This window comes from Elaeis guineensis, chromosome 3, assembly GCF_000442705.2.
Source record: "Elaeis guineensis isolate ETL-2024a chromosome 3, EG11, whole genome shotgun sequence".
NCBI classification, from domain to species: Eukaryota; Viridiplantae; Streptophyta; class Magnoliopsida; order Arecales; family Arecaceae; genus Elaeis; species Elaeis guineensis.
The window spans coordinates 100,871,274-101,015,452 of record NC_025995.2 but is presented as its reverse complement, the minus strand read 5'-3'; the positions used below and the strand labels follow the sequence as shown (position 1 = coordinate 101,015,452).

The 144,179-nt window shown below is 39.9% G+C and overlaps 5 protein-coding genes and 1 pseudogene across 15 annotated transcripts; 4 read left to right on the top strand and 2 right to left on the bottom strand.

Moving 5' to 3' along the window:
- Nucleotides 1-8,940: 8,940 nt before the first annotated feature.
- On the top strand, nucleotides 8,941-12,548 carry LOC105041410 (transcription factor SAC51). The gene is made up of 4 exons (XM_010918380.3): nucleotides 8,941-9,118; nucleotides 9,543-10,049; nucleotides 10,225-10,365; nucleotides 10,483-12,548. The coding sequence occupies exon 4, from the start codon at nucleotides 10,508-10,510 to the stop codon at nucleotides 11,456-11,458; it is 951 nt and encodes a 316-aa protein (XP_010916682.1). The 5' UTR covers nucleotides 8,941-9,118; nucleotides 9,543-10,049; nucleotides 10,225-10,365; nucleotides 10,483-10,507; the 3' UTR covers nucleotides 11,459-12,548.
- A 19,150-nt stretch (nucleotides 12,549-31,698) lies between these two features.
- LOC105041411 (uncharacterized) lies at nucleotides 31,699-49,425 on the top strand. The gene is made up of 13 exons (XM_010918381.4): nucleotides 31,699-32,196; nucleotides 33,503-33,729; nucleotides 35,669-35,742; nucleotides 36,619-36,684; nucleotides 36,896-37,260; nucleotides 41,221-41,289; nucleotides 41,399-41,487; nucleotides 44,183-46,531; nucleotides 47,404-47,481; nucleotides 47,580-47,691; nucleotides 48,346-48,396; nucleotides 48,590-48,672; nucleotides 48,758-49,425. The coding sequence occupies exons 1-12, from the start codon at nucleotides 31,855-31,857 to the stop codon at nucleotides 48,638-48,640; spliced, it is 3,873 nt and encodes a 1,290-aa protein (XP_010916683.1). The 5' UTR covers nucleotides 31,699-31,854; the 3' UTR covers nucleotides 48,641-48,672; nucleotides 48,758-49,425.
- A 1,872-nt stretch (nucleotides 49,426-51,297) lies between these two features.
- LOC105041413 (root phototropism protein 3) lies at nucleotides 51,298-55,189 on the bottom strand. Of its 4 annotated transcripts, none has more exons than XM_010918383.4 (5): nucleotides 55,074-55,189; nucleotides 54,358-54,500; nucleotides 54,170-54,239; nucleotides 52,815-54,062; nucleotides 51,298-52,124 (listed from the first exon to the last, which is right to left on the bottom strand). In XM_010918383.4, exons 2-5 carry the CDS (start codon nucleotides 54,474-54,476, stop codon nucleotides 51,570-51,572), a joined length of 1,992 nt encoding a protein of 663 aa, XP_010916685.1. In that variant the 5' UTR covers nucleotides 54,477-54,500; nucleotides 55,074-55,189; the 3' UTR covers nucleotides 51,298-51,569. The 4 variants fall into 4 exon arrangements, with proteins under 4 accessions (XP_010916685.1, XP_019704631.1, XP_010916684.1 ...); XM_019849072.3 differs by having other exon boundaries at nucleotides 54,774-55,176; XM_010918382.4 differs by having other exon boundaries at nucleotides 55,057-55,158.
- A 4,558-nt stretch (nucleotides 55,190-59,747) lies between these two features.
- LOC105041414 (protein ALTERED SEED GERMINATION 2) lies at nucleotides 59,748-116,256 on the top strand. Of its 7 annotated transcripts, none has more exons than XM_010918384.3 (19): nucleotides 59,755-60,077; nucleotides 76,693-76,761; nucleotides 82,334-82,411; nucleotides 90,181-90,315; nucleotides 90,391-90,498; nucleotides 90,775-90,903; nucleotides 93,872-93,987; nucleotides 94,106-94,223; nucleotides 94,489-94,594; nucleotides 101,182-101,324; nucleotides 101,417-101,587; nucleotides 101,664-101,774; nucleotides 101,917-102,028; nucleotides 105,338-105,684; nucleotides 106,093-106,183; nucleotides 111,828-111,923; nucleotides 112,156-112,226; nucleotides 112,302-112,429; nucleotides 115,939-116,256. In XM_010918384.3, the coding sequence occupies exons 1-19, from the start codon at nucleotides 60,006-60,008 to the stop codon at nucleotides 116,018-116,020; spliced, it is 2,283 nt and encodes a 760-aa protein (XP_010916686.1). In that variant the 5' UTR covers nucleotides 59,755-60,005; the 3' UTR covers nucleotides 116,021-116,256. The 7 variants fall into 7 exon arrangements, 3 of the variants coding, with proteins under 3 accessions (XP_010916689.1, XP_010916686.1, XP_073110253.1); XM_073254152.1 differs by lacking the exon at nucleotides 59,755-60,077 and adding an exon at nucleotides 61,418-61,453; XR_012139810.1 differs by lacking the exons at nucleotides 112,156-112,226; nucleotides 112,302-112,429; nucleotides 115,939-116,256 and adding an exon at nucleotides 105,914-105,987 and having other exon boundaries at nucleotides 59,748-60,077; nucleotides 111,828-111,929.
- On the bottom strand, nucleotides 84,390-85,941 carry LOC114913985 (uncharacterized; annotated as a pseudogene).
- A 20,941-nt stretch (nucleotides 116,257-137,197) lies between the features above and the next one.
- LOC105041415 (uncharacterized) lies at nucleotides 137,198-140,978 on the top strand. Of its 2 annotated transcripts, XM_010918388.4 has the most exons (3): nucleotides 137,198-137,465; nucleotides 138,492-138,872; nucleotides 140,632-140,978. In XM_010918388.4, the coding sequence occupies exons 1-2, from the start codon at nucleotides 137,347-137,349 to the stop codon at nucleotides 138,853-138,855; spliced, it is 483 nt and encodes a 160-aa protein (XP_010916690.1). In that variant the 5' UTR covers nucleotides 137,198-137,346; the 3' UTR covers nucleotides 138,856-138,872; nucleotides 140,632-140,978. The 2 variants fall into 2 exon arrangements, with proteins under 2 accessions (XP_010916690.1, XP_073110252.1); XM_073254151.1 differs by lacking the exon at nucleotides 140,632-140,978 and having other exon boundaries at nucleotides 138,492-138,972.
- The last annotated feature ends 3,201 nt before the right edge of the window (nucleotides 140,979-144,179 follow it).

The following is a 144,179-nucleotide window of genomic DNA, read 5'->3' as shown; positions in this document are numbered from 1 at the left end:
TTTAGGCCGCATACTCTCTCCCTCTCCTTTTCCGCAGAGAATCCGGTGACGTTATGATTCCCGACAACAAAATCTAGTGCCAGCCTCTTAATCTTCCTCTCCATTATTCATGCAATATTATTAAAATAATAACACGCTCTCCAAATTAAAAAAATCTCTTAACAAAATAAATAAGTACTCCGTAAAAGAGTAAAAGGCACTGCACGCCTCCCAATCTCTCAATCGTGGAAATCCACTGGAAATCTATAAAAACAAATTAGAATAAAATAAAACCAGCCTTTAACACCAATCCACAGATAAATGTTTATTATCTTAATAATTTTTGTCCCTAAATCGGAGCTGGTATTTAAAGTTATTTTTCTGGCAAAAGATGGTGTCATCAGGGCCGTACTGATATGCTCGGGACGATCAAAAACTTGGCGGATTCACACGTGACGCCTGGACTTCGATATTCGCACGCGTGCAGGGGAGGGTAAAGAGGTAAAAGAAAAAGAGTCACGGTCGCAGGTGGCCGCGATGGGAACACTTGCTGGCGTACGGGGGGACGCGTGGAGCGCGATGGTCGCGCACGCGAGGCACGAGCACCAATGGAGAATTGGGGAAGGGTTGGAGGTCAAAGGTGGGTTATAAATGGCGAGGGCGACCTCTCATCAATCATCAACCTCCCACGCCCTGTCAGATCGTACGGGCCAGATTTTTGCACAGCGTGCCGCTGCCGCTGCCGCGGTGGATGCAGTTGTGCGCGCGCCACCTGAATCAGACCAAGCCGGCAGCGTAACTCTGCTGTTTGCTGCTTCACATGCTACTGTAACATATTGGCAGTTAAAATAATTTCTGACCAAGGCTTTAAATGCCTGATTGGAGCACTTAATTCTAGCATTTATGTAGGGCGGTTGTTTGAGCCTTTATTTATATTCTTCCAAACTAATTTTGGATCAACCTGATTAAATTTTGTTGCACATGTTCTGCTGGGACCCAACCCATGAACATCCCTATCCTTCTTCTTCTTCTTTATTTTAAGAAGAACATCCCCACCTTCATCAAAGTTTGTGTTAAGTAATGTCCCTAATAGATTTAGGATAATGGAAATTGCAATGTGTTAAAGCAAACTAGGATTGGATTAAGAAAAGATAGCAATATGAAAAATCTTGACCAGTATCCTTATACATATAATTTTGGATCATTTATATGATCTAGAAATAATTTATTTTGTAATAATCAATCTCTAGTAGACAACGATTAACAAAATTAGTATTCAGAAAAAGATTAATAAAACTCAAAAAAAATTATCCAAAATAATGATTCGATCTGATCTAAATTTTTTGATCCAGATAAAACACTATCCTTATGATCTGGATTGGATCAAAACTGCAATCCATACTCAGTGTATGAAAATTTAATTAAAAAAATTTGAATCATACTTGATTATAACCAAAAAAAAAAAATCTTTGATCAAAATATGCCCCAAATAAGATTGGGTTAGACATGTCTTCTTCCTGTTGTGTTGATTCTTGCCACCCCTGAAGATCGATGCCTGACTAATCTCTTTTTTATAGGGTGAAGGGCAAAGGGCAGTATGCTCGGATGATAAGCCCCCACGTCATGCTAACCTTGATTTTCCAAAGCTAGTTTTGTGTGGTCAATGGTAGTGTCGTACTTTACATTAGCAGAATTTTTGCAGGGTGGCGTTAGACAGACTTGGTAGTAACACCATTTTCCAAGGGGAAGTGTGCAATTAATCTTGAGGAATTACTCTCCCAGGCGAGGGCCGGAGGTTTGGCGATGCAAGACAAACATGTCAAGTCATGACCGACAGCAAAAATGCCACATTATGGGCTCATATGACCTCATTGTTCAAACCAGGGTTCCATCCATGTGGATTTGGGTCCCACATATCATGGTGAGGAGGAGATGGATACGTGTAGGCATGTCGAGACCATTTGGCGTACCTTGTCATCTTGCAATCAACCGTCCCATGGTCCGCATCGCCCGTTCCAGGCCAACAAAAATGGCCCTCACCATCCAATTATAACATGGATCAACATATGATGGTCTTGTTGCTTGGCATCCAAGAGTCACACCGCAAAGCAATTCACGCTTGCCTAAATTCCATCCTATCCTTCTAATTTTGTGGAGCCTAAACACTATCATTGCCACTATAAGTCCTTGAAAAAAAAAAAAAAATGAGCACCATGAGCCTTTGACATGAACACACCTCCATACACACGTGTGAACCAATAAGCATGGCCACTCGAACAAATATTGCACGTGTGCGATGATGGAGGTTTCCAAGTTGGACCATCCTCTATGATCTCGAGCCCCTTACCTCATCTTCTACCATATTATATATAAAACAACAGCAGAACATAACAAGGCAGAGAGGGAAAAAGGATAGGAGGATCGACACTTTAGTGTATTGATGTTAAATAATTGTGGTGGTGATGGGGGGCTGAGGTTAAAGGGCTGGGGCGAGTGGGTGGGGTTGCATTCCATACATCACGCATGAGAGCATGGATTCTTCCACCCTTTTTACCTTTCCTTTGCTTCTTTTGGAGTTTATTATAAAGGGATGGCATGCAATATTTCCTCTCTTTTGAGGGTGGGGTAATGGTGGTGTGGCTTTCCGAGCGTGGTGTCCCTGTTGGAGAATCCACAAACCGAACGGCTCCATGGTTGCCTAAAGCATCTGATGACCCCACAAACATCCCCATGAGTCAAGGTGTGCTTGCGTGTTTGAGCTAATGGCGGGCCCTCTCCAACTATATTGTGGTTTTACCCTTCCATGGCTTACGAAAGGGTGCAGAGAAGGTTGTCATATCAGGATTTAGCTGATAGCGTGACTGGTTTCGGTTTTCTCGCTGGGTTAATCCACCTCAGGGCTCGGAAATTTAAAATGAACGACTGATATTTCTGAAGTTTAAAGAGATATAATTGTATTTACAATATAATTAACAAGCAATCTCCTTGTAATTACCATTATCGTCTCTTTGAAATACTGTTCTTGTGATTGGAAAAAAATACTCATTTTGTGCTGCTTTCATTTTGATATAGGGCTACATCTCAAGAGCCCCAAACCTATGCCATTATAATTTATAACACAAATCGCTCTTGGTCTTCAAGGTGCTACTTCAGATACCCTCTCGATTAAAATGCACCACAGTTACTTCTGCCGTAGAGAGGATATATTTCTAATCTACTTGCAAAAAGCAAACAGTAATGCAGCTATTAGACAACCAGATGAGTATATATATATATAACAACAACAACAACAACAGCTATTCATCAATGTGCAGAGCAAATTGTATTTTAAACATTAAGCAACAAGTTGAATCAAAATTTTCAAAAAATATTAAATAGTCGGGAAATAAATTATATAGGCAAAGCAAATGCTAGTCAAACTAAAGGCCATGAACATAAAGTGCAGTCATCACCTGCAGATTTATTTCCAAGCTTTGAGACTTTATTGGTTGATCTAACTTGAGTTCCAATGGTTTCGAGCGGACACCTAACAGCTTCGGTATTATGAAACATGCATCAATCTCTATCATATAACGATCAAAGTGATCATCCACATCGATTGTTTTGGGTTGTCAACCCATGCGCGATATGACCAACCATTCGCTGGACACGTGTATACCATTATGCATAGGATCGAGACAACTATTCGAATAGAGTACACGCTAACCATGATTAACAAAGTTGTTATGAGATAAACAATATGTCTAAATTAAAAATCCAAGCATTTGCACCGTTACAATCTCTCCTTCTTATTTAAGCTTAAAAGGTAGGTTTGGTGCTACCCAAAGCGTAGACCTCAAGGGAGGGGCTTTCTTGACTCGCCGTTCCCTTTGTTCCCTTCCCTCTAAACAAGAGGGCGTGAAACTAAAAGATCATGCTAAAGTTATAGTAGTATTATAGGGTTGCTTAAACTATTTGTTAGCAAATCTTCTTCTCTGAGCCCCCAAGATTCGGCCGGGTTTGGTATCATGGCGTGCGTACTTATTCCATATTCTATCTGTTATTTTATATTGTTACTCCTAACTTTGTATATTCCATAGGGTGCGATGTCTCCATTTGCCTTTGGGGAATCAAATCCCCAAAAATCTTTCTCACAACCTCAAAGAATCACAAGCTAGTGTGAGAATGGGTTGGCCAGGGGTCCCAAGTCACAGGAGTATGAACCAATGCGAGTCTCATGCACTGAAAATTGATGTGATGTTTCTGATGTTGGGATCCTGCTATTGGAGTCAAGTGTGATTGGAACGAGTAAAATGTAGTGCGTTGACTTGATCCAACAAGGTTTGCCAATTGCCATGCGTTTATTTTTTTTCCTTCTGTTTTTGAGAGTTTAAACAGCCTCCTCATGCCAAGCTATTCTTTATCCTTTTTTGCCACCAGGTACAATCCTAAAGATGCTTTGACTTAACAAGTTTGTTGGTGTCTCTGGTGCAATGTATGATGGATTTTGAAATTCATATATATTTTTTAAATATGAAATGTCTAGTGATTAATGCCTTAGTTGAAAATTATTATTTCAAGAAAATGGTAGCGGACTAGATTTATCCTAAGTATGCCAAATATTGTCCCGAGACTTACAGAGTAAAATATCGTCTAGCCATGCCTTTGACGTTTTATTGATGACGCACGAATAAAAAGACCAGCATGAATGCAAGTTTGCCGTGTATCCTTTCTGAGATCAATTTTAGCTAGGTAAAAAATAAATCAGATCGGATCAGATCTCAATCTGAGCCCAGCTCGAAATTTTTTATCAGACTTCGAGCCGGATTTAGATCTAAAAATTTTTAAAAGTCCCAAACCCAAGCCCGGCCCGAACAGATTGGGCCGGCCCGAACAGATTGGGCTAGCCCACCACCATCACTCTTGATTTCCTCTTAAAAAATATAAAAAAATTAGCCCTAACCCATTCCGATGGCTAGCCACGATGACGATGATGCCTGCTAGACCTCCTCCTCCGACGACGATTTCCTGGCTCTTGGAGCTCGAACTTGGCCTGGGCGGCGCCATCGATTTCGGTAAAAATGATGCCAGTCTGAATGGCGTGGGCATGGGCGGTGAGGAGCCAAGCGGCAGTGGAGCGGTCGAGATTGGTGTGGGTGGCGAGACCGGTTGCAGGCCTTGTTAACACCATCGAAGAGCTTGTCAGACTCTCTAAAAGAGGTCGAGGTGCTCGAGGGAGACTGGGTAGTGGAGCTTGGGAGTGGCGGTCGAGGGAAGACAGGGGCTTGGGAGCGACGGTCTAAGCCCGAGAGAGCAGCGGTCGGAGGGAGACGGGGCCTTGGAAGCAGCGATCGGAGGGAGACAAGGGTTTGGGAGCGATGATCTAAGCTCGAGAGAGTGGCGATTGGAGGGAGCCGGGGGCTTGGGAGCGACAGTCGAGGTCCAAGGGAGCAGCGGTCCGGGGGAGAACGGGATGGAGCCATGGAGGCGGACCTGTGGAAAGAAGAGTACCTGCAGGAGATTGGAGGGGGGAGCCCGACACTGCTAAAGATCGGGAGGAGATCGATGGTGGAGACCGATGGCTGGCGGGAGAGTAGGGAGGATCGGGAGTGAGGACAATAATGGTCGACAGACGGGGCTAGGGCCCTTCGAGACGAGACCTCGATGGAAAAAATCGAGACTCTGAAGAAAAATTGAAGGATGGAATGCTGGATAGAAGCTTTAAAATTTGGGTTTATGATCGGACTAAAATTCAGATTCGGATCCAGACCGGATTCGGACCGGGCCTAAGGTAGGCCTAAGTTCGGTCCGAAAGTAAAATGGGTCCTATTTTTTAGCTTAAGTCCGGTCTGAATGATTTCGGACTGAGTCCGAAATTCGATCTGAAACTGATCCGAGCCCACTTTCAGTCTTAATTTTTGCTCTTCAAAAATGAAAATTTAGCACGGAGAGTAAGCTGATATCTTTCTATCACCATCTTTCGTTAAAGCACATTTTATCATCTAATGAAACGTAATTGAATTCAACCAAAAAAAAAAAATTGAAAAACTAGTAATAAGTGGGCAGTTGTAACCTCGAATGAGACAAATGGTGTCTTCTAATTCATTATCGGGAAAAAAAAAAAAAAAGATCACAAGTTCTGTCATTTTAGTTGGAGGATCGTCCATCCACCCTCGGTTTTAATCTCCTTCGACGTGGAAATAATCTGGAGCCATGGTTGTACAAGAAGAGAGATGGGTGGTGACTGCTGAGAGAGGTGGTACAAGCTCCAATATGATTTCTTCTTAATTTTTCTACCCATTCATTATTTAAAGAAAAAAAACTTACAAGCACGAAGCAGGCTCCGGTTCACGCGTTCCACTGTGCGGAGGAAAGTGGGACACTAGAAGGCCAACAAAGGAGTTCACATGAAAGCCTCCGCAGGTTAAAAAAAGCATCCACCTACAGGCACAAAAGGACACAAGGAAGAAGGATATGCCGAGTGAGAGATGGAGCTCACGCTTCGTGAAGTCAGATAGCACTATGAGAAAGTGATGTGCAATATAGAGATCAAGCAATTATAGGTGCACACAGCATTATACTCTCTATAATTCATTGGTTTATGCCATTCAATCAGCATCAACTCTCTTTATATATTTGTAAGACTACGTCACCGTTAATATGAAAAATCTAGTCAAGACTTTGCGAAAGTAAGGCAACTTTGACCCTAATATTAGTAAATCTTGAACGTGGCTTCTATTGTTATAAATTAAGTATTTTCCATTGGTCCATTCAATTATATGTTTGGTCATACTGATCAAGTTTTGTAACCGAGTTATGAATAGGCAGAAGGTATAGCATAGCATAGGGATTTCATCACATTTATCCAGAGGGAAAAGGTTGGGCTTCTAAGAACCTTATCCAAGAAAGTCGATGTTGAAATAATTGCTGCACTTCGAAGAGGAACAGCTGCAAAGGAATTTATGTTTGTTTATTGATTATTGTATTGTGTCATTTGCCACCTACAATCCTCATGATACTTTTATGTATACTAAGTGGCTAGGAATTAATAATACGTAAATTTATAAAATTTCTTGCATGCTTGTTGTTGTGGCCCAACACCCAAGCCGATGAAGCCAGACTTTGCCTCTCTGAAAAAAGATGCGATGAAGGGATCTTTATTAGAAGATAAAGTGAAGTCATCCTCGGCTGAAGATGAGATGGAAGTATCTTCGATTGGAGATGAGATGGAAGTATTCTTCTGAATGTCAGAGCTGGACCTGCAAAACTAGTCTCTGATCGAAAAAATTTTTGGCGGAGACCCTCCGACTAGATCTGATCATGGGCCAGGTTTGAGCTTAGAGAATATCAAATTTTACATAAGCCTGATCCGAAGCACGATAAAAAATGAATAGAGTTTAAGACCCGAGACCTGTCTCATGAACTCTATCTTCGACACTCAAATTAACTCGAAATTAGAGAACAACTGTAAGAGAAAGCGTTTCGAGGTTTTTTCAGAGTTTATCTTGAAGGTCCTCACGTTCCTCTATTTATAGAAGGAGAATTGAAGTCGTATATGCTGGAGGGACTCAATGCTCTCGAAAAATATATGTGGAGCATGCTAACAGGAGTCATATTTTCGTATTTACAATGTGGAGCTAGCTGGTAGTTGCCTTCTAGGGTGAAATCAGATCCCGATGGTTAGATCTTCTTTATTTAGTCTTTGTTGGCAGCGTGAAGGATTATCTTTCTCCCGAATTGGTTGTCTTGTTGAACTGAGAAGACCTGCCAAATTTGAGACCATGCTTTCTAACTCCTTTAGGTCGGCTGTAGCCAATCCTTACCTATCTCGATCATAATTGAGGATATGGTCGGTCGAGGCTGAGGTGATGGTTTACAATACTTGTTATATATTTCATGCATTTTATAAGAAATGCTAATATACAATAGCGTAGTCAGGATTTTCATACAGAAGATTCAATATATAAATTAAAATAAATAAATAAATAAATAAATAATAATTTTAATAATATTATATTAATTAAAAGTAAGAGAGAAAAAAAATGAGAGAAACAATTTAAATCCGGGAGTGGAGGTTCAAACCACCAAGTTAATTAAAATTTTTTATTTTAAAAAAATTCAAATAAATATATATATCTATAAAATTTTTTGAATAATATTTATATATCTCTAAAAATATTGTACCAAAATTTAAAAATTTAGTTGAACCTCCGAATCAAAATATGGCTCCACCCTTACTAATATATTTTTTATACATTTGATCTGTGACTAAAAATAAAATTAGAATAAAATTTAAATATTAAATAAATATCCGGATTGAATTTAGAGGATGAAAATATTTTTATATTTTTTTTGGAGTCGAAATAAAAATGAAACTCTTCCAACTACGTAACTATAATAGAAGTATCCAGCTTTCTTCGACTAAATGTATCCTCAGCCTATAAAGCAGCCTACAAAGGTTAGCATGGAGTTGGCACCTTGTATCTGGAGGCTTGCATCTCAGGAGATCCAGGGTGCTTAAAAAATATATATTTTCACAGTAAAATTATTTACATATTGATGAAAATTTCGTATCCACGCCCGCATACATATGTATTTTTGATAAACCCAAACTCATTAAACTCTCCAATGTGGTGGACACACACGTGAACGAATCTTGCCAGTTATTGGGCGTGGCACCTAGGTGATTCGTTTGACACTTCCTGGGCAATATGGGAATAAAAAGATCGACATGATTACATTCCCGCGAGGGAGATTCGTTTCCCTCTCCACCAACCCCCATAAACTAACCCACGGGTTCGAACCTCCGGTCAACACCTCATTTGACCACACCCCATTAATTTAACCCTCTTTAACCTCCGAGGGCAGGTTATTACACTTAAAGACCACCGAACTATTCGTAAGATCTTTAAACTTGCAAGGGTGTTTTCGTCCAAGGAAGCCAATAAAATCCACGCTCCTCTCCTCCCCCTTTCTCGTGATCTCCTACTCCGAGAAGCCTGGTTTGGGTTTTCCCCCTTCCGTGATCTTGCGCCCGTCCTCCTCGATCTCGTTTCCCGATCCGCGCGTGGAATTGGGTCTTGGATTGTCTCGATCCGTATAGGGCGAAGCGATCTGAGGATTTCCATTAGGAATTGTTCTTTGGCGAAATTCTTTGGGTGTAAGTTGATAGATGTTGGAAGCCTTTCGATCTCTGCTCAAGGAATCGGTTTTCTCTTGTGATTTATGCTCGAATCTGTTGTTTTCTGGGTTTTTTTTGGGGATTCTCAGATAAAAATCCATGTAATCGTTCATTTTTACGAGATTTTTGGCTTAGATTGTGTTTTCTTTTTCCGCTGCAAGTTGATGGATCTGTTATGCTTTTCGTGCCGAGGTCAGCAAACTGGTTTGTTCCACGAGATTTGTCGCTTGGGTGTTTGAATTTTCCGCTCAAAATTGGTACTTTTTGAGGAATTTGATGTCACGAAGCTGTTTTCTTCCAAATTTTTAAGGGATTGTAGGTGTTGAGCTGGGATTTTTTATTTTTTGAGTAAGTTAAAGACTTTTTTTAAAAGTGTTTTCTAAGTCAGATTTCGGTGCTGCAGGGATCTTAAGGGTGGCGGAAGACGTGGAACAGCATGTTGTGGCTGAGCCTCTCCGTAGATGTTCTCCGGAAAGTTATTTCCTTGAACTTGTATTGTAGGGTCATTCTGTAACTCTACTTCCCTTTCCCCTGCTCGCCTCTTTCTACTGCTGTTGTTCCGTCCTCTTGGTTCATGGCATCGAAGCCATATTCCTTTACAACTCATTGAGACCTCGAAGAGAACAAGAAGCAAGGGGGATCTGTTCTTCTTCTTCTTCTGGTCTCCTAGACTCTGTCTGAGCTGTCTTCTGCGGAGAGTTATTGGGTTCTTTACTCTTCCCATTTCTTTGGGTTTCTTCTTAATTCCTGTTGGACTGGTTCGTATTCGAGGGCAAGAAGAGTAGTAATGGTGTGCCAAGCAGCGACACAGACGAGATTCCGAGCCTTGAAACATGAGAATGGGATCGCCGGTAGCTCCACCATAATCGTTAGGATCATAGCTTGCTTCCAGCCATTACAGGATTGCCAGGTAAAAGATCAGAAGGAGAGAAGGGAGCGGGAAAACTCTCTCTCTCTCTCTCTCTCTCTCTGTTTTGTGGGGGATGTCGGGGTTGGTTTTAGGGTTCTAAAGATCAAAGCTCGAGTTTTTTAAGCTTTCTCTAATAGCATAAGATGCTAAGAATCCAATCTCTGTCTTGGTCCAGGCCGAATATTTCCGCCATCTCCTCAAGCCCGTTACGTAGATCAGCTCTCTCCTTTGCTTCATCAAATAAAGCTGGAATCTTTGCAGTTACTTGAAGAGATTCTTGTGGATAGGACATTCGATCTTAGCTGATTTCCGCCTGGTAATCCATGCTTTTGTCAGTCCATTACGTCTTTTTTTTTATTTTTTTGGCTATTATACAGTTTTATTTGTCCTTCTGATTGTTTGGCGATGTTATTTATTTAAACTGGTGTTTTAGGTGATTGCTCTGGTGATTTTTGTTGATGGGGAAGGACGTCGATCCGTGGATCTACTGTCCGCACTCACCATGGCGATTTAGTAGCTTCAACTGCGCGAGTAGTCTCCGGCAACCTGCTGCCGGGCGGCAGAACACCAATTCCATGATGTTTCCTACGTACTTCAACCCTTATGGATGTGCTTTCTCTGGCAATGCTGCCCCTCCTTTCCCTGTGTTTCAAGCACAGAGAACCCTGCCGAAGACGCCGGCATGGATAACGCCTTCCGTCCACACCCATGGACCGACAGGATTTGCTGATTCTCAGAAGAGATTCCTGGTTTTCGATCACTCGGGGGATCAAACGAGCTTAATCTTCAGCTCATCGGGCACCCCGTTTGCGAGTCCGATGTCCATGAATCCAGCACCGGACGTGCAGGGCAGCAATGAGACCAACGTTTCCGATGGCCATGGCGGCGAGGAGATGCATGAAGACACCGAAGAAATCGATGCGCTTCTGTACTCGGACTCTGATGATGATGATGAGGAAGAAGCAGCGAGCACGGGGCACTCTCCGATGAAGATGGCGGCAGAGAGTGTTGAAGAGGTTGCCAGCTCTACCGTGCCAGCCAAAAGAAGAAGATTTGATCTGGAACTCGACGCATCGCTCGTAGATACAGCGAGCTCAGCGGTAGCTGATCACTACCAGGACTTGTGCTCCGACTATAGGAACAAAGATACCAGCGATGACGCCGAGTCCAGCTGGGTGAGGGGTGGCGCGAAAAGAAGGCTGGTGGAAGAAGAGGCCGAAACACACAGTGACTCCCACCATGGAAGCAAGCGTCTGAAGAGGGCCAGGATACAAGAGACGGTCGGCGTACTGCGAAGAATCATTCCGGGCGGAAAGGGCAAAGACGCGGCCACCATTCTCGACGAAGCCATTCGCTACCTCAGGACCCTTAAGCTGAAAGCCAAGGCTCTGGGTGCTACTCCACTGTAGCAACAACATCAACAGCGGCACCTCCATATCTAGTAGCACTATATACATATATTAGTGTTGGTTTGTGGTAGTAATTGGCACCGGTAATAGCTGTAGAAACTCCGTTTTTTTTTTTTTTTTTTCATCTTTTTCTTTACTCCCCTTACGTAACGAGAGAGAGAGGATGGGAGGATAGGATCGAGCTTGTGGGGGTCCAGGGGAAAGGAGAGAGAAGCCAATGGGCTCTGTCCGCACGGCTCCAATGATTGAAGGTAGGAATCGGCACTCTAGTGCATTCCATTAGTGGGGGGTGCGAGGCTTCTCTCTCACCCTCTCTCTCCTTGGTCTTTTGATGATGGGGGTGAAGGGAGTATGTATGATGGTCCAATAAAGCAGTCCTGTTAGTGTCTTTGTGGGCTTGTGCTGTGTGTGTTGGGGTGTGGGTGGTGAGGGGAGATGATTTCAAGTGATACAAAGAGGGGGAAAGCGCGAGAGCAGTCTCTTTTGACCGAAGGGGCATGATGGGAGCTCGAGGCAGGAGTACGCATGTGGCGGTGGATTCGGGGAGGGCGGGCGGGCGCGCGCGTGGGCGGGGGCCGCAGCGTGGCTTTTATATCCTTTTGGGGGTTGTGATCTTGCTTTAGGGTAAGGTGGGTGGATGGTCTTTGGTTTGGGGGAAAATGGTTGCCTTGTATCCCTTTCATGATTTCCTGGAGGAAACTTGTTGGGGGATCTCTTTCTGCTGCTGCTTTTTTAAATTCTTTTTTTTTAACGTGGATGGATAAGGGGGGCAGCCGAATATTATTAGCCTTTGTGGGGGGCCATGTAAGATGATATATCTGTTAAAGCGAAGGTGCATGGATGCATGGTTGTGGTCCAACGGGGATGGTTTTGTTTTTGAGCTCGGTGCCGGGTGGGATGGTTGGGCCCTTCTGGAAGGCCTGCTTGATGTCTGTGGAGTGAATGTTCAAGGGCTACAGGCTGGTAGGTTTGGTTGTCATGCATTGATGTGGATGTGTCTTGTACAGAACTTCCTTCCAAGTGTCACTTGGCCTTCTATTGTTGCATCTATGTGATGATTTGTATGTATGCTTTTGATTATTTATCTTCATTTCCATGGTCTATTGTGATGTGATCTTGGGGTTATGCAAGGCGAGAGATGGGTGCTCTTGCATGATCTGCAGCGTTTCCTCTCTGTCTGGTGTGGTCATGGGGTGGTTCAACTGCTTTATTCATATTTGCCTATTTGATCAGGCTATTTGATCAGATTGATATTTATGATTGAGTGCGACCTTGTCTTGATTCTTAAATATTTTCCTTTTTTTGTTTTTTTTGTTTGCTGTCGTGTGTAACCAAATCCTTGATGTTTTTGATTGTCCAAGTAAATTTTGGACGTATCACTGCCGCACAGCTGAGGATGGGATTAAATGCTCAGCTTTTGAAGATATGCTGCTTGCTGAATTTTGAAATAATACTAGCTGATGAATCTCTGACCTTAGGCTCGAAGGACCTGAAATGTGAGATTTGGATACAGATTCTCTGGGCTCAAAATCCATGTGCTGGCAGAGAGGGTACAGCAGGGCTGGCTGTAAATTTTGTCCTCTGGGTGCCAATTTTGTCGATATAGGTACCAAAGTATTGTGACATTAATTGAATAATGTCAGCGCAAAATCTTAGGGCGGCAACACTTCATGGTCTAAAATTTTGATATAATCAGTGAAAGTATATGTGCCTGCGATTGTAGTGAGGTGCAGGCCGGTAGGGTACTCCTATGTTGTTGTCAAGCCTGCCAACCTACCTTTAACCCAAATTCTACCCATGGAAGAACCTCCGATTTTTCTTGGGATGCTAATTTAGCATAATGCATCGAATGTGCTAGTCAAGTGGGCTGCAGGCCGTTTCTTATGTGCATCAAGTTGGGCTTAGATGTTTCTCAGTTGTCGGCCCTGGATCGCCCCCATTTTCTTGGTTTTGGTGACGGATTTGTTTTTATCCAGACTGTGGTTATATTTTTTTATTTTTATTTTCTAAAAAATATTTTTTATTTTTATTATAAAATAAAAAAATAAAAAATATATTTGGTAATTAGGGTGCGGACTATCTTTCTGTTGTAGAGACCTTCCCTCACTTTGTATTGCTGTCCTCGTCCTCTTGCTTTCTGTTGTATTTTGTTCTGGTCTCAAGAACTTCGATTTAAGAGGTGTTTGATTGGGATGATTAAGATTTGAAATGAGAATCGAAATGAATAATTTTTATTTTTATTATTTAAATAAAAAAAATTTTATTTTGATTTTTATTTTAGAGAGCAATGAGAGTAATTCATCTTTTGAGCATTCAAATCTGGATTCATCTCAATGGATTCAAAATTTCATTCTTGTAGAATGAGATGAAAAAAAAAAATCTTTGGCCTCGGGTTCCATGAAGGTGGTGGTGGTGAGCGTGGAAGCAGGGATCGTCAGTGATGGTGGCGTTTGGACGGTCGGAGAACTTGAAAGGTGCGGAGATCTGATGGAGAAGGTAGCAGTTGGTTGGGAGCGGCAAGCGGCGATCGAGAGGAGGCGGCATGGCGGAAGATTTTTTCTTGGTCGAAGTGGATGGAGGCGAGGGAGTCTTAGTCGGAGGAGAGAGGTGGAAAGCTCAGATCTTTAAAGGGAGGAGGCGGCCATGGCCAGTGAGGTCGTACTCTTCGATGAGGTTGGTGAGGTCCTCGTAGAAGGTGATGGAGATCAGGATGTCGAGGTCCTCCGTCGATCGTAAGGAAATTTGCAGGGGTTGGGATGCGGGTGCTAGGGAGGTGGGAGGGGGGAGGGTTTGTGCGGAGCCGATCATCATCTTTGGGGTATTTGGGGTAAGAAATTGGGGGAAGGGGTATGTTCGGCCACAAATGCTCTCTCTCTCTCATAATATTATATATAAGTACATATATATATAATACAAAATCTAGACCTAATCAAGTTTTCAAGGATTGGATCCGGATGAGGAGCCATGGATTGACCTTAACCCATTTGCAACTCCCTCTCTCTTTATCTTATGTGCTTATATATATTATTTTAATTTTAATTTCAATAGTTTATATTATTTTAATTTTGATATATTAAATTTTAATATCATATAATTATGATATATTAAATATAATATAAAATAAATCAATTACTATTGTATGTATAATCATCATAATTTTTTATAAAATAATATTTTTATAGTAAAATAATATTTACTATCTATATTTTTTAATGATATTTTTTTAAAAAATTAAAAATATTATTATTATGTTTAATTTTTATTTAATATTAATTTTTAAAAAAATTAGTTAAGCATAAAAATAGAAATTTGAGTTGACTTCGATTTCAATCTTAGTACGAATCAAACAATAATAATGAGAATTATTTATTTCAATTTTGATCATGAATCAAATGTTTCGGAGGATTTGGCCATTCTGATTTTGATTTCAAGCTATTTCGATTCTTATTTTTATTCTGATTTCGGTTACGAACCAAACATCCTTTTAATTCTTGATTGAAGCTAAGGGCAGTCATAAGGGAGAATTCAAAATTTAAAGAGAATCATCATCGGTTGGATGTTGAATTAGTCTCTGATAGGGCGGTGATGATGGATCCATCGCTGCCTATTGAAGAGGAGAAGGATCAATCGTGATCTTTGGCGATCTCCCTCCCCTCGCTATTCGCATCTTATTTCAGTGGGGCACTGCTGGCTCCGTCACCTCCTTCCATGGCCTTCTCTCTAACGGCCCTCTAGGCTGGGCCCCCTCTTTCTAACTCAAAATGTATCTATCTACATTCGTATTACCTCTTGCGTCGCAGACGCAGACGTTGTGCCCCATCACCTCATTCTTTTTCATTTTCGCTGCGAGATGGGCGCCACCCTCGAAATCAACAGCGCATGCATCTTTAATTTTGAACCCACTTTCCTCTCTCTTCACCTTGATCGTGATGTTGCTGAGGCCATGTATGTCAGCATCGAGGGTGTTTGTCTCACCGGCATGGTGGATTTCGAGATTTGCAATGATAGGAGCAGTTTGATCATCTGTGGCTCTTTCGAGGGGTAGAGGCCATCTGAAGCAATAGGGTCATCGGGTTTGAAAAATATTCGAGGGTGAAATAAATCAAAAAAAATAAAATTAAATTTTAAAAAATATAAAAAATTATTTTTTATATAAAGTAAATATTTTTGATTTTTTGATTTGCATTTTTTATTTTTTTGGATTGTTATTAAACGCTATCTTTTGATTTTTATTTTTTAAAAATAAAAAAAATAAAAAAATATTTTTTTAGGGGCTAATCAGACGCACCCTTAGTAAACGACAGCTTCATGTACTAGCTAAAGATCAGCAGCTGGTCCCAATAGGTGATATGTTGCCATGATGATATAAAGTACAGGAGGAGTCCGGTGCAGGCGGTCGGGGGCATGGTGGCAAATATGCATTAGATTCAATTGAAGAAGGGGATTGCGGGTTAGTTAGGCCTCCAATATACTGGAGCAAGTCATAAACTCTAGAGGGCATGAACGACAAATGTCAATGGTAAGACTTAAGTTATCAGAATTTATGCTTATGTACATTAATAATTCATTTTATTTTTTTAAAAAAATTGTGGCCATTATATGAATATGAATGATCTTTTATGCAATTTTGCATTCTAAAGTATGAGTGGTTGAGTTTGTACAACTTTATAGGTTTCATTCTTAGATGCTCTTAATCATTTAAATTATCTAACCAGTCCAAATTAAAGTTCCTTCAACTTATTTTTTTCTATAGATCTAAAACTTTTACGTTTCAGAAACTAGAAGTAGTGGCATGCTTTTGAAAATGGAACATTTTTGTGATCATCCATCTTGAAATAATGTCAAGATTTTAAGTGGACAATTAAATCCAAAACTTGGCAATCCAATTCAAGACATGCCTAAGTTTTAAGGTGGATCACCTTAAAAAAGTTTCCATGTTTTCGAATATTAAGTTTATCACCTAGACTTGGGACCGTTGATGAAGGAATAAAGTGACGATCAGCAAATTAAATGGCAATTGTCATAAGTAGCACGTTTGTTTTCCGAAACTTCCCTTCCTCTTAGTAAAGAGGGTCGGTTTGATGTTGGAACGTCTTGACTCTCATTTCTATCTGGATGAACAACAATATTGGCTTTTAGGATCCAGAATGAGTTCTTCAAGATTTAGTGATGGTAAGATTTTGTATCAGTTAAAGAAGATAGTGCACTAGATCTTGGTAGAGAAACTAGCTTAGATGATCTTATACTATATTGTTCTCATACTATGTTGTTGGAATTGTCATCTTTCAGTTTTCTAATATATGATTAGGCTTAAGTGGTCTTTTTGACTGAAGTTCTAAAAACAGATAGATGTTCTATTTTCGGGTGGAATCTATGATATAGCGTAGCAAATTAAGTGCAAAATATGTGTATTTACGATAAACAATTATTGCCTTGAGAATTTCTAATTTATCATGCAATCAATTAAAGATAGATAGGGGAACAAATATGTTTCCCTGGCGTTGTTATTGAAAGAAGTTTATTTTATTGATTATTTCACACGAAAATGTTTAGCAAACTATAACATTATAATGGATGTTTTAGAGACTTTGGATAATTTTATATGATTGCAACATGCTTGCTATAATTTGCTTTTACCATTATTTATTATATTTTCAGTCAAAAATTTTATTTTTTGGTATTTATACCAAAAAGACAAACAAAAGAAGCTTATAGTCTTTCATAAATTTTCCTTTTTTTAATAATGAAAGTATAAATTTGACCTTGAGAGTATCAGATATTAATAAGAAAGTCCGGGACTGGGCGTACTTCAATTTATTTTCTTCTATTTTTAAAGGAAGTTTCCATATTCCATCTTTGTATGAATCTTGGAATGCCATATATTCCTTTAAAAAAAAAAAAAAAAAAAAGTTCACGGATGACATGGAATGTAACCCTCTCCAAAATATGCCTAATCTCCAAACCCTAATAAAGACAATATTTGAAATCAACTCTCTTGGTACAACCACGAGAAAGCTTATCATTTCAGTCAGTTGGTGTCCCATATAAAATTGATTTAGAAAACATTAGTGCCAACTAAGTGGTTGTTCCAGTGCATGTCAACTATCCCAATATGTATGGGTAATCTTAAAATATAATTCGCTTCGAAATCAGTTATATGAAAAAAACAAAGGAAGACCTGTGTTTTTTTTTATAAATCTAATTTTTCAGGTCCATGGCTTGTTACTTTCGGTAAAATAAGTTTTATTTTCGAATTTTAAGATAATTAAAAATCACCTAAGATTATTTTAGTAAACCTCTGAACTAAACATCCTTTAGGATAATTAAAAATTACTTGAGTTCAACAAATAATTTTATGCTTATGTTGTTTGAACATTTTAAATAATTATGACCATCAATTATATGGTTTCCATGGTTGTGATGGCCCGGCCCGAGTAACGAATCTCAGTCCACCAAAGTCCAAACAAAAAAAAAAAAAAAAAAAAGAGAGGAGAAGACTCCCGAAGGGCACCATGATTTTTTCTCTCTTGATTGATTTATCAATTAGAATTTTTTTTAATATTTCTGATCTAATGAAGAATTCTGATCCATGATTGTCAGACAGCGTACTAGCACCCATCTTGTTCAGATCATGAATCTTTAGATTTGATCATCCATGATTCCGATCTAGCCATGACTTGATTTGATCATGTTGATTTCGCCAATCGAGATATTGGACCAATCGTAATATTGGATTGTGTCACCTGATCACTTCGAATTGTACCTCATGAATTATCTCTCCTCTGATTTTCTCTCTCCACTTGATTTTATGAAATCGATGAAAAAATCTCGGTCCTATCACTTCTTATCCGATTTGATCTGATAGTCAAACATTGAATCGTTTAGGTCCTAATTAGATTTTGATTAGATGAAATTAGATGATCGGACCCAATCTAAATCGTTGAAATATGGTATTCGTATTCTTTCTAATTATTGAAATTGATTCTGTATAGGATTATGGATGTTTGATTATGGGATATCGCAATATGATCTACGAACAGAATTTTTGGAAGAAAATTTATAGAATTATGTGGATTTATTGGAATGCGTTTGAGGTAAGTAATGTTTCACTTTTTTTAGATTTATCGAAAATTATAATATATTTTTCTGACATGATTTGTGAAACGATGCATGAATTGGATGAATGATATTTTGTTATGAAAATATCTTATTTGAAATGTTATGATGAAGCATTATATTGATTGATTTTGATACTACATGATTATATATTTTATTATCGAAATTAGAATATGAAATATGATTTATGAAGAATTTTGATATAAGAACAATATGAATTGACAACCTGACTATGTAAAGGACCCTGCCAATGGGGACATATATGTTGGCAATTGATTTGTCCTAAGGGTTTATGTCGCCAGAGAGACCAGCGACAAACCGTCAGAGAGACCAGCGGTTCCGAAGGAATTTGCTGCCAGATGATTCGCAGCTCACCGCAAGAAGATATGCGATGTTATGACCCTGCCACAGGAAAAATGTGGTCATAGCTTATGGTTGACGAAAGAATTTAAGGACGAAAGAAATTGAAATCTGGAAAGAAACTTGAATTTTCAAAAAAGAAATGAATTTGGCATGAACTATATTGCATAATTGAAATTGATTTCGAATTGATGAACTCTATATGCTTATTTTTTATAGATAATTATTTACTTAAATACCTAATGAAATCTGTTGAAAAGTGATCATTACTTACTAGGCTGTCTAGCTCATTACTTCCTATTTTACTGTTTTTACAGATGTTGAGGAATTAAGATGATACAAGATATGAATGAAAAAGTGATCAGAAGCAGAATCTTTATACTTTTATTTTAGGTTAAAAGGCTTATTGAATTTGATGTAAAGCCTATGAATTGTTGTTGAATTTATTAAGATATTAAAAAAGAAATTTAGATCGTTATGTTTTGAATTTAAATTATTGACTAATTATTCCACTGTTATTTTAGGATAGCATGATAAGATGCCTTGCATGTTTATGGAAAGAGTTTTCTATGAGTATGCGGCGGTTGCCATGACCTTCGATTCATAATCTCGGATCGGGGGTATGACAATGATAATAATAGATTCGTTTCAGTTCTTTTAAAAGTTTTTGGTGGTTATTTACTTGAGTACATACATGACAGTCACAGGAGCGTTGATCAAGATAGAAATGAGAAAGGAAAGAAAGTTCCGGGAGGTTGGAGGAAGATTTTAGTGTGAATAGAGAATTTTGCATATATATCCCTCTTAAAAAATGAATATTCATGAACATGCTGGATACTTGGTTTCTTAATAATATACGTACAAAATGCTTTGGATGGACTTCAGCACATGCTAATGTTATGTAAATTATCATCCGATGAGTGGAAACCTTATTAGGTATCATCGAGGATGCCAAGGTCTCGAAAACTCAGACACACACAAATGAATCTTATAGAAGAATCAAAGTATTACAACCAAAAATAGTGCAATGCAAACAAAAATATCAGCAGGCAATACGAGCCACCTAAATAGCCTAGTTGTTGGTTATGCCTTACCGTGGAAGCATCATCCATTAAAAAGATATCTCAACTTTGAAGCATGAGAATCTCTTAAAACTCGAAACTAAATTCATTTAGTAAATGAGTTCGATGTTGGATTGGTTTTGGCCCCCCTTTCCTTGGTTTTGATGTTGGATTGGTTTTCATTTAGTAAATGACAGCTCTATTTTTTACTAGCTAAAGTTCAGTAGCTGGTCCGCATTATGTGATATCTTGCCATGATGTTATGAAATATGAGAGAAGTCCGGTGCGGGTGGTGGGAGACACGGTGTTGCAAATATGCACGAGATTCAACTGAAGAAGGGGTCGATTGTGGGTTAGTTAGGCCTCCAATATACTGGAGTAAGTCATAAATTCTAGATGGCATTAACGAGAAATGTCAATGGTATAAGACTTAAGTTATCAGAATCTATACTTATGTACATTTATAATTCATTTTTCTTTTTTAAAAAAATTGCGGCCATTATATGAATATCAGTCATCTATTAGGCAATTTTGCATTCTAAAGTATGAGTGGCCGAGTTTGTACAACTTTATAGGTTTCATTCTTAGATGCTCTTAATCATTTAAATTATCTAACTGGTCCAAATTAAAGTTTTTTTAACTTATTTGTCTCTATAGATCTAAAATTTTTAGATTGCATTTGGTATATTACCAGACAGTGATAATCTAGATTATCTGGTAATTTGGATTACTGACAATCTAAATAGATTATCAGTAATGTTGATTATTGTGTTTGGTACACGTAGATAATGTTACAGTAAAATTACTAAGAATCTTGATTGACATGTTTGGTATGACAATCAAATTATTGGTAATGTAACATCAAATTCTTAAAATATCCTTAAATCAAATTATTAGTTTAGTATTTTAAACTATTTATTTAATTTTTTAATGATAAAAACTATTTTATGAAAAAAATTATTATTTTTAATACTTATTATTATTTATTTTATTTTTTCATTCTTTCTCCTTCCCCCACACATCACACCCCAACCCCCCCCCTCTCCCCCCCCCACCCCGCATGCCACCGGCACCGCCTCCCGGCCGTTGCACCTCCGCTGCCGCCCTGCTTCATCTCTTCCCGACGCCCTTCCTCACCACCACCATCCCCTTTGGCACCGCCCCGTGGCCTCACCAGCCTTGTCCCTGCCGCCATCGCCACCGTCTCGCTTCGCCTCCTTCCGATGCCCTTCCTCACCACCACCATCCCCTCGGCACTGCCTCCTAGCCTCACCAGCCTCGTCCCCACCGCCATCGCCGCCACCCAGCTTCGCCTCCTTCCGAAGCCCTTCCTCACCACCACCATCCCTCTCGGCTCTGCCCTCAACACCTTCGTCGCATCTCTCGACCGTTGCCAAAGGGGGAGGGGCTTGAGAAGAAAGTGGCAGAGAGGAGGAGGGTGGGGCTTAAGAAGATGGTGGCGGAGAGGAGGGGGGCCTGAGAAGACGATGGCGGAGAGGAGGGGGCAGAGAGGATGGTGGTGGGGTTGGGGGGGAGGAGGTGCGGAGAGGACGGTGGTGGAGGAGAGGGGGCAACTCACCGGCGACGTGGGAGGAGGGTAAGCACTGTGAGAGGAGAAGAGAAGTAGCAGTGCACGGAGAAAAGGGCAGGGGTAATTTTGTCCAAAATATTTATTACCAGATTATCATATCTTTGGTAATCTGGATAGCCACTCATTGCTCAGGTAATCTGGATTGCCTTATGAGAGATAATCTAGATTATCAATACAACATAGATTGTCATTAAAAATGAATACTAAACATAGTTATCCGATAGGTCCAGTTTAAATTGCTGGCAATTTGGATAGATTGTCTGCTACCAAACGCAATCTTAGGCTTCAGAAATTAGCAGTAGAGGCGTGCTTTTGAAAATGGAACATTTTTGTGATTATCTATCTTGAAATATTGCAAAGATTTCAAATAGATAATTAAATCCAAGCAATCCAATTCAAGACAGGCCTAAGTTTTAAGGTGGATCACTAATTCAACTTTATCGAGTTTTTTAAAATTACCTTTTGGGAACATGTTTACATTCACATAATGTGTACTTATATAGTTCTTATTAGATATTTCTTGTGAATTATTTACATATTTTTTTCATTACTCCGGTATTGATTTGTGAGTTAACTTGTTTGAATCACGATCTACTTGGATTACTAGAAATATAAGCTAAAAAAGTTTCCATGCTTTCAAATATTAAGTTTATCACCTAGACTTGTGACCGTTGATAAAGGAATATAGCGGCGATTGGCAAATTGAGTGGCAATTGTCATAATTTGCACATTTGTTCTTCTGAAACTTTCCTTTCTGTTAGCAAAGAGGGTGGGATTGATGCAGGAACGTCTTGACTCTCATTTCTATCTAGATGGACAATAATATTGGTTTCTAGCAATCCAGAATGAGGTCTTCAACACTTGGTGACATTAAGATTTTGTATCAGCCGAAAAAGATAATGTACTAGGTCTTAGTAGAGAAACTGGCTTAGATGATCTTATACTGTACCGTTATTAGAATTGTCATCTTTCAGTTTTCTAATATATGATTAGGCTTAAGTAGCCCAGAAAGGAGGAGTCTGCGGAGCATGCTATTCAGTACTGCCTTAGGACAAAGGTCATTTGGAAACAGGCGGGCAGCTATCCGTGGAAGATAAGCACTGGCTCATGGTTGGTTTCCTTCCTGGACTTTATCTGTTAGAGCGTGACCGACAGGACGACCGCTGTTGGTGGTCGGATGGCTTATATCGCTTACTAGATTTGGCTGTCGAGGAACAGTCTAGTCTTTAACTGTGAGATGATTCCTGCTCGTCAGGTGTTGGAGAGAGCTATCTGCCTTGCTCTGGAGTATTGTCAGTTTGATACTACTATTCCATCTCTTGATAACCCTATCCCTTGGAGCTCCCTGGCTGCCCCAGCAGCGACCTATAGAGTTCAATCTATCTCTTGGGAGCTCTCACCCTTGGAGTTTGTCAAAATAAACTTTGATGGCAGTGTCAGGGATGGAAGAGGCAGTGCAAGCTTTGTCATTCGTGGCCCTGATGCTAGACTCCTGCCGGCTGGTGGTTCCCACCTCTTTTTAAACCTTCTATCCCGGATATGGAGCTTTATATCGTCGGGATAGATATCACCTTTGTCAGACAGCAGCTTCATACGGAGGATCTACTTTGAGAGTGATTCTGCTACCGTCATTGCTTGGATTGAAAGAGGTGCAAGGCATCTTGAGATTCATCCGCTTATCCGAGATGTCTGGACCTCCCTCCCTCCGTCAAGCTTTTGCGGTCAGAGTTCGGTATGTTTATTGGGAGCCAAATACTGCATCAGATTGGATGCCGACATATGTTGCAGAGCACTCCGGTAACTGGATTTGAAGACACGGTGAGGATTGCCCACCGGTCCTGTGGGACTTTGTATATCTTGACCTTTTGAGCTTTGTATATCTTGACCTTTTGAGCTGCTTTTATACTAGATTAATTTGATCGTCTATTTGTATAAAAAAAATTTTTTTTGAATAAAATTCTAAAAACAAGTACATATTTTATTTTTGGATGAAATCTATGATATAGCCTAGCAAATTAAGTGTGAGATATGTGTATTTAAAATAAACAATTATTGCCTTGAGAATTTCTAATTTATTATATAATCAATTAAACATAGGTAGGGGAACAAATGCTTCCTTGGCATTGTTACCGAAAAAAGTTTATCCTATTGATTAATTCACATAAAATTTTTTTAGCATTAAATAACGTCATAATGGATGTTTTAGATACTTCAGATCATTTTATATGATCACAACATGCTTGCTATTGTTGCGGCCAACTCTCTCGTCGCCTATCATCGAGAACGAAAACTTGCAAAACAACATCCACACTGACCGGAGTTGTCTCCGATGGAGATCTTCCGATGCTTAAGTCAGAGAGGGAGACTGGGCAACAGTATTTTTGAATGAGAAAGATGACAGAGCTCAGCTCAAAAGTGGCTTACCGATGCTGTTGCCTTATCCCCTTTTTATAGAAAAGATAGTTATAACTGTCAGATATGGTCTCGCATTTTATAGCGTAGAATCATTAGGCTGTAATCTCATGGTGGTTATGGTCCCGCATTTTATGGCGTAGAATCATTAGGTTGTAATCTCATGGTGGGTTATTAATTTCTATGGATTACATTACGATATTTAAGGGATAACCGTCCATGACAGTTATGATATGTCGAATGAGTCGACCGACTATGCATCGGAGGTTGACTGTCGGTTGAGAACTCTAAAATACTGATGGTCGAAGTAGTCCGCTGTTTGTAGTGTCCGAACATCGATCGCTTGCCGATCTTGAGTCGGTGAGATGTGTTCGATTGGTCGGTTGAGAGTAGTGTCGGTCTGCTTGGTCGATATTCGATCGGTAGTCACTTTCAGGATCATATCTGTTTGTGGGGCCAGAGTTGGGTGTCGGTCGGTCTGTACTAGAGATCAGTTGATTTATGGGAGTCGGTCGGTTTATCCCAACAATTGCCCCCCCACTTCTGAGTTCAATGGTTAGTCACCGCGTGCATCACCATGTGGTCAGTTGCCTCAGACAAAAGGAGTTGTTGTTTGTCATGTTGAATCCTAACTCTCCCACCACATTCTCTGGAGTACGGTCGATCAACCATTTTGTTGTCATTAAGTTGTCGTATTAGCAAGAAGATTTGGTATTAGGCGTCGTTTGCTAAAGGTGAGCCGACGTCAGGTGTTATATCGGGAAGACGAACCGACATTGTGTGATTTGATTTTGGCATATAAATTTCTGCCACGTGTCGGGATGTTATTGGGTCGGAGCTGTATATGCGGATGGAGATGATGTGGTTTAATCTGGTACAGGTGCATCGAACCGTCGGATCGATGACGGATCCAGATGTTTCCACATGTCATCATCCGACGTGGTCTCGATCTGGCTGCTTTCATCCGGGCCGTTGGGCATTACTCTATATAAAGGACTGCTGTCAGCTAGGTATCCATCCCTCCTTTTGTCTCTTCTGATGGGAGAGCTCTGTCAGAGAGCTGTTTTCGTGTGAAAACATTTCTTGTTGTTTTTTCTTTGAGTTCCTTTAGATTTTTGATAGTTTTTCCAATAGGTGAGATTCCTACAGGGGGTGGTTGGTCGGAGGTTTCGGCCAACGACTCCCTATCGGGCTCAGGAGTTTTCTTGTTCTCAGATCTGATTGTTGGTCGGTTTCGAAAGCGGCATTGCACTTCGGGCCGATGTCAGTTTTTCACTCCTGGTGTCGATGGTGGGGTCAATGATCTGTTACCGTATATCTCGCATCTCCATCTCAGCTGCACGATCAAGGTCATCTTCGATGGTGGATGAAAATCTAAAGCCCTCCTTTAGCTCTTATACGAGGAGGGTGTGGTCATCGACCGGGTGAGACCCTCTCTGTTCTTGTACGAGTGGGTCAAGTTGTTGATGTGGTTGGCTGAGCAATATGATCGATCAATCATCTTCATAGCTCAACTCGAGTCGTATCGTCCTTCGAGCTGGAAGATGGAGTTTGTCGAGGAAGTCGATTCAAGGTGGGCCTGTCGATCTTCAGTGGAGCGAAGGACAGCGATAAAAATTAGTCGGCATTTTCTTTGATTTCTCTTTTTGTAAAGAAAGATGTAATCGGATTTCGGTCTAATTTTGTAATCTCTTTTTTTTTTGATAATGAAAGAAGTAATTCTGTTCTGAAATGCTCCTCTGTATTGTCGAGTCTGCAATGTCTGTTTGTAGAATAATCTCTGAATGTAGATCGTAGATTCGATCATTTCGCAGACTTTGTAGAATTAGCTAGTCGCATGTTTTTGACGTATTTAGTTAGGATAACGATGGTAAGTTGAATATTCATTATCCGAAGCTTGATCGAGTTTATACGTCATATTGTTTGATAATCGGTGGTAAGCCGAATATCCCTCGACTGACCGTGGCCATGTCGGTATAATTTTAATCCGACCTTGGTCGTCTTGGCATTTTGCCTTTCGTCGGCAAATTAGCCAGCTGCTTCAATGGAGAGCTGACTACGAGGGCAGCACGATTTTTGTGAAGAAAGTCTGCATCGCCGGTACTGGCCTCCAGTTGTAGTCAGTAGGTCGGTTCTGCGAGGGAACCGAAATATAGTCGGTGTCGAGATAGTCGATCCACTAATTTTTACAGTGAAAGCTGAAGTATATTCGATGTCGAGATAGTCGATCTTCTGGCTTTTACAGTGAAAGTCGAAGTATATTCGATGTCGAGATAGTCGATCCTCTGGCTTTTATAGTGAAAGCATGCATACTTGATGTCGCTTTAAAATCACAGTTGGAATGTCAATTTTTGTAAGAGGACCGAAATATAGTCGACACTAAAACAGTTAATTCTCCGAGTAGTTGCATTCGGAAGGAAGTCGAGTAGAATAAAACATTCGTCATGCTTTTATTAGCTAATTGTCGAAACAACAACAGCATCATCGTGAGAAGTTTGAATTCTCCGTACATCCTCTTCCGAGAAAGTTATTACATTGAGTTGTTGTCGTTTCGCCGACTCTTCTTTGGGAGTTATCCCTCAGTTTAGTCATCTGGATATCATATTGATGACTCCCATAGTCGGCTAATTATTTACAGCTTCCTCAGTCAGCTGGGGCCGTCAGTTGGCTGGAGGTTGAGTTGGTAGATCTCTCCAATATTTTTCTTGATAGCCTCGTCGTATCAGGGCCTATATCTCATCCCTGAGTTGGATGCATTGTTCGGTGTCGTGGCCATGGTCATGATGAAACTGACAATACTTCTTTCGATCGTGGCTTCTCGATGGTACTTTTATCAGTGGGGGGTGTCGTAGATATTCTGTTATATGTCGGCTTTGGACTTTGTCATTGAGGTGAGGCTTGCTTATTAGACGAAGGCCTACTTGATTCGGCTGGAGCCCCACTCTTCTTTTGCTTTTTCTTCTGACTTTTGCTTTCTGTTTGGCGTCGGTCAGAAGCTCCTTCGTCTGCGCGCATGTATTTGTACGCACGCTCTAAGAGTTCAGTATATGTCTGAGGAAGAGTCTTATCCAGTGAATACGTGAATCGAGATCTCTTCGATCTCTTTTCATGACCGATATGGCCATGTTTTCGTTGAGATCCTTGACCTCGAGCGTGGCCATGTTGAATCGGGCCACAAAATCCCGGAGGGTTTCGGTCTCTCCTTATTTGATTGAGAAGAGACTATCCGAGATTCGTTGCGGCCTCCGACTGGTGCTGAAGTGGGCTACAAAAGAATGTTCCAATTGTCCGAAAGAGTGGATGCTTCCTGATCGAAGCTCGGAGTACCAGACTCGAGCATCTTTCCAAAATGTGGTCGGAAAGTCGATGCATAGAAGGGCATCTGTTGCCCTTTGGATTGTCATGTGAGTCTTGTAGCTCTCAAGATGATTAACTAGGTCGGTCGAACCGTCATAGGGTTCCACGTGCGGCATCTTGAACCGAGTCGGGATCGGTTTATCCAAGACATATCGAGAGAGAGGTTGGGCGGTATGAAAATCAAAATCATTTGAAGACTTCTGACCGTCCACCTAGAGTTGGGCGAGTCGGCGATCGATTTCCTCGAACTTATGTTCATAGTCTTCGAGCCACTGGTGGTGGGAAACTCCAGGGGTTGAACCTCCCGATGAGTTAGAGGGAGAAGCAGACGGTGTTCGCGGTCGCTTTTTCTTCCTTGTTCGATCCAACTGAGAAGGAGAGGGACGCCGTGAATGGTGGGTGGCACGTCGAAAGCACTGTGAGTACCGTTGCTCGTCCTGATTAGAGAGCCGAGACGATCGCTCTGGTGAAGGAGACTGCCATGGATGGCGGCGACTGTGCCTAGATGGCATCGAATGCGCCACCGGTTGCTCTGCCGGCGGTTGTGGTGGCTGGGTCTGCTGCTGCTGGAGACTTCTGACCGTCTCTGTAAGAACGTTCATTTACTGCACGATTGTAGCAATCTGAACGTCTGTGGTGACTACGGGTCGTGGTGAACTGGATTCTGCTACTGGAGGTAGGGGAGGAGCCTCTTCCCGACGGAAAGAGTGCCTCGTCGATCTGGTTGCTATTGACCGTTGAGCTCTGATTTTTGTCATTGCGAGTTGTCTTCTCCCCTATCTGGCACGTCAATCTGTTACAGTCAACTCCCTTGTCGCCTGTCGTCGAAAATGAAAATCTGCAAAACAACGTCCACACTAATCGGAGTTGTCTCCGATAGAGATCCTCCGATGCTTAAGTTAGAGAGAGAGACTGGGCAATAGTATTTTTGAATGAGAAAGGTGACAGAGCTCAGCTCAAAAGTGACTTATCGATGCTGTTGCTTTACTTCCTTTTTATAGAAAAGATAGTTATAACCGTCGGATATGGTCCTGCATTTTATGGCGTAGAATATTAGGCTGTAATCTCGTAGTAGGTTATTAATTCTCTCGGATTACTCTGTGATATTTGAGGGATAACCGTCCATGACAGTTATGATATGTCGAATGAGTTGGCCGACTATGCATCGGGGGTTGACCGTCGGTTGAGAACTCTGAAATACCGATGGTCAAAGTAGTCCGCTGTCTGTAGTGTTCGAATATCGATTGCTTGCCGATCTTGAGTCGGTGAGGTGTGTTCGATTGGTCGGTTGAGAGTAGTGTCGGCCTGCTTGATCGATGTTCGGTCGGTAGTCGCTTTCAGAGTCATGTCCTTTTGTGAGATCAGAGTCGGGTGTCGGTCGGTCTGTGCTGGAGATCAGTCAGTTTATGGGGATCGATCGGTTTATCCCAACAGCTATAATTTGCTTTTACCATTATTTACTTATATTCTCAGTCAAAAATTTTATTTTTTGATATTTATACCAAAAAGACAAACATGAGATGCTTATAGTCTTTCATAAATATTTTTTTTTTAATAATGAAAGTATAAATTTGACCACGAGAGTTTCAAATATTAATGAGAAAGGCTGGGATTGGGTGTGCTTCAATTTATTTTCTTCTATTTTTAGAGGAAGTTTCAATGTTCCATCTTTGCAAAAATTTTGCAACGTCAAATATTTTTATTTTTATTTTTAAAAAGAAGTTCATGGATGACATGGAATGTAACCCTCTCCAATGTATACCTAATCTCCAAACCCTAATAAAGACAATATTTGAAATCAACTCCCTTGGTGCAACCAGGAGAAAGCTTATCATTTCAGTCAGTTGGTTGTCCCATATAAAATTGATTTACAAAATATTGGGTGGATGTCTGGTCAGGACACCACCTCTCAAGATCCTTTCAGTACCACGCGATGCAGCAGGAAGAAAGAAAAAACAAAATAAAAGGAAAAACAATCAAAATACGTGGATCAGCCACAAAAGGGCTCGCCTCTACGGGACATGCAAACTTCACTATGAAAAGAAAATTTTACAAGAGGAGACCTCACCCTCAACCCTTGTACACCCAATTCTCTCTCACATGAAGTTTCCCTCACAAAAGCTCTCTCTCTCTTGGAGACCCCCCTGAACCCCTGAAGTGCCTGGCGACCGCTGTCCAGGAGCCTCCTGCTCCTTCTCTCACAGCACCCTAGCCTCTCTCTCTCTCTTCAATCGGGTTCGTACGGCTGTACGGCGAGAAACCCGAGCCCCACTTCTTCTCTGTTCGTCTCAGACTTTTTAAAGACCTTAAACAGAGCTTAAAACGTGATTAGAGAGGGATTAGGAGTCATAAACAAAGCCAAAAAACCCCCTGGACCGTCGGATCAAGACCGGGAGCCTCCTGGACCCTTAGATCGCGCTCCGATCTACGGAATAGTGCCGTGAACCGCGAGAAACGCGTGGAAAACGCCCACGCGGTCCACAGACCGCGCCGTGGACCACCCGGTCCACGGTGGATCAGGGCAAGGGGCCAGCAGGCCTGGGTCGCGCGTCTCGCGCAGGCCTGGGCCTGGGTCGCGCGTCCCGTGCGGGCCTGGGTCCCGCGTCCCATGCGGGCCTGGGACGCGCGTCCCGCGTGCCGCCACCTGCGGCCGCGCCGCTGCCGCCCGCCGCCGGTCGCCGGCGGTCCTCCGCCGCCTCGATTCTCGTGCCGACTTCAAAAGCTCGTATCTCCTCCATCCGAGCTACGATTCAAGTGATCTTGGTCTCGTTGGACTCCGTTTTTCGCCGCGAACCTCGCTGTGGGCTCAATGTGGGCTGAATCTCGAGGCGTCAAATCCTAACACAAAATATTAGTGCCAACTAAGTGGTTGTTCCGGTGCATGTCAATTATCCCAATATGGGTAATCTTAAAATATGATTTGCTTCAACATTAGTTATATGAAAAAACAAAGGAAGACCTGTGTTTTTTTTTATAAATCTAATTTTTCAGGTCCATGGCTTGTTACTTTTGGTAAAATAAGTTTTATAAAAAACAACTAAACTATCATTTTCGAAATTTAGGATAATTAAAAATCACCTAAGATTATTTTAGTAAAACTCTGAACTAAACAACCTTTAGGATAATTAAAAATTACTCGAGTTCAACAAACAATTTTATGTTTCTGTTGTTTGAACATTTTAAATAATTATGACCATCTATGGTTTCCATGATAATAATAGGAGCCTTTTGGTTCTTCTAAAAATTTTTTATAGTGGTTTACTTGAGTACATACATGACCGTCACAGGAGCGTTGATCAAGATCGCAATCATTCTTCTACAGATGAGAAAGGAAAGAAAGTTCTGGGAGGTTGGAGGAAGATTTTAGTGTGAATAGAGAATTTTGCATATATATCCCTCTTAAAAAAATGAATATTCATGAACATGTTTCGATGGTAACTTATATATCAGCATAGTTAAATGCATGGTTTCTTAAATACATGCTAATGTTATGTAAATTATCATCCGATGAGTGGAAACCTTATTAGGTATCATCGATGATGCCAAGGTCTCGAAAACTCAGACACACACAAATGAATCTTATAGAAGGATCAAAGTATTGCAACCAAAAATAGTGCAATGCAAACAAAAATATCAGCAGGCAATACGAGCCACCTAAATGGCCTAGTTGTAGGTTATGCGTTACCTTGGAAGCATCGTCCATTAAAAAAATATCTCAACTTTGAAGCATGAGAATTTCTTAAAACTCAAAACTCGTGAAAACTCAAGGTTCCTTTATTTTCTAAAATAATACCTCATTCTATGCCTTAGAAATCACATTTTTAGACCACCTAGAAGTACACTTCAAATTTTACGTAGGAAATATGCACTTCTTTGATCCATAAATTTCACATAATCTACCATGGTTCTCTCTCTCATGAATGCCCATCATGTAAAATATATTTTTCCCTTTTTATGAACTTTCCATTGCCTCACCCAATCCAACAAGCAAAAGTTGTTCACCTGGTGGTATGTTTCATTCTAGCTCAAGCCATTGACGCAACCTCATCCCTTCCCATCTCCATCCATCTTTATAGCTGATCCTACCACCTTCCAATCGTTCAATTTTTGTTGATCATGCAATACATCAGGAGACCACTAATATACCCCATGTCTACCCGGTCGCCAGACAAACTTTTCCAATTCATCAAGTTACCCCTAAACGTGAGGCCAAATATCCAAACCGTCTTCTCAAAATTAAGAAATAGTTTAAGTATATCAGGGTATTTGGGTAAATTTGTTCCACCTCGGAACAAATAATCCCAGCCAAAAACGGACACCATCAGGCATCAGGGCTCGTTCTCTCTTGGTTAAGAAAATTGAGAAAAGCTTTCTTGGTTTTACTTTAAGGTGGGCGAAATCAAAACCCTCTCTCTCTCTCTCTCTTCCCTCCGCTACCCCCCAACGCCACCGCCTCCCTCGACCGCACCTACGCCACGCGAGTCCCCGGCGGACCGGCGATGTTCAAGCTGGGAAGGGGCGGCGGCGGGGGGCGGGGTTGCGGGAAGCGGTCGCTGCCGCCGCCCCCGCCGCCGCCGAACCTCCACCGGCCCGCCTCGACGGGGGGCGCGCGCCTCCCGATCGGGGCCTCCTCTGCCTCCGCCCTCAAGCGCCCTGGCGGGCCGCCCACCGACGCGCCTGCCCGGGAGGAGACCTTCAGTCTCGAATCCGGTGGGGCCCTCGACTTCGCCGCGATCATACGGCTTACCCCTCACCTCGTTGAGGAGATCAGACGGGTCGAGGCCCAGGGCGGGACCGCGAGGATTAAGTTTGATTCCAACTTGAATAACCCATCGGAAAACGTAAGCCAATTCGATCCGTATCCCTTTGATTTTGGTTGCTTCTGGCGTTCTTTGAATTGATTGCTTCTTGTTATGCGGTCGATGCAAAATCTTGGTTGTGTAAGTTGGGAGTTTTCTTCTTTAGCATTATAATTTGCATAAAGCGGCAAGATGATAGCTCTGTGCTTGAGGAGAGTAACTACAAGAAAAAATGGAGAAATTTGGGAGTTCACTTGAATGATCATGTGTTATATGAGTGAGCTATGGTTTATAATTTGGGGCATCCATTGGGGGGATTCTTTGCGTGCTCTTGGTTTGGTGTCATATAGGATTCTCCTTCCTTACGCATGTTAAGGTTGCTGCCTTGTGAATTATAGATGAAAATCGACTCATCCTGCTTTCAGTGAAATAGTCGATATTAAAATCTAGAAATCTTTGTAGGAATTGTGATCGCAAATTATTTTTTCTCTTAACATGTTGGGCGCTTTCTTGCGTGAAGTGGCAAGAATGCTGACTTTACATTAATCTCCTAATCCTTTGTTGGAAAGGCTTTAGAATATCTAGGAAGCTTATTGGTACATTTACATAATCTTTATGCGGGAAGTTGATATACATGGTTTGATGCAAGCCACTCAAAATCATTGTACTAAACATCCACGACTGGGTTTGTTCATCTGATATGATACGTTTTATAGGTATTCGGTTTTTATCATATCTACCATTGTTGTTGTTTCCCCCCTTTCTTGGGTGCAAATATCTGACCATTGTTTAATACCTGATGTAGCGTTTGGTTGTGAATAAATTTTGAAGGGATAAGGAAAACTTATCTGGTTTTTTGGAGGGATAAGACTTATTCCATGGAATATAAATTTTGTGCTTTTGGTTGGAGGGATTAGTGTAAGGGATAACTGCAGGCATTGGATTTTGCAATGATTTGGATTTTGTCACAAGGATTAAACAGCAATTCCACTTTATTGGATGTTTAGAGATCACATAAAGAGAAAAATGTAATTGCAAGCAATAACTTATCCCCCTCTCCCCTCACGTGGTATAAGTACATTCCACCAAAATGGTGGAATGGATTATGCCCTCTCCTCTATATATTCTTTGTTAGAATGTCACCTTATTCTGTGAGGCTAAAAATGATTTTTGGCAGCATAAACAAGGAATAAAGGCTTGTCTCTATTTTGCCTATCATACAAGCGCTCCATGTTCTATTGGTGCTGTTATATGTATAAATTTTTTTAGGCATGTTGCTTTGTCCTCCTCCTTGTTCATCTTTTGTTTACTTATGAGCAACTAGTTACAATGTCTCTCCATGCATCAGGTTATAGATGTCGGTGGTAAGGAATTCAAATTTACATGGTCACGGGAACTTGGTGACCTATGTGATATTTACGAAGAACATCGGAGTGGAGAGGATGGACATGGATTGCTTGTTGAAAGTGGCTCTGCATGGCGCAAGCTGAACGTACAACGAATTCTAGACGAGTCTACCAAGAACCATGTGAAAATGCGTTCTGAAGAGGCTGAGCGGTTATCTAAATCTCGGAAGTATGCATACAAACCTCAAACAATTTAAATTTCTTTATTTAATTTAACTAGCTACTTGATGGATCTTATTATGATAAATATATTAGTATTACTATCATGATTGGTACTACTGCTGCTGCTGCTACAACTAGTAAAGTCTTGTTGGACCATCTTTTAGTTGATTCCTCACTTTATCATGCAAGGAAAATAATGACATTTATTTATTAAGAAAGAGAAAATGTATGCAAAATAATGACATTTACTTGCTATCAAAGCAAAGATGCATGTTAGATATTGCAAGGTGAATTACAGATATCCTTCTAATGTATAAAAGTTGCAGGTACTTTCATTCTCCATCATCATGCCCACACTACCTGATGGAGAAGAAAAATAATTTTCTAAGTAGAATTGATGGACAAAGGTCCTGAATTAGGCTTATATTGGATTGGAAGTCCTAACATCATTGGGATTTGATTTTGCGTCATATTAGGTGATATTTTTTGTGGGTTCCCATGAGAATATGAACTTCACAACATAGAAAAGTCTTGGGGGTCCTTATGGAGATCAATTACTTCATTATAAAGAATAACACTAAGGTGCCTTTGTCAATTTTGTATATGCTAAGTGTCTTCTTATATATAGTGTATCAATTCTCCAACCACATACAATATGAAAGCGACACATGAGACACGAGTCCAGTAATTTCTGCTTCATCTTTGCTAATCATTTTTCCTGATCATCTCTGCACTATTTTATGACTATAAAAAACATTTATATCTGATTTTGAACCTGGATTTGCTGCAATACTTTGTTTATTCACAAACTAACACCCCCCTTTTCTCTATTAAAAAAAAAAAAAAAAAGAGCATCATGAGGGAAAGTTGTCATCGGCATTCTGTCATATATTTTGGCTAAAATTGTTGGATCAAGGATGTGTCCTCAAACTACCTTTGTCATATTTGTTAACTATACCAAGGTTCTCTTGTTTGATATATATTCAGTTTGAAATTTTGAGTTGGTATTGCTAGTTTCCTAGAGTCATTTATTATTATGGTATTGGTCATTACTCTGCAGAAAATTCTTAAAATTCTTATCTTGCTTCATGGTGCTAAGATAGGTAGAACCTATTGACTAAAAAAGATAGTTATCTAGATATAATGGATACTTTGAAGCTATGGCAGATAAACCTTTTTTCTCTTTGATATGTGCTATTAAATGGCTTTTCTGTGATAAAAGATAGTCTTAAACTGTTAAAATATATGCTCGTGTTGTATAAACACTTTAAGTATTGTTACTGCTTTTGGATATGCATTGGGATTTCCAAAAACATGGACTATGAAGCACATTAAACAGCATGTTAATTTTTGCAAGTCTGAATAATGCTTAAATAGCATTATTCCAAGAAGTGAATCAAGGACAAAACAGATTTTAAAAACCTGGTTTATCATATTAACTCTACTGTTATAGTGTATTGGTAAATACATGATGTTGTAGGGTGATACTAAATGATGGCATGTGCAGACAACTGAGGAAGTGGCACAATCAATTATCAGAGATGATCACAACCTGTATTAAACTCCAAACTATGAATTCCTGTAACACATGCCATTTTTGAAATGACAGCTTCAACAGACAGTTACATGTGAAATTTAGTCTATATCGGTGGCTATATAGATGATTTTCTGAAAAGTTTACTTCTGTAATCTTTTAACATTAAAGCCTTCTTTGAAAGCTTTCCTCTAACCTGTTGAAAAATGGGAATTCTTAGACACAACTTTTCCACTTCTTTTAGGTCTGGAGTTTTAAGAAATGCATCATTTTTAAGGATGCCATCTCTATCAGAATACTTGATGTGGAAGCAATGAAGATGAAACATCAAATAATTAAAAAAAATATCTTGTTTGCTTCTACATGTTTTGTATACTATGGAGTCATTTTGGTTGGCCTTTTGCTGTAACAGGGCCATTGTATTAGACCCTGCAAATCCTTCTGTGAAAAATCAGGCTAAATCAATGGCTGCAGCTCAAGTTGAGGGTGAGTGCCTATATTTGTTTTTAGCTTTGGTTGCAGTTTTATTGGCTATATTACTGAAAATTCAAAAGATATGCTGATCAGACTAAGCCAAGTTGTTGCTATTCTAAATATCTTTTATCAGCTTGCTTATTTTGCAACATATTGTTTTGCTGATCATCTAAATTAAGAGACTCAGAATCGCAATAACAATTCCTTTTAATGAGGAATGCAAGAGCTCTCGATGTTTTTCTAAGAGGAGAAATTAAAATGGTCTAACACGCATTTCTTCACTTGTATTTGTGTTTTAGATAAAAAAACTGCTTGAGGTGATATCACTAATATATGCGAAGCTAACACGGTGCAACCATAATAATTTTATGTATATAATATATTTAAATCTATCACTGAATGGAGCAGCAAGTCCGTTTTTTCATGTGAACATTTTCTTGGAAGACTTCTAAGGAGCTACAAACATGATCTTAGTTAATTGGATTTAAGCAGCCACAATTTCATATTCCTCATGCACATTATATCCCATGCTTTTCTTTTTAATTTTTATAGTCAGTAGTTCAACTTGTTGGTCTAGGGTGCTTTGTGCTCCCCAGAATCTCCTTTCAGCTCCCACACATGCCTGTGCTTCCACCTGTCTTCCAACATGTCTTTAGAAAGCTTGTATACAATAGATGATTAGAACTTTTTTTTAAATAATTTAACCTTTTATCTTGATTTAGATTTTTAGGTTTCCTTTATTCATTTGACATACTGTGCTCTTTTAGTTTTGCAGCACATCAAGTACATCAAGTATTAATTTTAGGTTTCCTTTATTCGTTTGACATACTGTGCTCTTTTAGTTTTGCAACACATCAAGTACATCAAGTATTAATTCATCTTCTCTAGGTAATATGCGGAGGATGTGGAAGAAGGAGCCCTTTTTTAAGAAGCGGAAAGTTGAACCAAACCAAGGTGATGTAACTTATACTTTGTCGGTGAAATTTTAAATACTATAACTTCAATAATGTTCGTAAATGTGACAAAGTGATGCTTATGAACTTGGCAAAGATTATTTACTCCTCTATTTCTGTTTCATTTGTTTTAAGTGGGATATATGTCTTGTCCTAGTATCTGCCTGTGCATGATCACAATCTGATTTGTATTTTCTCCTTGTTTGATACAGTTTCCAATATTGCTCCACCTAAATCTGTCTTCAGATCAGGAACATCATCAAAAAATACTGCTAAAAGCATGCTTTCTGAATCACCTCTACCTTCCCCTCCAGAGCAGCCTGGTCCAGGCACTTCAGCATCACCTTTTGGAACTGGCACTTCACTAAGAGGTGATTCAAATCATGAAGATACTACTGTCCCTTTGCACTTAAAGAAGGAGGGTGCTAGCAATGAGAAAGAAATGCCTAGCAGGATGGCTCATGGATCCAAGCAAGGGTTGCGTGGACATATAGGGGGGAATGGTGATCAACCAACTGATCTGCGAAGCATGTTAATTACTCTACTCTCAGATAACCCAAAAGGGATGAGCTTGAAGGTAAGGATGTGCTATTTATGTCATGCTGTTTATTTACTGTTATAAAATGATGCTTCCTTTCTTTGGCATATTTTTACATTTGCTGCAGTATAGTGTTGCTAAAAAATGAATGTGATTGATTTTCTAGGATTAAACTGCTCGGTTAGCACTGAATTCTAGATTGGCCAAAATCATTTATAAATGTTGTGTTGGTATGAACACTTGAATTCCTAAGAGAATTTCAATTTTTATTTTAACTCGATAATTTTTGGGACAAAATCCTGTTCTCTGTGTATGATTGAGACAAAACAACTGGTAGAAAAGAGTTGCCGAATTTCCCAAGCTGTGCAAGTTCATTTATTTTTGCAGGCCTATCGAACACCTGTTCGTCTGGTATTATCTTGGACCATAAGAACTTAAAGTATGAAGATTGCCACCAATAGACCTGGATTTCTGGTCTAGAAAGTGTATATTTTTTTCCATTCTGTTGCTCACTTTATCATTACCTTCTCTTTGCAAATCTTATGATACCTAATTACAGACATGTTATATTCTTATGAGTTTTGGTGTATTTCATGTTTCTTCTTCTTGAAATTCTTGCCTATCCTTTTTTCTCTCCCTTTCAGGTTTAGCACTCTTTTTATCCTGTAACCAAGTTAACCCTATTTCTGACTCCTATTTGTGCACCATGACCATGCATATTTTTATTAGTATGTATAATACAGTGTTAGCTGATGAGGATGAGATTTTACAGTGAGAAGTTAATAACATGATTAGCGAAAGTAGGGCCATATACCAAAAAAGAGAAAGATGTAGCAGCAGGTAGCCTTATAAGTGGTAAATGAAAGGAAATTTTTTCTTTTTATTTTTTCTTTTTTTTTTTTTTGTGTGTGTGCGCCTGTGAAAAGATCCTATTTGTGTCTTTCATATTATCTATTTGCACAACATAGTTCAGTTCAAGTCTCAAAGATCGGGGAGCTATAAATTGGGTTTTGTCTGTCAACAATGTTAAAGTATTGGGACAAATTAACAATGATAGTTTATGTATCAGTACAAGAGATGACCTTTTTTGTATTTTACAATAATGATTTGTTTATAAAGACTTGAGTTTAGCAGAATCTTTATAAACAAATTTAGCTAAACCCGATCCGAACTATTTTAGTATTTTAATATATATATATATATTATATTAAATATATTTAATCAATTATCATCTACTAGTTACTAAATCTTAACTTATTCATGAAAAATATTTTAGCTAGATAAAGACTAAAAAATATTCATGCAATCACAAGATACACCAATATGATTACTATTTTTGGTATATTTTAAATTCGAATTTGAATTTCAAACATCGGCTATTGATAGCAGGTTTAATTCTTGTTTAAGTCTTTTTGGAACTTGGAACTTAGATTGTGCTTTTTTTTAAAATTATGTTTATATTTTTATTTACTTCGGAGGTGTTGGAACTAAGTGTTGTTGTTGATTGTCTTGGTCTGTTAAATTTATATTGCATTTAAATTTTATTTAAATTGAATGTGGAACTAAGTATTGTTGAACTAAGCGTTGTTGAATTTTATTTGCTTAAGATAATTTGAATTTTATTTTCATGGAACATGAAACTAAGTGTTGTTTAATTTTATTTGTTTAAGATAGGTATGATTTGTGGAATGGTAGTATGGCTTTAAAGTTGATAGAAATGAAAAAAAATGTTCAATGTGACTCAAGTGGGTTCGGGCTGGGTAAACCCGAGTTACCCGATATCCGATTGAGACGGGTTTGGGCAAAAAAATCTAGTCTCGATAGTGTTTGGGCTAGGTTTGGGAAGATAATTGGGTATTTGGGTAGTTAGAAATCCATCCCGAATTTGGCCCGATGCCATCCCTACTGAGGCAATTTTCACATATATTACCATCAACGGAGGAGAAGGATAATCATGTTCATACTTGTGTCTTGCTTCTTGTTGAAGAGAGAATAAAATAAAGGTTGGAAATGGACATTAGTCTATCAATTTTGATGACTCGTCTGCCAACTTATGAAACTTTGTATTTTATTATTGTTTATACATCGCCAATGGGAGACATTTGAATGCAATTGGTAATGTTCACTTGTGATCATGGAGGGGTTTGCAAGGAGATGAAGCAAATGCAAAGAACAACATATAGGGATATCAAAATATTAACTTCTAGAAGGTTATTAAAACCCTTTTTATCATTACAATTTCCTTGTTTCTGTATCCTCTAATAACATTTATATTTTGTCTGTGCATATGAGAGAGAGAGAGAGACCAGTGTATCTATTATAGTAGGGGTGGGTTTATGTCAATCTATATATGAGTATTTGTATGAACTAAAATATATGAGATATATATCATAGGACTTATAGATTGAGCTTTATTTAGCTCAGGAGACTAGTGCATGGCTTGAAATCATTTTGATACTTGAATTTGTCTTGGCCTTTCCTATAGCTTTGGTTACATTTTGGCTCAAAATTCAAATACGCTTGAAGGACCTTGAGTTAGCCAAGGCCTATTTTTGCCCCCAATATTTCCTCCCAAATGCCCACCCCTTTGAACCCCATGTCACTTATTGGTCGAACTTGTCATCTCTTTTCTTTGTTGAGGATACAACTAGCTCACTTCTTCACCTTGCAGTTCTTACCTCATTTTCTTTCTCCTTGACGAAAAATTTCCTTCTATTCACCCCTGTGCTGCCCCAACTAGGGCATTGTTCCATCTTCTCTTGCCTGCCATCTTTCCTTGGCATCCTATTGGACCATAGAACTTGGAATATGAGAGGATGTGCACTGATGGGGACATGCATTGAGATGGATACAAGAGAAGGGAGATAGGTGGAGGAAGGAGGAGGCTAGTGGGAGTGAATTAGAGGTGGATGTGGGGAAGGCAAAGGAGGGGGGATGGTTTAGGTGTGAAGGATGAGGGGAGTAGGAACGTGTTTGGAGGAAAGAAAGGGTTAGAGTGGAGTCATTTGTTGGTTGGATGGTAGGTGATCAGAGGGATGGTGATTAGTGAGATATTATATGACACTATATGCGTGTATGTTTCTGAACTAATGATATATTACTTGCTAAATTACAAGTTATTATAGAAGTTATGCTAGAGATGTCATATGATGGAATATTATGTGTGATTAGTTTGTTCACATGATGATTTAGTTTTGCTGTAATTGCTTAGATACATGATGCATGTAAGAGAACCACAGAAGCATGCTCAAGCACGATGAGGGATTGGAATGGGAATGGAAACATGCATTAGGATTTAGGAGTGATCCTTTAGATGAAAGGTAGGGAATTGAGCTCCTATTTGGATGTCATTGGGAACTTGATTGCCTTTGCTCATCTTGCTACATTTGGTCCTTATTAAATGTTCAAACCAAGGATTGCAGATCTATCCCGAACTGCCCAGTTCTGAGCATAACGAGTTGTGCTAGCGGCTGACTAGGATGGTTCCGGCAATCGAAATGAGAAATGGGTGAAGGGAGAGGGCGCGGGGAGGGGTGGGCGGTGGGGGGGGGAGAAGGAAAGAGAGGGAGAGAGAGGGGGGGTGGTGGTGTAGGGAAGGAGAGGGAGAAGGGGAGAGGGCCTCCGGAGGGCTGCTGAGGTCGCCATGTCACTGCCGAGCCTAGTGGAAAGTCGAATGAGGGGCTCTGCCCTCCTTTTGATCGAAACAAGGGCTTCGGTTTCACTTGACCATGCTGTCGGCCGATCGATCTGGCCTCGGGTACCAGCATAGCAAACCTTGATTGAATCTATCTTATCACTTACCTTTTATTAGAGCAATAACCCCCTTTGATGTATACTTCTGCTTCAGTTACCTTGTTATTCATTTCATATTTTTATGATGCCTTCTTGAAGATTCAGGGATTCAAGATACATCAAGCTCCTGAGATATTTCTTTTAATGCACAAAACTAGTTGGGCTGGTGTCATTCTTAGGTTTATATATATGTTGTTGTATTTCTAGGCTCTGGAAAAAGCAGTTGGAGAGACAATTCCAAACTCTGCAAAGAAGATTGAGGGTGTCATAAAAAATGTAAGTGATAGATTTCATTTTTGAATGGATTTACAAGCACAAGTGCTCAACACTAAAAACCAAACTTGAAGATTGACCTGTTGATTGACTTGCTTCTGTTGAGCACCAGATAGCAACTTTCCAAGCACCAGGAAGGTATTTTTTGAAACCTGGAGTGGAAGTGGAAAGCTTTAAAAGACGAACATCTGAAAGTGGAAGGTACACTTCAATTTCTGCTATTAATATTTGCATCTACGAGGGCATGATTCCTTACTTTCTATATTTTGTCACTAGACTTCTATTTATTGCTTATGATTTAGATTTTGTTAAATCATTAGAAATTTCTCATGTTACTTTTTGATATTGTTCCAATTTTAAATCTGAAAAAACTATACTGGATATGCTTATTATATTTCTTGTTCAATTTTTAATATTTGTCTATTATTCCCACAGATTTAACATGTTTCCAGTGAGACCATCTGGATGTTTTATGGCATTTCTATCAGGGAATGTATCGCTTAGCTATTGCCTGTCCAAAACCATGATGACAGCCATAAGTGACAAGCCAACTCTAAATTTTTGGCTTGGGTCCATAAATCTGTCCTGGCATTGATTTTTAAGTTTTACCAAGGTCACATCTTCTATCAATATGAAATTTTTTCAAATTCTCTTTCGTAACTATGGCTTAAGATTTTTTAGGTCATTTATGTCAAGTCTTGCTTTCTGCTTTCCCGATCCTTCCGTTCAAACCATAGCTCTTCTTCATAAATAGGGCATGTTTCGAGTTTTGCTGTAAATTTTCTGTGGCCTCCATTTACAATTACTTTTTACTGATCAAAATTGAAAAATTATAACTTGGAGCTTTACTTTCTGATTTGATCTCAACTTTTGGATGATGTTTGGGTTGACAAGAAGTGGGAGGTGGTAATGGGTATCAGATTCTCATCCAATCCATTCCATGTCTGATAACCATTTAGATATAGAAATATTAATTACCATCAGTATTGGATTTCCATAAGAAGGGTTAAAACTCTTCCGGAGGGGCTTGGGTATTGTTTTCCCCAGTCCTAGGTGAGTGCCTGTGTAACAATAGAAAGAGATTTTTTATATATTACAATGTTAGTATCACTTATTTTGAAATATACTAGTAATTTGTTATCTTTTATTCATGCAAAGACAATGGAGTAAGTGAGCTTTCCGCTACCTTAAGCCAATAGGTGAAAATATCTAGGCTTAGTTGATCAATCTCATGCCAAAGGTTATTATTTCTTATCTGACCCACAATCGAAGGGATTGGGTTCGGATTGGGAAGGCGAGAGATGGATTTCCAAGGGGAGGGGAGATTTGTGGAGGAATGTTTTTTCGCAATGCTGCCATTGCGAACAACGCCATCTTCCCGAGATCCTTGAAGTTCCTCTGATTGTCTATCATCTGATAAGATTAGACAAAGAAGAAGAGGATGTCAGAAGACAAGAATAAGAAGAGATGAGAGAAGAACAGGAGATTGGGAGAAGGGAAAAGGAGAAGGGTATGGAGAGAAAAAGAAGCAGCACTCGCTGCTCGGTCAATGAGGAGAGAAAGAAGGCAAATGATGCTCTTAGAACTCTCGAAAGGCGAAGTGAATCCATAAGGGCTAAGATGGCATAAGTGGTATTTAGTGTCGGAGGTATAAATGACATAATTGGTACTTAAGGCGATGTAAGGTTGGGGAGAGAAAAACAGGATGCAGTTTACACATGTTACCTGACCTGACCTGATTGTTAAATGGACTAAACAGGTTAAATGAGTCAAGTTCTGGAACCCAAATCTGACCCGATCATCAAACGATTTAAACGAGTTGATCTGTTGATGTTATGAACCTGTTTAACCTGAATCCAAGCCTGTTTATCACTTTATTGTGTGTCTGATGCAGGTTGAGTTGATGGGTTGGGTCACTTTTTGCGGTCCCTACTATCATGTGTGTTGCACTTGCCAAGCTCCAGCCTTGCTGAATTACTTGTGCACATTGGATGATTTATTTATTTAAACAGTTAGTCTATAGATCTGCATACCTTAGGCCTCTGGATTGTTTCTTTTATCTATGAACCGTTTTGTTAGTTTAATTAAAATTTCTGTAGGTTTGCAGCTTGACGTTTGGTTTTCTAAATACACATCTTGCTGTCATTTTATTAGCATTTTGTGAAATAGCACTAAATGTTTTCCCTTGTCTTGTCAAAGCCATCTTTTCAAAAGGTCAGCTTGCTACATTGATGGTTACCCCAATTTGAGATCAATGATCAGAATTGATTATTTTCCCAGGTAGCATGTTTTCATAAAATGCAGAATGAAGCAATCATAAAGAGGGGCTCTAGCTGATAACTACGTCACTAGTAATTACGTGAAGTGTGTTTTGTTGCATATATCTAATTGGCTTACTGGTCATTTTTCTAATGCCTTAAATAATGTTTCTAATTCTTGTAGAGCTATACTTCATTTTGGTACTTTATAGTCTGACTTTTTTTTAAAAAAAATTGATACATGTCAATGATCTTTGTGCTGGAGGCGCCAAAATAGATTTATCCGTTTTCATGTTTTTGGTGCAGTGTCAGTTTATGTTTGAGCATGATTAACCTTTCTTTTGATAATATGAAATTAAAATTACTCCAAAGCAAGTTGCAATGCTTCTAATTCATGTAGAGCTATACTTCATTTGGGTACTTTATAGTCTGACCTTTTTTTTTTTTAATGGATTGACTTGTCAATGGTCTTAATGCTGGAGACCCCAAAATAGATTTATCCATTTTCATGTTTTTGGTGCAATGCCAGTTTATGTTTTAACGTGATTAACCTTTCTTTTGATAATATGAAATTAAAATTACTCCAAAGCAAGTTGCATTTTTGCTAAGATCCATGTGTTATTGACTTTCATTTGCAGCTCTCCTGAGAGTGCCCATGATCACCCTTCAGTAGCAGAATCAATCCATGTAGAGAAGGCCAGTAACAAAAACTTTGGGCAGCAAACAGAGGCGAGCTTAAAAGTAGAAGCAGAACCGAATCACTTTGAAAAGATTGACCTTGTACAAAACTTCCCAGATCCTTTGACCAGTGACAGGAAGGCCAATAATGATAGTGATGGACGAACATGCAGCTCCAGCGAGAGTGGAAGTGACAGCGAGAGTGAAAGTGATAGCAGTGACAGTGGAAGTGAGAGTGGAAGCCAAAGTAGAAGTAAAAGCAGAAGCCCTGGAGGCAGTGGCAGTGCAAGCAGCAGTGACAGTGAGAGTGATGGTTCCTCCAGCAGCAAGGAGGGATCTGATGTGCATGTGGATATCATGAGTGATGATGAAAAGGAGGAAGCAGTGCATGAAACGGTGGCAGCCGAGTCAAAGTTACCTTCCTTGCCTAGATTGTGGAGAGCTTACGATGGTGAGCATGAACAAAGTGATGTTGCTCAAAGAAATCAGGAGGGCCAAAATGCATCATCACCTCCAAATGATTTTGAAAGGGGTGATGAGATGGATCATGCAGTTGAAGCTACTAAATATTTTCCTGTTAATAGAAGTAATAATGCTTTTGAAATCTCAGAAACTGAAGCTGAAAAGGATACTGAGTTGGACATGTATCAAAGAAACTCCAAGTTTTCAGAAGAGGGATTGTCTTCTCCTCATCAACAAAGACAATTGGAGGGCAGGCAGATTGTATATGGTAAAGTTTCAGTTAGTGATGCAAATGAGCAAGTTGCAAAGCAGGGTCTAAAGGAGAAACAAAAGATACTGAAAGATGGGTCCAGCCATGAGCTATCAGATATTACTGAAAGAATTTCCAAACCCAAATCTAAAAGGGTTCCTGGTACAGATTTGTTTCAAGAGAAAACAAAAGGTGCTAAAAGGCCAAAGGCTGCAATCCCAGCTCAAGTCATGTCTTTGGGTAAAAATGGAGATGCTACTTTCTTGGAGAGCTCACACCATTTATCTCCTGATAGAACTAAGCAGGAGAGACATAAGGAGGTTAATAATATTGAATGGGACCGGAATATAGATAATGGTTCGCAAGAGTATGGCTCGGTGATGCGTGGAAGACCTGTTGCATCTGGAAACTCACTCAGGATGCAGCCAAGCCCTGATTTTCGGAGTGCTTCAAGTATAGATGCAGAGCAGTCAGGGCAAAAAATTGGAAATCTTGATGGAAGGAGGAAACCATTAGACAGTATGGAGAAATCTAGCAGATATATGGAGAACTTTGTAAGAGGTAATAGACATGCAGAAGGGGTATCCATTTGTCATGATGACTCTGATACCTGTGCTACGAAAAACATTCACATGCAAGATAAAACTTCTATGTCAAAGGATATATTGCATAAGGATATGAGAGATGAAAACAATGAAGCGACGGAAAAAATTTTGGCCAAGAATGCCCGGGAGATCACTGTTGGAGACAAACTTTCTACCCCTGACTCCTATAACAGAAAATTTGGTGAGAACTTTGGTATCTTCAAGGATAATGAACAACAATACCGGAGGCAAAAGTCAGACATGGATAAATCCCCAGTTAGCATGAGGGCAAATCTGCCCAGAAGAGAACTTTCAGATCTGGAGTTGGGTGAATTTCGTGAGCCTCCTGCTGGAGAGGAGTCTGGGGGGGTTAAGAGACAGTTCGAGAGAAAAGGCTCCTTCAAATCCTTAGACAACAAGGTTGCTGCTACTGATAACTTGAATTTAGACACAAGCAATGGAAGATCTGCTTCAAATGCGCTTAATGAATCAAAGAGACAGTCATCTCCCATTTTGAGGGGTGTTAATGGGAATCAAGATGGGTTTTACAAGGGAGTACCATCAGACAGTTTTTTCGATTCCACTCGGCCTCAGCAAAGAGCAATGCTTTCTCAGAATCAGCAATTATCAAGAGTGGATCATGCTGATTCAGGGGCCATGTCTCATTTCGATAGACCAGCTGAAATTGCAAGTAGGAATGAGGTGAGAACAAACCAGGGAGTGTGTCTGGAAAATCATGCAGGTGCTAACAAGAAAATCCCTGCCAGCGTGCTACCCCAGCATGATAATAAGCATGGTGGTCAAATGGGTTCTAGAAATATTAGAGACTCTAAACCCCAGAAGTCAAACGCACTGGGAGATTCTACAAGTCAAAATAAGAATAATTTTTTGATGGAGAATGATAGTAATGGCAGGAAAAGGAGAGATTCTTCCTCCGATGAGGATAATTCCATATATTCAAAGTATGACAAAGCTTACCCAGAGCTCAGGGGTCCTGTAAGGGACTTATCACAGTAAGTTACTGCTTTCACAGTCGGATCATTGTTATCATCTCGCTGCACTCATGCATTAGACTAGTCTTGAGCTGAAATTAACAGATCGTTACAAGTTCTTCATTGTCATGTGCATGTACATGCAATTTGCAATGATTTGTTTGTTTGCCATGTCATCTTCCTAGTTTTTATATTCTTCTAATAACTTAATGCACGTTCTTTCAGTCATTATTTAATTTGCTACTTCTGAATTGTTTTGAGGTAACATGATGGTTAATGATTTGTTGATCTTAATAGAGGAAACAGTAATTGGACATATTGGATATGGATGTTACTCCTATCTAAATGTGGATAATATAAACCCTTTGCTTTTCATTAAATAGTAAAAGACAGGAGCATTTTTTTGATTATTTTGATAAACGTCGGAAGTTAACATTAGTACATTATACCATTACTATTCTAGCTTCAACAAATACAAGATTTTGGGGCTGTATGACTTTTTCAGCAAGGATTATCTCCACTTACTCTGATCGGAATAGTTACATAGCCCAATCTATTTCCCTGAAATCCTAGCCGTAGATAAGATTATCATCACATAAAGCTGATAAAATTTTCAGTTAATTCATTGCATAAACGTTTATTAAGCTTTGCTTTCTAAAATATTACACACACACACACAAACACACACCCCAATCTATTTCCCTGAAATATATATGTCGTCTGTACGCCTTTTTATTTATGTAGAAAAAGAAAAATCTTATCAGAAGCCAGTCAGAACACCTCTACTTTGTTGAATTAAGGACATAGTGATCAATTTAATGTGTATTATGGTAACAACTTTAATACGAGGGCAGGAAAGTTACTTTAGCACTTGCTAACTAGCTCTGCAACAGGTATGAGGAATATGTGCAGGAGTATCGTGAGAAGTATGAGATATATTGTTCCTTGAACAAGAATCTGGAAAAAATTCGGTACTTTAATGCATCCCTGGTTCATGTTATTTATTATTCTTTTTACAAATTTGAACCTGGTTCAAGCATGTCATGTAACTAAAATTGTTTGCTTGCAGGGATGACTTCCTTAAAGTTGGCCATGACCTTGAGCTTGCCAAAAGGAGAGATATAGAGGAATATTATAATATTGTGGAGCAGTTGAGAGAAATGTATCATCATTGTGGGCCGGTACATTTTCCATAGCTCTGTCATCAAGTAATATTTGCATAGTTACTGACCAAGATGTCTCTTGAGCGTTTAATATCCCGTAAACAGAACACTGCATGCATTTGCTTTCCTCCATTTGGTAAATGCTGTTAGCAACAGAGCATTTAATATCCATAAACAGAACCCTGCATGCATTTGCTTTTCTCGATTTGGTAAATGCTTCTAGTTGCTAATGTTTTCACATGCAATTATTAACCTTTGCTTGAACTCCAATTTGTCTTTTAATGCAGGCCAACTATTTCTTCCTGTGTATGGAAGATATTTTTCTTATTATTCCTCTCTCTCTCTCTTTCTCTCTATCTATCTATCTATCTATCTCTCTATGTGTTTGTGTGTGTGTGGGCGCGTGCGCGCATGCATCATGCATACACAGATATATGGTTTTGTAGTCAGGAGTGATGTTGTCTTAGTGGTTGGAGCTGTAGAAAGTGCATGTAAGAATGAGAGCACGATCTTCTGTCTTGTGACTAATTTTATTTTAACATTCTGAGTAACTGTTTTTTGAATCTATTATAGCTGAAAACAAGTCCCATATTTTTATTTGATATGAAATTGATGATCTTTCAGTCTGAAATCTTTTCTTACAATTCCATGTTCCTGACCTCAATGATGCAGAGGCAAAAGCGGATGAAGAAGGTTTTCACTTTGCTGCATGAAGAATTAAAGGTGTAGCTATTCTGTTCATTCATACCTAGTGCCTTGATTTTGTGTTATTTTCTTGGTCATCATATTCGCATGCCCTCTATGTATACCAAGATTTGAAAGATAATTTACTGGGAGTTATTCTACGGTTCACTAATTGGATCTTTTAATGGTAAGAAAACAAAATCTTGCTTATGCTATTCTTTTTTGTTCATAGAACCTCAAGCAAAGAATCAAGGACTTCGCAGAGGATTATACAAAAGAATGAAGATAGTTTGGTTGCGTGAATCCAATTATCTTGTGAGCTATTTTTCTTCTTTACTCAATCAATGTTGATCGCTATTTTTCTTTCCAGAATTTTAAGTTGTTTTATGCCACTATACAGGACCCCTTGCTGCAGGACTGTTGCGGCTACTTCCTTGTAGCCAGTCTTGCTGCAGCATCATGGAAGTAAAATTTGGAACCCCAGAGGCTGGTGTTATCTCAAGGAAAGGAAGATATATCTTATGGTAACTGATGGAGCGGCATTGATCAGGAGAGAGAAACAAAAGAAGCTAATGCAAACCCTCCTGGGTTCATGGTGTACCTTTACAGCAATGATGGACATATCTGGACCTGGGCTCTCAAAGGCTCAAAGAATGCCATGTCAGTTAGGATTTGGTTCATGACTTTTAACTAATGACATGCGGTCAAGCAGCTCTTTTGCAAGGTGGAAACAGGAGGGAACCATGTACGCATGACATGAAATGGATGCCGTGAGTGACTATTTGTTGCCAGTTTGCAGATTGGTTCCCATTATCTTTCCTAGCCCTATAACATTTTTGTAAATAGTAGAACCAGAGTCTGCTCTTTTGCCGTATAGGCCGCTGAACTAGAGTTTCAGGCGATTAAAGCTGTATATTATGTTATAGTTTTGACGAAAGTGAAAACGATAGAAGAAACAGATAAGGTTTCTGAAGGATTTTATACGGTTGTGACAGCATAGAAATTTTGGATGTTCATGAGGAAAGGTTCTTAGCAGTTTATCCAGCAGAATTGTTCGAGATTTTTGCATATAGGCAGTCACAAATATGAGCAAGCTTTCTTCTCCAAAATCACCATTTACTTGTATCTCTCTAACAATCCTGTTTTTGTGAAAAAATATGCTTCCATTAGATTTTCGGCTAAAAACGTTTGTGAATAGCCTTTTGTGAAGTATTAAATGTCCATATTGCATTTTTAAATTAACTTCTCTTAAAAATTATAAATCTTCGGTTCGTACTGAAGATTTATATTTGTTTCATAGAAATTTTCAAGGTTATTAATCCAAATTGGTGTGATAGTCATTTCACACTGGGAACAGCTATTAACATTGTGAGTAATAACTAAATGTTAGGAATGTCAATGTAAAAACATGATAAGTTGAGTACATATGCAAGTAGTAATTTTGCTAGGATAAATATGCAATAAACATATTTATAGCTGTATATTTGTAAAAAAAAAAATTAAATAATGTTTTGCTGACCCAGAAACGGTATGAGAATTGTTGGTATTTTAAGGCATTGCTTAAGTGCTGCACGAGACGATGGATCTTTGAGAACAATAAATTGAAATTTGGGTTACCAAAGGACACCCCTTCCCAGACCCTAAGCCCTCCCAACCCTAACGGAGGGGAAATTTTATCTTTGACGCTTGGTATAACCACCAAGACACTGTACTACTAAACTACGGCGACACCTTATTTGCAGGACTCGAGCCAAATTCCACCTCTTCAGCTAGAAAATTGTCCTATCACGACTAGATTTTGTACATGCTACTCCAATTTATTATTTGCTGAGGTCCTTGTAAGAAACTCCGGATGCCAGTCAATTCTAGCATCACGGTGCAATCCTTCATGAGGAATCCTGGGAAGGCAGATGTGAAAATACTTTAATTAACATGAGAATTAGATTTTATGAGAAATAATTGGCAAAAAAGGATTTATAGAATACCTATGACATGGTTGTGAAAGCCTTGTATGTTTATTGTGGCCTATCTTCATAAAGAGACCTGTAGTCTGATTAACACAGTAAAACAAGTGAGATTTACCGATGCAGATGGTGGTGTCCTGCATCAAGTTTGTGATGATCTTATACTGAAACAACCAGTAATTAAATAGCCACCATATGAATCTAGCAGTAGACTGTATTCATATCACTTCATCCAAACTTTGGCAGATGTCTAGTACTGCTGCCTTGAGATTCTCCTCGATTTTTGTGACTCGAGGGCCCCAAAGTGGCTTGCAAGATATTCCTGGTCTGTAAACTTTTCTTGTAAGCTCTACTACGTATATTTCGAGTACAAAAGGATCCAACATTTGCTGTTCGTATGACATGACATCTGTAAAATAACCATACCATGGCATTCATGCAATTAACAGTCCTAGCAATAAGCATATGGTTCCTGTGAGGCTGTGATTAAAATTAATAAAGCTTAAGCCAAATCTTGACAATTGCCCCCATTTTCCACTCTTTTCGGGCCTCGATGGCTTGATCACAGTTATTACTGTTATTGTTTTTGTTGCTTAAAGATTAAGCAGAAGGCATGCTAGGCAAAACCAAAAGATGTCAAACGAGGCATATGCTTGCTAGGTCTGCTATTCCAAACATATTTGCTGGTCTTCCAATTGATTAACTTCTGAAGCCACTTAGAAAACTATTCCCCCCAAAAAGAGTTCCTTGTTTTCCTTGAAAGATCAAGTGTTTCATCTGAGATCAGCAATTTTGGTCCATCTCTATGGTGCTGTGTTTGAAGTTTCAGTGTCATGCTGTAAACTTTAATCTGAATCAGAGAATCCAGTAATATGCATTGCTGCTTGCCTCACTTCGGAAACCAAGGGTTTAGAGAACAGCATGCTTTCAAGCTTTCACCTTTTGCTCAAGAAAAAAGGAAAAAGAAGAGAGAGAATTCATGCAAGCTAAGATACAAATTTATTATGTAGCCTCAAATGGCAATACTCTCTCCTGCATCTGGCTATTAAAAGAGCCCTGACAATACCTGTTCCAACATATTGACCTACACAGTTGTTTCTATAAAAATTATTTATTTATTTACTTATTTATTTGGTGGTGGTTGTTATTAGCATTCAGGGACAGAAAACAGGCACCCATAAAAATATCAAGCACGGGTTCTACACCAACAACCTAATGTATTCTCTTTTCCATTCTCAGATTACCAACTCAGGAGACTGAATACCTCCTCCTCCTTGCTTCCTTTCTCGCTTCCACTGGAGCCTCCATCTCATTGTCCTCCATGCCTGTTATTCTTGTCAGCTTGCTCAGTTTTTTCCACCTACTAGTCCAGCTTGACGACTGGTGCTTTATAGTTTTCGATGACAACGATGTCATCTTCTCGAACATACTCTGCAGGCTATCCATATCCCTTTGGAGCTCTGTGTACTTGGCCTTCATGTCCTCCAGCTCAAATTCAAGTGTGCTAATGTCTTTCGTTGCTGCTGCCCACCCCTCCTGGAAGCACTGGGGAGTCCCTTCCAGTAGCTGCTTTCGAGTGGGAATCATGGGCTTGTAATGCATGGGCTCTCTTCCTCCTTCGAGTGAAAAGTTGGTGATGGCATTGCTTATCTTGACCTGTTCAGAGAAGAGAATTTGGACTACGAAACGAAGGGGGAGGCGGTCATTCTGGGCAGCGTGCATGCGGGCATCAACTGAGAGCTTCCGGCAGTCCATCAGTCGGCAGAGCCGCTTGCGTTCATGCTCGGAGAGTCTTGGATGTGCCTGGTGGAAATTGGGAAGATATAAAGGTATGGAAGGAGATACATGGAAAACAGGTATGGGAAGTTTTGTCTGGGGTCAATGAGCGATACTTAACTAGTTTTTTTAGATGCTTGTGATAGATTTTATGATATATATCTTGTTTTCAGCCACTAGTTTCTTTTCAGGAAACTTCTTTCGATTGCAATGGCTCGATGATGCCTCAAAAGTGGATTGCTTTTCTCCAAAATTTGGTTAAAATAATCAAATTTAGCCTCAATTTCATGCACAAGATGTTCAGTAAATTTGGGTTTTATGATAGCTTTACATTGTTGAAATGCAACTAAATCATTTTCTTTAAATAGTCCAGGCGAGCTACCAGGGTTATTATGATAGTCTTTGACCTCTAACCATAAGTTATAATCAGGATATTGGGATTAATGTATGATTCAAAGTAAGATTAGTTAGCTTAAAATATATCTAAACTCTTGAAAATTTCAGATTTTTCCTTGTTGATTGAAGCTGCAAAGTAGCATAAGGCCTCTAGTTTAGTTTTGGTAAATGCACAAAATTTTGTTGCGGATGCAATATTTTATCCTTTCAATGAAGCAAGATAGGTCTCCTTATTTTCTCCAAGATTTCAAAATATACTAAGTTTAAAGACGGTTGAATCTGAATCTGGAGAGGAAAGGACACAAGACCTTTTGTGCTTACCTTAAGATAAGAATCAATTGCTCGATATAATCCATCGTGACTGCTTCTTGCTGGTTCTGGCAATGCTTCTGCTAGGTCTTGAAATTTTGTGGGTGGTAGATTTTGGTCCCTCGACACCTCGCTGAGATATCCATCCAAGAGCCAAGCTACTCTCGCCTCAGCACTGGGTCCACTTTGTCTATGTTTATCAGATAATGACTCCCTTTCTGGGCTTGAAGGTTCCGTCTGCTCCTGAACCATGAAATGTTCCACCAGTCTTTGAACTAATTCAACATCATAAAATGTCTCACACTTACCGTAAGAAGGGATCAGAAGATCTGCCAGACTGGCCTGCTCCAATTGCATTCCAATGCGCTTCTCCAGATCCATGATCAATGCATGCGCCACCCTTAGCATGTTGGCCAATCTTAGGAGTTGGAGGAGGAAGCTACATGGGACGCAGTCCTTGATATGTGGAATTATGGTGATCAGGCTCTCGACAACCGTACGCCGCTTTCGGACCTGTGTGCCTGATAACTCCTCCTTGCTAGAATTACTTACTACAATCATGTTCCTTCCCCCTTGGTTCCAAGTGTTGTCATAACTATGTGTGGCTTCACTCACTAGACCAGGGAGCCATTTTAAGGCATAGTGTATAATTGTTGCGCCGATCAGTTCAAACCTCATCCCTTTCACTTTGATGGCAGTAACAACTCTTACAAAGTGATCAATTCTGAGTGTCGATACATCTTCGAACCACCAATCTGGTGGTACTTGCTGGTGTTTGCTTGAGCTTCCTTCTTTAGACTTACTGTTCCATTTCGGGCTACCGGTCTTTGGGGACATTCCGGTGTATGCCAACTTGGTTCCCTTTGCAGTTGAACAGGCCTTCCAGGCAATCGACTCGCTGCAGCGCCGCACAATCTGGAGGTTCTCAGCCCATGGGGACAGGTCCTCACAGCTCTTCAGGACTACAATTGAGTCCCTCCAGGAGGACAAGACCACATAGCTGAGGAAAGCTTCCGTTTTGAATATTAGATTTCCCTCTTCCAAGTCCTCTGTCATCTCCAAGTACTCAGCTGCGCAGCGTAGGCCGGCGATGTTCAAAGCAGTCAGGTCAACTGCTATGCCATAGCAGAACCTGGCTGCCAATTCAAATGCCTCCGGGCCACCAGGGAGATCATCCAAATTTATGAAGTTTGGTTCCAAGTCTTGGGGTGATTCGTTAACAATTCGGTTCATCTTTCCACTTCTTGAGCTCAGAGGACACTTGAAGAGGGAACAAGAGATTTTGAGTATAATTACAAATTAGAAAAGTTCAAAACAGCACAAAGAGGCACAATGAGAACTTTAGGTAGTGCAACATAATAACATACCTTGTGTAAATGGAAACTATGACTTCCCACTTTGACAAGCAGATCACTTGGGACATTGTTGGGGACATACCTATTGACAATGCACAACTCAAATAATTGGTTCTAGTTTCGAAGTGTTGTAACAATATAACTAATAGGATCTTCCAAAGAGACTATTATGCTTGTGGAATACAGCAAGGAAGAAATACCAAGAGTTGTCTCTGCATATAAATCCATTATCATTGAGGCCATCATGCTCATCCAGATTGAAGGAGTAATTGTAGTACTCTCTCCTGCCACTTTGGGAGTTGCTCTTGGTCTCCCACATGTTAAACGGATGAAAGAGTAGAAGCTGTGTCAAGGAAATATCAATATGGTTGGAATTAAAATAAATATTGGAATTATGAACAAGATCAAAGAGATTAAGAACAGAGAGGCGAATGTGTTCCGCGTCTCAAGAACTAGATAAAAAGGCAAAGGATTAATGTACTAAAATCTAGAAAATAGACTGCCTCCATTGTTATAGAACTAAGGAGGAGGCCTAATAATTGGCATATTTGCAAAAAGATCATATGGTTAATATTTTTGAAGGGAAGGAACAATATCTAAGTGAAAATTGGAATACCGTCAGCCCCCAAATCCTGAAAAGGTTTCAGTTTCTTTTCCCAGAAGGATAAAAAATCAATGAACTTGAAGTGGAGATTAAAGATCAGACTTAGCAACAAATTTCTTGGCTGAAACCAACTTTTCAAAAAAAGATAAGCTGAATCTTTAGTAAATCACTAGAAATTTAGTCATGGAAGCCAAACTCCAGAAGTTAGGTGAGTACAAGAAGAAAGACGAATAAAATGTAAGTATGGCTCTCTGAGGCGAGATGGTGGGGAGAGTGATCAAAGAAAACAAGTCACATGTGGTGTTCGGAGACCTCTGAACTCTGTCGCAATTGATATCTTTCAGAATTCTACATGCTGCATCATGGGCTCCTTATTGTTCCTCTCCTACTCACGGAATGTATATTTAACCATTTTAGCTTTTACTGAGGGATCTGTTTGGTGTCCATGATAAGAAAGCCATAGCTTTCTGGAGCCTTTTTTTTTTTTTTTTTTTTAAGTTTGTTTTCAGGAAGGCCATTTTCTATTGCTTCCAAAATCTACCCCACGAGTACGACTCATCTGTTCTCCATTGTTCCCCAAAATAAATGGATGATGGCTCCCTCTAGACCTCTACTCCCTCTCTCTTCTGAATTTATGTTTTATCATCTCTTTTTTTTCTTTTTCTTTTTCGGCTGTCATTCTCTTTTTGTCTTCTTTTCATCAGCTGAAAGCTGCAGTTTTCTGCAGAAGATTTTTGTTGTTTTCTGCAAAATGGATCTACCCCTGCCAGTAGCACTTATTTGTTCTCCAAACTTGACCATAATAAATGGGTTGCTGGATGAGATTACAACAGTATCACAGTCTTGTGAACATGAATTTGATTCCAACGCAAGCTGCTGTCTAACTCAAGAGATGAAGGCATGCTCCATTGTTTGTTTCAACTGGATGTTGATCATATCATGTCGTTGAGGGCCCATAATACTGCCCGTTTACTCCTGTCACGGTGCTTGTTTATGAGTTGGTTTATATTTACCGAATCTATATTGTTTTATGTGCATAAAACCACCTTGTGCATGAAGTGAAACCTCATTATATTCTCATGAGTTTTGCTTGGAGATTTATGCATGTCATTGGCTATGAGACCTTGCAGACATCTCAGGCTATAAAACCACTCGATTCTATGAGTGGCATTCCTTGGTTTCTTCAGATCCTGGTTTGGGAAATAGATTTTATTGCAATCTTAAGCAGTTCAGCCAAGATGATAATATTATGAATAAATTATAAGGAAACAGCACCTTCAGTTAATCAAGCACAATGCAACAACTGCAACAGGAGAATTGGAAACAAGAATCAGATCTGAAGATGCCACAACAAAGGCCTTTCATTTACACATGGTGTCAGGTATTCAAGCAAGTGTAGAATGAACGGTATAATAGAATTTGCAAAGCCCAATCTAAGCTTTTAGGTTTCAGATATCGTATGATTCACAAATTATGTGCTTGTAGGATGTTCTTTCTCGAGAAGTCCATAGTGAACAATCAAATCATTTCCTCTGTTCTCGAATTTTGTACATTCTAGCTAATTCCCGACCCAATCACCAAGGTTTTCAAGTACTTATCATGAATTCATATGTCTTGTCATTAAAAAGAAATCTTTGATAGATTTTGTCCCAAAGGGAAGGTGACATGTTTCTATCGGGAAACCATGTTCCAGCCCCACCGTTATAGGGGTTGGATTCTGTAACGGAATATATGCACCTTTAGATTTTGGAGTCGACAACACCTAATCACTTGAATGCTTGGGAATTTAAGATGGTAGTTATGGATGTCGACTTGGTTGTCAATGTGTCGGATTCGTGGCATATGTTACTTCCATTCGATCGGTATGCGACAACGTTCATCCAATTCAGATGGAACAGAATGACACACGTGTAACAAAGACTTGTGGCATAATTTGACCGCACAGTTCATGGTGGGCCTCATCATTCAAATAAGCGAAAGGACCAAATATTAATTAGGGAACGGTGCGGTTAATATTACATGTTGTTGTGTTTTATTTACAGGTCAGGCTTCCCCAACTTATATTCAAATGAATAAGTGAGAGAACATTTGTTTTGCTTCCACTAGTGCTTTGACTCCCCATCAAATTGTGTGATCTACCAGGATCACTATTGGAGACAATTCTGCGAGGTCAGGGTTTTCTTTTTTTTTGGTTAAAACTTGAAGGATAATGACACCCCTTTTTGTAATCTTTGTACATAAAGAAACTAATGGTAGATTTCATAAGTCAAATAAAAAAAATCTATTCTATATTTATATTTTCTCAAGGATTTTATATGAAAATTCTATATTGAAATGAGGTCTACCAGGTCATGTCATTACTAATTTATGTTAATTGGGGAAATCTTAACCATTTGTTTTGCAAATAATTATCCTAAACAAAGTATCTATCTAGATTATCAATTAATTTTTTTGATAAAGGAGTTGGTGGCATTGTCGATCACCTTCATTAGGAAATATTCCTCACTGTTTGTGCCCATCGGCTAAGCTTCTGATAGAAGATAGGCTTATTCACTCACAAATGGCCCATAAACCCAACATTCTAGCCTCAGCCCATCATAAGAATATGATAGATGATAAATAATTAAATGAAAATATGATAATCTACTCTACTCCATCAGACATCCAGGGGATATTTGGTTGGGAAGAATGAAAGTTTGGAATCAGAATCGGAATTGGTGATTCTTATTCCAACCATTTGGTTGGAAGGAGTTTCATTCCGATTTTGATTCCGATTTTGGGATGGAATGAGAATGGCTCAATTTATATAGAACTCAATTCCTATTTTTCTCCGTGGATTGAATTTTTTATTTCGATTTCGATTTTAATTTCGATTGCGAACCAAATATTTCGGAAGATTTGATCATTTCGATTTCAATTATAAGCCATTCTAATTTTCATTCCCATTTTGATTTCGATTGTGAACCAAACACCCTCCCAATCTTATCTTAGGATGGATTTTATCCAACTTGGAGCAGGCCCAGAATAGTTTCAAGTAATAGTAAAATTCTTCCCAAACTCTTATAAATATATAATTCTTTTTAAATTTTTTTCTCAAAATAAAAAATTTGATTTATTTAAATATATATAGAGAGATATTATTTAATCATAAATATGAGATGGATATGGATAATAGTCCCGGCGGATGTCATACCTAATTAAATGGTTAAGTATAAGGGCGGGTTCATATCAAAAAATACATCAGGACGGGGAAGCCAACCCAAAATAAACGGCAGATATAAAACATTTAAAAATCCACCAAGAGTGCGCGATGTTGACATTCGCGAATCTGATGCTCCATTATTTTCACTGGTTCAGACAACATTGGAGAAAGAGTACCGGAGTGCCAAAAAGCACCGCAACCTCTCTTCCCGAAGCTTCAACGACGTAGATGCCGCTCCTCCCAAGCCTAGTAAAATAATTGACCTCAATCATGCCCCGCCTCTCGCTTTGCGCGCGAATCTAGAATGCCGACCTCGTCCATCGCTTCGAAACTGCATGGGAACTGGGAACGGCATCGAGAAATCGTCCGTGCCGTGAATTAAATTGAAAAAAATAAATTATTTTTAAAACTATCAAAATAAATCGATCCATCCTGATCTATTCTGATCCATCTCTAAATGAGATGGAGCGAACTGTTCCATTTAATCGATGGATTAAAAAAATTTCAATCCAATCCAATTCATCATGGATTACGAATTAAATGATTCAATCCATCAAAATTTTTTATTTCAAAAAAAAATTATTAATCTTTCGTTCTCTTCTACGCATTTTCTCTATATTTTTTGAAGGGTTGATAATTTTTTACTAAATAAAATAAATAAATAATTAAATAAAAATTTATATTTTAATTAGATTTGATAATATTTTTTTTATAAAATAAAATAGATGAACCTCGGTCCGTTTCGATCGATCAATTTAAATGAAATAAATTATTTGATCTATTTTTAAATAAATTATTAAAATATAAATTTAATCTATTTTATTTATACGATGGGATGGATCGAACATGAATTTAATCTAAATTAACTGCTCTAACCATCTACTTCAAAATGCGCTCTCAATTCTTTATTAAAACAGGTCTCTCTCTCCAGAAATGGATTGGCTCGAGGCAAGTACGAAAGAAAAGCAATGCACTTGCACCCTTTCACTGTATAAATTAAGCACATAGGGAAATGTTTGACGACTCCAAATTGCGATAGCAGGTCCTTGATAAAAGTGGCGTTGGACATGGGCAAGGTCTCAAGAACATTCTACCCTTTTCCAAGCATGCTTAGAGTAACGGCCACCATAATGTTGTAACAGGAGTCTTCACCCTTTCATGCTCGACGAAAAGCATAATGGCCGCGATAATAAATTATTTAGTACTACAGTGGACGGTAATATAGATTGTTTGATATTTGCATAATTTTTTTAATAAAATAATATTTCTCCGATAAATTCTTCATTTTTAATTTTTTTCTGAAAAAAAAAAGTATACTACCCAAAAGAATTACCAAGCAAACAGCTATACTGAAAACATTATTTTTAATTTATTTTATCGTTATCCATTTTTTTTATAAATAATATTATTAAAAAATAATATCTTTAATTTTACATCGATTGTGAATGAGGGATTTTATCTTATATAAGATGGGACATTCCTTTCTTTAATGGCATGTCTTTTATATAAGACAAAATTATGCAGTACTTGATATGGACAAAAGTGATCATGCCGTTCCTGCTCAGCAAGCTCTGAATCCGGTCCTAATTCTTATAAAAAAAAAAAAAAAAAAATCCGGTCCGAATACCAACATATCGAAGCGCAACCAACAAATGGCGGGGCCCACATTAATACATGCCAGGTGCCACTTGCCGTTGGAAAGAGTTCCTTCTATCGGCCTTCTATCCGATCCGCTTGGCTGGGCTCCATCGTACCTACCGGAAGGGTGAACCCGGAGGCGGTGATGACAGACTTGAAACGGAGACGAGCCAGGGTGGCGTTGGCTCACGGGCATCGGGCCCTGCCCCCTTTTCAGCTTCTCTTCTCTTATCTTCTCTTCTTCTCATTGCGCCCAAACCGACCTAAAACTAAAAGATTTATTTATAGAAAGAAAGCGAGAGAAGAAGCCCCCCTCTCTCTTTTTTTTTGGAAGAGAGAGGGAGGAAGGACTAGGGTTAGTGATCCTTCTCCTTTCCCCTCACGGTCCTCGCTTCGCCGCGCCGATGGAGTTTTGGCGCTTCCCCGACGACAACGTCGCGAACCTTGTGGAGAGTCGTCGGATCGACTCCCGCCCGGTATTCCCCTCCCTTCTCCCAACCTCCCCTCATTCCACTCTGCAGCATCCAAGAATTCTTCTGTTCTTTTTGTTTCTTGAGGGCTTTTCATTCTTGTTCGTGTTCTTGTTTTGTGTTTTCTTTTCTTCTTTCTTGGATTTTGTTGTTATTTGATGGTGCCAGCTGATGGCTCCCTTGCTTCTTGAATTTGTTGAATTCCAGTTCTTTTTGGTAATGCGCGACCTTTAGTTCTAGATTGCTTGGTTTTCTGATGTCTGATGAGCGGAGTGATGAGAAAATTTGGTCTTTTTCGATGGTTCTTTGAATGTCAGACATGCGTCTGAGTCAGGAGAATGTACGAAGCTTGTATTTTTCAGTTCTTGGCATGTGATTACTCTTTCTAGGTTCGGTGTTTAGAGGTTTACAAATGTTTGTCCCCATTGAAGATTTAAAATCTGACTGGTTGTACGGTTGAGACTGAGATATCATACAGTCGGAGGGGTTCTTTATGGTGTTTTAAAGCCGACGCTTTTGTGGATGTTCTTGTACATAGAGTCTTTGATCTCTATTTAGATTATTGTATGGTTGAGAATATTCGCATGGGAATACGATGACTTTAGAGTGGAAGGGGTTGTGCTGTTGTGGGTTTGGAAGTGTTTCACGGAAGGAAGGAGAAGTTCTCAAGTAGAAGCGACATACAGTTACCTAGGGGCCTGTTTAGTACTGCTTTCATTTTCTGTTTTTGTTTGCAAAAGCCCAAGAAGAAAAACAAACTGGACTGGACCCATGTATGGTGAACCATTTTGGGTTTTCAAATTGCTTTTGAAAAACATACAGAGGTGTTGGAAGCTAGGATATATTGCTTTTGAAAACCAGCAAGATTGTAGAAGGAATGGTGGAAGTTTGGTGCAAAATGCTGTCTTCGTGTCATTCTCCACATGGACTTTCACTATTTTGTCGAGAAACAACAACAAGAAAAGAAACGGTGCCAAATAGGACCTAATAGATTTGTTTTTCATTTGGTATGTGATAGGCTATCAAGCCTGGCCTTACTTATATAGATCGTTTTTCTAATGTTATTGTAATTTGAATTGGCTGGTATAATGTTTATTCACCAAACATGTAGATGCATATAATAAATGCAATTATCAATTATGGATTTATTGTCATGTTGGATATATATGGTTGTTGTGTTGACTATGATGCGGTGCATTGATGTGACTTTTAATTATCAAACCAAAGAAACTATGTGCTCCTGTACATATGATATTTTTATGCTAAATAAATCTGTTTCTCACATGTGACATTTCTATGACCAAATAGCATCTTAGGAGCTGACAATTGTTTATAGATGGTGAGCCTCAATAACAGAAGGCATGCCAAACTTATGCAATCAGGTTGGTTAACTGTTTCCTGTCTATTGGTTGTCAAATTAATGTCTAACCATTCTTTGACCTTAAAGTCATTACAGAAGGGCTGCCCACTTTTATCTGTTCGCCTTTCCAAGATATCTTGTACAACAACCCTTTTAGTTTGGCTAGTGGGGACACCTTAATTCTGCTGAAATTTTCTTAACCCCTTTTTTGTAAGTTATAATCTTCAACGAGCGTTGAATTCATAAATGAACTTAAGGGGCACTTTTAAGGGAACACATATGGAATATAATGGAGAATATTTTGTCAATAGGTTATCCCTTTTGGGTTGTGATGAAAGATTATTTTGTTTATGGGCCTTTGTTCTTAAATTAAAACTAGTGAGGGTAGCTTTTTACAAAATAAAATTACATATAGGAGTATGTTGTTCCTTTTTAGAGATGAATTGTTTCATTTAAATTACAATGGGAAATCCTTTTGTTTATAGGACTTGTTGTTATCCCTCAAAGGCAAATTATGAGTTTAAACCAAACAATTCAAGGCCATTGTATCAATCATATAAACCCAATTCAAAGAGTAATTGGTCAATAATATTTCATGTTTTTTTATGCCTGCATTTTAAGGACAAGAGTGATGAAACTTGAAATTTACCTTAGTTCATCTCACCAAGGCATTTACATTATTAAGAATTCTCATTATGTGTCTGTAATATTGCATGTAAATTCAATCAAATCAAACAAGCAAGATTTAAACCTCACTTCTTAGTCATTTTATCTACAAAGCCTTAAAATCATTCCCTCGAAACTTCTTTTCCAGTCTCCAAGACTCAATATTTTGAGACCTTATATTGTTCATATTTGTCTCTAATTCTTCTTTTAGATGAAATTATTTCTGCTACTTGACAGCTCTTCAAGAAACTTATGGCCCTTACATGGTATTTTGTATCGGTCCGAACCGGTCGGTACACCCCGTACCAAAATCGTACCGGTGGGGAGCCAGCTCGAATCAGGCCAGATTTTCGGAATATGGGCGGAACCGAACTGAACTGGTTGGTTCGGTATGTTATTAGCCCGAACCATCCGATATCGGGTGGTTTGGTCCGATTCGGTACGGTTCGGTCCGATTTGGTATGGTTCGGAGCCGGTTCGGTCCGATTTTTTTTAATACCGGTGGGTGGAATTTTTTTTTGATTTTTTAATTATCGGTATGGTACAGTACAGTCTGGTATGGTACGGTACGGTACCGGTTGGCAACTGGCACGGATTCTGGTATCGAGTTCGTGAGCCTTGGGCCCTTCCATTCTTCATCTCCGAACAATCATGATGTAATTGGTTTGATGTTAATCCATTGGCATTTTTGTGAAGAAGGAATTATGCTTCTCTCCTTCTTTAACTTGATGGATGAAAATCTCGTCTCTCAAGTCTTATTACCTTTTAACAATCCAACTTGCTCGATATCATGTCATCAGAAGTTCCACTTTTGGCAAAAATTTTTTATCAAACAGGTTTAATTTTTAATAGTTTCACTAATGGAAAATGATTTATGAAGGCTGCATAAGGCATATGGTAAAACAAGTATTCTTAAGACCATGTATTGAGGTATCATGTAATAGTGGCATGCTCACTTGGCACTGGCACAGTTTGTACCACGCTGTGTTGGTTCTTGACACGCCGCCATGCATTGGCATGGTTGTTGTACCAGTGACACGTGTTGATAAGGCATTGCCATGTTTATAGCAGTTTAATTCATGCTTTTGCTTAGTCAATAAATTCTAAAATCTATCATGAACCTGCATATTAAGAAGCAAAGTTCTCAAGAATCTCTTCATCAACATTGCATTGCATTCTCCAAAATGCATTGAGATGTAGCAGTTGACAGGACATCTAGGGCAAAACAATGTTTAATGTGGGCTGCAAGTAGTACCAAATCGAGGCAAAATTTGACTACTAGATTTGATCCCAAAATAATAGGGATGAGGGGGGATGGTAAAGATTACATTTAGACATTGATATTTAGACAATTTGTATGTTGATATTGTGGACATGTATGTTGGAGCTCTAATGAACATACATACATACATTTATTTAACTAGTACATTGATATTTAGACAATCTGTATGTAGATATTGTGGACATGTATGTTGGAGCTTTAATGAACATTCGTAATTATGGCCTGACAAGTTTATTTCCAACCATAGTGGTCTCACACCAAGGATCAACACTAAACCTTATCTTGTTGCGCTTATCATAGAGAAACTAGATATTTATGTGTAGAAGGATGTATCATAGTGTGTGCTAGTTGCAGTTGACACAATGTTGATTGATGAGAGGATAACAAGGTTACATGCTAAATCGGTTTTACGGAGGAATATCTTAGTGGCTGAGGACTTGGAAATCAGCCCAACAAAAACACAATATGTAGAATGCAGTTTTTGCAGAAAGGGAAATGAAAATGACGTCTCAAGATTGGTTTACCGGAGATACCATAGAGTGCTTGATTTCATTATTGAGGACAATTATGCTGAGGAATGGAGAGAAAAATGTAGACATTTTGTTAGGATTTGACGCCTCGAGATTCAGTCCATATTGAGCCCACAGTGAGGTTCGCGGCGAAAAACGGAGTCCAACGAGACCAAGATCACCTGAATCGGAGCTCGGATGGAGGAGATACGAGCTTTTGAAGTCGGCACGAGAATCGAGGCGGCGGAGGACCGCTGGCGACCGGCGGCGGGCGGCAGCGGCGCGGCCGCAGGCGGCGACGCGCGGGACGCGCGTCCCAGGCCCAGGCCCGCGCGGGACGCGCGACCCAGCGGCCTGCTGGCCCCTTGCCCCGGTCCACCGTGGACCGGGTGGTCCACGGCGCGGTCTGTGGACCGCGTGGGCGTTTCCCACGCGTTTCTCGCGGTCCACGGCACTATTCCGTGGACCGGAGCGCGATCGGAGGGCCCAGGTGATTCCCGGTCTTGATCCGACGGTCCAGGGAGTTTTTGGCTTTGTTTAGGATTCCTAATCCTTCTCTAATCGTGTTTTAACCTATGTTTAAGCCTTTAAAAGGCCCTGAGAACGAACAGAAGAGAGGTGGTTGTTTTCTCGCCGCCGTACGAACCGAGAGGAGAGAGAGAGGCGTGAGGCGCTGTGAGAGAAGGAGCAGGAGGCTCCTGGACAGCGGTCGCCAGGCTCTTCAGGGGTTCAGGGGGTCTCCAAGAGAGAGAGAGCTTTTGTGAGGGGAACTTCATGTGAGAGAGAATTGGGTGTACAAGGGTTGAGGGTGAGGTCTCCTCTTGTAAAATTTTCTTTTCATAGTGAAGTTTGCATGCCCCGTGGAGGCGAGCCCTTTTATGGCTGATCCACGTATTTTGATTGTTTTTCCTTTTGTTTTGTTTCTTCTTTCTTCCTGCTGCATCGCGTGGTACTGAAAGGATCTTGGGAGGTGGTCTCCTGGCCAGACATCCACCCAACACATTTTGAATAGAATCGTCAATAAATGGATGGAGTATGGTGGTGCTTTTGGGTGTTTTAAGTGATTGAGGCAAACCTCAACACTTATTGAATAAATTTTATAGAATGATAATAAGGTCTAAGGTGTTGTATGACTTCAGTTGTTGGGAAATGAATAATGTTGGACAGAGCAACGTGAATGTAGCATAATTGTGAATATTGAGATGAATGTGTGGTCAAACCAGAAAGGACGGAGTGAGGAATGAGTATATTATAGAAGTTGAGGGAGCTGCCCTAATTAAGGGCAAAGTGATGCAAAACTGAATGTCTGAGTAGTCTCATGTAAAGAAAGTTACTTAGATCTTTTGTTGAAAGATTGAGACCTTGAATTGAAGTTGTAAAAATGGAGTTATTTGTGGTAACCATAAGGTTAACCCTTCATTGATTGCCAAATGAAGTGATGCAACCCCTTGGAGCTCGGGCAGTAAATAATATAGATATGAGCAAAAACAAATTTCAGATCTGATCACATCTGAGTGTTCTTCCTTTTCCACAGCTAAAACTATGGGAAAGTAGAAGGAAAGAAAAGAAGAAGAACAAGGGTTTAAATAGAGGAGGAGAAGAATATAAAGAAGACATATAATGGTAGAGTAAAATCTCTACAAAGGAGTGACTTCATTCAGTAATATCCACAAGTCATACGTAACTCATCACTCCAACGTGCATTCATAGATACTCAAACAACCCTAGAAACAATGTTTCCTAATTGGAGAAGGACTCCTGACTTACCTACAATGGAACCAAGACTGCAACTTTTTTGACTCGAAATAGAACTCATATTCAACCAAAAACTACATTATATCGAATTTATTCACTTTCCTAAACGGAAGAAGGTAGTAAATTCATCACTTCACGGAGTCTCACATAAAAAAACTATCAAAAACTTTCCAAAATACAATCCCAAAGATTTAAACTTTCCTAAGCTAACCTAGACATAAAGTAGGACTTTATATCATAATTCTACACATGATAGGACTCGAAAACCTCCTAGAAAAAATCTCTGAAAATTAGTAAGAAATTTTCAATAAAATAAAAATACTTAACCAGTGAACGTACTCCTTGAGACTTGATAAAATTTGAAAATTAACTTAATTTAATTTAGACCGGAACTACACCATGAAGATTCATAAAATTGATCCCAAATAGTTGGGGCCTTGTGCGTTGGGATGCCCTTTTTACATATACATATATAATTATATGCTTACATAACACGTCTGGAAGCATATAGGTACATAACATGTGCTGATGCACATGGGTGTGGGCACGTAGAGACACCAAAACACTCACACACCCACATTCACACCCACACCCATGCTTATACATGCATGCATGCATGCATATATATATATATATATATATATATATATATATATATATATATACACATATATGTACATGTACATATAGGTACATCTATCTACATATGTACATATGTACATGTACATATATAGATAGATGTACGTATATGTACATGTACACGTGTATATATATATATATATACACACACATATATATATATATATATACACATATATATATAGATGTACATGTATGTATCTATATATATATGTACATATATAGATAGATGTACATATATGTACATGTACATACATATATATCTTTATATATATATGTACATGTATACAGATGTATCTACATATATGTACATACATATGTATGTACATATATGTATGTACATATATGTATGTATATATATATATCTATATACATACAGATATATATGTATATACATATATGTATATACATACAGAGATATATATATAGACAAATATATACACATATATATACACGTGTGTGTATATATATATATACACATATACATCAGTATATATATATATACAGATATATACACGTATATAGACAGCTGTATACACGTATATAGACATGTGTATATATACATACAGATATATATGTATATACATATATATATACAGATATATACACGTATATAGACAGCTGTATACACGTATATAGACACATGTATATATACATACAGATATATATGTATATATATATGTGTGTGTGTTTGTGTGTGTGTACACATAGATATATCTGTATACACATATATCTGTGTGTGTGTGTGTTTGTGTGTGCGTGTGTGTGTACACACAGATATATATGTATGTATGTATATCTATATATACATATATATCTGTACACACGCGCGCGCGCGCACACACACACAGATATATATATATATATATATATATATATATATATATATATAATAGACAGATATATATATGTCTGTATAGACAGATATATACATACACATATATATCTGTATATGTAGACACACACACGTATATAGACACGTGTATACACACAGATATATCTACATATACATGTATATCTATGTATACGTATGTATACATATGTGTGTGTATACAGATATATCTACGTATACATGTATATACATGTATATCTTTGTATACGTATGTATATATATGTGTATACACGTATCTATACATATGTGTACACACACGTATCTATACGTGTACACACATGTATAGAGACGTGTACACATGTATACACATGGGTACACATGTATAGACCTGTGTCTAGACATGTGTATACCTGTGTCTGGACATGTGGATACATGTGATGCGGGACAATCCTAAAGAAGAGAGAAAAAGAAAATCAATTCTAATGATCAAGCCCTCTTCTGTTCATCAACAACAAATCACGTCCAGTCAGGGGCTCATTATTCTCAAGACAGACAGTATAGTTGCCTATACTCTGCTCAGGAGGCGTGATTGATTGATATGAGACTAAAGCGAGATCAATCTAAATGATACAGATGAATGCCATTCGAGAGAACAGTAAACAACTAGCAATAGAGAATTTCATAAACAGATAGCAGAAATTAAACATGCTCATGAGTAAATGCAAAAAAAAAAATGAATGAATGAGAGAAAATAAAACATTAAATCCATAAGAAAAATCCAAGAAGATGATAAGAATGCGGATCATGGTAGTTAAGAAACTATTCTGATTAGGATCCTTAATCTTTTAACCAAACAGATCCATCGATAAAGAACTAGGTCTTTACCAACATCGGATTAAAAAAAAAATCAAAGATCAACTGATAAGGAACGAAGGTCCTTGACAGCATATGATCTATAGAATAAAAAATCACTCCTCTCAGCACGATAGATGAAAATTCTGAAAGAGACAGATCTTCTCTTGGTGGGATAGGCTTGCGTGGGTAGATGGTGGAGTCGAATCAGAGTCGCAGGAACACTGGATCTTAAGTAGAAGGAGTATGATAGAAAGTGGGCTTCACACCCTCCCCTTGTGGGGCGATTTTGGGTCTCACACTCTCTCCCTCTCGGAGCGATTGACACAAGTATTTGTGAAGTTTGTAAAATTATTCATTGTCCTCTTCATGGAAGATACAAGGATTTATATAGGACTCTAAGGGTCCTGTTTCTTTAGGAATCTCTTATCTTTTACAAAGAAGAAATCAATCCTCCACAAAAAAGTAAAGCATTATATGTGATAAAATAATCTGCCATGGAAAAAAAATCAACCTTCAACAAAATAAGTAAGTAGCCAAGAACTTTTAAGGAATTCTAGGGAAGAAATGAAACTTCATGTGAGTGCTTGATGCTTGAACAACTTGGCATGAGCACGGCACATGCTGGCATGCATATTTCTTCTCTTGGCATGTGGAGAGTTGTGGCTCCAAAGGTGACGTGGACAAATCCAAGTATGGCCCTATGGACCTAAAGCTAAATGCATTAAAAATTTATTGACTGAAAATAAATAACTGAAGTAGAATCAATTTAATGAGGCTTCTTCGATCCAAATCGAATTTAAATCATGTTGCCGATTTTTGATGGCTCTGGTGTCCGCACCAATTCTTCCAAGGTGGGAGAAACTCGACCCTGTCGAGTGTGGGTCGATTCCGCTCTGGTGACGCTCAAGTAGATCGGGATCAATGCATTGCAGCTCTTCTCGAGTGATCCAGGTATCTTCAGACTCCGATCGACCTCACCATTTGATCAGATACCGCTGATAGCCTCAACTCCGGGTGGAGAGGATCTGCTCATCCAAAATTCTCTCAATCTGATCGTGTTTTGCTGACATTTTGGCTGGTGGACACTCAGGGATAGGTTCGCTCTCAAAGGTTGGTTCAGGCTCAAATGGCTCACTAGGTATCCGAGTTGGTTCTTTATAGGTGGCAAGATCTGTAATGTTAAAAGTAGAGCTAATTTCAAAATCAGAAGGTGGTCCACAACATACGCATTTGATCCGATTTTCTTTATGATCTTAAACGGACCTGCTCCTCGGGCATGTAACTTCTTCACGATTTCGGGTGGAACCGTTCAGGCCTCAATCGAACCATCACATAGTCTCCTTTTGCAAACTCTTGGACACGTCGATGAAAATTTGCATTCTGTTTATAAACTTTATTGTTCATACCAAGGTTTGCTGAATCGGTACCGCCGGCCGTTTCGACCGATCGACGGTATGATTTGGTATGGTTTCATACTGTACCGAACCGACTATCCGAATCGGAAGAAGAAAGTGAGAAATTGAGAGAAATAGAGAGAGAGAAAGAGGAAGACAAAAAAAAGAGAGAGGGAAAGGAGCCAACGAGGCCGTCGGACGGCCTCCGACTGGCCGCCGTGGCCGTCGGAGGGCGCTGTCCACACGCGCGGTGCCGCAGGCATGAAATAGGGGCATCGCGATGCTCCTGTTTCGCAAATTTTTTTAAAAACGTGGTTTTAAGTGAAGTCGGCAAACGATTTGCCGGCTTCATGATTTTTATTTTTTTTAAAAATAATTCTTAAGTCGGCAACCCAGTTGCCGACTTCATAAGTTTAAAACAAAAAAAAAGTAAAATCGAAACAGACGACGTCTGTTTCGAAAAAGAAGAAGCTCCGTGGCTCCGCCTGCTCGACCGCCCTCAAGCCGTTGGCGTCGGTTCGCCGGCCATCGGGAGCCTCGCAACGGAGCTCTGCGGCTCCGCCTGCTCGACCGCCCTCAGGCCGTCGGCGTTGGTTCGCCGGCCATCGGGAGCCTCGCAACGGAGGCACCGTCTGTCCAGTAGGTTTTCCACCCCCCTCCGAGCGCGCTCTCTCTCTTTTTTGCTCTTTTGAAAGCCCTATCGGGCGATACGGGGCTCGAAAGCCCTCCGACGGCCGCAGCCGGCCACCGTCGGCCTCCGGCGGCTCCCACCTCCCTCTCTTCCCTCCCCTCTCTCTCTCTTTCTCACTTTCCGTTCTTTATTCGTCGATACCGTCGGTGTACCGATTTTACCGGCCGAATGTGCCGGTTCTTCGTCGGTCCGGTACGAGATGGGGTGTACCAGCTGGTTCGGCACGGTATGGCAAACCTTGGCTCATACTAATTTTTTTACTGATCTCTTTATGCAGACTCTTGATATGCTGTGCAAATGACTCTGCAGATTCGAAAATTCTAGCATGCATGGGTAGTGGGATGAGGTCTATTGGTTTTCTAGGTTGATATCCATGAACTACTTCAAAAGAACTCATGCCAATGGACCTATTAACAGAGCTATTATATGCAAATTCGGCTCGGGACAGCAAAAGATCTCAGTTACCCATATGTTCCCTAATCAAGCAACGCAAAAGATTTTCAAGACTCCTATTAACCACTTCGGTCTGACCGTCAGTTTGCGGATGATAGGCAGAAGAAAACTTTAGTTTTGTGCCTAAAAAGGTGCCATAGGGTTTTTCAAAAGTAGCTCATAAATCTAACATCCATATCAGAAACAATGGTTTTAGACAATCCATGTAGTCTAACAATCTTATCAAAGTATATCCTTACAACTTTCGACGCATCAGATATTTGGCAACAGAGCAAGAAATGGGCCATTTTTGAAAATTTATCTACAACCACTAGAATAGAATCATACTTCCTATCTGTTCTAGGTAATCTCAAAACAAAATCCATACCAACATCTTGCCAAGGACAGTCTGGTATAAGTAAGGGTGTATATAGGCCGATGTTTTGTTTTCTTTGCTTGGCCACGGCACATGTTCTACATTGGGCAACAATTCGGGCGACATCTCTTTTCAAACTTGGCCAAAAGAACTGGGCTTCTACCAATTCTATAGTTTTATTCCTACCAAAGTGTCCAGCTAATCCTCCAGTATGTAATTCTCAAATTAAAAAATCTTTTAAAGATGTACGGGGGATACACAGCCTAGTTTCTCTAAATAGGTAACCATCCTGAAGGGTATATTCACTACATTCTCTAGATGGCCCCTTTCGTAAAGCGGTAAGTATGTCACCAAAATCTGGACACTCATAATTTTCTTTAACCTTATCAAAACCAACAACTTTTATACTAACGGTGGACAGCAAAGTATGACGATGACTCAAGGCATCAGCAGCACGATTCTCTACACTTGCACGGTGTTTCAAAACAAAAGTATAGGCTTGTAAAAACTCGACCCACCTACCGTGTCTATGATTCAATTTTTTTTAAAAATTCAGGAATCTAAGGGCCTCATGGTCAGAGTACAAAACAAATTCTTGCGGTAGTAGGTAATGCCTCCAATATCTTAAAGCTTGGATTACCGCATAAAACTCCTTATCGTAGATAGAATACTTGAGTTTAGAATCGTTAAGTTTCTCGTTAAAATATGCTATTGGATGACCTTCTTGACTAAGGACACCATCAATCCCAACTCCTACGCATCGCACGCTACTTCAAAAATCTTAGAAAAATCAGGAAGACGTAAGATTGGGGCATGGATCATCTTGTCCTTAATATCTAGAAAGGCTCTATTGGCTGTCCTAGTCCATTCAAATTTTTTCTTTCTAATGCAGTCAGTGATGGGAGTGACTATGGTGCTAAACCCTTTTATGAACCTGTGATAAAAGATTGCTAATCTATGAAAACTCCGCACGTCATGCACACTCTTGGGCACCGGCCACTCAACTATTGCTCTAATCTTTTCAGGATCAGCAGATACAACATTGGAGGTAACAACAAAACCTAAAAAGATGATATGGTCTGTCATAAAAGTGCATTTCTTAGGATTAGCATACAAGTTTTCTGTTTTAAGAACTTGACACACTTTTTGGAGATGATCTAGATGGTCTTTCCTAGTTCGACTATAAATCAAAATGTCATCAAAATATACGACTATAAATACTCCTATATAAATGGTCGTAGTACTTGGGTCATCAACCTCATGAAGGTACTAGGGGCATTAGATAATCCAAATGGCATCACCATCCACCCATATAAATCATTTTTTGTCTTGAAAGCAGTTTTTCACTCATCCCCCGGTCTAATCCTTACTTGATGGTAACCACTCTTAAGATCAATCTTAGAAAAGATAGTGGATCCGGCCATCATATCTAACATGTCATCTAACCTAGGGATGGGGAAGCAGTACTTAATGGTGATCTTGTTAATAGCACGGCTATCTATGCACATCCTCTATGTACCATCATTTTTTGGAGTCAGTAGTGCAGGAACCGCGCAAGGACTTAAACTCTCCCTCACAAATCTTTTTTTTATCAGCTCTCCAACTTGTCTTTGTAGCTCAGCATGCTCATTAGGGTTCAACTTATAGTGGGGCAAGTTGGATAGGGTAGATCCAGGAACTAAATCAATGGCATGTTGAATGTTTTTCATAGGCGGTAAGTAATCTGGAAGATCCTCAGGAAAGACATCATGAAACTCACTAAGAAGACTAGCTACTTCCTTAGGATAATCCACCTTAAAATCCTCACGAATTTCTCTAGCAGCAAGCATCCAAACTGGTGATCCTTCACTCATGGTCGTCTCTAATTCTTTAGTACCTATCAAATGGAGGCTTTTCTTCTTGAGGTTTTCTTTTGGTCCATCGCCATCTTTCTATTAGTAGCCTTAGGTAGGGAAGGATTAATCGTGATCTTCTTACCCTGATGAGTAAAGCTATAGGAGTTGGTTCGGCTATAAATCGTAACATCATTGTCGAATAGCCAAGGCCGACCTAATATGATACTTCCGACTTCCATGGATAAGACATCGCATCACACATGATCCTGGTAGGAATGAAGCTGGATGGGCACACGGCATCTAAATTTGATGGGAATAGAGGAGGAATCAATCCAAGACACACGGTATGGACTGGGATGATCCACAGGAGTTAATCCTAATCGCTTAATCGTGTCGGTGGGGATGGCATTGATACAGCTACCGTTATCAATGATTATCTTACAAATTTTATCGTCAAATTTTATGAAGATATGAAAAATAGAGGTCCTACGCCCGTCTTCACTTTCCTTAGTTTGTGCTAGGACATACCTAATGACTCCAAGCCTAAGGTTTGACTCGGTTGCGGCATAATCTAGGATGTCCTCAGTACTCTCAAATTGCTCGGTTAAATCTGGATCAGCTTCATAAACTCTCTCCTCAATATTTTTTAGAGTTTCTCCTAATTTTTCTACGAATAATGATCGGTTGGGGCATTGTGCAGCAAAGTGATCGTAACCATGGCACTTGAAGCAATAGAATCGAGATCTACTTCCTTTTGATAACTCTCCTATAGCTTCTTTTCCTTTATCTTCTTTTCTCCTAATAGGATTTGTAAGTGGAGGTCCGTTACTAGGAGTTTGATTAATATTAGGTCTCGATCCAGAAGGGATTACTCGGCTGGGTTCAGGATAATGAGGAGTCGAATATCTAGAAAATCTCTCAAAGTCTAAGGCAAGTTGATAAGCTTGTTTCAACGTGGTTATCTCTCGCAGAAAGAGCTCACGCTGAATATCCTCTCATAATCCAGCTCTAAATCTAGATAAGGTAACAATCCTATCTTCGGCTACTCCATATCTCATGAGGTATTCATTAAATCTCGTGATATACTACTCGGTGACTGATCTATTCCCTTGAGTAAGCCTCTGCCATTGATCTGAAAGTCTTTGTTGGTAAGAGGTGGGGAGGTACTTCTCTCTGAGTTTTTCTTTCATCTCATCGCAGTTTTCTATCGGATCTTGTCTTCTCTGATTGAGAAGACGCTCAACACTTTCTCAATAAAGTCGGGCTTGCCTTACCAATTTCATCCTAGCAAATCTAACTCTCCTTGCTTCAGATATTTTGTACCATCCAAAATAGTGGTCCATACCTGATTCCTAATCTAGGTACTCTCTCAGATCTAGACAACCATCAAAACTTGGGGCTTCGACCTTCACATTCCTAAGAATATGCTCATCTTGATCGAACTGGTTATGGTGCGGACGTGCCTCTATAGGTCGATCAAGTTTTAGATTCCTACCTCTTTATCCTATAGGTAGTCAGAGAGACTCAGGTTCAGGTTGTTTCTGCCTAGCTTCTTCTAATACCACTATTCTCTCATCCATGGCTTTCATAAAATTTTTCATGTCATCAAACTTTTCAGTTAGAGCATTAATGATAGCTGCTATATTGGGATCCATATTGGTGTTGGATGGGAAAGTAGGATGTTGGTACCAGGTACCTGATCTAGTGGTCATGCAACTCTAGGATGCAGAAATAAGGTGTAATAAAAATTAAAATGCTTGAATACGAAATTTAGAGTGCGAAAATTTAACTAGCGAAAATTTAAATTACTGAATTTAAACTAAAGTCCTAATCAACCAGCTCTGATACTAAATTGATGCGGGACAACCCTAAAGAAGAGAGAAAAAAAAAATCAATCCTAATGATCAAGCTCTCTTCTGTTCATCAACAACAAATCACGTCCAGTCAGGGGCTCATTATTTCCAGGACAGATAGTATAGTTGCCTATACTCTGCTCAGGAGGCGTGATTGATTGATACGAGACTAAAGCGAGATCAATCTAAATGATACAGATGAATGCCATTTGAGAGATCAGTAAACAACTAGCAATAAAGAATTTCATAAACAGATAGCAGAAATTAAACATGCTCATGAGTAAATGCAAAAAAAGAAATATGAATCAAACAAGAAAAAATAAAACATTAAATCCATAAGAAAAATCCAAGAAGATGATAAGAATCCGAATCGTGGTAGTTAAGAAACTACTCTGATTAGGGCTCTTAATCTTTTAACCAAATAGATCCATCGATAAAGAACTAGGTCTTTACCAACATCGGATTAAAAAAAAATTCAAAGATCAACTGATAAGGAACGAAGATCCTTGACAGCATATGATCTGTAGAATAAAAAATCACTCCTCTCAGCACGATAGATGAAAATTTTGGAGGAGACAGATCTTCTCTTGGCGGGATAGGCTTGCGTGGGTAGATGGTGGAGTTGAATCAGAGTCGCAGGAACACTGGATCTTAAGTAGGAGTAGGATAGAAAGTGGACCTCACACCCTCCCCTTGTGGGACGATTTTGGGTGTCACACCCTTTCCCTCTCGGAGCGATTGACACAAGTATTTGTGAAGTTTGTAAAATTATTCATTGTTCTCTTCACGGAAGATACAAGGATTTATATAAGACTCTAAGAGTCTTATTTCTTTAAGAATCTCTTATCTTTTACAAGGAAGAAATCAGCCCTCCACAAAAAAGTAAAGCATTATATGTGATAAAATAATCTATCATGGGAAAGAAATCAGCCTTCAACAAAATAAATAAGTAGCCAAGAACTTTTAAGGAATTCTAGGAAAGAAATGGAACTCCATGTGGGTGCTTAATGCTTGACACAACTTGGCATGAGCACGGCACACGTTGGCATGCATATTTCTTCTCTTGGCATGTGGAGAGTGGTGGCTCCAAAGGTGACGTGGACAAATCCAAGTATGGCCCTATGGATCCAAAGCTAAATGCATTAAAAATTTATTGACTGAAAATAAATAACTGAAGTAGAATCAATCTAATGAGGCTTCTTCGATCCAAATCGAATTTAAATCATGTTGCCGATTTTTGATGGCTCTGGTGTCCGCACCAACATGTTTCTATACATGTATACACACATGTGTCTATACATGTCGATACATGTGTCTATACATGTATATATACATGTATATACATATATACATGTATATATGTATATGTGTATATATATATATATATGTATATACATGTATATATGTATATGTATATATATATATATATATATGTATATGCATGTATATACATATATCCATGTATATACATGTATATATGTATATGTAGATATACATGTATATGCATGTATATACATATACATACATACATACATACATATATATATATATATCTGTGTGTGTGCGCGCACACGCTCTTCCTAATTTCTTTTTTTCTTTTTCTGATTTATTATGGCTTTCTTCTCCTTGCATTGGATTTCATTTATGGGAATGTATGTGCATATTTATATATATTCATTTATGTGCATATGTATTATCACTATATGGATAAGTATCTCTCTTTCTCTGTGTGTGTGCATGTGTGTGTATGCTCTTCGTAATTTCTTTTTTTCTTTTTCTGATTTATTGTTGCTTTCTTCTCCTTGCATTGGATCATTTATCTGATAGAAATATTTTAGCTTTATGGCAGGGAATGTTTAATGCAAGTAGCTCTTTTCCACTATCATGCTGAACTTTCCAGTTAAAATTGCTATTTCTTTCAAGTAATGTAAAATTTGGATTCTTTATATGAATGTTCTTTGCATCCCACCTTGGCTAATTCTATGGGCTCTATAACAGTTGCTGATACATTTGTAAGCATACTAACTGCTTTAAGGATATCAACCTTCTTTCAGTGTTTGATGCTCACATTTGTAAATTGGTTTGATCTTGCTAGACTTCATTTGCTGCTTCAGGCTTACATAGTTTCTTGCTGTTACATAGGATGTAAACTGCAGATTGCAATTACACTCATCCTTGATACAAAGGCTTGCCTTGGAGGAAGTTATGGAGGTATGTGTTGTTATAGAAGTTCTATTCTGCACTTGATGTTTTTGGCAAGCAATTAATACTTTTTAAGATCATGTAAACATTGAGAAGGGAATGTAAAATAGCAAATAAGTAGTGTGGCCAAGTTCATTTCCTTGTAATTTCGTGTGCCTGGTGTGCTTGATGTCTTGTTCTTGTATTTTTCGTTATCGATTGTTTAGTTAGGTAAGATCTTGTGTGCTTGATGTCTTGCTCCTGTATTTTTAGTTACCAATTGTTTAGTTAGGTAACATATCTTATAAAATTGTTATCAAGGTTTATTGTACCGCCCAGTTTGGAGTATATCGAGCTATATCCTGGCAGATTGGCACGGTTTTGCCACACATTTTGAGACATTGGAGAGGGAGGGGAGAGGAAGGAGAGAGGGGAAAAGAGAGAGAGAGGGGGGAGAGAGGGTGAGAGAGTGAGAAGGAGAGGGCTTTCGAGCTCCCTTTCCTTCGGTGAGGTGTAATAGGGCCGGAGCCCTTATTTTGAAATGTAACTGGGTGGAGCCCTTGTTTCAAAATGAAACAAGGGCTCTATCCCCTTTATTTTTTTTTGGATTTTTTTTTAAGTGAAGTTGCTAGTTGCTGCCTACTTAAAAAATTTCAAAAACAAAGGTGAAGTCTATAGTTGCTACCGACTTCACTTAATTTTTTTGAAAAAAAATGTATTACGGGGATGGAGTCCTTGTTTCCAAATTAAATAGGGGTTGTGCCTCGCTCTCCCCCCTCTCCTCTCTCCCTCCCCCTCTCTCTCTTTTCCTCTCTCTCATTCTCCCTCTCCCACGTTGGTCTTATTGCTACATGCCAGAATGGCATGGCATGGTACTGTACCATACCATACCATCGACCTACTGGCGCGGGTGCCGATTCCAGAATTGTGGACCTTGATTGTGATGATGGCTCGAATAATGAAGTCCTAGGATAATTTTTGGGACTTATGGACCAAAAAAGGGTTCTGTACTTTGCATAGAAGCATTTCACAAGTTAGTATCATATTTACTTTGGCAAAATGAGACACCAAATATGAAATGTCTCATTTTTCTAGCATCTACTGCAGTTTACTTTGGTTTTGCATTTTTATAGTGGGATCAAAGTCTTTTTTAGGGCTTCAAGTATTGTTCATCTTTTACTTTTGTACTTTTGTTTTTGTCATCAAAAGTCAGCTAGACATCATCTCTTCATCCTTTTTTTTCAAAATAGTCTACTATAACTAAATTTCATATTAATAGAGGACTTATACTGGGACTTGTGTATGTCCTAATTTATATGGAAAAAGGTTAGTCACATGATTCTATCTACACTACAATCTGTGTTGAACGTTTACTCAATTTTTTCTTAAAGTGTTGCCACCATATTTTTTATATTTGTCTTGTAACTCTTTAGAAGATCCCTAGTAATAGATATTCCTACTGGGTCTACCTAGCAATTTGTGGAGCACTTAAAATTCAGTCCAGAAAAGTAGTCTCATATGCTGTACTAAAACCTATTTATGGCCATATTTTCTTTTATCTGTTAGCGAGAATACTTGGAAGCATTAACAGGCTTTTAGATGCTTTGCTTCCAATTCATTGAGCAAAAAATTTCTTTGCAATTATAAATTTATAATAGAAAAGAAAAAATACATTGTGATTTTAAAATTATAAGTTGTTAACCCTGTTTTGCCATGCATGATAAGGACTTTGCCAAGGTACAACATAGTTTTTGAAGATCCAAACTTAGAGCAGTTCCATTTCATGTGTTGTAAATCAACTTATAATCATGTAAAGAGTGCGAACATGCCAATTTTATGATCTATGTTATTCTGTGTGGGTTTAAATATAAAAATGCAATAATGCAGTCCATTATTATCCTAGCTTTTTTATCTTTTCCCCTCTATGGAGACACTTTGAACAATGGCACATGCAAATCCATTGGGCTCATTGAGGCTTCATTCATGGGAATTTAGGGAACAACTGAGCAACCCTCTTGCTATGGTAGAGCACCCCTAGCTTCTCCAATCTCCACAAACTGGCCAAACAAAGCAATTTACTTGAAGATTTTGCTTTATTGTTTTGCTTCTTCATTGGGCTAGCAAATTCTCTAGGTTACTCATGTCAACATAGATGTTGTGCTTGTTGTTGAAGGTGGGGTTATTCGGTCATATATAAGGATTTTGGTTTCTCACAAGCAACACCACTAGCTAAGAGAGGAAATTCGGTGTATATTCATCCCATAAGCAATACTTATAAGTAAGTGTGTGATGTCTATCGTAAATTGGTTGTGGTGATGGAGACCTTTCATTCTTCGGTTGATCGTCGACAAGCGCTCGTGCCTTCAGCTTTTGATTTCTCTCGACGAAGCTAGTCTTTAGACACTTGCCCTACTTCTAAAGATAGATAGAAAAGGTTGGGGAGTGCCAGATGTGGAAGCAGTTCCAGTCCCAGCTGCTGAGGTGGCGTAGTGACAGGCGAGAGCAATAACAAGAGAAGCAGCGAAAGATCCTGCCAGAAGAAGGTCCGGCATCCTACCAAGCTCCCTCCAATATTTTGGATAGTATTTATGGTTCTACCTTTTTCTCAGCAACTGGCTTTCATGGTTTTAAGCTTTTTTAACAAAAGCAATTCTCTCTTCTGCGGATCTTCCTCCAACAGAGGGAGGTATGCTTGCCTTACAAGATGAAAAGACAATCGAAAGAGGGGTTTTACGGACCACACATGTGTTGTGGATAAGGAGGGGGTCTTCTGTGAGGACCGTGTATAGGGTGAGATTCCAAGGCAAATGAAGAAGAAGAATGATCACATGCCCGCTTCTAGTGATGGATGATCTTGCCGCATCTTTTCAAAGTGAAAGGGTGGCTGTGGCCGGATCTATCTGGAGGTTGGACTGAGACTAGGCAACTGAGCTATATCAGGGACTTAGCCTTCGATAGGACTGAAATCTTCGACTGGAACGAAGCACCTCGAGAGTCGAACTCGAGTACTTCTTACGAAGTGCCTTCTAAAGAAACCCAATTTTTCTTTTTGCTTCTTTTTCTTTTTGACGAGTGTTATATCAATACAGTCACATGGATCATAAATGCATGAATGTGATGGCCCAAAAAATCTGCGGTTCCTAATTTATCATGTTGAGTTATATACATATCCATATACACATACACGTACATATATACACAAACATACATACATACATGTATGTACACACACACAAAGAGGTTATATATATATATATCTATCAATCTTGTCCGCAACTCTAAGATTGAGATTGCGGTTCATATTTGGATTTTTATGCTAGGTTACATGGACTCGGATTCATGTCTCTGGTGTGCCTCTAAACGTCAGATCTTCTAATATCTAAGAATATCTTTTTACGGAGCCGTGTCGAAGAGTCACACCAAATATCCATGCTTACATGTTGGGTGCACGTACTTGAGGTATACTATGGCTATATTATGTTGAGAGGTTGTGTTAATCACATATATGTGAACCAGTCTTTTCTAGGATCCTGAGTTTGAAATTGTGGTTACTATTTGGACTTGCTTGTAATTAATGTTTAAAAGTCTTCACTTTTCTTTGCTGGAAAGCAGCAGCAAGGAATAATTTGTGTTCATTAGGTGGTTCCTCATGCCTCCAGGTTTTATATAATTTAGTAAAACACAATAACAGATGCAGCTTTGTATGGGGAAGAGAAAGTGCAGAACTTCACACACTCCATTATTAAAATTCTACGATGAAAAATTATATCCAAGAACCTACCTAGACTTCGTAGAATCTGATGACTGCAATAGAAAGAAAAGGAGTGCATAATTGATTAGAATGGAAGGGATGGCTGGATTGAATAGCTGCTACCTTCTTTCCTATTTTTTCTTCTTTCCTATTTTTCTTCCTCATTCTGCTCTGTTTATCCCTTTTTTTCTTTTCACTCCTCCCATGCCCTCCTTTCCTCATCTTTTATTTGCACCAAAGATAAATCAGATGCTTCCCATGTTTATCACTGGCATGATAGCGGCCAGGCACCTCTTTGATTTGCAGAAATGAGGGTCCATCATAAACCATCTAGTCTTCTGATCTCTGGAACGTGATCATGGAATTGTTTGAGACATTTCTTTGATGTTTGAGAACCTTTTGGATTTTTAGATTACAATGAGCATTTTGCACATTTAATTTTAGGTGCCTTTTGGATGCAGGCAAATCGGTAAGCTAAAACCCCAATTGCAGCAAATGAGTTGGAGGCAGCTAATTGCGGTTGTTTGGCTGTGTACAACTCATTTTCAGTGGTGCAACTGAATCACCAAAAATGGGTCCCAAAAAATTGCAAGAACTTTTGTAGCAAAAATTGGCAACAAAAGCCTTTGCAACTTATGTTGCAAGTTGTGTGGTAAGCCTTTTCCACTTGCATGATTGAGAGTACTCTCCCACCTCTTGTCCCTTCCCTTCCTGTGATTGCTTGCCCACATCTTTCACCTCTCTCCTTTTCCATCACTGATTCCCACCATCCTCTTCGCCTTTGCATTGCCATGTGCCATTATCCTCTTCTCACTTGCACCATTGGTTGCTTCCCTCCTTGTCCACCTATCTCACTTGTCCATTGCCTCCCTTCACCACCTCTACCTACTTACCTTTGTCCTTGTCCACCTCTTCTCTCTCTTCCACCATTTCCTCCTCTACTAGTAACAGTCCATTATCGTCCTCTTATGCCTTCACCCTCTCCCCCCACTTCTGATGCCACCCTCCTCTACTATTTGCCACCATCCTCTCCCCCATTCCACTACCAAACACCTCCTTCCTCCTCTTCCACCTCTCTTGCAATGTATGTGTGTGTGTCTTATATGTGTATGTATGTGTGCATATGTATTTATGTGTATATACATATGTATGCAGGTATTATATATGTATATGTATGTATATGGTGTATATAGTTATGTGTATGTGTATATACACATACAGGGTGCATACGTACATATATAAATACACACACATGTATATATATGTATATGTAATCAACCCCCTGCCTTCTTCCACTGCCACCTCTCTCCACCATTATTAGCTGTCCATCATCTCTCTCTTCTGCCACCCTCTCTCTCTCTCTCTCTCTCTCTCTCTCTCTCTCTCTCTCTCTCTTTCTGGTAATCTAATCTCAACAGTGGAATGAAATAACACAATGCATTTGCAGTTGTAGTTGCATGCAACTAAACAGAAAGCAGTTCTTGCAAATGCTAGTTGTATGCAATGTTTCTCTTGTAAGCGCAAATCATTTACATTCAAATGGATTTGCAAGCAACCAAACAGCTCTTGAAAATTAGCAAACTTGTTTTCGTATTCATTTTGGTACTTAGCTGATGCCTATCTCTTATTACTTATTTTTCAAGCATATCATCTTGAGTTCGAATGGTTTGGTTTTGAACATAATGTTAAGCCCTCATTCTATAGTAGCCTACTTTTGATATTGAGTGCAGTTAGTCATGTCTTTCACCAGCTAATTGTACTTGTCTACAGTTTCCTGAGTATACTTTTGCTGCTTTTCTTCATTTTTCATTGTCATTATTGTTAATGATCACTTATGGCATTTCTTGACAGGGCCATCAAGGTTGTGTTAATGCAATTGCTTGGAACTCAAAAGGCTCTCTTCTAATATCTGGATCAGATGATACAAGAGTATCTTTCTCTGAACTTATGTGTCAAAAGGAATATGTCATGTTAATTAGTCTGAAAGAGTTATGTCAATATGTTGGTTTTGATGCTGACTTATATGCTACAGTATTTTTAACTATTTTGTGAAAAAGTGAAAAGATTAAAGTGAGTCATGCAATTTTTTTTCAGTATATGGTAGATATTTTGTATTGTTGAAAATTTGAAATCGCTTTATGATATGTTGTGCCCCTTATGTGAAAAAAATCTGATAATATTCAAAATGAATAACCCACACGGTATTATGCATATATGTAAAAGAATGCAGATTACTCATTAGGTCGGAATGTTCTATTTTTTTCCACAGAATTATTAAGACATGAGCAATATGCACTATTTGACGATTCACAGGGTGATGCTACTTTCTTTTTTCTTCTTAAAGTTGATTCTTTGATAGATGTAGTGTTAATACTCCTTGTAGCCCTGTAGGAACAATTTAGGTGCTGGTAGCAGTGGACATGCCAGTCACTAGCTGGCATGACATGTGTATTGTTTTTCCATGTTAGCACACGTTCTGCACCATGCTGATATAAAAATAAAAAGGACTTGGAACCCTTTTTTAACAAAAATATTCTAAGAAAAGAATTAATAGGTTCTATGCCAATCTTTGCTGAATGCATCTAATGGCCCGGCAGGCACTGGTACTTTGCCTTGTTTATGTAGTGTTGTAATTGGGTGGTGATTTGATGCCATCGGGCAATGCTATATTTATATCAAGATTGCTACAGATATTGCTAACTAGATAGCATATTATGGTGTAATACTGCTTTGTATTGAATCATATATAGGCCGGCATGTTATGATATGCAATGGAACTGATATAAATAATTGCATGGAATGCCGAACGGCACCGAACCGAGTGGTTCGGAGTGTGCTGAACCATATTGATAGCTTATCGGTGCTGTTCAGGCATTCGGAGAATGCCGGCAAAAATAGAGTGAGGGAGAATGAATGAAAGGAAAAGAGATGTGGGGAGGGAAGGAGAGGGAAAGGCCGACGGTGGTTGGCGGAGGGCCACGAAGGCCTCTGGGGCTCCGTTCTCCTTTGCAAGAGAAGAATAGAGAGAGGGGGGAGGGAGAGGAACGGACCGAGGGGAAGGTGGCAGGAAGGCCATCGGAGGGCTGTCGAGGCCCCTGTACGGCAAAAATCGACCCCACAATGTCAATGGGATTGTAATAAGGGCGTTGCATGGTTGATTTTTGCTGTTCGAGGGGCCTTGACGGCCCTTCGGGGGCCTCAACGGCACTTCGATGGCCTCCCCGCTATCTCCCCTCAGTTCGTTCCTCTCTCTCTCCATCCTTCTCTCTCTCTATTTTTCTCTCGTGGAGGGTGGAGCCTTGAAGGCATCGATGGCCTTTTGAGGGCCTTTATGGCCCTCTGGTGGCCACTGCTGGCCTCTCTTTCCTTCTTCTCCCTTTCTCTCTCCGTCTCTTTTTCTCTCCAGTTCTCTCTCTCTCCCCCATATTCGTTTTTATATTGGTTTGGGCCCGATACAGGGGCATATCAACCCGTTCTGCTGATCAACTAACATGGGGTCCAATTTCGAGTCGGTGAATCTTGCATAATGGTATAGATCAAGGTTTTAAAAATCGATATCAGTGACCGTTTCAGTCATCGACTAGTTCGGTATGGTATCGGTTCGATATCATATCAATACGATATGATGGGCGTGTCGGTCGAACCGGCATGTCAATTTTTTTTTGCTTTTTTTTGGGGAGGGGTGTCTAATCAAGTTTTTATGAATTATTTAATATTTTAAAGTTCAAATTGATATTTAGTGGCATTCATTAATGTTCCTATCACTCTGATAAATCTTTAATCGTATGTGACAAGAATCTAAATATGATATGATATTATTTAGCATCTTAAATAATCAATACATGGACTAGATATCATTAGATTCTAAAATGCTTAAATCAATTAAAAAAATCTAAAAATACTCAATACGTACTGATCATGAGAATCTAGTCGACTGTTGATATCCATAAATATCTGAATTATTTACATAGTCAGAAGGAACATCAGTCTATCCCTCTAGCCACATAGTATTATAATTCTCTGCTTATTCCATAAGGTAAACGTGCTGGATTATAACTCATCCTCGATTTCTCACTAAGGTTATGGTTTTGAGAGGTATCGTCGGACTAGTAGTCTGGTTGTGAAGGGACTCATCTAAATATACCGACAGCAAATTTCGATCCATAAGATGCTCCGGACTGCATAGGATAGTAGCCACTAGGAGATGTTTTCGATGCATCATATCCATATCTATATCCGTAAGGATCATAGACTGCCTGTGGCTGCGGATAAGAGGATCCAAAATATGAGGACAAATCTATACATCTATGGATTCTACTCCACGTATAAGGTCATTTGTAGCTGCATCATATCCTGAACGACTTCGCGGAGTTCGTCGTCTGTATGAAATTGTATCATCACTGACTCTATTAGCTCGTACACCATGGTCCCTATCCTACGTGACGTGTGTAAACTGAGACTCACCAGTGAATTGAAAATCACCAACCGACTGCGTCTCTTATCCTTCGATCCCTCCGTAATCATCAGATCCATGAGTAGCTGAAGAACTATCATCACTGCTCTGTCTGATGTCTGAATCAGAGTGAATTGAATGCTGTCTCTCTATTAGGGCTGTAATTGTCTTTTTTTTTTAATCTTTATGTATAGCAGCTGCCTACCCTCTCGTCATGCCCTGCTCTGGCTGTCTAGGCTGCGAGAGTGGATGCTGTGGTATATCGACTGAAGGTCTATGTGAAATGTTACTACTTGCCCATTGAGAGACGTCCACCCCAACTTCGTTAGTAATAAAACTGACAGGTCATGGAGGCTATCCTAGCTCATCAAGCTCTGGCTCCTGCTGCTGACTCATAACCCATCCGATCATTGGATCATCATCTTTATCAACAAAATCACTCGTAGTCGGATCTGAGTACTTCAGCTAAACTTTCTCCTCAATGCATTTAAGCCTTAGCCTCAAATTATTGTGCACATACACAAGATCATTGAGGCATTTCTGTTTTAGACGGTTCCTCTGCTTGCTATGGATAAGGACAAAGGTCGATCAGTTGCACTTACATCCACTCGATGAAACCATCTGGAAGAGGATCTTGATGGCAAGATCCTTCAGATTTCGTATGGATCCACCAAAATGTATCCATCATTCAACTGCAAAATCATTGAAATTTAGCAAAATCAAAAAGAAGATTCAATATGTCAATATGATAATAGATTTATTAATATATATCTGGATTCATCTTTGATTGATTTTTGATCGCTACATTACTTCCAAATGATTTTGTGTCCTTCCTAAATATTTTCGTTTGTAAAAAAATTATTTATTATAATGTCTTGTTGAAGATACAGCTAAGTTAATAAACATCATTGAACTTAACTTGTTCAAGACACATAGCTGCGATGTCTGGATCGGGATCCATCTTGTCTATTACATTTCGTAGGACGGACAAAAGCTCTTCATCCATGCCAATCTGATAGCATTGATGATCCTGAAATCTCGAGTTCAGATAATAAATTGCACATAGATTTTCATAATTGATTAAGTTTATTTATACAAATTTTGAAAGAGTTTTTGATTTGCTGCTTATCTGTTAAATGTGACTTCCTACCCATCTGATAGCATTGATGATCCTGATGTACTCATCGACATGCTGTGGATTTGCCATCTTGATTTTTTTTTTGCCCTCTCTATTGTATAATATAAGAAGTCCATCTGGGGTATCGCTCACCATCCATGGTCTAAAGCACTTCATATAGAGATTTGATAGCTGCCACTATCTTCTCGGTCCGCTGCCAGAATGACTGTCTCGTCACTAAGCTCTCCATATTGCTCCCCTCGGTGCCTATCCTGGCATATCTGCTCTATTGCCACTTAGGACTGACAAACATCTGATGTAGATGTACTTTCTTATCAATTAGGCTATCAAGTACTATGTAATTAGTAGTAAACTGTGTGATGCTTGATCTTAATATATCGCCCCCAACAAACTGCTGCATGAATGATAGGATCCATGTATGGTTGTAGATGAATCTGATGATGCTTTGTGCTGACTCTACTACCTTCTGCACCCTACGAATTTTTTCAGTATCCATCAACATCAGATCGATACAATATGCAGCACATGGGGTTCAGAAAATATGCGGTCGCTGCTCCATCAATATCTTCCCTACAGCCTTATACTATGGTCCATTATCTGTGATAATCTGTACGATATTTCGCTCTTCTACTTGATCAATCACCTCTTCCAATCTGAGGATGTAGCTGGTATCGTGCGCCTCAGTTGAAGCATCAATAAACTGGTGAAAAAATATTTTTTCATTATAAGATGTCAAGAAGTTGACGATGCTTCATCTAGTAGGATTAATCCAACCATCATATATCACAGTCAACCCATACACAAGCCACTTGCTTTGATATGAGGCAATCTATTTTTCAAGATCCTTCGTATTTTGGTTAAGAAGCTCACTATGGATATCTCTTGATTCTGGAGAATCTACATCTGGACTAACAGTCTGTATAAATGAAATGGTAGAGCGATAATATGGGTTGTCTGCTGCATTCGTTGGGATGTGATCGAAGTGAAATCCAGATCCAATAGCTCGCCACATATCTTTTTTCTCATCTTTCCTCAATATAGTATCAATCCTCTGTTGCTTGGATTCTCTATTAGAAAATGTACGTGGATCCAAATTGTGGATAGTGGTTCCTATTGGAATCTCTCTAGAGGATTTCTTTCTACTGCCAAATACTTCCAATATAGATGCAAGATGGCTGGTGTCTCTACTGTCGGGCTCTCTGAGGATGTTCTTCTAAATCGTGACTCAGACTTTGCTGTAGTGCTCCCTGAGCTTGATCCACCCTCATAAGCTGACGATCCAAATCGAGCTCTATACCTGGCTATCTCCTCTAGCTACCACTGATCATCCAAGCTTGTCTGAATGACAGCTTCGATCTGTGCCTACTCATCATTTGGAACAGATCCTTCCTCTGATTTTCTGGAGTGATAAGAAGATGGCTCTGCTGCTTGACGGTCCACCTTTGTCTTCATCAAATTTTTTTCCTTCGTTGCTTTAAAATTAGCAAAGTATTTCTTTATTAACTGACGGACCTCTTGTGGATACTTATGGTACATAGCTACATTTAGAAAGCCGCCAGCCAAATGTTGCTTCAATCGTGTAACTTCTCCTTCCTTGAATTCTATACTACACCATTTATATCTTCAATGATGTCGACCTGAGAGCATCTCCCCATGCTTCCAATCAATATCATGTTCTGGATCTTTTTTCTTGTTTGATGGATCCATTCCTGAAAATTGATAAGCACATCACTTCTATCATTACGTAAAAATGATATATTTTATTTATCTAATTTTTTATATTTTTAAATTATTTATTTATTATTTTTTAAAATAAAATATATAAAAAATTTAAAAAATTATAAAAAAATAATTTGATCGTAGATCCATGTAGAATTTTATCATGGATATTACACATAATTTTCTTAGACAATTGACATGCATGAAATGTTTTTTTTTTTCAAATATAGGCCTAGGTTATTATGCGTAAGATGCATTGAAATGTTGATAAATTGACATCAAATTTATGTAAAAAGTAGCTTACAAGTCTCTAAACAATAATATAATTTTATAGTTATTTTTTAAAATTTATTTTTTAAATAATTTTTTATTTTAAAAATATATTTTTTATTAAAAAAATTATATACTTAACAAAAATTAAGGATTTTAGTATCATTGTGTAGATCATCCATAGATCTATAACATATATTAAAATAATATCAATAAAAATTTTTTTGACATGGTTTCTCTTTGTTTTTTTATTATTCATTAATTTTTCAACAAAAAAGAGAGGAAGAGAGGAAAGAGAGATAGGAAGGAGAAACATATGTTAAGGTGCTGTTTGGTAAGAGGTGATATTTCATATCATCTCAGTGATGTGAGTTAGATGATGTGATCACCTTATTTGATATTATAAAATTTTATCCCATGATAAAGGATCCGGTGATAAATTCGGTGATAGCATCACTGCACAATGCAGTGATGCTATCACTACACATACGTCAGGTGATAGCACATCATCGGATACTGGTGATGTACTGAAATTATTTTGGGACAAAAATGTTTTTAGTCCGTAAATTGGAGAGAAAATAAAAATTTTTCTTATCTTTTTCTATAGATGCCTATCTCTTAGATGTCAATTTTATTTTTATCAACAGGTTTAGTTAAATGACATGGATATCTTTTATTTATTTATTAGATACATATTTTATTTCTATAAGTAGATATAGTTAATTGGTATGGACAGATCATGCTAAATTCTTCATGCTTTTCTTTTTTTCATTTTATTTTGATGGACTAAATTATTCTTAATGGGCAGCCCTGATATTGATGGTCAAACTTGGCTGAGCCTAGTCAAGCCTAATTATATGTAATATTATCGCAATATAATTTTAATACCTTCATCAAAATAAATATCTATAATAAAAAAAATAAATATTACTATTACTGTTGCTACATGTTTTTGTGAGTAATGAATGAAGAATGTTTAATCAAGTTGTAGAGTAATTATTATGTACTAATGTATAAGACTATTTATGATATTTTATATATTATCACTATCATTATTTAGTGATATACTAAACATAGTGAAGTTTTATTTTCGGTGATATTTCAGTGATATACCAAACACGGTGATCATATATCACCCCAGTATTTGCACATCATCCCAGTATTCATATCATCCCAGTGATCACATCACCCCAGTGATTACATCATTGGTGATATACCAAACAACATCTAAAGGGCTTTAATCCACGTATTTCTAGAGTCTTCCTGCCGCTCTCAGTGTTAGGGAGTGAGAAAGGAAGTGGGAAAGAGATTGAGAAATAGAGAAGTCGAAAAGCTTCTCTATCTCAAAAGGTAAAAATGAAGCTAAACTGGGCAATGTGGCTCGGTAAAGCTGCATACCATCCGGTTTAGGGCCGAACTGGGCGGTTCCTATTTTTTTTTAATTTTTTATTTTTTTCTTGTCGGGTGCCGAAAAATAGGGCTGAACCAATCCGGTTCGGCATTGATCTGGCTCGATACGCCCTGAATCGGATGGTTCGGTCTGGTTTTCAAAAGCATGGTATAGATTATTATATGTCTCCACAATCCTATTTCTTTTATTAATTCTAATTTTTAATGTAGGCTTTTAGAAGATGTGACTACTTAATATGTTACGAAATCATGTATAAGAAGGATGCTTTTGTTTCTATCTCGTGGTACTTTGAATCATGAGCAATGCCAGATTTGAATAATTTTTGTAAATTTCACAAACCTATACTTCTTTTGCAAAAATGATCAGATAAGATTTTTTTTTCCTGGTTAGGTTGCTCTCTCCCTTCTCCTCCATGTTACTATGATGGTCTATTTTCATTGGTGAACAAAAAAATCTCTTATTATTTGTACACCATCAGTATGTGGTTGCATTGATTACTTCTCTCATATTATGGTGCCAATGACATTTTACTGAATGGATTCTATTGAATAGATTGGTTCATTCTTCCATCTGTATTTGCTCTTTAATGTTCTGTTTGTCTAGTTTGCTTCATCGGTCAATGATGGCCCCATTAAATAGCTGAAGAGAAGAAGTTTCATATCATATGTGTGATTACATCTTAATGCTTTGTGCATTCTTCTCTGCAGATTAATATATGGAGCTACAACAACCAGAGACTTTTGCATAGTATTGAAACTGGGCATTCCACCAACATTTTTTGCACAAAATTTGTTCCAGAGACATCTGATGAACTTGTTGTGTCGGGGGCAGGAGATGCGGAGGTAACACTTACTGCATAAAATTATTCTTGTTTGTCTGTTGAGATTGTTATTGTATCAATACGAAATTTTTTTTAGGTTCGGCTTTTTAATATATCTCGTTTAAGTGGGAAAAGTTCTGAAGAAATTGCTCTAGAACCTGCAGCATTGTACCGGTGTCACTCAAGGAGGGTCAAGAAGCTAGCTGTAAGATTCGTACTCTATAAGATGATATGTGTTGCATGAAATTTCATGGTTCATCTGGAAGCTGGTTTTTCTATGAATCATGATCTGAACATTCCACGTCTTAGCAGTTGTTCTTTTTCCCTTTTTTTTTTTTGAAGGAAATTCATGGAGGCATCAGCATCATATTCAAAATTATCTGAATTTCTTTCAATTTGCGATATTTTTGATGTGTTGGACTTGATTTGTTTGAACTGGATTTTCTGAATTTTATGCCGGATGACCATTTGTCATACCTAGGTTGAAGTTGGAAATCCTAATGTTGTGTGGAGTGCGAGTGAGGATGGGACTTTAAGACAGCATGACTTTCGTGAAGGTGTTTCATGCCCGCCTGCTGGATCTTCAAATCAGGAATGTCGTAACGTACTTGTAAGTGAATATTTTGTTTAGCACACTATAATTGGCCTATGTAAATAAGTTAGGTGCAACTTCCTTGTCAAGCCAATGCAAAAAGGAACTGAGTTTTTCTCTGCTCAGGAGATTTGTGAACTTATTGTTACCAATCAATTCTGCTAATGGTGTAATTGTCCTCTTTGCTTCATTTAAGGGTTTTTAGTAGCTGTTTCCTTATTGTTCTTAGTGTTTTTCTACATGGTTTTAAGTGTACAGAAGTCTGATTTATAGAATGTATTCATGTTTGAGTTTGCTGACAGGCAGGTATTTCACACACTTAGCAAACATTTATAAAAGATTAGTGTCCTATACGGATAGCATTTATATGACGAGTGCCATATATAGTGGGTATTCTTTCAAAGGAGGCAAGTGTTCTATGTGGATAACATAAGATGAAGAATGAAACTGCAGAAAGCCTCTTTTTTTGCTTTTCCCTTTCTTTCTTCCTTTCTTTAGAAGAAACTTGGCAATTAAAACAGTTGCAAGAAAAGTGCAAATTATTAGATCCAAAATGGGAATATTATTTATCATTAGACATTGGAAAAATACATCTACCATCAAGGGGTTAGCTTATTGGGTGCCACCTCCCATTCGTTCCGGTACATTGCCAAGTCCTTTGAAATGGACATCAAATTAAGTTTTTTGTTGTCATGTACAGGTTTCTTGCTGTCCAAGCATGAAGTTAGGATTCTGGATTGATATGTAAAGGGCAGGACTTTGCGAATGATAAAATTTTGAAGAAAAACTGGAAATTTGGTGCTTTGGAAGAAATGGCCATAGAAACTGATTAGTTTGATGAGTATGCATGATTGAACAAGATACAGAAAAGATCGGTAAAAATAATAGATTGTTTATTAAATTCATGATTTTTATGAAGTTGCCAAATATCAAATGGCATGCTATAAATATTAACTTGGGAAAAACATCAGGGAAACAAGAATGTTTTGATTAAATTATTTAGACACAATTGTTGAATGTTTCTGTAATTTGGAGGTATCTGTGTCTCTGACTTGATCGGCAGTTGCCTCTAAATTTAACATTTGCATGCTATAACATGTTACCAGTTTTCGAAGAAATCTAGCTTTCAGCAAGGGGTGGCATGCTTATCATGCAAATCAATGTTGGTTGCCTGACTCAGGCCAACTGGTTAGAGGTTAGAGTTCTATCTTGATGTATGTAAAAAGAAAAAATAATGGAATTATATTTATAAGGTTCAAAATTAGTGCAAATATCAGCAGAATCAATGGGTGGTTGATGTTCTAATTATGCAGCAGAAAAAATGATCGTAACTTGCTTCGGAAGGAAATGCAATATTTTCAATCCTTGCATGGAGTATGCATTACATATCTGCATATGGTTGTAAAGCGGAGTATTATGGAACAAAGAGTTGTCATTTGCTAAGAAGTAAATTGCCGAAAAAGCTACTATTTACACTTTGGGTTATACCATTGTAGGTGAACCATCTGTGTAGGTTTTTATTATCGATAAAGCACCCGTTGCATCAAATTCTATGGAAAATCTTGTGGGTTTGGATGATGAAATGTTGTATTAATTGGATTTTGGTTAAATGAGATGATGAGAACATGATATTTTCAGTCCAAATCCATTAAAAGCCATAAACACTTACTAAAACACAGAATGGAATTGATAATCTAATAATAATAGCAGTTCTTGAAGGATAAATATTAAGAACTTAAAAAAATTAGGATGGTTGGTGTAAATGCTTGTAAGTCCGTTCACATAAAAACCAAGTTGAATACAAAGACTGATTGACAAACTACAATCTTAACCAACACGAAAGCACATCCCAAAATCTTGCATGGGGCAGAGACCAGAGATTAAAGTATCTTGATTTGCTGATCTTTGCTCTATGGGCACATACTGTATTGGCAAGGTAGGGGCTTGGTAAGTTATACAATGTGCATTGCTTCATGCCAGACTTTACCGGTCTATTGGAGGTCTTGAATATCTGTCCCCATGTTACTGCCAACTTGCTTAACAGTGTGAGCAGTTAATTCTGCAGGATTGCATGTTAATATTGGGCTTCCAGTATGAAATTGCAGTCTGTGTGCTTCCACCACCTTGTGTTAGAGTATCAATGGGATTATTAATGTTGTCACCCATTCTTGATGCATGTGTACCTTAAGTTTGAGCCTCTGTTGGGCTCTCTCTTGTATCTTTCTGCATTGAGTCAGCTTGGTTGAGTTACTTACCAAGGAAACTTGCTTAGCCTCTCTCATTTATCAGAATGCTTGTACCCCTGCTTTCGGATACTTTTGCAGTTATATATTGTTTAGACAATTTTAAACTTGAGTTATAGCAATCAAACAGTGAGTCCAGTGGTGAAGAAGTCTCAGAATGTTTGACGTTCTCTTCAACAGGCAGCTAACCTATCCAGTGTTGATTCATTGGCCATTATGCTACTCTGACTTTGTTGGATAGGTTTTTATTCTCGCCATGCACCTTGAATTGCAGCTGCTAACTTGCGCTTGTTAGAAAGAATTGTATTAATTTGTCATTTGATTATTTAGTTTATTTTGTTGGATTCAATACTGTATAAAATTTGTTTAATTACCATTATGATTTGGTGCTTAACATAGTGTATCGGATTTTCTATAGTTATTTCTATAGTTATTATTACCAGCATCACGATACTTGGCTGAGAACTTGAGATAGTTATATTTTGATAAGTTAATCATGTTTCATGATTTTAAATGCAAGTTTTAACTTAGGTTTCCTAAAAGTCTTTCATAGCTTATATGTCTTGTAATGCCATTTGTTCATGTGTTTAACCTGCATATTATGATGTCATGCACTTGTTTTGGTGCTCAAAGAGTTGCTATGAAAAGGATCTTCTTACGCATTGATATTTATTAGTTAATTTTGTATTTTTTGTAGCTATTGCTTTAGTTTCTTCCCCCTCATGTTCCGCATGTTGTGGCAGCTTGATCTTAGGTGTGGGGCAAAGAAATCATTTGCTGATTCTCCTAAGCAGTGTCTGGCATTGAAGTCTTGTGACATCAGTTCCACTCGTCCCCATCAACTCCTTGTTGGTGGCAGGTAACCTTTTTGGGCTCCTTCAATCCTAATTCTTGTCTTGAACTTTAAGAATGTGGACTGTTACTAAATATTGCTTTTTATTATTTTCTTCCTTCCCCTTCCCTTGATGCTTGCACAGTGATGCGTTTGCACGGTTGTATGATCGGAGAATGCTTTCACCTTTGAGCTCTTGCCAGATGAAAACGAAGCCACCTCCTTGTGTTAATTATTTTTGTCCAATGCATCTTTCTGAGCGTGTATGTTTAGAAGCTTTCAGCATAATGTATTGACTATGTAGGTTCTAAGCATGAAATTGTTTACTTCAGCATTCAGAGTTTGTTGTTGTACCTTATTTAACTTATATGGCTGTCACAATAATCATGATTTTTTCATACTTGCTTGAGCTTTCTGAAACAATTCTTCACCTTTTAATTGCTTCCTCCACGGTATTGCATCATATTATTGTAAATTATTTTCTAACTCAAACCTGCTGGTCTCAAGTTTAAAATTGTCTATTTTCAGAGAAAGTCAAGCTTGCACCTGACACATGTAACATTCAGCCCAAACGGTGAAGAGGTGCTCTTGAGTTATAGCGGCGAACATGTTTACTTAATGGATGTTAACTGTGGTATGCCTTATATCTTTTATTGTCTATTTCAAGTCTTTATGTATGCCCAAAGCATAACTGACATGTTCATGTCTATGTTCCTGGTACATGACTAACATATCTGTGCCTTGTGCCAAAATGCATGATGGGTAGTCAAAGTTCAAAGCATGGTTTTCCGAACTGCTCTGAATCACCTGATTCGGGGCATGCTGAACTGTGCCGGTGGCTAACCAATGCGGTTTGGGTATCGATTCAGAATGCCGATGAAAATGGAGCGAGGGAGAAGGAAAGAGAGGAAGAGAGGGAAGGAAAGGAAAAGGCCGGTGGTGGCCTGTCGAGGCCTCCAAGGCTTCTGGGGCTCCCGATTCTCCGTGAGATATGAGAAGAGAGAGAGAGAGAGATAAAGAGAGAGGGAAAGGGAGAGGAGGGAGCGAAAGGCGACGAAGAGGTTGCCGGAGGGCCGTCAGGTGGCCACTAGACAGCCCAAAACAGCCCCGCAGCAGCTGAGGGCTCGGAACATAGGCCCCTATTTCGAACCTTTGGCTGTCGTAGGATTGTTTTGGGCTATCTGGCAACCATGGAGGCCACTTGGTGGCCTCCCCACCGCCTTTTGCTCTCTTCTCTTCTCTTCCTTTCTCTCTCTCTATCTCTGTCTGCTCTCATTTTCTTTTGCGAAGGAGTGTAGAGCTCGGGAGGCCTCGGCGGCCCTCGGGTGGCCTCCGCGCTTTCCGATGGCCATCGCTAGCATCTCCACTAGCTTTCCTTTCCTTCCCTCCCTCTCCGTCCCTCCCCCCTCTCTCTATCTTTTCCTCGGTTCATCCCTCGTTTGTATGTCGATTTGGACCTGGTACAGGACGTACCGACTCATACTGCCACCCGGCCGGCATAGGGTCGAATTCCGAGTCGGCGCTTTTTGGTTCAAAATCTAGAGCATTCATCATGTTTTGCTCATCATGAAGATAAAAAGTTAAATGTGCTCCATTAATTTACACAACTTATACTGTTACTGGTGTTTATTCTTGCCGTTTGAGGTGAAGGTCACAAGTATCTGAGATTCTGAAGTATTTGAGTTGGAGGAATTTTATATGATATTTAATGTGGTGAAATCATGGTTTTAAATGTGGGGTCTTTGCACACTTGCTTAAAGATGATGCCTGGTAAGGTAGATGGGAAAGCTAGTAAGGTTTCTTGATGGGAGAAATAGGATCCACAGCTTTAGCAGGATTAGGAGATACATGAATTGGAAGCACTCTATTGGCACTCCAAGTGTTGGCTGTTAAAACACATTATTCTGTCAATAAAATGTTGATGCAAAGGTGAGATCAAATTGTTTGAAACGTCTTACCAAGAGAAAATTTTCATGTTATCTTGAAATTAACTAATAAATTTGTATCATGGTATTGCCTCTTCTTGTATCAGGGTATTTGGATGTGAGTTGTCAAATGTCTGCTTAACAAACCTAACATCCTTTTCAGATCAGCTATGCTCGCAAGTTTATCCCATTTTCAAATGAGGACTGCTAGAATTAGTTGTGCATGTAGGTTGAAAATGCAAATTTTCATCCACACTTTACGTGGTCAGTGGTACCACAACAAATGCAAACATGTGCTGGGTGGTCCCTGACATACATCTCTATATAATAATCTAGCACTCCTTATTTCCCATGTATAATATGGGTAAAATCCGTATTTATATACATATATAAGAAATTTTTTGTAAGATCTGTATTTATATGTATATAAGAAATTTATTAGGAAAAAGAGTATGAAGAGAAAGAAGAGAGAAGACAATAGGGAGTTTGCTGGTTTGTTTTTAGGAGCTGCCTTGTGCTATTAATTTGTGAAATAACCAACTTTCATGAATCTAAATCATTCAAAGAAACTTTAGAAACTTCTCACAAGTGACAAAACCATGGAACAGACTAATACAACACAAGAATGATTTTTATCTTCACATTTCATACCTCTTAACCACTGCATAAGAAAACTTGTGTAGGCTCATAAATGTGGTAAAGTAAGTTGACCTTAAGTATCCATCTACATTTAATTTTAGTTTTATCATTTTTTTGTTAGAACAAAGCTTGAAAAATTCTTGATATAATTTAGAACTAAATAAAACTATATTATAGAAAAATTATAAATGACTTATAGAATAATAAGAAATAAAAATGATCAAATCTGGAAGCGTGTTGGACACTGTCCTAAGGCGTATTTCCATCCTTTGTGTAGAAAATCTGGAAACACCACCCCAAGATACGATCGGGATCCTCCGCATGCGAGAATGATCGTGGGGGAGGTTGATGAAGACTCTTTCAGCACCTAGGAAAAGAAAAAGAGGAATTGCAGTAAAAAATAGAATTGAAGGAAACTTAGAAAGAAGAATAGCTTGAAAGGCTCTTGGATTGTATATTGGATTAGATCCCAAAAGACCCTTTTTATAGCCAACCAATATGACCGTTTGTGGCATTGAGGTCTTTAATAAGAAGTCCGATGGTCAGAATTTTTAATACGGAGTTCAACGGTCATAAAATTAAAACTAGATTAAATGTACATGACCGTTAATAATTAGGAATCCAATGGTCAAAAATTAAAATCATGATAATAAATGAATTAAAACATTTAAACAATAAAATTAAAAAATAAAGTTAAAATACTTGGAGAAAATCTTAGGAAAGTTTTAAGTTTTTCTTTTTGGATTCTCTCTAACAATCCCCCATAAAACTCAAAATTTTTCAAAAAATTAAAAAAAATAAAATAATACAAATTTTTGGGTACTTATACTATGCAATGGTTAAGGTGATTGAACCTTACTTAGTATGAATAGTTTTCATCTAAAGAAAACGAAGTGAATTAGGTCTTGAAGTATGTTTTTTTGATCTAGACTTTAACTACCATGTACATATTACAGAATTTCTTCATCGTTAGTTTGTGCATTAGTGGCTCTATACATGTACCTTAATTTTTCATGAGAGTTACTAGAGATCGTCCATATTTCATATCTGCGGTCATGTACCGATATTCTCATATAGGTGAGGCCCTCCAAGGATGTGTGTAGTGTCATATCTCAAGAAATACCTCTCGGATCTCATTCAGAGATAAACTCTTCCTAACCACTATATAAGAGCACTAATCAGTATAGGGATGGGATGGGGTCTATGACTTCTATATCAGATAAATCACATGTGCTTCCTGATCAACTAATTAGCTTGTTATTATTATATGGAACCTCCTTCAAGGATCTCCTATCATAGAGATTGGGTTCCTACTATTGGAAGGTCTATTATAGATAAAGCCCTATCCCCCTCGATGACTCTAAGATCTTAGTCCTATTTAAACCTTTTGTAAGGCATACGTCTCAAAGATAACGGATAAACAGATAACAATAAATATAGTGTAACTTAATCCGAATATTGCAATAAATATTCAACACATAATATATCGTACCTCTCCCGTGACTATATAAATCATGTACTTGTAAGCATCCTTGAGAAACTATTGATGTCAAAAAAATCATTATTAAGCAAATCCAAATTATGCTATTACATAGATCACCATTATCAATGGAATAGGAAAAATAATTTTTCATGATGCATAGAATGTCCATGCAATTCAATGTAAATTAAATATGTGATAGTGTAAATGATATATTCTAATAACATATATATATATATATATATATATATATATATATGTATATGTATATGTATATGTATATATGTTTATCTATATATGTATATGTATATGTATGTATATGTATATATGTATATGTATATGTATATGTATGTGTATGTATGTGTATGTATGTATATATAAAACTAAATATGAGGATTATTTCAACAAAGTCCGTAGATACCTCATATTATCCAGCTCAGGGAATCTGGAACATGTGAGGTATCAATTCTAAATACACATATCATGAAACAAGAATATTGAATTGTTTTGGGTTTGTTAGATAATCATGCATTGCTGCTCTCATATTGACCCATTAAGGAGGGAATGGTATGCTCTCTATGCAGTCCAACAACCAAGCATTGGTACGGTCTGAATTCTCTAGCATTTTTTTTTTTTTGTTTCTTATTTACATAGTCTGAATTCTCTAGCATGTAATCATCTAGCTTAACGTACTAGAACTTTAAATTGAAGAAAGACAAAACACTTTCAGCTAGCAAAATTTCATAAATCACCCCTCACGATAGAATAAGGACAAAATCAGCATGCCTGAAATAGTTATGCACATTTTTGGTGTCGTGCTTTACCAATATTTGCTAGTAATTTAGTGATGCACAGTGACTGTTGATTCCTTAGCAGCATTATGGTTCTTCAAGACAACATCCTGGAGCCAAAAGACTCTAGGTAGTGTGTAGTGTGTATATATATACACATATTTATGTGTATGTATATATATATATATACACACACATAGGTGTATATGTATGGGGTTCTCATACACCCTTCCTTATGAAACATATAATGTTTGCTTGCCTACGTACACATACGTCCATGTCTATGCATGTGCGGATGCTCGTATTTTAAAGAGGCAGTTGGTATGGGATGATCAACCCAAGATCAAGGATGATATGGATGGAGGTGTTATGTTTGGTTGCACTACGATGATCCTACATAATAACGATCCTAAATTATCCCACTCAAATCACTGCTCATTCTCGTGATGGAATATTCGTCCGAGGTCGGCAATTCAAGATCATCCTCGGATAGTGATCTTGGGCTAAAATTTGATAATGAAAATATCCCTCAATCTGACGGAAAGATTGGTATATCAATATATAGTTAATATATTATATTAATATATTATATCTGATATTATATTATATTGATATTATATTTTGTATTTATGATATGTATTATATTATATAATATATTATTAGTCATATTATTATTCAATGATAATTTTAATTAGAGTAGACATATCTTATTGTGCTTTATATTTATATAATGAAGATATTTAATATATTACTTCAATTTTCCTTATTTTTCTAATCAAAATAAATATTAGTATTAATAAATAATATATTATAAGCATAAATAAAAATATTAATTCTATAATAACAATTAATATATTTTTATAGAATATATTAATAATTAATATATTAATAATATATTAATATTTTATTATAATATATTTTATATGATTAATAAATATATTTTTATGGAATATATTAGGGATAGTTTTGGTATTATATGGTCAGTGATCTTAGATTCCCATAGAATACCAAATAGGTTGCTCGTGGATACTTGATGATTTTTAATCATTGGACCATAGCCTATCAAGCACAATGATTTTAGATCATTGGAGATTAGATTATCTCAGGATTCAGATCATCGGTGATCCTTATAGATCACCATGGTGATCCCATTTTGATCACCAAATGCCATCTAATAGGTTATCTCCATGCTAATAGTCCCTCATCTTATGATGTATGTTGGAAAAGTTAGCATAATCAATGGGATGGTTGACATTATGCAGATAGCTGATCATAGTATTCTATATTATTCTTGTTCGAAGTGTTGTTTAAACGGTCCTCCATGTTAAGGCTTATTATGTTGGGGGATCTTTCATGGGGAATAATGTAGGACTTAGTAAGACAAGCAAGATGTAGAACATCTTTATCATGAAGATTAGATAGTCATAGGCAAGGTATGCTAAACTGGTACCAGGGCTCATATTGGCTTGTGATTGATTTGGTTTGGTATGGGTCCACACCATACCATTTTGAGCATGCCAAAATAGGGAGGGGGAGGGAAGGGAAGTTGAGGGACAGGGAGGGAGGAAGAGAGAGAGGGGGAGGCTTGCCGATGACTAGAAGTGTGGACGCCATACATAGTGGCGAATCCCCTTAGATCACCTAGGATGGCTCCAATGTAGACCCTAGGGGGTTTGGGGACCATGGAAGAGGGCCAATGTTTGCGAGGAGAAGGCTGGTATCTAGGGAGGAGGGCTGCAGTAGATGTTGGGGGTGGGGTTTGGGAGAGAGAGAGGAAGGGAGGAAGCGGGTGAGAGAGGGGGATGCTTCCTGCTGACCAGGAGTGTGGACACCATGCACAACTGCATATCCCCTTAGATTGGCCAGGATCTGATGAGATGGCTTTGATTGGGGGCTGTCAGGGGTTTGGGGACCATGGAAGAAGACCAATGTTCCCCCATCACGGTTGGGGGGGGTGGGGTGGGGTGGGGTGTTTACTTGTGATGGCTATCATCGAAGAGGGGCGAGCGAGTGGTATCTGGCGGTGAAACAAATGAGAGAGCCCTCAAAGATGCTCAAACCATCGAACCAAGGAACCAAGGACCTAACTTGCTGAACTTTTTCAATTTGGCATTGAGTTAGTTCTATATGGTCCGGACTGCCAGGTTTAGGTCGGTTTGGTTATCACTGGTCATAGGAGCTAGGTCACCTAGATTTTTTTTTATTTTCCTTGAGCTTAAAGTATGTAGAGGTTGTGCATGGAAGCAACATTCCATATGAAATAGTAATTTTGGTGCTAAAATTAGTGCAAGTGATGCTAATATGTTTGAGAAAGTATATTTGTACTTTAATTCATATTTTCTTCATGATGACTGCGAATGTACCTTTTTTTTTTTGAAACTTCAAGATGGTCAGGGCAGTATGAGATACACTGTGGATGATGTTCCAAAGCAATTGTATATAGCTCCTTTACTTAAAGAAACAAAAGTACCTTCGGCACCAGCAGGTTCCTCGGACAACTTGCCTGAAAGAAAATATGATTTGAGGAGGGTGGGAAGCTTTGATCTTAGTTTAATAAATATCCGATTGCTATGTCTTTTATGTATGTGCGTCTTTATGCCTGTGCTAATACCCAACTGTAGCTTGACATGTGCAAGAAAATGGTTCAAGAAGCAGCAAAAGCATTGGAGGATGGCTCAAACTTATTTTATGGAATCGAAGCGTGTAATGAAGTACTGGACGGAAAAGGTCCTAAGATTGGCCTTGCATTGGGACATGAATGCTTGTGTATTCGAGCAGCATTGCTTCTTAAGGTTCGGCATAATCTTATTATTCTAAGTATTAAATCAATTTTATAAGAATCTGGCAAACATGACATCTTGGTTTCAGAGGAAGTGGAAAAATGATGTTCACATGGCTATAAGGGATTGCAACAAGGCTCGATTTATAGATGTTTCATCATTTAAGGCGCACTATTACATGTCCGAAGCACTTCTCCAGGTACTCCTTAATGATTGTCATAAATCAGTAAATGTTCTTTTGCACTTGGATAAGCTTCTCTACCTCTCAAAGAATTCATGTGACATTTGATATTAGATCCTTCTAAATGGATTTCTTTTGAATTGCTTGAAATTTGATGCAGTTAGGGAAAAATAAAGAAGCTTTAGGGTATGCAGAAGCTGCTCATAATTTAGCTCCATCTAACTCTGATGCTGCTCAAATGGTAGAGCAAATAAAAGATTGTCTTGCTGCAGGTTAGTCTGTAAAATTTGAATCTTTTGTGTCTTTTGCATTTAAGGGCTCTCTTGCTGTAACTGTTGTCATTGTGTATAAGCATAAGCCTCTTAACATCCTTGGAGTCAAATTTCCCCCATTTTGTTGTTTTCTTGCATTGTGAAAGAAAAGCCTTTGACAAACAACATATCTGCTGTTCTTTGTATCATGAATCTTTGTGAATAGAGGGTAGGCTCCTTAATTGCAGTTGGAGCAAGATGGTTCTGTAACTCTTGAAATGTTACTTCGGGGGCTTAGTATTAGTTGTTTTTCCTCCTAGGCTTGTAATAGGTGTTTGTTGATCCTTTTTGTCAACTAATAAGTGGGACTTCCAAACTTGCTAATTTTATCTCTGTTTGCACTGTATGTATTGCCAACCTTTAGTTGAGGATTGCATAAGAACAAGGTGGTTTGCCCATAGAATGGATTTATTTACCTCGTCTGTGGGGTGCTGGTGTCAGGTTCTTGAGCCCTGCTTGGCATGGTGGTCAATTTGCAAGTTTCAGTTTTTATCCAGAAACACATAAATGGAGATAATACTGGTGTTTGGTAATCCTATTTCTATTTTAGTTTTTTGAAAATGTTTCTAAACATCGTGAAACCAGAAAATGTGTATTTAACTTTTTTGAAGACTAGAAACTGCCTACCACCGCTCCTATCAACCGCTAGTGTCCGTCGCTGGTCACTGTTGTCTGCCACCCCATCCACTTGCTGCTGGCCACCACACCACTGCCTCCAACACCATCACCATATTCACCGCCAACCAAGTTTCATTTGTTTTTGTTTTTTATAAAAAAGGTAAAGTGGTTTCATGTTTTTTTTAATGAAAAGACTGAACTAAAAATTGGCAACCTTGTAAAATGCTACCTTAGTTACCAGAAGTGGGTTGGGTGTAGGGATGGGGAAGTTCTCGTAAAAATATTAGTAAGAGAACACTTGTAAAGTGGGTGGGGGACGAGTTTTGGAGTAGATTTGGAAGTAGGTTCACCACTCTAATTGGAAGATTTCTGCTACCAATGTCAGAATAATTATATTTTTCATGATACTTCTGATATGATGCCGTTGTATTTTCTAAAAATTTATATGAAGCCTATTATTTTTCTTTAGAGCTCATTATTCTTCTAATGGTTTGATATTTACAAGTTACTCTTTATATTAGGTGATTGTACATCCACAAGCATTCACTTTTATCTGTTAATAATAGGTTCGCCGTGCCGGTATCGGATCCCAGATCGATCGATCGGTGGTATGGTTCGGCACGCCATGGTACCATTCTATGTTGGGCCCGAACCGACACAATAGAGAGGAGGAGAGGGAGAAGAAAAGAGCGGAAAAGAGAGAGGGAAGGGGAGGGAAGGAAAGGGAGAGGGGTGAATGGCCTTTGGACATCGCCAGAGGGCCATTGAGGCCATCGTTGCTGCTGTTGAGGCTGTGGGCCTCGTCCCGATTTGACAGAACAGAGAGGAGAGAAGGAAAGAGAGGAGAGAGAGAAGGGGAGGGAAGGAAAAGGAGAGGGAGAAATAGTCTCCGGAGGCCTTATGGAGGCGGTGGGCCTCCATTCAATCGAAACAAGGGCTTTGGCACCTGTTTCTTTTTTATTTTGGCTTTATTAGGCACAGTTGGCAAAAACGTTGCAGACTTCAATAGAAAATCTCAAAAAAAAAAATGGGGAAGTCGACAATGGAATTGCCGACTTCGCCTGATAAACACAAAATGGAAAAGAATTAGGGACTTGGGCTCTTGTTTTGATCAAATGGAGGCCCACTGCATTCGCAGAGCCTTTGAAGGCCATTTCTCCCTCTCCTTCTCTCCCTCTCTCTCTCCCCCCTCCCCCCCTTCTCTCCCTCTCTTTGCTTTGTCGGATCGACACAAGGCCCATTGCCTCAGCAACGGCAGCAGTGGCTTCACCGGCTCTTTGGTGGCCTTCGAAGGCCGTTACCCCCTCATCCTTTTCTTTCCTCCCCTTCCCACTCTCTCTTTTCCTCTCTTTCCTTCTTCCTCTCTGGTTCCTCATTTGTGTCTCGTTTTGAAGGCTAGAATTGTCCTAGTCCACCGCCGGTATAGTTCGGCATGCCTTGAACCAGACGGTATAGGATGGTTTAGCCTTTCTTGGTTAATATTATTGTTTTGGTAGTTCTTTCTAACACTTGCCATGTGGAATTTATTAGCAGCATAATTTTTGTATCTGTATGCTTGATTTTGTAGTCACTGGAGTATAAGATAGGGGAATTGAGCCTACTTCTTGCCAATATGGAGAGGCCATGGACTCAAATCTTTTTATTTAACGAACTCGTTATAATGGAATCAAGCATCATATTGATATGCTCTGCATTTAGAGGAAATGTGCATTTCATGGATCAAGGTAAAGGTACCATATTGTACTGCTCCAGAGAAGTATTTTCTTTACCATGCTGGATAGGTATGGGCACGGTATGTAGGTATGTGCCTTTCTATCTTGTATATCAGTCTGACTGACATGCACTGGCATGGACCAACATGGCCCAGCAAGGACCAGTTTCCTCTGCCACCTGCCCTAGCACGTGACCAAGTGTATGCTCAGGAGTTGGCAAAACACTTTTCTGTATGTGCCATGCCATGCCAACTTATGACTGGCAGAGGTATGTCAAACCGTTCTTTATTGCATGCAATCATCTAACATGATATACATTTAGCATTCCTTGTATATTAAATTGCCATTCATGTGTTTCAGTATCTGGTATGGTGAGTATATTATTTTTAAATTCTTCATGTCTGAGTTCTTATGGTGCCTCTTATTCATTCTCATGCTTTTTATTGCCAACCTAAAGTGCTGATGTTGGAGTCTGTTATACTAGGCACTTGTTTAGATTTATTGGCTGTCCTTTTTCTTTTCCATATTTTGTTTTATTTTTATTTTTTTCCTTCTTTTTCTTTGGGTAGGGTGGGGAGGTGGAGTTGGGGTTCTAAATGGATGTATTATATTGGTCACCTACTTCTGCATCCATGTACAATTTCATGAAATAGTGGATGGTGTAACTTGATTGCAAATTGCATCTGTGTAATTTGTCCTGATCATTGTAATATGAACTATCTAAAATATATTATAGCTACAGATCCATTTCATATATGAATTTTCTATGCAAATTGTAATTGAAGAATTCTTCTTTCTTATTGGTTGTATACATTGAGACATAGCAAATTCTCACATGTACAAACAAACACATTTTGTGCTTTGCACATTGTACATGCATTTCTCAGGTCTCTACAAAGTTTTTATATCAAGTGTGCTGTGTTATGTTACTCTGATACAGCTGAAGCCGAGAAAAGCAAAAGGGACAATGAAGAAACAACTAAGAGTGAAGTGCGACATGGAAGGTTAAGATCCTTGGGTGATGTACTCATCCGGTCAGAGCTGAGTAGCCCATCTCAAGAGGGTCGGTATGATAGAGAGGGATCTGATGATGAGGAAGAAATGGAGCTGGACTTTGAAACATCAATATCAGGAGATGGGGGTCGTGACAATGAGTCAAACATTCTTCGAGGAAGTTTCAATTTGAGGTTTCATCGAAGAGATGACTCAGTAAGAGAAAACTGCAGTACGGATGGTTCATATGGATCTCCTTCGTCTTCCTCTCAACACGAAAATTCTTCTTATCAGGTTTTCTTCCCTCCAAGATCTTTTATGTGAATCTCGCTTGTTAGTAATGACAAGTAGTTAGCACTGCTGATGCATTTTGGTATTCAGATTTGCATGCCATACATCTCAAGAATTTCTAGCATTGTGGGGTCCCCTCTGTTCCTAGCTGTTTTTCCATCTCCACCCACCCCTACAGTTGGAAACTTGGAATTGTACCATTATTCACCATAATTATTCATTGTTTCAACAGTCAATGGGTCATCATGCTGTTCAAAATTGTCCAGTGGCCTGTAAGGATGGAAATTCTGTACTACATTATTTGATGTATGCGATGGTTGTTTTAATATTTTATTGTTCTTCTTTTGGGTTCTCTTTCATTTTATTTTTTTTCATTTTTATACAATATGTGGCTTTTTCTATATTCTGCAGGCTGAAGTTGCGATTGATATGAAACAAAGATTTATTGGCCACTGCAATGTGGGGACAGATATAAAGCAAGCAAGCTTTCTTGGCCAACAAGGTGCAAAAAACAAGCATGTTTTCTCTCTCTTTCTCTCTCTTATACTAATGAAAATACACCTTACAGAATAGTTGAACTTTTCTTTAGTTCATAATCTAGGTTCTTTATGTGGGAGATTGCCTCTTTATTTACATATTCTTCTTGTTTGTTAGTGCTGGATTGGGTTCATCCAACAATTTGAGTCTTCTGTATATTTTTCAATAAAATATGCTAGGCTTTGCATTCAAATATGAATTGCCACTTCACTGCACCAGAAAGAAAAGAAGGTAATATGTCAATTTCTTGAATGCATGATTTTGGAAGAGGGAAAGTATAGAGTATCATTTTTAGGCCAAGCATTGAGACCTGGAAGCTGAAGCACCCTATAATTTTGGAAAACTATCAATAACCAAGGTTTCAAGAACTGGTACCGTGGCTTGTATCGGTTTCTGATTGGTACGGTACGGTACCATACCGTATTGACAATAAAAAATTCAAAAACAATCTTACCCAACGGCTAAAAAACAAAAAAGAAAGAAAATCAAGCCGATTCGGACCGAACCAGTATTGTACCGCATCGTATCGGATCAAACCGTCCGGTATCAGGCAGTTCGGGCCAATACCGTACCGAACCGACTGGTTCAATTTGGTTCAAGTCATTTTTCGAAAAACCAGCTTGAGCCGAACCGGTTTTCTGCCGGTACGGTACGGAGTGTACCGGCTGGTTCAGGTCGGTACGGAATACCATGTCAATAACACTATGCATTTTGCAGATATTTCCTTGTGCCATCATTTCCATGGAGATCAATCTATAGTTTAATAGGCGAAGATAGAATGCACTGCATAGAATTATTCAATTTTCATTCATGATCAGGTTGTAGACGATGTGTCCTTCGGAATGTGGTTCTCCACATTTATTTAATGGGACATCTGGAATGAACGGGTGTGGATCTTCAATGAAAGGGGCAGGAATGCGTTTTATATTTAATGATATGACTGTTTCTTGGTTCTACAATTAGGTCTCTGATGAGGATGGTTACCTAATACAATTTTCTTGACCATACACTTTGTGAGAGTTGCTCCAACTTTAACTCTCCTTCATCCCAATGACCACCAAGTTACTCTTTATCATTTTATGCTTTGAGCCTCAATCCTATCAAAGCACCTCAAAACAGAAGCAACATTCACAAATTTATTTTTAATTCACAGAACATTTGCATATCTTTTGAAAAAGAAAAAAACAAATGTATCTACAACCTATTTCTAGTCTCTTGGCAAAGTCAAGTGAAGTGCAAGACATGAATGTATTATCAGCTTGTGGAAGATAACTAGTTCAACTATTACATCCTCATTAGTGCTTTACTTGTGCAACCTAACCCTTTCTACAGAGTCTGTTATGATTGCTGTCGAATATGCGAAGAGGAGAGGAAATGATCGATCTTCTTGGCTTATCTCTTTTTATAGAACTCAAGTTTCCTTTTTAGTTCCAACTGATAAGAACACTAGGGTTAGTAGTCATAACTTTTTGCTCTAAATCTATTTTATGAAAAAAGCTCCTTGCCTCCTTTTGCATGGTAAGTACTGATGTGCATGTAAGTTGTACTCACATTATCAATGTTACATCTGACGTTAATAAAATCAATTTAATAACTTAAATAAGGTTTTAAATCCTGTGGGACAAAGATGTCTCTGTTTCTCGATGGAACGGGATGCCTTGCCCGTTCTGTCCTGTCCCGACAGCAGTCTTGGTCATGCATCTTGATGGATATCCTCCATCTTTCATTCCTTTTTTTCTTTCTTTCTTTTTTCCTTCATTTTTTTTTCTTTTCCTCTACCTTTCTTTCTTTTCCTCTTTCTTTCTTTTTCTTTTCCCTTCATATCTCTCTTTTTTTCATTTTTCTTCATCTTTTTTTTTATTTTTTTTCTTCATCTTTCCTTCCTTTCCTTCTTTCCTTTCTTCTCTCCCTATGTGGATGGATTTTGGAGTCCCGAGCCTGTTTCAGTACCGTTTTCTCATAAGAACGGAACTGGACGGCTAGGACGGCCCGCATCCCGCCGGGACGTAAAAACCTTGACCCCTAGATGAAATTATCAAACTTCACTTTCGTTCTGTTAAATCTGTATTTTCCAACCATTTAATATATCATTTGGCTATTAATGTTGTATACCTTTATACCTGTGACCTCCTGATTTGGGACAAACCTAAAGATACACTATGCCATATAAGATGAATTGCAACAAAGGGAATAAAAAAAATGCCAACAAGCATAATCTAATACTTTCAATGTTTTGTATGATAACAAAGAAACCCAATATGACACAGGCATGCAATAAATGTTGGCTTAGATTAGAATTGAAGAAAACCAGCTGTGAACACTCTTAGGGTCTGTTTGGTTGCCTAAAAACCCATTTGCATGTAAAAGGATTCGTGGTTGCACATAAAAATGCTGCAAAATATTTGGATCTGCAAAATCTGTTTTTATGTAGCTGTAACTGCAAATGCATTTTTTGATCTTTTGGTCATATGGTTGATATCAGATCACTTGAAAGAGAGGTGTAAGAGGAGGATGATTGGAAACTGCTGGTGGTGGTGGTGGGAGACCATGGTGGGAGGGCTCTTTTGTTGTTGTTGTGTTGGGGAGGGGGGAGAGCACGAATGGAGGGAGAAGTGTGGTGGTGGATGGTGGTTAACTTTGTGGAGAAAGGTAGGAGAAAAGGGGGTAGAGAGGGGTGGAAGAGGATGAAGGTGGGCAACCAGTGGTGGTGGTGGGAGGTGCTGGAAGAGAGAGAGGAAATGGAAGAACGGGACAATGTTGGGCAGCTGGAGGTGGTGGAGAGAGGGGGGAGGGGGGTGAATGGATGGTGGTGGACAGCAGGGGAGGGGAGGATGGTAGCACATGTTGATGGAAGGGAGTAGCCGAGTAAGGAATAGAGAGGGGTGGAAGAGAATGGGAGGTCACCAAAGGTGGAGGGGGCTTGCTGAAGGGGTTGCTGGATGGGGAGGGAGTGCGCAGCCTTGGGCATGATGAGAAGGATATATTGTCCGGATTAGGTGGGATTGAAAAAAGTTTCCCACCTTACAAAAGAAAAAATCGTGACTAGATTTTGATGCTGATTCTGCCCTTCCTTGAAAATCCTCGTTTTGGGCGTATGACTAAATTCTCTCTTGAATCAGAAATATGATTGCCAGTCTGTCAAACAATTGGTTGAAAGCCTTTGATGATCTGAAACTTCTCGAGTGGTTTAGGTAAGATACATTATTGCTATGAAGTTGGATCAAGTTTTATTTTCCGTGTCTACGACAGGTCGCTGGGGTTTGTTGCAAATCGGTGATAGGAGATATTAGATCTTTGGCTTCAGGTTTAAGAAATGATTTAGATGGCTAGGTGGCTAGGGCTATGAATGGATGGTTGCTTGAGGGAATAATAGCGTTCAGGTTTAAAGACCGGAAGTGACAAGGAATTGAGTGAACATGAAGGTGAATAAGGTGGTGAAGAGGTATGAGGATTAGGTCATAAAATGATCGAGGGGTTATTGGCTTTAGAGCTGATGGTGCGCTGGTTAGAAATTGAAAGGGAGTTGACTTAATACCTTAAGAAGGGCCACTAGGAAACATTTGGTGGCTGATTAGACCTCCATCTGGCTCAACTGATAATGAGCACAGTCTGCTCTTATGAATATAAGGGCCAACTGCCATGTTTCGGACATCAGCAATAGCTGACTGCAAAGATGCGCAAAATAGGGTTGTTTGATGTCCTTATGAGGATGGGTATTATGCAGTTGAGACTGGATGAAGATGGAAGAGAGGAAAAGGCCAACGGAAAAAAAGGATGAGAAGAAGCTGGGAAGTTTGATGGAGAAAGAAGGGTGAGAGAGAAGAAATCCAGTGAATGGAACATATGGTACATCATGTATATCTTTGGGTTGAATCTGTTTAGCTCCTTTCTCATCAACATACGTACTAGAAAAACCATCCCTGCCAATTGACTCTAAAATTTCTGGTATATTTCTGTACGTATGGAGATTGACATCAGTCTAGGGTGTCCCCAAGCGGTTCTCTTTGAAAATGGTAGTTATATAGATAGGGTAGGTATGAATGGGAGTGGTGGTATAATGCTGCATGACATGGATGAGAATGGGTTGAAAGATTAGGGTGTTGGCAGCCAGCTCCAGGGATCAATTGAAGCTGTTGCTTTCTTAATCTTCTGCATCAAATAAATTGCTAATTACCACTTTTGGAGAAATATGCTTAAGCATTTGCACTAATCTTCCTGAAAATCTTGTACAGATCCACATGTCTGGCATGGAGCTTGTTTAAGGTGTCCTTTGGAAATCTTCTAGGTTGAACTCACTCCATTTTTCATGTTTGTGGAACTCTTGAACAAATATTTACAGCAGACCTATGTCTCACTTTATTTAGGTTTTATCTTAACTTTAATTTCATTGTGCGAGTCATAAAGATACCTAGCAAATGGTTGCATGATCATTAGGTTTGTTTTCAGGTGGAAATGAGAGACTTCATAAGGTTAAGATCTGTGACAATCTTAGGTAGACCATGACTTTTAGAATGTTTGATTAGATTGTCAAAAGCATGGTTCGCTATACCACCCCATACTTGGCGGTATGGAGCGTACCATATTGTACCGATACTGTACCAGTACATCGAATCATCCCGTACCGATATGGGTGCACCATATCATACTATATACCGACATTATAGTGGAATTTCATCGGTACGGAGTTCGGTATCGAGATGGCGAACCTTGGTCAAGAGAACTTAGAGGTGAAATCTTGCCCCAACTGGCCACATTGTCACCAAAAAGGCAGCTAAGTCCCTATTAAGTACCTCTATTTCCCAACGGCAAGAAATGATAAGGTGAAGAAAGTTGGAGTGATATTAGTTTTCTAGAAGTTTCTTACATAATGAATATCCCCACAGTGAGGGTTAGGACTTAGGAAGACTGCAAGCCTATAACATTTTAAGGAATATCTTAACTACATTTGACACATCAGCTATCTTATTTTAAGAAGCAAAACATGCCACTTTTTAAAAGAGTTCCACTATAACAATAATTGAATCATTACTCCAAATGGTCCCAAGTAGGCTGACTTCCAAGTAATCCCATTACAAAATCCATGCTGAGGTCGTGCTTTGGGGTTTGCAGCATTGGCGGCGAGTCCCATATTATGTCTCCTTCCCTTTAATTTGCATGTACTAAGTTGCAAAGGATATATTCCACATCACTCGAATATATGCCACATCCCTCTTCAGCCTGGTGCAATAAAATGTGTCCTTGAACAAGGCAATTGTTTTCACATACAAAATGGCATGCACACCTTGGAATATAACTCCTGGATCATAAAATTTCTTGATATCTAACAATGAATGCATAGCAGACCTCTAAGGTAACCATCTTTTTTATGTCCATCAAGGAGGTATAGATTTTGGAAAATCCAGACAGCATTGTGCAGATTAATTGTTCATTCATGTTTGATCACTGCAACGCATCTCATGCAAAATGTACATTATTCTGCTTTGTGTATTGGCTGCTTTATTCTCAGCACAAACAATGTTCTGGATAGAAAGTGTACTGTCAAATGAACTAAGCTTGCTTGTAGTAATGCTCACTGATGATTTGTCTCATACATTATGTCGCTTATGTAGGAGAGTTTGTTGCTAGTGGAAGTGATGATGGAAGGTGGTTTATTTGGGAGAAGAGAACAGGAAGGCTTGTTAAAATGCTTGCCGGAGATGAAACTGGTAATGACTCCTTTTCATTAAAAGTTGTGTCCTCAAAGGGGCAAACGGGGGACAGACCTAACCTTTGGCATTTTTTTCACAAAGTGGCTGCCCCAAGAATCGAACCCATGAAATTGTGCTTGTCAGCCCAAGCCTTTTACCATGGCACCAAGCTATGACCCCTGACTTCCTGCTGTATTTTTTTTTAAAAAAAAAAAAAAAACTTTTGTGATTGATTATGTTTCTTTTCTAGTTGTGAACTGTGTACAGTGTCATCCATTTGATTGTGCTGTTGCAACTAGTGGAATTGATAACACAATTAAGGTAACTATGATGAACAGAAATCTTAAATGGCTAATTATGACTGGAGAGTTGGATTCTAACTGTACATATTGGCAGATGTGGACACCACATGCAGAAGTTCCATCGATGGTCGCAGGAGGAACAACAGGAGCAGAGACTGCAGATGTGTTAAGTGCTATAGAAAACAATCAGCGCAAATTGTGCCACAACCATGAAGATGTGCTGTAAGATTATTATAACTGTTGCTCCAATACAAATTCCACACTTTTTTTATTGTATTTTTCTAAGTGCATGCTTGGCATTGGTTATAAGAGGGGGTTTTTCTTCTTGCAACTTTAAAAGGCGAAGTCTTTTAGGAAGAAAATTGTTGTTTGGTAAGTAATTTCTAACAGGATTTTGTTAAAAAATAGATATATATTTTTTTTAAAACTTTTAGGAGACATTAGGATTTGTAGCTTGCCTTACCGGGAGAAAATATTTTGGGGCGCATCTCTTCCCACGAAGTTTATAACATTGAAAAGCAACTTTTTTCATGTTAAAGGTTCTCTTCCCACAAAGTTCATAATATTGAAAAGCAACTTATTTCATGTTAAAGGTTTGAAAAGTTTAAACTTAGTTTTAACAAACAGATGTTTTCTCTCACAAACACACTATTTAAGTAATGTGTTTTTTTATTACGGTTGACCAAACACATTGTATGAGCACAAGTTCCTTATATACACTCTTTTCCAGAGGTGCATTTTACAAGCAATTTTTTATTAGCATTAGCAATGCCAAACACTCTCCAAGTGAGATCAATGCAGTGATTACCTTTCTTATGCTTGCCTGTTTGGAATTCTGGTATATTTTTTCTCTAGGGTGATGGTACTCGCAAAGCTGTAGCAACATGATATAGGACAAGTAAATTCCAGTGGAGGGACAATGTAGGCATCTAAGTCATCTTGCTGCATATCAACCCAAACCACAATCTTAGCACCTATCCTATATAGCCAGCAAGTCTTCTGATGAAAGCTATATTATGTTGATTTTTACCACTAGCAGTTCAGAAAATTTGGCATTATTTGTCCCTTTTTCTTGAATCTTGGCCAATTTTTGCAGCCTAAAAGGGGGGAAGGGGGAGTTGGTTACCTTCCTATATTCAGCTGGTTGGATGTGAAGAAATAGGAGTGCTTAGTTGCTTCTCTCTCTCTCTCTCTCACACACACACACATTCAAAACACAGGAAACGAAGAGGAAAGAAAAAGGTGTCCAATGTCCTTTCTTGACTTGGTACAGACTGATATTTGGTGGAATTGTCAAGTTTGGCAGGTAGTAATCAGTACTACTCGTACCAGTTGATACTGAGTACTATGATCTGGTCAGACTGGTTTGCCTAGGAACTAGGTACTGACAGCCAGTTTAGTACTGATTCCTCACCAGATTGATATGATAGCTGAAGTACTCATTTCGATTCCTTGGTTGAATTGCTAAACTTGGCAGTTATTTCACTAAAAAGTCCTTTGCTCAGAGCAAATATATTTTGATGCTTACAACTATCATTTTAGAAGATTAAAAGAACTAAAGTTTTCAAAATTTCTTCATTAAGCAAGGTGAGATGAGTCTTGGCTATTTTTGTGATAGGGTAGAAAAAACAATAGAAAGAAATCATCACCAGAAAAGAAATGAGTTTCTGAGTCAGTGTTGTTAAGTTCTTTTCTGATCAGGTAGTATGGTATGTATCATACCAACCCAGAGGGTATTGGTATGTATGATCCAGACCGGTATCTGTACTTACAGGGCCCGATGTGCCCTGCATATTGACACATGGTACTATTTGTCATGCCAGCTACAGAAGTTTACTATATGTCAGGTGGGGGCATACCAACCCATACTGAAGCATACATACCATAATGAAAAGGAGCCCTCTCTTAGCTGTGCTTTGTTTCAACCCATATTGTGCTGCCCCCCTGTCTTGTCCTTATCAATCATGCAGCAGAGACCCCCATAATCGTGTCTATTCCTTTTTCCGACTTCATGGTGACTAAGGTTTCTCTTGTACCATTTGAGATGCTTAACTGAAGGAATGATGCTGGCCAAGCAACATACTTCTGCATCTCTGTGACTGAACGAGAGGAATGCATCCTTTGAGTGTTCTTTCTTTGGAACTTATTAAGTAGCCAGCTTCCTACTAAAGCTCCTTGCTTTTAGCTGAGTTTTTCTTGTATCCGTCCTTTTGAACATACAGATAAGAGGCTGCAGATGTCAATCATAAGAGTGGAGCCCGTATAAGTAGCCAGCCAGTAGCCACTCTCATTTTCCACTGATTGTTTGATTATACTATCTCAAGGAGTACTGTATAGGAAGATATTTTAGATGTGAAGCTTATCTATAGGAACAGAGGGAGAAACACCTAATCAAACCAAGATTCACTAGGTCAAGCAAGTAATCTTGGTCAGGATTTTCCTCAAACTGCTTCTATTGGATATGGTTTAACTTGCTCCATGTACCGGCCTCAACGTTTCCTTTTGTTGCTAAATGATGTGAGACATGCATGTTATAGTTAGTTTATGATCTTTACGATGCATATTAGCAAGAGCCATTGGGCAATATGAGGATAATGCTTTGAACCAAGAGCCTTTTTGTAATTTTTCAAGATCATCAACAGGATAGTTCTTAAAATTCAACGGAATGATTTTCTTAATGTTGCAGAGCATAATGTTTTGCTCGTATTTTGGCTCCTTGGTGATGCCAGAGTTCCTCTTGGTGGGCAATGGCATTCTATAATGCATAAGAACTGGTAGCCATTATTACCTTGTTTTTGTTGTTTACATTTTCATAACTCTTGATGTGAAGCTTCTGTTATTTAATAATTATATCAAGTTAATATTAATATATACTTCCTAGAAGTATATTGAAGCATCCAAAGTAAATCATGCCACCTGATCGTTTGTGCAAAACCTTTTATCTCCCATATTATTTTGCATGAAACAAAGATCACTAGGTCAAGCCAATTGAGATCATGTTCTGTTACTTTGCTGATTTCAGAAGTAATTTTGAAAGACGCCTAAGCGTATTTCTCCTTGTTGGAGAGCATTTGTCTTGGCTTATTGTTTATGCCAAAGATCATGAAACTTACTGATTCTTCCTCTTGACATTAATGTTCTTTTAAGTTCTAACTATAAGAGCCAGTAGTTGTTTTTTACTTATTTTTTTGGTAGTTTCTGAAGTATCACTGGTTTGTCAAGACGCTGCCCTTGGACTTGATCTGGGGTTTCGGTTGTATCATTTTTTTCATTGTCCTTATTTCCGTTTTCTTATAAAGCAAGCTTAACTTTCTTGCTGGTATGAACTTCTAGGGAACGTGTCATTAAATTGTAGAATTAATTTGAAGGATGTAAATGAATCTTACTACACAGATCTCATCCTGATTTTGTACTCATAATTTCTGAAATATAATTATCTTACTAAATGACAGGTTATATTCTTTTTGAATATGTGAGCATGCACAAATTTTGCATGGATTGTATTTATTTGTTCTCTGTATTGGCTGTTTATTTTAAAGATGTCCGGATGTCATCATGTGGACTGAGTTTACAAATTAGTCCACCCCACCATACACTTCTTATTAATCCATTTTCAATTTGTGGCTGAATCTATGCGTGCATAGGAGACTTGTTCATATAAGTCCTCTCAACTTTAAGGCTTCTTCTGTATCTATGTTTTTCTTCAAGTAATTAGGTCACATATCATGCAGGCCTTTCGAATTCTTGGAGCGATTTAGGATGCCTGAGTTCGCTGAAGGAACTTTACATCCTTTTGAATGTGCCCAGAGCTAATATGTCAACGCTCAGGATTCTTTCTTTTTTTTTTTTTTGAAAAAAAAATAGAGCTATTACCTCAGATACTTATTTTGGTTTGTATCTGATCCAGATATCATATTGTATCTTATTTGTTACAGTAAGTTGGCTTGGTATAAGTTCAACATGGGACGATACCATTGTTGGCATTACTCGAGCGACAATACCATTGCAATTTCAGTAATTTAAGATACGACGACCAACATTTTTTGTTACCTGAGTGTCTGGTGTGGAAGTGAAGCAAATTCCAGAGGAAAGACATGATTTACATATCATCTTATGGTATTTGATTTTTTTGTTTTTTTAATCCAAAGCAGGACTAAAAAATACAAAGCTTTGACTGTTCATAATTTAAGCTGCTTGAGAAAAGAATGGGAGCGACGTGGTACCTGAGATTGCTGCAGTGGGATACAAGCATCCACGCAATGGGGTTTGACATGTTGACCATATGCGTCGCATCATAGGGGCTGATTGCGTCACCACCGGTCATGTTACAAGAAAATCCCGAGGTTTGGAATTTGGAGTCGTTCTCGTACATCGAGTGTTCCGTGTTCAATAAACGTCGTCATGATGTTTTTGTGGGCATATTTTCCACCTGTTGGTATCTTTTCCATGTACACGTAGATTTATGTTTTGGGGACCATCAGTGCTTTCAAGACTATCATTTCAGTGTTAGAACCAGCTCAAACCCTTGTACAAACAATTGTCAAAGAACAGAATATAATATTTATGTCATTCTTTAACACAAGCAGTAAATGTGTGGAACATGTCCTCCTTTGCTATACGAATGGATCGCTTACCTATCACAGGGTTCTGTTGATTATACCAATTATTATTTTCATCAACTTCATGAGATTGTGTAACTTCTGTCGTCTCCGTATTTTTAAAAAAGCTGTTGCTCCGATCTCTCTTGCCCGGCGGCTACATGAGGTTTGCCGGCCCTAGCTACTTCTTGAGAACAAAGAGAGGAAACGCGTCAAAGTCGAGATGAGAGCAACTCGGGCTTACCAATTACTGCGCTGGTTGGCACCTGGTTGTTGGCTTTCCTAAAGAAATCTCCAAGCTGCTCACGGGCGGGGATGTGATCATCCGCTTATACCACCCAAAAATAAAATAAAAGGAAGATCCTCAAGCTCGTTGTTTCCACCGCCCAAGACAAAGAAGGGATTAGAACATTCAAGGGATCCTTGACACGCTTGATCATAGTCTCTTATCTCCTACGACCAATCTCAAGATGACCAAAATTTCATCAGACTCAATTCGTAAATAGCTGAAGAATCCAATGGGACTAGAATTTGGTAGGCACCCTCTCAAATTGGCAGAAGTCCGAAGAAAAACATAAATGGTGGCATATCCACCGTATTTCCCAGAAAACATGCTTCATAGTCTGACTATATTTGGTCTTGAATCGTGGATCTTCGTGTTCAATGTAGTTTCAACATTTCTTATGAGCATTCACTTCAGGATTTGCATATCCTGCTTGCCCTCTCCGATAGAATTTATAGGTTAAATAAGCATTTAACCTATGGTTAAAAAATAATGGACATAATTGGTGCAAGCAAATATGTTACCTATATTTTGTGATATTTATATATTTTTTTAAATCGTATGTGGGTAAAATTGAAAAATATATAGTTACATGGTTACAGCATTTCTCTGTGATGGAAAAGAGGGGAGGAGAGGAGAGGAAAGGTGAGGAGGAAGTCGGCGGTGATGGCGCTCCTTGTAGCCCTCCCCCTTCCTTGGTTCATTAGGCATGCGACTGCGGTGGAGGATGGTGGTGGTACAATCGAGGTTGAGATCCATGGAATTGGATCGATCGGAATCTAGAAAAAAGTTTTAGGCTTATGGTTAGTGTTTGAGATGGGACGAAGACACCGGAATCGAGAGAATAAGAAAGTGCAGTTGCCCCGGCGAGCGGCCCAATTTGGTTCCAGGTTGAGCCTGGGCTCAAGTTGGGCTCAGGCCAATATTTTTTTAAAAAAAATCTTCCGTAGTCCGGCCCAAAGTCAGATCGGGCTTGGACAGAGCCATGGCCTGGCACAGCCTCCTAGAGGATGTGGGTGCTAACGAAGGCAGAAGTCTTGCCAAGGAAAGAAGAGCAGGGAAATGAGGAGAGGGAGATGTCGAAGGAGAAACCCTCAAAAAGTTGATAGGATCCCAAAGGGTTGGATATAGGGTGGGTTGAGCCTCGGACTAGGTTTAGACTTGGTTCTTGGTTGGCTTGGAGCCTGATTTCGTTCTGAGTTTTTAAGCCTAGTCTAGCCTCGGGCTTTGGGCCAAATTCCTGCATGCTTTATTCTTCCCCAAGCCTACCCTATGGTTCACTTTCAGCGCTGCATGGTCTGCTTCCACGCCTCCATGGTTTTCCATGCACGAGCACGACGTAAAAAGAAGCCAGCGTTGTGGTGGGGTAAGACAAAATATAGATATTCCTGGTTGATACCCTGATAAACAACCTACCATGTGGAGCTTGCAAGGGGAAGGCCACAAGGTCCTTATCTCTAATCCCCAGGATCATCTTACAACCCTCAGACGCATCATATGCCACGGGTGCATCACCTTCTTCTTTTAAAAAAAAAACAAAGATACTGTTGGAGTCAGCTTTTTTTAAGAGAGAGAGGGAGAGGAAAGAGAATGGTTAGACTAACAAAATTTCTTTTTCCTTCTCCTTTGTCAGTTTCTCTGACCAAAACCTCGCTCTCATTTTTATACATCTCCAGTACCACCTAACCCTCGAACCTTCAAATATTTTTGGTGATGGGGAACAAGAGGAAAGAGGAGAAAAATGGGTCACTTAACCAAGAAGAATGGTGTTGTTGCGGTCTTAGACAACGGCCACGAGAGAGAAACCGACGGACGCAGAGCTGATACGGCTGGGTTAGAGATGGAGAAAAAGAGGGCACGTTTTGAAGAACTGGAAACCCAATAATTTTGGACACGTTGTGGGATTGATATGAAAAGATTGCTAGCTGGTCCGAGTTTGAAATCCTTGGTTTTGAAAAAGCTATATATCTAAACCTGATTATTTCGCATGAGTTCTTGTGAATTAGCGAGAATACGTTAGGACAGTGATTTGACAAATGTCTTGAAGCCAAATTTGGATCAAGATTCAAGTTCTTGAGAATGCTGGCATTATTGAAACCTTAATTCATGCATTATGGAGCTAGCTCTTTGTGAAATTGGGAGTCAAACCCAAATATATTTCATACCTCTTTTGCAATTTCCTATCTCAAGTCTCTGGACTAATAGAATGGTTCATAACAAAACAAAGATATTTTGGCTATTGTAGACAACATCATATTTCTACTTAATTATATTATAGTAATATAATGAAATAATATGAAAAATATTATAATATGAAAAATATTATAACAGATCAACAATTACAAAGTCAACGAAAGCCTACTATGAACATTGCCTGTTATTACAGGATACGATGTAGATAAATTGTTCTCAGATTACTTAACTGTTATACTTAACAAATATTAGTATGTATTCAAGTAATGATATTGTGGAAATATTAACGGGGATACAAACATAAAAATTGGGTAAGCATTAAAGTTTCTTTAAATTTTAAATTTGGTAGCCTAAAAGAAAATTGAATGCATGTGCAATGCACATCCCATCATACTATTAGTGTACTAAATAAATGCACTTATTTCAGCCTAGTTAATTATGTTGTTTAATCGAGAGGGCTAAGGTTGCTCGGCTTAGATCTTGGTCTTTGATTTAGGTATAATATAAGAAAATAAAGTATTAGCAACGATCATTAGCGACAGCAAATAAGCTATCGCTAATAATTAGTATTAGAGACGGCATTAGTGACAGTAAATGTACCGTCTCTAATAATAGTTTTTATCGATAGATTTGACTATGAACATGAAGCCGTTGCTAATAGTTATTAGCGATGGCTCTAGTGACAGTAATTTAGCTGTCGCTAATACTAACCCTAATTTACCCTCCCTTTCCATCCAATTTTTAATTTTTCACTTTCACTCTTTCTACCACCTTCCTCTTTCCCCCGCCTCCGATCCCCCTACCGCCCCCCTCTTTATCCCACCTCCGATCTCTATTTTCCCCCGTGCCATCGAATCTAACTTCCCGGAGCCCTCGACCCGCCTCCCCCTCCCCCTTCTTCTCCTGCTGCGCGGTGCTGCCTCTGTACCGCAGTGTTCCCTCCTGATTGGTCTGGTGACTATTAGCGACGGCGGTGGCGATAACTCCATAGTAGTCGCCAAATGCCATTATTTCAAATTTTTAATATTTTTAAACTAATATTTATTAGATTTAGTTAAATTAGATTTAATATTTAAATTAAATTAATAATATTTAATTAAATTTAGTGAAATTAATTTTAAATTAATAATATTTAATTAATTTAAATTAATAATATTATTTTTTGAGAGGTGGAACCACTGCGGGAAGTTCTTCGATGAGAGAGTAGTCCTACTACCTTCGACGGTAAGGATTCGAGGTCGGGCCACCATCGGACCGATTCTGATCTGCTCATCTACTTCGGTGGCGGTCGAAGCAGCTCGGTAATTAGATTCTAAGCTCTAAGCTCGGCCTGAAATCCAAAAAAATTTTCGAATCGGACTCAAGGAGGGTTATGGCCTGGCCCAATCCAGTCTGTTTCTAGCCCTATTTGTAATACCGTTCGGTACTTTAGAACCTCCAAGATGGGATTCATCGGGATGCCATGTTGGTGTGCTCGTGCGGCCTAGTCATCTGAAATGCTCCAAGTCCGCATGCGTGGGACGTGCATCCCGATCGTCTTTGTTTGCAATGATGCTCTTTACTTAGAAACTCATTAATTTAAAAATTTTAAAAATATTGGATTGCATATAACCATAGATCCATCTTTTGATCAATATATATGTTCTATAGTATCCGTATATTTATATATTTTTGTATGGATGGAAGAATTATATACATTGATCAGTTGACTGTCCAGTTTGGATAGTTTGAAAATTATAATTAATTCTATAGGTAATTACAGTAATCAAACGGTATGTTGAGGGTTCGAAAAAAATTTTGAACAGTATTTTTTTTTAGTTCTTCTCACATATCTTCAGTCGTGTGGGGAGAACTAAGAAAAAATATTACTATCAAAAAATTTTTTGGCCCCCATTGTGTATCATTTGATTATGATAATTGACCTATAGAATTAAATACAATTTCTGAATAGAATAAGATCTTCTATACTTATTAATTGATAATATGATATATTTATTATGTAAGCTATTTTAAATAATAAAATAATTGGTAAGCATTTTGCCTTGTATTTGTATATGCAGAATTCTTAAATAATATGCGATGGACCGTAGTTAGATGGACCATCGAGTAGTCGATTAGGTGATTTTTGCTAAATATAAAAAGGGTGTCAAGTACTTCTATAATTATACTTTTGGGAATGCGGCACTCTTAGTTCAAAGATGAGCTCATTGTCCTTATAAGAAATGTGTCAATAGAAAAATGCTTGATAGGAATACAATAATTATCTATTTATAAAGGAGTGAATTTATGTCAAACTATAAGCATTGGTACCTACATGGAAAGATGTGGGAGACAATTGCAAGGGTTAGAAGTTAGCAGGACAGAGACAAAGATAGAATAGTAGACATGGTTATGAATGCGGCTGGTCCTGAATTTGACTGGGATATGGAGAACGATCCAGAAGTTGGCAGCAACGATTTCTATCATATGCTGAAAGATACTGATGAACCACTATGGTCGGGATGTGAAACATATATTATATTATTAGCTATGTTAGAGTTGTTGAACTTGAAGGTCAAGTTTAACATGACGATCAATTGTTATGATAGGATGGTAGCAATAATAAAGAAGATGCTATCGAAGGATGAGAAGCTTATTGGGAGCTTCTATGCTTCAAAAAAAATGGTGAAAAGATTAGGTATAGGATACGAGAAGATAAATATATGTCGTAATGATTGCATACTTTTCTACAAGGAGGACCAACTGAAGAGCTCATGTGATGTATGCGATGAAAGCCGATTTAAGTCGAGACAAGATGATAGAAATCAAAAGAATATACAATATAAGGTTCTTCGATACCTTTCCCTCACTCCTAGGCTTTGGAGGGAAAGAAGGGGAAGAAGAGGAAGAAGATGAAGAAGTGGAAGAACAGAAAGAATCAGATGAAGAATCTGAAAGGTACCAAATATCTGAAGAGACTGATGAGTAGTGCTCCTCACTTATGATGAGTAGTGCTTCTTGCTCCTTGCATCCAAGCTCTTATATCTCACATCCGGAATGCCATCTTTGGCCGCTCTTATTCTCCCGATCTCGGCCTTGAGGGATTTCTCTCGTGAACTCAGAATCGCCGCGATCTTCTGGTATCATTTTATTTCTTGCAATACCTTGAATCATTTTAAATACCTATCTTATATCATTTTAAATCTTGCATTGCCATCCATAATTATATAATTAATCCGTGAATCTATTTATTTTTATTTTCAGATACTATAGATCATGTCTTCCAGAGGTGGGATCCGTCACAGTCGAGGAGAGAGCTCTCATGCAGTCAGCTCGTATGATTCTGCGCCATACATACCATATGGTAAACTCCAATACTTTATATATTCTCTTTTATGTTATTTTATTCTTTATTATCTAATATAATATTCTTTATGATATTTTGATACTCTCAAGTTCGGACGATGTGGGATCATCAGTGACCCCACAATCACATGGGGCAGTGTTCGGCTCTCAGAGTTAGCGATGTGGTAGAGGATCTGCCCAGCTCACAGTACCTCTGACTCAGTCGGAGGATAGAGAGTTCGTCTATATTCAGAGCCGTTCGTAAGTACTATATCTTCACTGAATATGTTTAAAATTTAATCATTTTAGAGTCTAACATTTATTGTTCAAAATCAATTTTGTAGCACATTTAGAGAGCCTAGAGTGCCTCATGTGGTTACCAGAATCATCCGACGATTGATGCTGGGACTGGTGAATAAATTCTTCAGTTGGCCGTTGAGGGCTCATGATACAGTTTGGGAGATGTTCCTGATAAGTCAAAGATGTTTAATTTTTAAATTTACGATAGATTTATATTTTATTTGTTAATACATGCTCACTTCTACTTGCAGGAGTACTATCGATTCAAGACTTCTTAAGATAAGGAGGCTGGCCGTCGGACCTTCAAGAAGGTGGCCACACGTAGGCTCCGGGATGGATTGTACAGCTTTAAGCAGTCTGCCATAGAGCACTCTAGTTTCAACTCACCATCGGATTGGAAGTTTTATACAGATCATTGGATGCGGATGGATATATCGAAGGCCCTCTATGACCGATGGAGCACTGAGGAGTACTCTGATAGACGGCAGAGGGCATGACAGAATCAGACCGTCCAGCAGGATCCGATCAAGCACACTGGCGGCTCCATTGGCACATATATTATGACTGATAGATTGGTAAAAATTTTATACTTAAATAATTTCATATTGAATTGATCATATGTATATTTTAATTAATTTAATTTTATTATTTATTTATTATAGATACGACAGCTAGATCGTGTACCAGAGCAGCTGCAGATATGGGAAGCCATACACCAATCTAAGAGGATTGGTGATTACTTAGATCCTAGATCTCGACAGATTGCGATAACAACTTAAAATATTATTTATTAAGTTTTTATATATACTAATATGTATAGACTAATGAATTTTTAAATTGTATAGATGGATTACTCAGAGCATCTCATATCGCGGCATGGTGAGGATCCGTCCTCTCAGCCCCTCCTTGACTTCAAGAGATGGCTCAGAGACATTGGAGGGGTGAGTAGGAGCCGAGTCATGGGATTCGGCCATAGCTTCAATCCTCTAGTAGCTCGATATTCTTCAATATCCTCCTCTCAGATCTCGACGATCCAAACGTGGGGTGATGCACATATGGAGGAGGTCGTATAGAGGCTTTGGAGTCAGCGATCTCAGAACTTTTGAAATGCTGTTCGTGATACGGTCATTGAGATCCTCTGGAATCCGCATGTTGGGTATAAAATACCCACAGCCGAAGTCCTCAGCAGAATCAGCTCCAGGAGGGTTCCGCCCGGACTCCTACGGGAGCCGGGCTCCGCCCATGACTCCAACCCCAAGGGGGACCCCGCCCGGACTCCTACGGGAGTCGGGCTTTGTCGCCAACGTCAACCGCCGGTAAGATCCGTCCGGGCTCCTACGGGAGCCGGACTCCGCACCTGACTTTAATTGCAGGAGGACTCCGCCCAGACTCCTACGGTAACCGGGCTCCGATCGCAACATCAACTCCAGGAGGACTCCGACCGGACTCCTACGGGAGCCGGGCTCCGCCCACGACTCCAACCTCAAGGGGGACTCCATCTGGACTCCTACGGGAGCCGGACTTCGTCGCCAACGTCAACCGCCGGTAAGATCCGTCTGGGCTCCTACGGGAGCCGGACTCCGCACCTGACTTTAATTGCAGGAGGACTCCATCCGGACTCCTACGGGAACCGGGCTCCGACCACAACATCAACTCCAGGAGGACTCCGATCGGACTCCTACGGGAGCCGGGCTCCACCCATGACTCCAACCTCAAGGGGGACTCCACCCGGACTCCCACGGGAGCCGGGCTTCGTCGCCAACGTCAACCGCCGGTAAGATCCGTCCGGGCTCCTACGGGAGCCGGACTCCACATCTGACTTTAATTGCAGGAGGATTCCGCCCAGACTCCTACGGAAACCGGGCTCCGATCGCAATATCAACTCCAGGAGGGCTCCGCCCGGACTCCTACGGGAGCCGGGCTCCGCCCACGACTCCAACCTCAAGGGGGACTCCGCCCGGACTCCTACGGGAGCCGGGCTTCGTCGCCAACGTCAACCGTCGGTAAGATCTGGCCGGGCTCCTACGGGAGCCGGACTCCGCACCTGACTTTAATTGCAGGAGGACTCCGCCCGGACTCCTATGGGAATCGGGCTTCGACCGCAACATCAACCCCAGGAGGGCTCCGTCCGGACTCCTACGGGAGCCGGACTCCATCGTCGGCTCCGACCGGTGCCGAACTTCGACCGACGGATCCGCATTCACAAGCGTGACGCCGCAACCACCACGATCCCGCTCCACTTCCTGCGGTAGATTCCGCGCAGCTCCATCACTCCCTGATAAGCCGCAGTAACGATCACAGCACTGCTCCACTTTCTGCGGCAGATTCCGCGTAGCTCCATCACTCCCTAGCAAGCCACGATAACGGCCACAACCCCGCTCCACTTCCTGAGATGGTTACCGCGCGATTCTTTCATCCACTGACGAGTCGCGACAACGGACGCCGCTCCACTTCCCGCGGCAGGCCCCACGTGGCACACCGCGATGATAGCCACGGGTCCACCCCACTACTCTCTGCAACAAACTCCGTCTGACCCTGGGCAGCCCGCTGCCAGACGGTTACAGATGTCGCTATCAGGCTACCGCCCCCTCCGCCTATAAAGGAAAAACCCCATATACGTTATTCCATAAGCTCTCATCTTTCATCTAAAAACTCTGCTAAATTCTCCGTTCGAGCACTCCATTCTTGTTGAGGCAGAGAACTGACTTGAGCATCGGAGGATCTTGCCGGAGCAACCCGACCTCCGGTTTAGACTTCCTTTGCAGGTCCCGACGGCGACCGCGACTTCCTCGACTCCAGCTTCTCCGGCGCAAGCGAATTTTTGCACCAACAGGATTGGCGCTAGAGGAAGGGTCACTGTGTCTTCGCAGTACCCTTGTTCTTGAAGGAGCGTTCAACGGAGCCGCCCCCGATCGTCTCCTCCGACACCCACTCCTTGTTTCCCCCCACAGGATCCATACTTGATGCCTCCTCGCAAGGCGTCCACGCGACGGTCCACGGCCTCCGCGGCCAGATCTCAGGCTCCGGCCTCCCCTCCTGTTTCTCAACCTCCTCCTCCTCCTCCGGCGGCGGCGGTCGGTGCGGAGCAGTTTGACCTGCTGGCGCAGCAGGTCAGAGGTCTCACCGAGGCTGTGCAAGCTATGCAGCAGCAGCAGCTGCAGGCATCGGTACGCCCGGAAAGGGCATCCCCGGAACACCAGAATCCGGCGGCGGGGTGGGCCACCTGGGCCAGCAGCCCCGTCCTTCCTGGGAAAACGAACCCGAGGGTAGAGAGCCCTCAATCGGACCACGACTCCACCCCTGGAAGATCCCTGCCCCCGTTCTGCCAGAGGACCCTCGAGACTCGAAGTCGAGAGGATTTCCTGGACCGGAGGCTCCAGGAGATGAACCGGCGGATCGAAGAACTCCGCCATGCGCCCCCCGCTTATGATGAGGATATTTGTACTGACCCTCCCTTCTCCCAAATGATCATGCAGGAACCGATCCCGCCAAACTTCAAGCTTCCCCAGTTCGAAAGCTACGATGGGACTTCGGACCCGGTTGATCATCTGGAGGCCTTCCGGACGATGATGCTGCTTCACGGTGCTCCTGATGCCATTTTATGCCGGGCCTTCCCGTCCACCTTGAAGGGAGCGGCGAGGAACTGGTACTCGGCTTTGAAATCGGATACCATCTTTTCCTTCGATCAAATGAGCCACCAATTTGTGGCCCATTTTGTCAGCAGCCAGCGCCCCCGGAAGGGTTCGGAGTCCCTCATCAACATCAAGCAAAGGGAAGGGGAGTCCATTCGGGCCTACATCAACCGCTTCAACATCGCGGCGCTGGAGGTCCGGAACTTGGACCAATCAGTCGCAATGGCCGCCCTGAAGGGTGGCCTTCAGAAGAATGATCTTTTATTCTCCCTGGAGAAGAAGTATCCCAGGGATTTTGCTGATTTGCTGACCCGGGCCGAAGGATACGCCCGAGCGGAAGAAGCCTTCAAAATGAAGGATGAAGAGACGGCGAGGGAGCGGCAAGCGGGAGACTCGAGTAAGCTCGCAATTGAAAAAAGGCCAAAGGAAGCCCGGCTGCATTCTCGATCCTCTCCTGGGCATAAGCGCACCCATACTCCACCCCAGGCACGCAGGCAGAGAAGCCCGGATCGCGGGGTTCGGCGGGGTTCCCCACCAGGGAGATTCCGCAACTACGCCCCCCTCAACGCCTTGAAGGCCCAGGTATTGATGGAGGTCAGGGAGCAGCTCCCTAGGTCGGAGAGGATGCGCACACACCCCGGAAAGCGCAACCCCAACAAGTTCTGCCTCTACCACCGCGACCACGGCCACGACACAGAGGAATGCATCCAGCTCCGGGACGAGATCGAGGAGCTCATTCGGCGAGGTCGACTCGACAGGTTCATCCGACGCAGGCCTGAGGGTAGAGGAGATCGGCCAAGGGCCCTTCCGCAGCCTGAACCGCCAAGAAGGGAGGAGCAACCCGGGGACCGACCTCCCATCGGGACCATCGACTCCATCACCGGAGGGCCTCAAGGAGGAGCGGACCACCCGTGACCGTGGAACTCGGAAAATCTGTAAATGTATCACTTACGATTTCACTTTGAATCTAAATTTCTTTCTACTTGACGTACTCTTCCCATCTGGCGTGGATTTATTACGACTGGATATGACCCCTCCAAACGCTTGAAACAAAGTTATGTTAGGAACGGGGGAGAACCCCGTCCTAACATACCTAAAATGAAAGTCTGACTATCTCAAAATCGGATTGGGGGAGAGGCCTTACAACGCCCTAATGTGCCCCCACAGCCATGTCAGGAACAGGAGGAGAACCTCGTCCTGACATGAGCAAAGTCGAAGGTCCGATTCTTTTAGACCAGATGGGGGGAGAGGCCTTACAGCGCCCTAATGTGCCCCCACAGCCATGTCAGGAATAGGAGGAGAACCTTGTCCTGACATGAGCAAAGTCAAAGGCCCGGTTCTTTTAGACCGGATGGGGGGAGAGGCCTTACAGCGCCCTAATGTGCCCCCACAGCCATGTCAGGAACAGGAGGAGAACCTCGTCCTAACATGAGCAAAGTCAAAGGCCCGGTTCTTTTAGACCGGATGGGGGGAGAGGCCTTACAGTGTCCTAATGTGCCCCCACAGCCATGTCAGGAACAGGAGGAGAACCTCATCCTGACATGAGCAAAGTCAAAGGCCCGGTTCTTTTAGACCGGATGGGGACAGAGGCCTTACAGCGCCCTAACGCGCCCCCACAGCCAAGCCGGGAACGGGAGGAGAACCTCGCCCTGGCTCGAGCAAAGTGGAAGGCCCGGACTCCTACGGGAGCCGGGCTCCATCCACGACGCCAAGGAAGACTCCACCCGGACTCCTACGGGAGCCGGGCTCCGTCCACGACGCCAAGGAAGACTCCACCCGGACTCCTACGGGAGCCGGGCTCCGTACACGATGCCAAGGAAGACCCCACCCGGACTCCTACGGGAGCCGGGCTCCACCCGCGACTTCTGCAGCAAGGGCTGATGGTGGCGAAACCCGGCCGCCCAACAAGATCGGATGAAAGGAAAAAGCCCCTCAGCGGCACCTCCTCGCTTCTATGCAACCCCGCGAAAAACGGGGGGAGGGCCCTCACTCTGAGAAGAGGAGAAAAATTAAAAAGGAAGGATGACGAACTACGACGGGAACAGATGAAGGATGAACCGCACCAAAAGACCTAAAGGACTTCGTCCCAACTGAAACGGGGAGTTCCTACCGAACACCCCCGGCCTCTAAAAAAACTTTCGACACCGGTTAGGAAGACAACGACATCTCCGAAGTAATGCAGAGCCCGGACGGCCAAGCTCGGGCTTGCGGCCATGTACGACGAGAAAGGCGAGCTAACGCATCGACGACCGGGCGCCCCCCAACGACGTCTACATCAGACAGGTCAAACGACAAGAAAAGTTCGGCGGACGGCAATTTAGTGCAACGCACGGACGAGCGCATCCTGGAGCACCCGACGAAGTCACTGGCTCTCGGCCTCCGCCTCTCGACGCCTCTTCCTCAAGACCTCGGATTCCGCCTCCGCGTCCGCGACGGCCCGCTGCTCGTATGCCAGTTGGATCTTCAGTTGTTGCAGCTCAGCTGTCTTTTTCCCGAGGGAGACAGAAATCCCCTCAACGGTGCCTCTTAGGGCTTGGAGCTCATCAGAATCTCGGACGGAAGTAAGCTGTGCCCTGCTAGCCAGCTGCCACTGGAGACGGACGACTTCGTCGGCCGCCGCCCTGAATCTCCCTTTATATTCTTCCACCTGCCTGCGCCAGCTAGTCCGATGCACGTCGTGGCTCACCTCGGCGTCCTGAAGCTGCTGCTGAAGGTCGGAGACCTTCTTCGACCACTCCTGGTCACCGTCGACCCGGGCCAAGAGCCGGGATGAATTTTCTTCCAGCTGGCCGATCTTCCTCTTCACAGCTGACAGTTCCACCTTGAGGGCGCTGATCCTGACGGCCTGGGCCCAAATTCGATTGCTGGCGCTCTTCTTGCATTCCTCGAGTTCCTTCGCGAAGTCTGCCTTCCTCCGGCTATACTCCATGATCCCCTTCATGTGGAGATTTCGAAAGTGGGTGGCCTCAGTGATGGCTTCAGAATGACCTTCTCTCAATCTGCGGAGCTCGCCTTCAATCTTCTTTAACTTCTTTGTCAGGTGAAGGACTTCCTTCTTCAGCCGCTGGATCGTCGATTTCAGCGGGACCCCCAGGGGCAGGGGGAGTGCTTCTGCAGGACACTGCTATCGGAAGGCAAAAGCGTCAAAGCACGACTCATTGCAGGAAGAAAAACAGAGAGAAGGAGGGGGGAGGAGAAGCCGTCCGCAAAAAGAAATTCAACTTTATTGATTGGATGATTTTTGAAGACAAACAGAAAAGAAAAATTACGATGAAATAAAGGTACAAGATCGGAGGTCTCAGACCTCGGGGGCGGGGGTTGGAGAACTCGGCGTCCCCGGCAAGGGGGCTGCGACAGCAGTGGCGGCTGGCGAGGGACCGGTCTCATCTTCAGACTCCTCGTCTAGGAAGCTGAGGTCGAGCTCTGGAAATTTTCTGGCCACCTTCTCTTGGCAGAGCTCGAACCCCCTTATGAACGCTTCCTGGCCAAATTGGACCATCAGGTCCCTCATCTCCGCAGAGGCCTTGAATTCCTCTACCGCAAGGACTCTGGCCTCCGAGACCAGGACCGAAATTTGCTCGGCCAAGTTGGCGACCTCGGCCTCCGCCTTTCTCGTCGATTCCTCCAAGGTCTGCCTCTCCTCCTCCCAGGCTCGTTTCTTTCTTTCCAGGGCCTCCTGGAGGGCGACTACTTCGGCCGCCTTTGCTTGGAGGCAAGCAACCTCGGCCTGACAGTGTTCCTCCACCTGGAGGATGTCCCTCCTCGCACGGTTCACCGCCTCGATATAGGCGAGGAGCTGGTGCCCAATCTGCAAGGGCGGCTAGGGAATTAGAACAAAGGCCGAATAGCCATGTAAATGAAGATTCGCTTACCTCAAGGAAGGACCCCAAAGAGTCCCAGGCCCGCTGCTCAGGATCGGCGCGGTCAATCCTCTCAACGACGTCAGGCAGAATGCAACCGTCGATCAACCACCTGATCAAGTCCCTATCATTGAAGGGATTCTCCGACCCCTCTTCAGAGCAGAGGGACTTGTCCGCGGCAGTTCGGCGGCTACTCGCCCTGCGGGCCACCGATTTCTTTCTTTTCCTCTCGACTATGGGCACCTCCGTGGAGCGGACCCCCAAAATGGGGGCCCCAGTCGGCGGACTCCTCGAGGAGGCCCGGGGAGCCGTTGGCTCGGCATCCGAGGGAATGTCGATGGCCGGGGCCACCTGGATGGGTGCAGCTAAGCTCGACTCCTCCGTCCTGACCCTCTTCGCCGATCCGGAGGTCGCAGCACCCTTTCTCTTGTGGGCCCTAAGGCCCCTGGCAAGCATCCGCGCTGCTTCGGCGTCCATTCCTAAAAAAAAAAAAAAAAGAGAGAAAAAGAGAGAGAGAAAAGGAAAGAAGAAAAAGAAGCAAACCAATCAATCAAGAGTCAAAAAAAAAAAAAGAGAAGAAAGGGGAAGAAAGAAAGAAAGAAATAGAGGGAAAAAAGAGAGAGAAGGAAGAAGAGGTAAAAAGAGAAAGAAAAAGGAGAAAGGCATGAAAAGAGAAGATAAGGTAAAAGATGAATACTCGCTGGATCCTGGGGACTCAGGCCGATGTTGAAAAGAAATTGCTCCCTCAGAAGATTGGGAAGGGAAGGAGCGGAGTAAGCTAGAAGCTTCCGGGCAGCCTGGAGGTCATCCTCCCCCAGGCTGGGGGCCCGACGGACAGAATCCCTCAGAGAGCCCCAAGGGGGCAGGTCCAGTCTCAAGGTCGGGCAGTGGACGAAGAGATATTTTTTCTTCCAATTATGGATTGAAGAAGGGGCGCCTTTCAGCAACCCCTTCTTGCCGAACTGGGGGGAGAAGTACCACCAGTCCTTCGCCGAAGGATGGCGCTTGAAAGTATAGAAGTGCCTAAACAGGGAGAGGGACGGTTGGACCTCGACTACGTGGCAAAGGGAGAAAAATTCTGTCAAAAATCTAAAAGAATTCGGGGCCACGGAAGTCAAGGAGATGTCTAAGAAGCGGAAGAGGGCAACAACAAAGGAAGGAAGCGGAAGCCGGAGTCCGGCACGGAACGCTTCCTGGTACAGACAAAAACGATCAGATGGGGGAGTGCTGGCCCAGTCAGAAGGGCCAGGCAGCTCTAGGTCGTACTCCGGAGAAACTCCATACTGAACCCTTATCAGAAGGAGTTCCTCCGAGGTCAGGGAACATGGAATGGCGCCCGGTGCAAAAATCGGACGGAGCCCAGCCCCAGACGCAGGTTCGTCTACAGAGCAGGGGATCTGGGGGTTTGAGGCGGAAGAGCTCCCGAAACTGCAGGGAGCGGAAGAGCCGGACGACATTTCGGGTAGTTTCGAAGGAGGGCTCTAAAGGTCCCTAAGAAGACGGATAGGATGGGGGACGAGAGGCCACAGGAAACTAACTCGGAGGGATGCAAAAAATAATGACAGAGAAGAAGTCCCTAGGCGGTGGGAAGAAGGTTGAAGGTGCTGGAACTAACCTATATCGCTCTGAGGGACCAGAGGGACGAAGACAGGGACGATTTGGAAGACACCTACGGCTCGAGAAGATGCCCACTGAAACAGAGCTCTCGAAGAGAAGACAGACACTGATAGAAACTCTGGAACGGAATAGGGCACCTAAAGGTGGGAGGACGGGTTTAAATAGACCCTGGGATCCGGCGCCATAATGATCACGAATCCCCCCAAGCCAGTCCACACCCGGCACGTGTCTCACTCCCCCCGACGGGCGGCTAAAAGCGGCTGATGGATCAGCAGGGCCATTATGGCGCCGTATCTGGGCCAGTGTACCGGCGAGAATTTCGAAGGGTCCCTTCGTATCCCCTCGATCCGAAAAGACTCCAGCGCGCGCACATTTAATGCCAAAATATCTGGGGGCGGCAGTGCGCAGGATTCAAGGGGACGGTTTCGGCTGTGCCCATCTCTCTGTACTTCCTTCATTCGAAATTCAAACTCGGAAGTAGGAGGACTGGTGTTGGGTATAAAATACCCACAGCCGAAGTCCTCAGCAGAATCAGCTCCAGGAGGGCTCCGCCCAGACTCCTACGGGAGCCGGGCTCCGCCCATGACTCCAACCCCAAGGGGGACCCCGCCCGGACTCCTACGGGAGCCGGACTTCGTCGCCAACGTCAACCGCCGGTAAGATCCGTCCGGGCTCCTACGGGAGTCGGACTCCGCACCTGACTTTAATTGCAGGAGGACTCCGCCCGGACTCCTACGGGAACCGGGCTCCGATCGCAACATCAACTCCAGGAGGACTCCGACCGGACTCCTACGGGAGCCGGGCTCCGCCCACGACTCCAACCTCAAGGGGGACTCCGCCCGGACTCCTACGGGAGCCGGGCTTCGTCGCCAACGTCAACCGCCGGTAAGATCCGTCCGGGCTCCTACGGGAGCCGGACTCCGCACCTGACTTTAATTGCAGGAGGACTCCGCCCAGACTCCTACGAGAATCGGGCTCCGACCGCAACATCAACTCCAAGAGGACTCCGACCGGACTCCTACGGGAGCCGGGCTCCGCCCACGACTCCAACCTCAAGGGGGACTCCGCCCGGACTCCCACGGGAGCCGGGCTTCGTCGCCAACGTCAACCGCCGGTAAGATCCGTTCGGGCTCCTACGGGAGCCGGACTCCGCACCTGACTTTAATTGCAGGAGGACTCCGCCCGGACTCCTACGGGAACCGGGCTCCGATCGCAACATCAACTCCAGGAGGGCTCCGCCCGGACTCCTACGGGAGCCGGGCTCTGCCCACGACTCCAACCTCAAGGGGGACTCCGCCCGGACTCCTACGGGAGCTGGGCTTCGTCGCCAACGTCAACCACCGGTAAGATCCGTCCGGGCTCCTACGGGAGCCGGACTCCGCACCTGACTTTAATTGCAGGAGGACTCCGCCCGGACTCCTACGGGAACCGGGCTCCGACCGCAACATCAACCCCAGGAGGGCTCCGCCCGGACTCCTACGGGAGCCGGACTCCATCGTCGGCTCCGATCGGTGCCGAACTTCGGCCGACGGATCCGCATTCACAAGCGCGACGCCGCAACCACCACGATCCCGCTCCACTTCCTGCGGCAGATTCCGCGCAGCTCCATCACTCCCTGACAAGCCGCAGTAACGATCACAGCACTGCTCCACTTCCTACGGCAGATTCCGCGCAGCTCCATCACTCCCTGGCAAGCCACGATAACGGCCACAACCCCGCTCCACTTCCTGAGACGGTTACCGCGCGATTCTTCCATCCACTGGCAAGTCGCGACAACGGACGCCGCTCCACTTCCCGCGGCAGGCCCCACGTGGCACACCCCGATGATAGCCACGGGTCCACCCCACTACTCTCTGCAACAAACTCCGCCTGACCCTAAGCAGCCCGCTGCCAGACGGTTACAGATGTCGCTATCAGGCTACCGCCCCCTCCGCCTATAAAGGGGAAACCCCAGATACGTTATTCCATAAGCTCTCATCTTTCATCTAAAAACTCTGCTAAATTCTCCGTTCGAGCACTCCATTCTTGTTGAGGCAGAGAACTGACTTGAGCGTCGGAGGGTCTTGCCGGAGCAACCCGACCTCCGGTTTAGACTTCCTTTGCAGGTCCCGACGGCGACCGCGACTTCCTCGACTCCAGCTTCTCCGGCGCAAGCGGATTTTTGCACCAACACCGCATATGCGTGATTAGCTGGGCTCGTTAACACAAGACATCACAATAGGTAATTTTATTACTAATTTTTTTTATTTATTTTAAATTTTTATATTTTGAAGCTTCACATATTTAGGCTTGAGTCTGGGAAGAAGATCTAATGGATAAAAATTCAATCTAACCATCCAATCGATGGACCGAAGATGTTTATAGTTCTGTATTATCGAATGGAACGCATAGGAATAATTTGTTTGAGAATCAAAATAGTATATCAAAATATATACCTTCATATCGATATATACGCTTTCGTATCCAAACTTATTAATAATATTTTATTTTTTTCATTACATGATGCTGAGACATCCAGTTCTCATCTACCAGCTACTGGAAAGGACGTACAAGAGTAGGAAGAGGATGAGAAGGACGATGAGGAGGATCTCACATGATTTTTTTTTATATGTATGTAATTTTGATACTTGTAAAATAGTATAAATTTATAAAATTATATAATTTATATTTTTAATATAATATAATTAATTTTATATTTACGATTGTAGTAAATAATTATTATTTTATTTATAATAATTTTTAAAAAATATAATTATTTGTTAATGTGATTAAAACAGGTTTTAAAAAATTTAATTATGAATTTTTAAAAAATAAAATACTATTAGCGATGCTAATAGCCGCTGTCAATAATTTTTTAAAATTTTAATTAAAAAGAAAATTAATTATTAATGATGATTTTATTGTTGCTAATACCATCCTTAATTATATATATTAGTGATAGATTTATTACTATCGCTAATAATTATAATTAATGATATTTTTATTTTTGATAATTTTTTAGTGACAAGAGTCTGTCGCTAATATTATTAGCTATGGGGATAGCATTGTTAGTGACGGCAATTTACTAATAGTCTGTTAATGGTAGGAATGTGGGTTGATTTATGGTAGAGAACGAGGACAGAAAACCCTACCCCGCCCTATAACAAACTATGTTGAGCTTAATAGGAAGTATTAAATTAATATTGTACGGTGATAATAAGAAGACTTGCTTGACAAGAAATGAAATTAATTAGGAAAAAAAGTCACATGCAACCGAACTCACCTGGCTACCGAATAACTCGGTTGTTTAGTATAAGATTCTAGACTTTCTTATTTTTGAAAAAAAAATTCTTCTATTTAACTCTAACCATGTCCATGCACTGAGCAAGTAATTAGGAAGTAGGAACTATGACCCAATTATCTACTAATCGTTTTGTGCGATGCACGTGTCCAGATCCTGTTTGCTCATTGCTCGAGCACGATGTTTTAGACATGACAGTTTATGTCAACTGGAAGCCCAAAAGAAAAATATATATATATTATTATTTTTTGGAGGACGGTTCGATGCTTTCTCGTTCCAAAAGCCGCGTCTTCGATATCGCTTTTGACGAGGTACCGACAACCCAACCGCCTCTGCTTCAACTCCCGCATCGAGGCGAAGGAGTTTAATATCTTCTTGGGAAAAAATTATCTTAACTTCGTGACCAATTAGACTGGGAGGAGTTCACGCGGAACGGTACACCCCGATTGGCGAGGTCATAATATAGAAATAAGGATTTATATTTTTAATCCCTCTTTCTTTCTAGTGATCAATTCACTTTGATATTGACCGACATCTGGGGTTCTCATTCTTTTTTAGTTTTTCCTTTTTCTAAGGGAGGCTGGGCGGCAACTTGTGTTGGAGGACCTTTTCGTGAGGCATAGCAGAGGTTTAACTTAAGATCCAAATATTAAATTTATAGGATTAGACATACACGCCATTCTATCCTCTTATTATTGATTCTATGACCATAAGGAATGTTTAATGTAGTTTTGAACATTTTGGTGATTATTGAAATACCAAATCCTCTAACATGATATTTTCTTCTCTCTTGAAGAAAGTCCAAGTAATTGATTCGATGAAAATGGTATCATGTTATGCTTTTGTGGCCGTTCTTGGTAGATAGGTGAATGCTTTCCCAGCTAAAGTTGATTTGTTATAGTGATAATTATTAGATATAGAAATTAATTTCGCTTCAGCCTTGTCCATTTTGCGCCTTTGGGCTGGAGTCCAGCCCAGATTTAATGTCATTATTCCTGTTTTTGTTTGTTCCTCTTAAAAGGATTTTGCCCTTTTCTTGTCATGAAAGAAATGATCTTTAAAATATACTAAAGTGATATAATAACGTACATGATAGAGATACGGATAATAGCCAAACCATCAATCTCCAAGCAAAATGGAGTTTTATGAAGCACATATGATGCACCATGTTGACATCATTTGTGCGAGGAGAAATATGAGCAATCAAAAATATCATGGAGATATATTCAAAATTTTGGTGAAGAGAGGACAGTCTGGGTGCCATTCGTTTGCAACTGGATTGCATTGCTAGCGTTTTCCCAAGATTCGGTTAAGTCAGAGAGAGAAGAATTTTTCTTTTGGTTGATTTAGTTTACTATAAATGCTGTAGACAAGGTTAATGAAAAAATGCCATATCATACGCGACCATCTCACAACACCTCCTTAATCATCTCAAATGAGCACATACCATTATTTGATGGTATCCATCTTCTGATGATGGCGGCTATTCAAAGATGTACGGTATTGATTAAAAAATAATATATAAAATAATAACATGGGGACCACACCACGGAGGATCTGGTTGAGAAGTAATGTATGTATGAAACAATTAGTTGCTACGCAGATCCATGGAAGGGACGTTCGAGACTGATTTATATTTTCACAGTGAACCAAATAATATTTTAAATATCTTTTATAATAAAATACTGTTAAAAGAGCACCGTAAAACGCCTTGATTTAATATCCATCATCCAATAATCTCGAACGTTGGTGATCAGATCATTTCCTACATGCGGATCCCTTTCTTCCTTTTTTATGTTTTTTTTTTCCTCAATTCTTCTTATTCCAATCTACCCTTCATATACTGAAATTTCAAAATATTGCCACAGATGGGGACCCCTCCAATAAAGAGCCCAGCAGGATGCGTGAGGGTGATCCTAATTCCACCATCCCTTCCCTTCCACCCTCTTTCTCTCTTCTCATTTTCCTCTCATGCCTGTCTTCCCTTCTTTAGGTCGAAGAAAAATATGAGCAGTCTTGCGTGATCTTCTCTCTTTTTCTCTTGGAAATGAGATGGGGAGCAAAGGAGGTGCATCATCGCCATCGTCGGTCGTCTGTTGCATGTGCGGCGATCACGGGCTGCGGCAAGAGCTCTTTCGATGCAAGGTCTGCCTCGTTAGGTCTCAGCACAAGTAAGATTCTAAATTCCTGCTCTTGTTCCTTTCAAGTATCAATGAATATAGAGCTATACCGGAGTTATTGCTATCAAAATCGTTATTAACAAACCTTTTCCCATCAATTTGGTCAGGTTTTGCGAGTCCTCATGTCCAACTTATGTTTTATTTGTTCTGGGAAACTAGAGCAACTCAGCAATCATCATCAAAACCATAATCAACAAGCCTTACTCCCATTAATTTGGTCTTGGTTTTATGAGTTTTGGTGATTGTTCTAGCTATTTGTCAATCACAAGCGACTATAGCCTTATTTACATCAATTCGTTGCAGGTCTGAAAAGTGTTCGATCCAACTTATCTTGTGATTTTGTTTAGTAAATCTAGAGCTATCTCAAGGATCTCGACAATCATAATGAAAATTATAGCCAGAAAGCCTTATATATTCACATCGACCTGGAATGAGATTTATGAGTGTCGTCCGACTAATTATCTGTTATCCTCTGATTCTAAAGCAATTGCTCAAAAACCATAACCACTAAGTCCTATTTCCATCAATCAGGCATAGGTTTTGCCAGTTCTTCTACACACGTTTGCTGTGGTTATTCCATGTATCCAGAGTAAATATCCATATCAACACCATTAGTAACCAGCCGTTGCCTCATCAATTTGGTACTGGCTTTGCAAAGACACCAGATATATAACCAACTTAGGATCATAGTAAGTTGATGTAACTAGAGTCCATTAATCTCTACTATATGATCAGTATAATTGACGGACTAATTTTTCTCGTCGACATATACATGAATCAAGATTCATTACATGGTTTTGGCCTTTTATTGTCATCAACAATCGGTCTAGCATATCAACATTAATCCATTAGCCCACCATCTCCAAAAAGAACAAGGAAAATCAATTATTTTCGTTAAAGCTAGAATTGACATTGACGATGTTGACCGCATATCCTCACCTCGAAGTGAAACATGGTAGATTTTTGCAACCATATCATCAAATTGATGATATATTTTCATTGTAATTGTTCAACCAGATACTGCAGTAATCTTTACCCGAAAGCCGACTCCTACCGAGCATGCAATTGGTGCCTAAGGGAGGAAGGAGGGAAGTCTCTCTCAAAGGAAACTACCGCGGAGCATAACAGCTCGATCTCTTCTACTTCTACAAATGCTGACAATAGCAGTGCTAGTGGTGGCTCGGGAGGAAAGCTCCATCGAGGGGCTTTTTCATCACAGCTCAACAAGCCTATCAAGAAACAAAGACTGCTGGATCGATCGACGTCTGATGCAACCGACCGGATTCCCTCGGAGGAGCTCTCACCAAGTTCAGGAAGGGGAAGACAGGCCTTCAGAGGAAAAGTCCGGAGGTATAAGCTCTTGGAAGAGGTCTCTAGTTAATCCTCTCCCCTTTGTATGTAAGTTAAACAACTCTTCTTCCATGATTTTTTTTTTCCTTTTTTTTTTTAAAAAAAGAACTTGAGACCATCTGAGATGAAGTGCGTGTTTTTGACTCTTCTTTTCATTACAGGGAGGATGGCTTCCTGTAGTTCTTTTCTTATTTTTTGATGAAAAGGCTTCCTGTAGTTTTTGACTGTAGTGGTTGGGCACTTTGCTGTTGACCGAGAACTAATCCTCTATAATATAGTTGCAGCCCTCTAGGAAACTCCCATCCAGCTACGTGGCAATTTTTTGATGACTGTAGTACTTCTTAACCATAGTTTTTGTTTGGTATATCAAAATCTACGGTATATATATGAAGCCGTAGAAATCTCATACAATAAAGGTGGCGGTCGTGACCTGAAACTAAATTTATTTTTCACGTCTCCCAAGAGAAGGGAATCTGATCATGTCCCTTAGGATGCAACTAATGTCAGATCCATGGAACTCATTCATATACTTCTCAACCTAAAGTCCTCTTCCACATGTGCATCCTTAAAATACCGGGTACAACATGATTTTGGTATGAGTAATACCCATTCTACCGTCTACCACTGGTGATATATACATATATATAATCCTTCTCTGTTCATTGAAAGTGGTGGAAAAATGATGATGGTGAGGAAAGGGAGACAATCCCGGCCCCACACAACACATGCCAAGAAGAGGAAGTTGTGGTGAATGATGTGCCCAAGTACAGACATCTGATGACTGAAAAAGTGAGGGCCCACGGTTTGGTATGATGGGGTGTCACTTGTGGGGGCCAGGTTCGACCAGCCCATGTGTGTGGGGGCAGTGATGGCAAATGTTAGGTAAAGTCGTAATGAATCGAAGCCCTCCAAGCTGGTAACTGTTATGCTGTCGTGGTGGCCACTGGCCATGGAGGTGGAGGAAAGGTGGTTTGGTGGTTGCTCAGCAGATTTGAAGATTTCTGGTAGTTGGAGGCTGGTAGTTTCCTAGTTGGAAGGATTCCGAATGACACCAAAGGTTAGATGTGAAAAGAACCAAGAATTCGTTTACTCTAATTAATTAAATAGTCTATCTCAAGGTCCAACTGCAATAAAATATAACATAAAGCGAAAGAAAGAAGCATAAACTTCGTATGTATGTCTGGCTCGTTGGGTGGTACAGGTCACCTCCATGCCTCCATATTAGAAGTCTTCTGGTACTCGTCTAAACTGGGGGAGAGGGGGTTGCCTACCAATTGACACCAGTTTTGCATGACAAATTAGAAGTCTTTTGGTATTTATCTAAAAGTCAACTTGTAGCGTTCGGCTCAAGGGAGTCATGTTCCTGCCATTATTTTCGAAATTAAATTAGTAGATTTCCATAACATTCATGAAAAGAAGAAAATCTTTTTTCTTTGGAGTGAAGATTTTCAAAACAAGCGGAGCCCCAAACTTCCCTTAAGTTAACTGAGAGAACACTCCAGGAAATTTTTAAATTAACTGATGATGAATTTGGTATCACCAACCAAAAAAGTTTCACCTTGACACAAGCATCACAACCTACTTTCCTTTAGCTTCCTTCAATTGGATTCTCAAAAATTTAAAATCTACCCTTTTTCCTTGATGATGAATGAGAGCCGTGGATGGATTTAAGCCACATGATGGGGTAGATTTTGGAAGCATCAACATTGACAACTACTAATGGCGGGAACCATTCTTATGTCAACAAGGTCCTTGCCCATAGCTGAGCTTTGTACCTCTACTGAGTGACTTTATGCTGCAATCACAGGTATGCGTGGTAGCTATCAGGATCGTTCTCGAAGGTGACTCAATGACAGTGATCACATGGATTAATGATGTTGGTGACTCAGCTCATCCCTTTCTTAGATTCATTCACTAGCAATCAATTTCATGGGATTTTCTTGCAGCCGTATATATCGAGCGAAGGGAACTCTGCAGTAGATTACTTTGCCAAGCTTGCATCTTCTTTCGATCATTTGATATACTGGACCAATAACTATACTCCTCATCTTGTACTTCTATACCGAGATGATGGATTGATAGTGCTGGTTGTGTATTTCAAAGATGTTAGTTTGTAACAAAAAAGGGATAACAAAATCCCCTAAAACCATAACAAAGGCAAGATTTTGTCAATTAACTAGTTAGAATTTTACATGAGCTACATACGCTCTATTTTTTTTTTTTTTTAATTCAGAAGTCAAAAACTATAAAGTAGGAACATAGGTGGTACTCCAATCGAAGTCAATGGCAATGAGTCCCTAACGACTTTATCAATCGAACTCGAGGGACGCTTTGACATTGATTTTCCCTTTTATTGCACTCATCTCCTCAAAGACTTTCAAGATTCGACATTGTAAATAGTTGTTTGCAAATTTGTGTGAGTGTGGTAGGCCTGGTCAAGTTGAGGTGGCCCAATGTGCTTGGGTGGGTTTAGGGCCAGACCTGGTTGGTTAGCTCTATTTTCTTGCAAGAATAGAAAATGCAGTGTTCCAGTTTTCTCTAGTTTGCACTTGAGCTAGACGGGATTAAAGCTCAATCACTTGCTATTTATATAACTTAGAAAGCTGGTGATTGATTGAGTGAGATAGAATAATATCCCCAACCTTGCTCAATATCAAACTGTCTTGCGATACAATGGTGGCTGGTGATTGAGCTCGAACTTATTTGCTTCAAGCATGAAATTAGGAGAAGAATGACAATTGTTAAATTTACTGTTAAGATCCAACTTCAAGTATGTTGATACGCCTGTGGTATCAAACTCTACTAGTGTATATAATAAATATCAACTATTTATAGTACGACCATAAGAACAACAAAATATAGTTGCAATAATGGTCATCATCTAAAGTGTCATTACTTTAAAATGTGCTATCTAATACATGCATATGAAAGCAAAAATCGAGAAAAAGTAGATTAGCAATTCAAGCTGCCTATGTAAATAGCAAATTATCATCTACGAATGCCATTTGCATCAAATTGATCAACCTTCGGTATGGCATGTAAAAATAGAGAGAATATGTGTGAAAAGCATTATATTCTTAAAACTGTGAATTAAAGCATTATGTTATTAAAAGACTGAATTGAAGCTCACTTATGTGGATTAAATGATGTTATTGCACTCTTGCAATTAAAGTCCACTTATGTAGCTAACAAAATGGATTGATACCTAGAATTGTATGGACGTGACTACAACAGAGCAGGGTATTAAAGATGCAAAAAATTCGTCGCTAATACAAGATTTTCGTTGGCAATAGTTATTAGCGATAAAATTATCATCGCTGATATTTCATCACAAATAATAGCGTCGTTGATAATTTTTTACGACACAAAAAAAATTTTCATTTCCAATAATCGATATTACCGACCAAAAATTTTCGTCATTATAAAAAAAAAAATTTCGAAAACTATTCACGACGAAAAATTTTTGTCATAAAAAAATAATTTACGATAAATTATTACATCCTAATAAAAAAATAATTTAAAAAATTATTTGTGATGAAATACTTTCATCACTATTAATTTAATTAAAAATTTTTATAAAATTTAGATTTATAAAAAAATATTAATGATGTAAAAATTTTGTCACAAATACGATAATTATTGATAAAAATTTTTATCGCTACTAAATTAGCAATTATTTACGATGAAACTATTTTCGTTGTAAAATAATTTAATATAAAATTTTAATATTTTTAAATTTATTAAAAAAATTATTTACGACCAATAGTTTTCATCGCTAATAGGTTTTTTTACGATCAAAATTTCATCAAAAATAATTACGTCGCTAAAAATTTACACATTATCTTTTTTAAAATAATTTATGAATATATATTTTTAATTTATATTTATAATATTTTTTATTTATAATCTATAAAATAAAAATAAAAATATACATAATTAATTCATAAATAAATTTTATCATTTTATTATATTAAATTAAAATTATAAAAGGTCTGAAATAAAAATAAAAAGCAACATAAACAGGCTGTCAAGTGTCAGCATCTGCAAAAGGAGAATGAGTTAGGAAAGCGAAGTGCTCGAAAGAGCTCGGACCGACCTGCTGCTGCCTCATCAGCTACATCATCTGCTCTATCTGTGCCATCCACTTCATCATCTGAGTCTGGAGCAGCTGGTACTCATTGATGCATGCAACCAACTCATCAGCTCGCTGCTCAGCCCACTGTCGATCCTCAGTAGCCTGCCTCTGTATTTTCGCCAGCCTAGCATCGCAGGCAGCATGGATGTCAGCTCTAGACGAGCGTGAGGATGAGGGAGCACTATCCCATGCCCTAGACCTCTAACATAACAGGATCTCGTACTAAGCATCTGATCACAGATCTCGTTATCTGTGAGTGCGGTCAAGTCCTCAAGAGTAGGCTGGGATCTGATGCCTATCATACGATCCTAAAAATTAAAGTTATAGCTATTTTAATTTCGTACTGAAAATTAAACTGTGAACGAAAAAATAATTGAAAAAACTTATCAAAAGCTCCTGGTTCCCTGTCATCCACTCTCCTGATCGTTGCTGGTGAGTCCACTGATAGATATCGATCCTATCAGGAAGTTCGTCACTCTCAGCATCTCTCTATAATTTGAGAATAATTAATTAAAAAAATTTTAAATAGTTAGAGAGTTAAAATATGCTAATTAGAAATTACTTACCATCTGCTCCATATGACGAGCGAATGACCTCGAACCCCCACAATGCGATACGGTCTGTCTTGTTCGATTCACGATGTTCTGGGCACATCATTTCTGTATAGTAGTCAAATTAATAGGTAACAAACTGAATTTAAGAATAAATGATTCAATCATGAAACTCTAAAAAAAAAAGAAGTTTGGATGTGTAATCTGATGTGCTGGATCCTCATAATGCTGGTATATGAGAGCCCAATCATCCATAGTGATGCTGTCATATGGTCACTACCGCATTGCCTCCACCCCATGGTCCTGCATCACATGGTATCAGTGCTAATGAATGTGGTGGCAATACTCTTTAAAACGCAAGCATAAATGAGCATCCATAGCTCGCCGCACGTAATTCTCTTCAAAATTAATAATATCAAATACACCCTGTCAATAACAAATATTAGAAGAATACCGTGCTAATTAAATATTCGCAGTATAATTTATTTTATCTGTAACTGGGTGTAGAAAATCTCTTTCTGAGTCGTATAATATGATGCCAATCAAAAAGCGTCATGACGGCATAGCTGCGACATATGATGCCCACCTCGGTCTGCCACGGCTCGCACCATCTCCTAATGGACCTGGTATAGCCAGATGGTATCTCAATACGGAGATGCTGTCCTGGGT

Excerpts from the sequence above, each read along its gene's own strand:
- LOC105041410 (XM_010918380.3), top strand. The coding sequence starts at position 10,508 with ATGGGGAAGGACGTCGATCCGTGGATCTACTGTCCGCACTCACCATGG.
- LOC105041411 (XM_010918381.4), top strand. The coding sequence starts at position 31,855 with ATGTTCAAGCTGGGAAGGGGCGGCGGCGGGGGGCGGGGTTGCGGGAAG. Across the intron at positions 33,730-35,668 it reads CGGTTATCTAAATCTCGGAA|GGCCATTGTATTAGACCCTG; the intron begins GTATGCATACAA and ends TTGCTGTAACAG. Across the intron at positions 37,261-41,220 it reads CAAAAGGGATGAGCTTGAAG|GCTCTGGAAAAAGCAGTTGG; the intron begins GTAAGGATGTGC and ends TTGTATTTCTAG.
- LOC105041413 (XM_010918383.4), bottom strand. The coding sequence starts at position 54,476 with ATGTGGGAGACCAAGAGCAACTCCCAAAGTGGCAGGAGAGAGTACTAC. Across the intron at positions 54,063-54,169 it reads ATAGTTTCCATTTACACAAG|TGTCCTCTGAGCTCAAGAAG; the intron begins GTATGTTATTAT and ends TCCCTCTTCAAG. Across the intron at positions 52,125-52,814 it reads CAATTGATTCTTATCTTAAG|GCACATCCAAGACTCTCCGA; the intron begins GTAAGCACAAAA and ends AATTTCCACCAG.
- LOC105041414 (XM_010918384.3), top strand. The coding sequence starts at position 60,006 with ATGGAGTTTTGGCGCTTCCCCGACGACAACGTCGCGAACCTTGTGGAG. Across the intron at positions 101,775-101,916 it reads TGTCCGAAGCACTTCTCCAG|TTAGGGAAAAATAAAGAAGC; the intron begins GTACTCCTTAAT and ends AATTTGATGCAG. Across the intron at positions 105,685-106,092 it reads ACGAAAATTCTTCTTATCAG|GCTGAAGTTGCGATTGATAT; the intron begins GTTTTCTTCCCT and ends TATATTCTGCAG.
- LOC105041415 (XM_010918388.4), top strand. The coding sequence starts at position 137,347 with ATGGGGAGCAAAGGAGGTGCATCATCGCCATCGTCGGTCGTCTGTTGC. Across the intron at positions 137,466-138,491 it reads CTCGTTAGGTCTCAGCACAA|ATACTGCAGTAATCTTTACC; the intron begins GTAAGATTCTAA and ends TTGTTCAACCAG.